Source organism: Culex quinquefasciatus, chromosome 2 (assembly GCF_015732765.1).
Source record: "Culex quinquefasciatus strain JHB chromosome 2, VPISU_Cqui_1.0_pri_paternal, whole genome shotgun sequence".
Taxonomy (NCBI): Eukaryota; Metazoa; Arthropoda; class Insecta; order Diptera; family Culicidae; genus Culex; species Culex quinquefasciatus.
The window spans coordinates 197285581-197427820 of record NC_051862.1 but is presented as its reverse complement, the minus strand read 5'-3'; the positions used below and the strand labels follow the sequence as shown (position 1 = coordinate 197427820).

The window sequence follows — 142240 nt, the reverse complement described above, 5'->3', positions numbered from 1 at the left end:
TCAAACAAGATTGTATGCAAGGTTGCAAGCGCAGTTGAAATTGAATCTAAAAATACCTCGCTATAAATAGCCTGGGCGACTGATAGAATTCATCCAATAAGTGATGAGAAGAATTGAAAGCTTTCCCATTAGAAATGAGAACACACGAAGAATTCGCACAACAATGCAAAACGGTCGTTACCACTCGCCTAGGGTGGCTCCTCAGACCATTCACCTTCCCAAAAACCGTCCAACTCCAAGCGAAACTTACTTGAGGATACCGTGGAGATTTTCCCTTAATACTCTGAAAAAAGTGGAGCATCAACAATTCCCGTCTTCCAAATCCCCTATCCTTGTCCCTGGTGCGCGGTGGAGATGGGAGCGGCCGGCAATGGACGGCTGCCATGGTGATGAGAATCTGGTTCAGGTGGAATTGGTTCTATTCCCAATTATCGATTCCTAGGCAACTTGGGCTTAGACAATCATCACATCACATGGCGAAAATCCAGTCTGCAATCCGCTAAAATCACCGTCTCCTAGCGAAGCGAAGCGAAGCGAAGCGAAAATCACTTATAGAATTTCAAAGAAAACCATAAACTGAAATTTTTCGTCTAATCAAAACAAACCTATAAATCAGAATATTGAGGAATAAAAAGGCTTTTACACTAATCCCACTTTGCCCAATGTGTATATTCTTTAAATTTAAAGGTTATTAATTTCTACATATACCGTAGAATCATACTGACTGTGGTAGAGAAGTGTTAAAAGTACCTCAAGAAGAACTTTTCACAACATTTTGAAAATTGCAAAAAGTTAGTGAACTATAATTAAGAAAATGTTGTTGTCATTATTTTAAACATCTCAAGGTGTCATGATTTTCTCAATGAACATGATTTTGAATGCAAATGCTTTTTCGGATTCCTTGGACAATTTTCCACTAGGAGAAGGTTAAATAAGTTTGTAAACAATAAATAATATGTGTTTTTGAAACACAATAAAAAAAATCTCGAAATTTATAAGCAATTTCAGTTGAACAAATATCACGAAAAATGTGAAAACTTGCGATTCATGCTTCCAATTCAGTATAAAATGCTTTATGAATCGATAATTTTATAAACAAAACAAGGTTTAACAAACTTCAGACAAAATTCCGACTTTTTAACAATTTTACCTAAAAAGCTAATACACTCAGTTAACTAAATAACATTGATTTTAAACATCTTAAATAAAATTGTAACAAGAAAAACTATGACTATCAAAGCCACCCCGGAATTTGAATTAAGAATTTTTAACGTAACTATTTTTATAAACACTATTGAAAAAACTTTTTTTCCAAAATAGTGCATGGACTTTGTGTGGCCTATCCCAGTACATGTTTTAAAAATAATAATCATGAGAAAAACCTTCTTTAAAACCTTTTAAAAAAAATACAAAAATTAAAAAAAACTGATGATTTTTTATACAAAAAACACAAAAATATATTTATCTTTTTTGACAATGAACTTTTTGAAAATCGGCTTTCGTCATGCACACAGGACTGGTTTAACGAGTCTTCACCAAAATGTTGAGCCGATTTGGTCAAAGCAGTATTGAGATATCGTGGCACCCGTTTTTTTAACTGCTAACTTCAAATAGCTTTATTTCGGCAATGATACAACCAAATGTCATAAAATTTGTTTTGTTAGTAGAAAAAAAATATATTCCGATGCCCTGAAAACAGTTTTTAAATAAAATTAAGTGTGTGCTCATACCAACCTTTGACTTTTTTGCCGATTTACTTTTACATTACCCTTGAATAACAAAGGGTAGCGCCTTTTCTCTATGGTAACGCTTAGTGCTGCCACCTATTAGTAGTTCAAATAATCATGTGAAAATAGCACTGAGCTTTTGCGAAAATCACTTTAACTTGTCAAAATTGTTTTCTAGCAACGCTATTAAAGGACTTCACTAAACTTTTTTTTTCAATTGGGTCTTATGGGACCCCAAACCAGACTGAATGAAACAAACCCGGGCATATTTCGTTCAATCAGTGCTGAGATATATCTAGGAGGACTATTTTAGAAGTTCATATTTTGATTGAAATCTGTTAGCTCTGAAATAACTATTCAAAATGGTGTAAACCTTAGATATGAATAAACAGTGTTAAACACCTTCAAGTTATTGTTTACATTGAGTATGTTAGTTATTCAAGTAAAGAAAAATAAACCCTACATTGCATTCCTCTTTTAAAAATATTCGCTACACAATTGGTACAAATTGGAAATTAATTTACATTTTACTATCATTTTTTTACGCTTCAAACCCCCTTCCAACCGAAAGCGATCATAGTTTTGTTTGTTCAGTTAAGTTTATCGGACAACTGTTTCCCATGTAAGTTCATTTCCTTACGATATCTACGGTGTGTTTCATTTCCCTATATGTTAAGTATATAATGTTGAGCTAGCTTCTCGTTTTCACTCTAACGACCGTTTGATTTGGCCAGCTTTGCTAACACTTATCTTTAGCGTATCTTTAACGAACTTGTTTGATAAATTAAGCCGGACAATGCTAGGTACCCTCCATCTACCCTGGACGATTCGCCTGGTTCATCTCCGACCATGAACACACAACTGAAAGCTTACGCTAACTTTACTAACCTCTGCAAATGTCGTAACTTTCTTTCTCTATATTCCCAACTTGCTGTCGCGCGCAGTGCTAGTAGGAGTGTTTTGGTATTGGATACCGCAGGTGTCAGCCGAGTGCCAAAGTAAGCTAGTTTACTTAACCAACTAATTGTCCCGGTGCAAATGTGTGACACTTTTTGTTTTGTCCTACCGTTTTACGTTCTTAGTTTGTAGTGATTTTTTCTTTCTCTATTTTTTTTTCGGGGATGAAATTTTGTTGGCTTTTTCCTTAAGTTTGTTTTTTTTTGTGTTAGTAGTAGAACAGAAGTGCATTGTTTTGTAACGTGTTTTGTAGAGTTAGATATTGATAATTCTTGTTCCCATTCACTCCAGGTTACGAACTATTCCGTGTATTTTAGCATATATGAACACTGAACAGTGAAACAGTATCCGTATCCGTCGGCCGTGTACAAGCCATAGATTCCGTAATAGTTGGAAGAACGTGCCTGCCAATTGTCATCCAGGTGTTAAGTGTGTGCTATTGGCAAACGGTCGAAAATCCGTTGAACACTCTACTCAGGGACACTTTTTTTTAAATCGCATGCTTTTTTCTTGACATCTAATTGCATCTTTTTTTTCCTCAACTTATTTACACCTTTTTTGTTGTGTTTTACCTATAATAAGTATAAGTAGTTGCAGTTTTTATCTCTTTTCAAAATTTCTTAATACGCGATTCGCGTTTTAATATAGAATAGTCCGCGAAATAATGAGATCTGTGTAAATTTGCCAAATTTAAGCATTTCTATTTCGTTAAAAGCGCAGCAATATGGAAGCAAAATAGTTATAGCCGCGTAGAATGAAGCGTAACTATGTACGCGATAGTATGTTCGATTGAGCCGGAAAACAAGTGCAATAATCTGACAATTTGAACTATTCCAAGGCAAATCTGGAGCGTGAACGGAGTGTGTCACTGTATGCAACCACAAAAAAAACATTCACCCACCCTTGTGTGCAATAATGTATATGATTTCCACTGTTTCCCCAGGGTAACTCCCCCCAGTTGATGTCTTTGTTGGTATTTTTATGTATCCCGTAAAGAGAAATTTTTGAAATTTAGTCGCCCAACTTCAAATGCACCCAATTCTAACAGTTTCTCCTTTTCTTCCAACTTTAAAACTTCAACCAACGAAACAACCCTGACACAAACCGAAAACTTCCTCAACTCAACGCCACCCACAAAAGCACGATCAATTTACTGCTACGAGTGCGACAGCTGGACGGACGCCCGATGCAAGGACCCCTTCAACTATACGGCCCTCCCGCGGGACCAGCCCCCCCTGATGACGTGCAACGGATGCTGCGTGAAGATGGTGCGGCACTCGCGAACACGTAAGTATCGACTTGGACGTATCGAAAGTGTTTGTATTTGTCATGCCATTGATGTATTATAATTTTATTATTATTTTTTTTAGTTTAATCTATACATTTATGTTAACCCTTTAATGATTATTTTATTTGATCGATGTAATCCTTTGTTTTCTTTTAACATTTTTAAAATATATTCATGATTCATTTTTGTTAAAACAGATACTTTGTTTGATCAAAAAGTTGATCTTTCACAGAGTTATATTATTGCAAGAAAATCAAAATTACCAAAAACAATTATAGCTAGATAAAATGTAGTTCTAAAACTAGCTTTGAACCACCAACTTCATGATTAGGATTTATAAGCTTGCTTATTTGAGCAGTTAGTCTAGAAACCTGGCCATGAGTTTTATTATTATGTTTGGATTTTGCGCAAACTGTGTGGTTGCCTTCCCTGTGACTTAAAACATTATCTATTTATTTTATTTTTTTATATAAAAATCTGTATCTTGAGAAAGTATCATTCAATCGATTTGGTTTGGTGTCTTTGGCAAACAAAGGTTTCAATCAGGAATCAAGTAAAAAATCGGGAAATTGATCAATTTGATTTTTTTTATTTTCAATATTTTTTGTTTGTTAAGACAACGCAAAAGGCATCTTTGGGACTCCTCATGATTATGCCAAAAAAAATTAAACCATAAATTGTTGTACCTAATTGAAAAGTACACAGAATACAAATTTGAATTTTGCCTGTTTGAATTTTTAATTTATTAGTAATACTACCTAAAAAATGTGAAAAAATGTAAACTTGATGAAAATTTATCTGAAACTGACAACCAGTTACTTGTGTAATATTACACTTTTTTTTGCAAAAAATCTGTCACCATTCCCTGATGAAAATTACCGTCATTTTTTTCTATGTACTATGTAATTTATAAAGGGCATCGTTTTTGCAAAATAAATTTTCGATGAATGTTCATTTTTTTCAATTTTAAAAGCGGAGGAAAAGTATACTTAAATAAAACTAAATAAGGCTTTTACAAATTTTCTACAAAAGTTTGTAAAAAAAAATTTCAAACTAAAAGTTTTCAACTTTTTTCAATCAAAAAGACATTATAGTTTGTAACAGTTACAAACTACTTATGAAAAAATCAAACAATGAATACATTTCAAATAGTCCTAAGGCCAAAAGCGCGGATGAAAGATAAAATATGATTTAAATATATTATTCTAAATTAAAAATGATCGGTTTTGTGTCTTCGGCAAAGTTATAAGAATTCAAGAGGATTATTCAGGAAAAATGGTACATGATTTTTTTTATTAGTTCTTGGGGAAAAAACACAACTTTAAGCCATACAAACGTATGGACAAAAATGTTGCCGTTGAGCTATGTTTTTTTTAAATAGAAATTTTTCTCTAAAATGGGTGTAACATACAGTAAAAAATGTGTAAATTTGGAAGGTTGAATATTACCTCTTTAATGATGTAATTTTACCTCAATTTAGGCTAAAAAAGTGACATTACAACAGAAAAGTGGTAAAATTACACATTTTTTCTGACATAAAAGTTGTACCCCTTCCCAGATGTAATATTTCCATGATTTTTTTCTGTAATATGGTATATTTTGATTCCTAAATTTTAAAAATATTGTTTTCGAAAGGATAAAAAAATCACGAATGTATTTTTTTTTAAGAATATGACATATCATGATTTTTTTTTATTGGAAAAACTGGGGTTTTCAGTAAAAATTAAAATTATAACGATAAAAAAACGATATCGTGAAAACGGTGCACTTCATCAAACAATCTGTTAAGAACTTTTCGATTTGCAATCGAATTCGAATGATTTAACATAAAAAAATGAATTCAAAGTTATGGTTTTGTTGACCTCTACAACATATAAAAAAAACACAAAAAAATGAGATTTAAAAAAAACTTAACAAAAAAATCAGCATTTTTTCGTGTACCATTTATTCCTGAATAGAGCAATTCTCTACGAAAACGGTCTTTTCTTCAATTTTAAATTTTGTATTTTTTAATCCGGCTGAAACATTTTCGGTACCTTCGGTATGCCCAAAGAAGCCATTTTGTATCGTTAGTTTTTCCATATAATTTTCCATACAAATTTTACAGCTGTCCATACAAAAATGATGTATGAAAATTCAAAAATCTGTATCTTTAGAAGGAATTTTTTGATCGGCAAAGTTGTAGGTATGGATACGGACTACACTGGAAAAAATGATACACGGTAAAATTTATTTGGTGATTTTTTATTTAATTTTTTGTCACTAAAACTCGATTTGCAAGAAAACACTATTTTTATTTTTTTTTTTTTTTATATGAGCAGTTCTCTAGGATTTCGGTCATTCGATTTTTTTTTGTATTTTTTAATCCAACTGAAACTTTTTTGGTGCCTTCGGTATGCCCAAAGAAGCCATTTTGCATCATTAGTTTGTCCATATAATTTTCCATACAAATTTGGCAGCTGTCCATACAAAAATGATGTATGAAAATTCAAAAATCTGTATCTTTTGAAGGAATTTTTTGATCGATTTGGTGTCTTCGGCAAAGTTGTAGGTATGGATACGGACTACACTGGAAAAAAAAAACACGGTAAAAAAAATTGGTGATTTTTTTATTTAACTTTTTATCACTAAAACTTGATTTACAAAAAAAAAACACTATTTTTAATTTTTTTTTTATATGTTTTAGAGGACATAAAATGCCAACTTTTCAGAAATTTCCAGGTTGTGCAAAAAATCATTGACCGAGTTATGAATATTTTAATCAATACTGATTTTTTCAAAAAATCGAAATTTTGGTCGTAAAAATTTTTCAACTTCATTTTTCGATGTAAAATCAAATTTGCAATCAAAAAGTACTTTAGTGGAATTTTGATAAAGTGCACCGTTTTCAAGTTATAGCCATATTTAAGAGACTTTTTTGAAAATAGTCGCAGTTTTTCATTTTTTTAAATTAATGCACATGTTTGCCCAGTTTTGAAAAAAATATTTTTGAAAAGCTGAGAAAATTCTCTATATTTTGCTTTTTCGGACTTAGTTGATACGACCCTTAGTTGCTGAGAAATTGCCATGCAAAGGTTTAAAAACAGGAAAATTGATGTTTTCTAAGTCTCACCCAAACAACCCACCATTTTCTAATGTCGATATCTCAGCAACTAATGGTCCGATTTACAATGATAAAATATGAAACATTCGTGAAATTTTACGATCTTTTCGAAAAAAATATTTTCAAAAATTTTAAATCAAGACTAACATATCAAAAGGGCGTAATATTGAATGTTTGGTCTTTTTGAAATGTTAGTCTTGATTTGAAAATTTTGAAAATATTGTTTTCGAAAAGATCGAAAAATTTCACAAATGTTTCATATATTAACATTGAAAATCGGACCATTAGTTGCTGAGATATTGACGATAGAAAATGGTGGGTGTTTTGGGTGAGACTTAGAAAACATCAATTTTCCTGTTTTTAAACCTTTGCATTGCAATATCTCAGCAACTAAAGGTCGTATCAACAAAGTTCGAAAAAAGCAAAATATAGAGAATTTTCTCAGCTTTTCAAAACTGGGCAAACATGTGCATTAATTTAAAAAAAATGAAAAACTGCGACTATTTTCAAAAAAGTCACTTAAATATGGCTATAACTTGAAAACGGTGCACTTTATCAAAATTTTACTAAAGTACTTTTTGATTGCAAATTTGATTTTACATCGAAAAATGAAGTTGAAAAATTTTTCGACCAAAATTTCGATTATTTGAAAAAATCAGTATTGATTAAAATATTCATAACTTGGTCAATAATTTTTTGCACAACCTGGAAATTTCTGAAAAGTTGGCATTTTATGTCCTCTAAAACATATAAAAAAAAATTAAAAATAGTGTTTTTTTGTAAATCAAGTTTTAGTGATAAAAAGTTAAATAAAAAAATCACCAAATTTTTTTTACCGTGTTTTTTTTTCCAGTGTAGTCCATATCCATACCTACAACTTTGCCGAAGACACCAAATCGATCAAAAAATTCCTTCAAAAGATACAGATTTTTGAATTTTCATACATCATTTTTGTATGGACATTTGCCAAATTTGTATGGAAAATTATATGGACAAACTAATGATGCAAAATGGCTTCTTTGGGCATACCGAAGGCACCAAAAAAGTTTCAGTCGGATTAAAAAATAAAAAAATTAAAATCGAAGAAAAAAGACCGATTTCGTAGAGAATTGCTCATATGATTTAGAGGACATCAAATGCCAACTTTTCAGAAATTTTCAGGTAGTGCAAAAAATCATTGACCGAGTTATGAATTTTTTAATCAATACTGATTTTTTCAAAACATCGAAATATTGGTAACAAAAATTTGTCAACTTCATCCATTTCATTCGATGTAAAATTAAATTTGCAATCAAAAAGTACTTTAGTGAATTTTTGATAAAGTGCACCGTTTTTAAGTTAAATACATTTTTAGGTGACTTTTTTGAAAATAGTCGCAGTTTTTCATTTTTTTAAATTAGTGCACATGTTTGCCCACTTTCGAAAAAAATATATTTGATAATTCTTTAAACTTTGCATTTTTGAACTTTGTTGATATGACCCTTAGTTGCTGAGATATTGCCATGCAAATGTTTAAAAACATGAAAATTGATGTTTTCCAAGTCTCACCCAAACATCCCACCATTTTCTAATGTCGATATCTCAGCAAGTAATGGTCCGATTTTCAATGATAAAATATGGAACATTCGTAAAATTTTCTGATATTTTCAAAAAAAATATTTTCAAATTTTTTAAACCAAGGCTAACATTTTAAAAGGGCGTAATATTGAATATTTGGCCCTTTTGAAATGTTTGTCTTGATTTAAAAATTTTGAAAATATTTTTTTAAACAAAGATCGAAAAATTTCACGACTGTTTCATATTTTAACATTGTAAATCAAACCATTAGTTGCTGAGATATCGACGTTAGAAAATGGTGGGTTGTTTGGGTGAGACTTGGAAAACATCAATTTTCATGTTTTTAAACATTTGCATGGCAATATCTCAGCAACTAAGGGTCGTATCAACAAAGTTCAAAAAAGCAAAATATAGAAAATTTTCTCAGCTTTTCGAAAATATTTTTTTCAAAAGTGAACAAACATGTGCACTAATTTTGGAAAAGGAAAAACTGCGACTTTTTTTCAAAGAAGTCACCTAAAAATTAATTTCACTTGAAAACGGTGCACTTTATCCAAATTTCACTATAAAGTACTTTTTGATTGAAAATTTTATTCTACATCGAAAAATTAAGTGGACAAATTTTTGCGACCAATTTTTCGATTTTTTGAAAAAACAGTATTGATTAAAAATTCATGACTCGGTCAATGATTTTTGGCACAACCTGAAAAATTCTAGAAAGTTGAAAATTTCTAAAAAAAATGTCCTCTAAAATATATCAGGAAATAAAAAAAAATATGTTTTTTGTTGCAAATCAAGTTTTAGTGACAAAAGGTTAAATAAAAAATCATCAATTTTTTTACCGTGTATCCAGTGTAGTCCGTATCCATACTACTTTGCCGAAGACACCAAATCGATCGAAAAATTCCTTCAAAAGACACAGATTTTTGAATTTTCATACATCATTTTTGTATGGACAGCTGCCAAATTTGTATAGAAAATTATATGGACAAACTAACGATGCAAAATGGCTTCTTTGGGCGTACCGAGGGCAACAAAAAAGGTTCAGGCGGATTAAAAAATACAAAAACTAAAATCGAATGAGAAAATTCACTCAAAATATACAGATTTTCGATTATTTACGTACCATTTTTGTATGGATAACTGCCAAAATTGTATGGAGCCTTGGGTGAACCAACGACACAAAATGGTATATTTGGTCATAGAGAAGGCCCCCAAAAAGTTTGAGCTAATTAAAAAAATATAAATGAAATCCATTCCCAGATTTGGTGGATAATTGCTCAAATTATAAGAGTACCTCAGGAAGCAGTTTTCATCACATTTCGAAAAGTTTTAGCTTTTAGCTTCTAGACAATAACAAAAGCATAGTTTAGATTAGAATTTTACATTTTTAAACTTAATTTAACACATTTTAATAAAATTTTCATGTTACAATCACAATCTTTTTCCTGTTTTCTTATTTTTGTCGTTGAAACAAAACTTTCAGCTCATTTTCTGGTTACTTGTTACATGAAAGTGTAAACCTGATAACGATAATAATATTCATTTCTGTTTTTTTTTTCTCTTCTCTCCACCTGTATTTTGCGCTTGCTGAAATCAACGTTCTACGTGTTGGATCCAATTTTATGTTTTTCGTTATTGTTTTTGTTTTTTTTTTTCTAAACTTACCCAAAAACATATTTCAATTATTCACCCCAAAACCATATAAAATATTCCAGCTTATGAAGTCGTCAGACGAATGTGCACATCTCAGTTACAGATAAACTTGTTTATGGTAGATCATGTGTGTATGATGGAAAGTTCAGGCAATGGCCATATGTGTTTTTGTGAGGAAGATATGTGTAACGCAAGCCCCCCCAGCTTGCTGGTCGCCAAGCACTTGAATGTGAAAATGTGTATCACGAGCGTACTCGCCGTCATTTTGCTGAATACCGTCCAGCGAGTATTTCGGTAAACCGCCAACCGATTCCGATTGTGAAAGTCGAGCCAAAATCCAAAACGAACGAAAAAAAAGTCGTTCGAACAAACTAGGAATCATGACAAACGACAAAAACCGCTCGATTTTTTCGTTTTTCTACGCAAAAGTTTTTCTCGCTTTGCTCATTGCAGGTGGTTTGCGGTGATTGTGGAATTTCTTACAAATCATCCGATCTACAGCCCTGAAAAACAACCCGTAAATCATTTAGCCACTTAACAAAACCATCCCTCGAAAGACGCGAACTCATGCTCAACCCTACTATTATCCTTATTATTTATCATGTTGCGAAAATAAAATCGATGATGACCATTTGAATGAGTCTAATCGTCGAAAATTTTGTTAACATCACTAATCGCTATATGAGGTAGATGTGTACCTTAGTTTCATCTGATCAATACCCAAAAGTGCACAGTGCTGGCAAAATGTGTTATCTCTTTGAATTCCTTAATCGTCCTCGTCGTCCAAGAAAAACGTAAAACAGAACGACTCCATCTGTCAGAATCCGATACCCAAATTTCATCAAATCGCCCCAACTCCTCTCTTTTAAGATAACGTTTCCCATTTACGTATATTAGTCAAACTCCCTCTCTTCATACAACCTTCATAAAGGAAACCTAAGTAACTGCATGATAACCAAACTAACGTTCAAATTCGTATTTTTCTTTTATTTTCTTTAATCCAACCTACTAACTTAACCCTAATCTCTCTTAAACTCTCGAATCCAGCTATAGAAGTTTTCACTCCTATTACAACCTACAATTAAACCAGTTTTTTCCCTAGTTGAATGATTTCACACGTTCCATTTGTTCATAACATAGACTTAGATTATCTATTATGCTATCTAAAGAACGCAAGAGTTTCTTTTTTTACTGAGCAGATTTATTAAATCCCCATTTTCATCTGTAAAGAATATTCGCTAGTTTCTTGGTATTGTTATTATTCTCAGTAATTAGATTAACACTCATGCACTAACGAGTGTAGTGAAAAAGCTTTAAAACATTGAGCAAAATTGAGCAAACGCTGGAAAAACACACCCACTGTAAATAGCTAGAGTTATCATTTTCTACACCATAAGCTGAGCTAATGGTAACAATAAAGCATCACAGAAATAGTGACGAGCATGAAAATATCATACACTTTTATCAGAAAACAGGTAGATAGTAAGTCATGAAATACAATAATCTCGACTTAATTGGGTTGTTGGTAAAAATTAGGTGCTAACGGTTCATTATGAAATTATTTTAATTGCAAAATAAACACTTTGAAATTTATTTATTCCTAAAACAAAACAAAACTTTAAATTAAAATCAGTAACATTTAACTCTCAAACCGAGAGTAAAATGCTCCTCACAGTTTTGCAAGAAGTCAGAAACTGTTAGCACCTTATTGCGGAAACCCAAAGGACAACAACGCGTAGACAGATTAAACAGATTCCTCCTAAAAATATTCTAAATCAGAGCTATACAAGAGGAAACAATCACACATCGAGCATGGAACGAGTAGCACACCCTCAAACACTACGCTAAAACAGAAAAAAAACAGTTGCGAAACTTTCACTTAAATCATTGCATGCGTTGATTTGTTTACCATGTTGACAGATTATTGGGAAATGTTTCATCGGTCAACTTTGACAAAGATGGCGTTGCGTGAATCTGAGGCGTAACGTCATGATTCGAAATCCGGACACTTAGTAGCATATCATTTTTGTTAATGCTGGCAAAAAATCATGTAATAAGATGGAAATGTAGAAATATCATAAGGATGTAGTACAAACAGTCAGTTTCAAGAAAATGCATGCAAAACATGTCTTTTCTAACAATTTTTCATCAGAATTTTAAAATTAAAATGACTTATTGTGCTTCGAATTCCGGACACTGATAAAAAATGATTCGAAATCCGGACACTTTTGCTTCGAATTCCGGACACTCGATTTTGCTTATGAATCGCACAAATTTGGACTGAAATGTTAGTGAATGGCATTCTTTAGGTCTCAAATATGCTGTTAACATCAAAACAATCGATGGTTTATATGAAAATTAGCTGGAATTTAAGGAAATCGAAACCATAAATTTTTGCTTTGCCTTCCCAGTGCTTCGAACGCCAATGAAATATTTCAAGTGAAATGTTTCGCATTTTTGGTAAACTTATAATTTTATTGTATTTAATTGTTTTGGCATTAACTACAGCGTTCAAACAAACTTTAAATGAAAGTTGATGTTGGAATTCATCAAATAACACAGTTTTGACATTCATAATGCGAACTTATATCCAAATAATTGATAAAACAAGATGACGTGTCCGGGTTTCGAATCATGACGTTATCGTCAAATAAAAAATTTTGGTGGATATTTTTTTATCATTTCATCGGTTAGCACATATGTTAGTCTGACATTTAGCAGTCTGATGTTGAATTTTATTCGAATGGGTACTTTCAATCTTCAAAAAGGATACTTTTTTTAAAAGTTTAACCGGCGTCACCCTTTTAAAAGGGTATGTCAAAATCAGTACATTTTCGATACCATTTTAAAGGGTGACGACGGGTGAACTTGAAAAAAGGATACTTTTTACTTTGAGTGTATTGTGTCATATGTCAGACTGAAATGTTTCGTGTAAATTTTCCGATGAAATATTTCAACTGTTTAAAAAAAATGTGTTTTTACCAATACCCCTCTGCTGTCAAAGTAAACTGATGAAACAATATGATAGAATACACCAAAATGTCAAGATTCGGGATTACATTGTTCCATCTATTAAGTTAAACAAGCTTGAAATTTGTTCAAACGCCATTTTGTACATACAAAGAAACAACCAAAGAGTACACTTCTAACTAAAATCCAACCAGTTTGGAGCGATCCAGAGTGCATCTGCATTTGCATGACCTTTTCAAATTTCACAACCTCACAACTTTCACCCCCAGATAAAAAGAGGAAATTTTGCGACAATAGCCCCCTCATGGTGATATAGATAGAAAAAAAAGTGTATATTTTGTTATTCAGTTTTACTCGTTTGTTTTTTTGCCAGAAGATTTGAGGCAAAATGTTACCAGAATGATAGAAAATGACAAAAGGTAGGCTAGTAATCAACGAATAGTTTAGTTTAGAGACGGTGCACAGTGGGCGAAATGGATCCCAAAATCGGACTTAATTGAACGCTGCTGGTTCCCTGGTATGAATAATAGTTTTTCTTATTAGCATTAGCATTAGCATTAGCATTTTAGGACGCCCTATCCACGGATGGCTCCACAACGCTTATCCCTCTGTTTGGTCTGGTTGTGTTAGACCCTCATCCGGAACAATAATCCAACACGGGAGATACCATGTCTTCATCTTTTGATGAGTGTGTAATACAGCCCAGGGCATAAGGGGGTCCTTGCCGGGTCTAAGCTATCCTTTGGGGAGCGGAAGGAATGTTAGTAAACACCTATCTAAAGTGCGCAAGGATCCCTACGACACCTTAGGGGTATAGATGTTTGTAGGGCGGTTTTGGACTCAATGTTAGTAGAAAGGTAAGACCCTAGGATATACCTCGAGAGGTATTGCGGGTGAGTAATTAGTGTTTAACTGTTTGTGAATTGTGCAGTATTTGCATTATCATTTGAAAATTAAACTCAAACAGCCGGCTGTAGAGTAGAATTGGCGATTTATTGTGTAAATTTTTATTGAAATTTATAATATCCGTGGAAAATATGTTTAGGCTAGTTTTTAAATTATTATAGTGTTTTTCTTTTGAGTTAAATGATATTAAATTTAGTTTTGAAACTCAGGTGAAATTATTATTGTTTTGATATGATTAAAATGAGAATCATATTATTTCGAACTTGTATTCCGACGACGACACTGAAAGTTCTCTCTTAGATAGCCGGCTGTGGAAAGATTGAACCAAAAAACAAAATGGGATTTGGACAGTACATTTAAATTCAACTTTATGTTAAATGATTTGGCGCATTTCCTGCTTATAAATAATTATAAATTGTATCGACAAATTCGGTCTCGCGATGTGTACAAGTCAAAATATCAACTCCCGCACTTTTGTTACATGAAAAAAAAAAACGTGATTACGCAGCAAAAATAATAAAGTTGATTTACCCTGATACGCGGATCACACAGTGCACCAAAATCGAGAAAAAAAATAATCGTGAACCTTCGTCCCTGTGTCTGTCTGCCCGGCAACACTGTAGAATTGTCTTACAAACACAAACACTACTCCCTCTCGCAACACAACTCACGCACACTTCTGGCATTCAAAAACATACACACACATCCAACAAAGAACGGACTCACCGGATTCAAGAAATTTGACGGCTGCCGCTGATATCCTGACTACTTTCTCCTCTTTGTGGCCAGCATTTCGCAAACGCCGGACGCCCGCCAGGCCACCAGCACATTCCATGCAGCTCCGCTTTCTCGTTTCTCCAAAAACCGAAGGAGACTGGAACGAGTCATCTTTGCACCAAAGTGAGCACTTCCGGGCCGGTTGTGCCGCAACGACCCACTCATGAATAATAGTTTTTCTTATGTAAAAAAATCCGGGAAATCGATTGGTGGTGGCTTCATCCACCGCACGAAACGGCAAAGGGTCCATTTTGCCCCAATTCCCCATTTTTTAACATTTTTTTTCTTGAAAATCGGTCTGTATTTAGAGCGGAGGCTTTATACGGCCTTCTAAAATGCACTTAACTTATGTGAAAATGTCCCAGGAATCCAGTAAAAATAACCACTTGCACCGCAAAAATCATCTAGGGTCCATTTAACCCCAATTCCGCTATAAAAGCATTTTTGGCCGTTTTCAAATGTTAGGTCAGATTTTAAAAATCTGAAAATATTTTTTCGTAAAGATCAGACAATTTTACATAAGAATGACGATTTGCACTTGATAGTTTGACACATTTATGTTGATAAAAATAAAATGTATGTGAAAGGCAGTTTATTCTGCGTTTGGGAAAATTGGCCCAAAAGTGATTCTTCAATCTTTTTATTTAGTTTAATTTCTATATCAACATAAATGTGTCAAACTTTCAAGTGCAAATCGTCATTCTTATGTAAAATTGTCTGATCTTTACGATAAAAATATTTTCAGATTTTTAAAATCTGACCTAACATTTGAAAATGGCCAAAAATGCTTTTATAGTGAAATTGGGGTTAAATGGACCCTAGATGATTTTTGCGGTGCAAGTGGTTATTTTTACTGGATTCCTGGGACATTTTCACATAAGTTAAGTGCATTTTGGAAGGCCGCATAAAGCCTCCGCTCTAACTACAGACCGATTTTCAAGAAAAAATGTTAAAAAATGGGGAATTGGGGCAAAATGGACCCTTTGCCATTTCGTGCGGTGGATGAAACCATCACCAATCGATTCCCCGGATTTTTTTACATAAAAAACAGTATTATTCATACCAGGGAACCAGCAGCGTTCAATTAAGTCCGATTTTGGGTTCCATTTCGCCCACTGTGCGGTGGAAGAATGCTTTCCAGAATAACTGCTTGTAATCGTTTAGTTGATCGGGTCATGTTTATATTTCTGATGGACTTTTTTGAATTCTTATCAAAAACTATTTTTATAAAGTTAGGAGCTTTTACCAGCGGCAAAACAACAATAGACAGATGAAAATAATGCTTTTAGAAGCTTTCAAATGAAACAGAGAGTGTTAGAACCAAATTAGATTATTTTTATTAAAGATAACTCTTAAAAACTTGTCTTTATCTAGTCAGCTTGCTAACATTAACAGATTATGTTATTTTGAATTTATAGAGCTTCTCAAGGCAGATTAACCCACTAAAAAATCATGTTTTAGAAATCTCAATAGTTAATGAAATCTTGCAGTGCTTTTCAACTTATGAACTTATGAATGATAAGAATTTTTGAAATTATCATTCACATCAATTCTACAGTTTTCAAATCAAACTTTCTTTAGATAGTTTTTATTTTCAATAATTCAATTCTTTTCTTATTACACTGAAACAAATAACACAAAACGATACAACAAATCTTTAGATTTCATAACAGACCAACGCAAAACAATAATCTGTCCTGGCAACAAAAGCAGATTAGTATTTACAAGACCCGGGTCATGACGACTACATACACAATAAATGACTATGTCATAGCTCAAGAAAATTTACAAGGGATTATGAAACAAAAACTTTAAATCCGGAAAATGTCAATATTCCAACCTTCGTGTCCAAATGATCCCACATTTAAATCGTAATTGCTGTTCAAAATCTAAATTGAGATGAAAAAAAGAACGAAAAACAATCCAAAACACTTTGTTTCGTCAAACTGAGCAGCAAACTTGTTATTCAGCCTATTTTAACGAAAACGGGACAGAGAAAACGATTGTAAAAAGAGTTATTCTGCTGCAAAACCAAAAAGATTTACAAGCAGTTTTTTGGAAATTTTATTATTGTAAAACAAAACAAACATCCGTGAACATATTTTGATACATTGGAAAGGGATATAACATTATTTAAATGGAGAAAAAGCAAGTGAGCAAATATAACAAAACTTTAGTAAAAAGCAGACAAAAATCGGTTATTTTTGCAAATCAGTTCATGTCCCTCAACAGTTTGTTTCTTCGAATCTCTAGAGGTAACAGTTCAGCGTCTACACAACTCATTCTCATCTTGCTCTGTTGTTTGCTAGATTTCGCTCTTTTTCGTAGAAGTTCAAACTTAGCTGCTGTATAAAAGGTTAACCTTTTCCGAACCCAAAACGCATGATTATTTTTCAGATCACAATCTTTTGCCAGCTGGTTCAACCACTTTACGACGTACACAAATACAGGGAGTTTCATAATTATAAAAAAAATAATCAAGGAGTCAATTAGTATGACAGACAATCCCAGGTGTAAAATAATTAGTTCTTGGTTTCTCTTTTTCAATAACTTTTTTTTCTTTTTCCACCTATTTAATTAAATATTCCACGCAATAACAAATCCAACTTTACCAACAATCACAGTAACATATTTTTCCTTCTACTTTTCCCTCTAAAACTTACTTAGTAATAGTATTTTCTTTTCTCGCGCAGAAAACCTCTCTCACCGCCACCACGACTTCCTTGAACGCAACTTGCTTGCCAATCTTCTCTTACATCTAGTACAAATTTGGCCTTCACCTTGCTCCGCTGTAAATAAATTATTTCTCAACTCTTTTCACGAAGTGAGAACCCCCCATAGTCAGTACATTCTTATGATTGATAACTAGTCCAGAGTTGGAAATGTGAAAAACACAAACTCAAAAATAAGCTGAAATATTGCATGACCTAACTCTTGTTTTAAGTTCTAATCTCTTACCAATTGTAATATAACTATAGTGCGTTATGCGGAATGTGAGCTTTCGTTGTTGTAATTATGTGTTGTTTTTCAATTATTATTTTTTAGTTATGATTTGTTTTTTTATGTATAATTTTCAATTTGCACCCCGCCCTGCTTTCGTTTGATCGGTGTATTTTTTTTTGCGTGATAACTTTTGCTACCGGAAAAAGTAATTCAAAGACGTGTACAAATTTTGTCTCGCTGTAAAGTAGCGTACTTTTTGTTTTCGTAAACAGATTGCAAAACTAGAAAAAAAAACACATGACTAGCATGCAACTAAAACAAAATCATTCATTCAGAAATACTCAAATGATTAGGAAGAAGAACTCGGAATATTCCACAAGTTATTGATTACAGTAAAAAGAAGAAAAGTCAAACTGAGGAAAGCATCTATTACGTATTCGACAGAAGTTTTTCAAAAAGTTAGATAAATTTTCGATTCTACCCCAATGCAAACTGAATCAAACGTTCACTTTCGTGAAATATTTTATTTGTTTTTTTTTTCGACACACTTTCATATTTTGCACTTTTTCAAATCTTTATCTCTGTTAAGTAAAGTTTGATTTTTGATTGTATGATTTTTCAGTTATTTCTAGAATCCAACAAAAAAAAACATACTTAACACTATCATTAGTTACATTTCACTCCCTAAATCCACCTTTCAACAAAAATATTGTATGTCTAAAAATGTTCGTTGGAAAAATTCGTCGGAATTCCAAAAACAAGCAATGAGCATCGTCAAAAATTTGCTTCCTTCAACGAGATTTAATTACGCCAAAAAGGGCAGTAGCAACCGTCGTCGTTGTCATCATCGTCAGCGTGGTCATCAGCCTTGGTTCATGCCTCCCTGGTGTATCATAATAAAATTAGTAGCATTCTGTGGTGGGCCAATCCAAACCGTGCGCAAGAATAAATAAACAACCACCACCCTGTGCGCTGATTTTAACAACCCAGCTAATGGAATTTATAACTAGAGTTCGTGGATTTTCGCATTTTCATCCATGAGAACAATTTTTATTTCAAAATAAATTTGAGTTTATTTTAATTGAAAAAAAAAAATCAAACTTGGCAAAACGATGCACTGCACATCCATTTTCCAGGAAATACAAACAAAAGAAGTGCAAAACTTGCGCACACATTCTCGAACAAAAAACAAGGGTAAGGAATTCCCGTTGAAACTGTGCAAGCTTCATGAATAAATGATTGCGAACCTGCGTTTCTTTCTTTCTTTTTTTTTCGGGTTGTGTGTACCACCCTTTTTTCGCATCGCCAAATTTTCCACCAGGGAAAGCTTGCAATGTTTCCCCGACGGAAAACGGCTCCTTCAGCCAAGTCGTTAGGGCTGGAGCAACTATTGCACAGAGTTTTTTTGTGTGTGTGTTTTCTCTACTCGGGTTGTGTGCAAAAAGGAACTTACATATCCACAGAAAGTACAAGGATCTATTTTTTTAAATTTATTTAAAATTGCTGTGCTTAATTTTTTTAAGAACTCAAAAAATCATTTAATTAATAAACTGAAAGTAAACAGTACTTAAATATGTTTTCAATATTTAGTAAAGGTTATTTATAAAGATTATAAACATATCAAACACATTGAAAAAAATAGATTAATTGGAAAGTATTTTTAACACACTTTTTATTGATCTTTTTATTTCATTTATTTGATCCGAATACAATAATGAGAAATTTTTTAGATGGGCTTATACTAAAAATTTAATTAAAATTTGCATTTTTTTATAAAATTGTATGGAAAATTGCACCCAGAAATATGTAATCAATCAAATAGACGTTTATTCTTTCCACTCTCTATCGGTCTGATAGCCGTGTGTGCTGGTTTCAATCCCGTCTGCTGCAACTTTTTTTTTTGTATTTAGAGAAACTGTACATTAGGGTGGTTCGAGATAGTTGATTTTTCAGAACAATTTTTTTTTCGGTCCGTAAACAACTCCCCAAATTTTGGGAGCAATTGGTTGCGGCCACACTTTGCGCAAAAAACCTTATTCTAGTTTGATTTGATCATTTTTAAAACTTTCCATAAAATGACAAGCCAGTCTACTGTACATGCAGCGTGTTGTAATATTAAGTGACTTTCCTCAAAAAGGTGATGTGCATGCTTTTGCATGCGATTTTACCTTTCGGAGCATTTATTTCTGTTGACATTACTTGCATTAACAAGTGTACGAGACAAATAACAAATGACTAAACTTACAAAGAAATTAGAATAAGAAAAGAGAAGGCTTACAATTGCACCGTAAAAAATCGTTTTATTTCAAATATCAAATTTGAGGTAAAATAACAATGAAAAAGAGGTAACTTTTTCTTTATTCTAAATTGAAGTTATATAACATCATAAATTGGGAATCTTAAGGTGATTGTCAATAATGGTTCTGAATTCAGGGTCCAGAAACAGTAAATTGAAATGAAAAATTAATCACGATATGTAAAATGCTTCTTAAAAAAACACAAAGTAAACCATTCTTAAATTGATAGATTCAGAATCAATATTTGAACGTTTCTCTAAAACAAATAATACGCTATTCTAGAGTTCTTTTTTTTAATCGTTCTATGAGCTTTTGTGTTTCATATGTCTATAGGACCTTTTCAAATAAAACTCTAGAATTGTTGCTGAGAGTGTGGAAATTTCAAATGACATTTTGTATGTCAAAATATTTATTTCGAAAAAAATCCGCGAAAAAACTTTTTTTTCTTCGCTGAAATTCAATAAAATGCGAGAATGTTGTGTAGGACCTTTTCAAATAAAACGCTGGGTGAACAGAAATATTTTCAATCGAGTCTTCATTTGCATCGTTCTGCAAACATTGCACAGTGGTCCAGATCGCAACATTAAGTGTAAAATAGATTTTCCGTAAAATGATGAAGTTTTGGAGCTTTGGTGTCTTCAGAAGAGTTGTTGCATATGGAAAGGGGCAACTTTTGGTTTGGTTGGAAATTAGGGTGGTTCACTATTAGGGTGATTTTGAAAATCTAACTTTTCAGGAATATTTTTGGGATTTTTTTTGTCTTCCAGAAAGTTGTTGGGCTTGTCAATCCAAGCAACTTTGTCGAAGACACCAAAATTTTAATCTACGCCTTCTACGACCAAATTTATAGATAGCATCTGAGCAAACCTTCAAAAATCAGTTTTTTGACCGTGGCAATTCAGAGTTAAGTTTTAGAGAAAAGTAATATTCGGGGCACTTTTAGAGCTTTAAAAAAACATTTTTTTTTTTGACGAGTCAATTTGGACTTAAAGGTCAACAGTTACAGCGATTTTAAGGTAAAAAAGATGCACATTTAAAACTTAAATATCTCGAAAAGGCGCAAGCCAAATTTTAAGCACCAGGTTGCATTTGAAAGAGGAGATCTAGCACTACCAACGCTGAATCTGAATCTTTTTCGACACTTTGGGTCAATTCTGAGGGCAGATTCAGCGGGCAAAATTACATAGAAAAACATATATTTGGGCAATTTTCGAAATTCGTTAGGGTGGTCCCATTTAAGGTTTTCCCTTAAAAATTAGACTTTTTCAAATGAAGATATCTCGAGTTTAAAGAAAAACACCCCTGAAATTTGTTCAGCGTTTGTAGTGCTCGATATCCTCATTCAAATGCAACCTGGTGCTTAAAATTTGGCTTGCGCCTTTTCGCGATATTTAAGTTTTAAATTTGCATCTTTTTTACCTTAAAATCGCTGTAACTTTTGACCCTTTATTTCAAATTGACTCGTCAAAAAATAAAAATGTTTGTTTTTTAGAGCTCTAAAAGTGCCCCGAATATTACTTTTCTCTAAAACTTAACTCTGAATTGCCACGGTAAAAAAACTGATTTTTGAAGGTTTGCTCAGATGCTTTCTATAAATTTGGTCGTATAAGGCGTAGATTACGAGATAAAATTTTGGTGTCTTGGACAAAGTTGCTTGGATTGACAAGCCCAACAACTTTCTGGAAGACAAAAAAAAATCCCAAAAATATTCCTGCAAGTTAGATTTTCAAAATCACCCTAAAAGAGAACCACTCTAATTTCCAACCAAACCAAAAGTTGCCCCTTTCCATATGCAACAACTCTTCTGAAGACACCAAAGCTCCAAAACTTCATCATTTTACGGAAAATCCATTTTCCCCTTAATGTTGCGATCTGGACCACTATGCATTGATACTTCTCTTCTTCGAGGGTTATCTCTAGGGATCGTGAAATTTCACGATTTCGCGGACAGCTTGAAATCCGTGAAATTTGGCTTTTTCCGCGAAATCCCGTAAAATTTTATATTTGTGTAAAACTATAACGATTTTTTTTCAAAATGATTTATCAAACTCCAAAAGGACTACAAATAATCTTATGAAATACTGTAGAATTAAGCGAGTGCATACCCTTGTTTAATTGCTAACATAGGGTTAGTAATTTTTGACGATTTTGTGGACGCCGTGAAATTTATCAATGTTCTCAAATCTGTTTTTTTTTAAATAACAACATAATAAATATTTCATACGTACAGACTATTAAAGTAAATTTTGTTTGTTTACAACTGAAAAGCTTGTAATGAACTATTTGAAGAATGGTTCAAATTTGTTAGTTTTTTTTAACTATGTTTAGTAATATTTTCATTTGCCGTAATAAAAAAAATACTGCTGCTTATTTAAAGGTATAGTTTCTTAACGGTACACTCAACCATAGCTTATGCACCCTGATTTCTGTTACAGGCATTTTGGTATCTTCAATACTACGGGAACTATCGATATAATTTTTTATTCATCCCCTAAATTACTGTCTTCGTAGTTATTTACAACAATGTTTGACTATTTTTATAATCAGATTCTTGCAGGATTGGGTCCGTAAGTTTGGCAATTTTGGAGTAAGAAGACAACAATTTCCTTGGTTGCTGTGCACCCTTAAGAAATTACAAGAATCAAGCTTAGTTTTATTCAAATTAAAATGAAGGGTATTTTTTATCTTTGAAATCAACTTTTAAAAGCATTTCAGAGTCCTGTTTAATTTTAACGATATTTGATTATTTTGGTGGATGATTCCAGTGAAAGTTTAAAATATTAATATTTTTTTATTGTTTTGAATAAAAATTTCGTTTTCGTTAAAAATATATTTATTTTTAAATTTTGAATAGAGAGATGAAAACCTTTAAATTTTTATTCAATGTGCTAAATGTCGCAAAAAAAATCAAATTATTTCACTCATTTTGGATGGACAAGATTGTTAAATCTTGCTTTGATATGAAATTCAATAAAATGAAGCAAAGCAGCGAAAACTATTTAGCTTTATTAGTCAAATATTAAAAAAAAAGCGGTTCAATAAATGAGAATACACCTGCCTTACATTTTGTTTCAAAATATATATATTATAATAGAGCCCATCCGTAAACCAGGTGGAATCTTTTAGGAAAATTAGAAGATTTTTTTTGCGTCAGGTTCAAATTTATTGAAATTGTTTTTAGTTTATTTAAATGATGTATAATGAAGCATACAAAGTGTGTAAGTGTGTAAGATTTTCAGAGTTATTTGAAAAAACATCACGTGTCGCGAAATTTGCGTGAAATTTGGTGTTTTGAAATTGAGGTCTCCGTGAAATTTGCAATTTTCGAGCGTGAAAAATCTCTAAGCCTACTTATCTCGATGTTGACAACCAGTACGTCGACTATATTAACAACTGGCGAAACTTGGTTGTACGATTAACTTTTATGAATTTGATTTTGCAAAAAACTGAAAATTCAACCAAAACAAAGCACCATGCGTCTCCATTAAAAAGGTTCATAACAAGCATTTTCTAAGGCGATGCTAGGATATTTTTAAAAAGTTCATCATTGAATAAAAATTGGTTTAATTTTAAAATCCTTTTTTTCCATTGAAAACCCTTCCCAGCACAAAACAACAAAATGATGACGATGACGACGACGAAGCATAAATCTCTTCCAAAGCTCTCTAGCTCCCGAGAGTTACTCAAGAGGTTCGCGAAACATTTCCTCCATCCACTTGACCAGGCCTCAAAAGTGCGACTTTTTACTCAGAAGTGCCACCGTGACTTGGTGGGTGGTCTGACGCTACTTGCAACAAGACTCTTTACACGGCTCGCCCAGCGGCAAACAAAATTGGATTAATTTTCTCTCCGGCAGTTTTGTGCACCCCCTGGGGAGAGGCAAAAGAAACCATATTTTTCGCGCAACCCAAAACCTATTATAACTTCTTGGTTGCGGTTTTTAGGGTAAGTGCACCGGTGTTGGGTCGCCTTTTTTAAAAAAAAAAAAGATTTTTAAAGTTGGGACAAAGTTGATCGTCTCAACTCAGAAAGCTACTTCCAATCGATTGAATATCGAGACAGAAGTAGCAGAATAAGGAAAAAATTGCTGCGAAAGCATCTCAAGCGAAAACGTGTCTACCCTCTCAAGTCGCAATTGTGGGTGAGTGTTAAATCGATTTTCTAGTTTTGCGAGGTTTTTGTTGAGTATTGATTTCAAGTTTGTAAGAGAAAAAAAACGCGCGGACGCGAGTACACGAGCTGAATGCTTGTGAAATGTTTAGAAATCATTTAAATGTAAGGTAATAGAAGGTTTAAAAAAATCGCGTATACACACAACAGTGCTTCGAGCTCCATGTTAAGAACCAAAAAATAGCACATATATTCCTCACAAATTTGAGAAAGCATCTGTGTTAACCACGTTCAACTTCGCGCAGGATGGTCGCTTAATCTGGTCGCGATAAAGAACGAACAAGAAGGGTGGAGGTCTTAATTTTCTTTTTCACATTTTTTTTTTATTTCGGTGCCTGGGCTGATTGACATTAAATTTTGTACCGGATCGAGCGATGAAGGGTTGGTGATTCGTCTTTTTTCTAAATATCTAATGCATGATTCTAACAAGTAAATATGTAAACCTAACTTTTTCATTCAACCGAGTAAAATTACCCCCTTTCAGAACTCTCAACCAAGGTCTCTCAACTGGGCACCACCTCCAAACTCCACCCAGCTTCCCCAAAACACTCGAATTTCCGCTTTTTCACACATATGTGACCACGGCCATGACATTTTTCAGCATATCGACACATATTGCTTCCGATGATTGTTCGACTATGCCCCAAACAAGCAATCTAAGCAAAACAAAAAAAAATGAAAAAAAAAATAAACTCATTTATAAGAAATAATTGTAAAGCTAAATTTAAGCCAGCCCATTTTGAGATCACAGCAGAATAATTAGAAGAAAAAAAGAAGAATCTAAAGAGTACATCCACTCTAACTGTATGTCACACAGCGACAATGTAAGACTGTTAAAAAGTCTTGTACAGAAAGGTTAAAGGACGAGGACAAGATAGAGTGCAGACTTTTAAGCACACGTACACGATAACACGAAAACACAAACACACTAACACAACTTCTTCCAGCTTACTCACGAGTTTAGTTTTTTTTAATTGAATGAAAAACAAAAATATTAAAGGATTAAGGAGATAGAGAAAGGCAAGATTTGTGTGTCAATTAAACACAATTTAATAAGAACAAAGTCAGCATCAGCAGGTTAAGCTTTAATATTCGCTGGAAGGCGTCACACATTTTTATGAATATAATAATTTCGATGGCATGTTTTATATACAGTTAAAAAAAAGATAGCTTAGATTGAACCCAGAAAAGATGTTTAGAAACCAGCTAAGCGAAAAGAATAAAACCTTTCAAAATATCTTAAATTTAAACTATCTAGCAAAACGTTACATTTATAAGGACGAGTGCTGCAAAAGAAAGAAAGAATTTATAGGAGCTACCACGCAGAGAAGGAGTGTTGTTTCAAGTTAGAACTTAGGACGAATAAAAAATCACAAATGTTATCACAAGACTTAAGGAAATCTCATTTTTTTTTTTTAAGAAAAAAAGCAAACAGCAACAACATTTAATGGACTTGTTATATATATGGCCCCAACTCCCCTTCCCCACACCCCCTTTTCCTGCTTGTATCCGAACAAGCACACGAATCTTGACATGCTATAAAGGTACCAAAGAAAAAAAAAACAAATCGATGCGATTTTTTATTACTCGTAAGTCACTGCCCACCGAAAAATCGTCCACAAACATTAGTATGAACATGCAACAAGTGGTTAACTCCCCCACCTCGAAACAGGATAGAAAAATCGGTGTTTGCTGTGTAAGTGCATTTTATTATGTTTTTTTTAAGCGTGTGATTCAATGTGAAGCGTTTTGATTTTTGATTTTTCGTTTTTTTTTTTTTTTTGCTGGAAAATACAAAGTGTTGTAATATCTAGAAAGTTCAACTGCACAGAGAAAGGGGAAACAGCATGAAATAATACTTATCCCAATGTAATGTTTCAACAATAAAAAAATACACTGAAAGAAAAAAATCTTGCGATCGTTATCGAAACAAAAAAACACATTTATTGCAGTTAGAGTTTAATCAAAAGATCAATATTTTACATGGAATAAAAGAGGAATTTCAAAACAAAAATCGACTGAAGAAGTATGAAAAAGTGGCAAAAAAATACAATTCAACGACCAACCTAGTTGAAGCATAGTTTGGTAAGAGTCGCTAATTTTTTTAAATTTATAAAACCATTTTTTTTTATTTAAATTTTTTTTTTATTTGAAAATCTATATCTGATTAAATTGAGCAATTTTAAAATAGGTAAATACAGTTAATTTAACTTAAATTTTGATATAATTTTTTAATTTTTACATTTCTGCATTCGAACTAATTTCTCAATTTTTACCTAATATATTCTGAATGATCGTGTTGAAATCTACCAACACAAAACATCTTGATTTACCCACTTTTTGGTTACATTCACTAAGTTTTCGTCATTATTAAAATTATTTCAAAATACATAGTAAGAAATTGCTTAATTTTTGGTTAAAATGTATGATGGTACAGTCCAGACTCAATTATCCAAAGCATCGATTATCCAAAACATCAATTATCCGCCATTTTGACCACCATCTTGGATTTACAAATTCTAAATCACTTCAGAGTAAAACTTTATAAAATCATAAATTAATCAATTACTAACTTATCACTCATCCATGTTTGGTTTCAGGATAATCACGTAACAGGCCCAAAAATGGTGCCAGAATTCTGAGATATGATTTTTGAAAAATAAAATTATCGGAATTCGGCACATTAATTGAACATAAAGCACCATGCGTCTCCAGCAAAATTAACTGGAAACTCATTTCGATGGAGAAGCATGATACTTTTAATTCGGTTGGAACAACGACACCCGCTATTTTTTTGTTTATTTATTTTTTTCAAAAAATTAAATCTCAGAATCCTGTTAATTGATATTCACATTTTGTTTTATATGTTACGTAAAATTTTCTTATAAATGATATAGAGGCAGGGGAGCAGAATGGTCCACCTAAATAAAATGTACCGAAAATCATGGAAAAACATACAAATTTATGAATCCAGTGTAGTAGGCTTATGCTTTGGAATGTTCCCTTCAATGTACTACTTGGTTGTATACTTGGTTGATGAAAATTTTTTACTTGAAACTATTTTCGAGCCTTTTAAAAAAAAGATTTTTTCAACTAACTTTCCAGGGTGCGGAGCAGGATGGACCACCCTGCGGGGCAGAATGGGCCACCTTAGAAAACAAGCCATTTCTTCTAATACAACGTTGAAGGGTGCTGAGAATTGACTCGAGGGACCTTTCCAATGTAGTTTCCATGAAATTTGTTCATTTTTATAAAATAGTAACTTAACAAAACAAAGATTTTTGAAAATAGTTTTATTATCTTGAAATAAGACACTATTTTTACAAATAAGCATCAAAATAATGAAAAAATCAACTAATGTTGCATTAAACGTGATTTGTGAATTCATATCTTTTGATTGTTTTTATAAGGCAGGATAAGGGTGGCCCATTCTGCCCCCAAATATATTTTTATTTTAGCACTTCCACCACCACTTTAATGATTTGAAGGCTCATGGTAACATTTTAAACATTGCACAAACTTTTTCAAACAATCTAACTTTCGAGAAAGCTTCTTTAAGAATCTCGAAATAAACAACATTTGCGTGGTTTTGTCAATAATTTACATTTTTGATCGTAATTAGAAAAATACAATGAATTCAAACATCGTTTTCGGTATGGTGATGTTTTTTGACGTCTTTTATAAGACCCTTGCCTTATAGGGAGTAATATGCACCCCCTGATTTTCTCGGTATTTGGAAGAATTTTCCGGGGAAAAAATCTTAGAAATTGGAAGCAAAACATTGCAAAACCATGCTGGAAAAAATTGAGCATCGCACTATAAAAACAGCTTAAGTTATTTGCAAAACTATAAAATGTTGTATTTTCATCTAATGATTTTTGGTCAATATAAAAAGCATTTATTGATATTGTAAGTGTTGAGGTATATAGTTTTTGCCATAATCTTCATTATTCTGTAGATAGATAAGTTCAAAAACATCAAAAAATGCATTTTTGATAAAATTTTCTGCAAAAAGCGTGGTCGGGACAAAATGCACCGCTGTGAAGCTCCTTTGTAAAAACAGCGGTGTCATCTAGTGGTGACTAGTGAAAACTCATTTTACCCGGTGCATTTTGCCCCAATGTTCCGGTGCATATTGCCCCGCATGGTTGTTTGAAATGAATCAAAAATGTTTTTAGAAATTTAATATTTTCGAGCAATTTTGTGGATTTTAAGACTTTTTTCACATGGATGACAAATAATAATAGTTGTTTTAGAACATCAAACAAAATTCTTCCACAGTAATGCGGTAATGGTTGAGAAATCATAGTTTTCCCTTAGGGAGTGCATATTACCCCCTCTCCCCCTAGTTAATCTAAATCCATTCTAAAGCTGAAATCCAAGGGTGGCCCATTCTGCCCCCCCCCCCCCCCCCCCTTTGCCCCTAAAAATGTTTTTAGCTGTGAGCTCTTCGGTCCCGAGACCTTCAAATCAGCAATCAATTTTTTTTAGATTTTTTGAAAAGTGTGGTTTTTGCTAAAAACGTGAAAAAAAGCAATTTTTTGAACAAAAAAAGCGGCAGAATTGATCTTTTAACTTATTTTTTAATATGTAGATTAAAACTTCGTATTACATAATGCTCTAATTGACAATATTCAGTTTAATTTTCGTTTTTTTTTTTTATAGTAAGGTTCGATCGCAAGGTTTTGTTTCATTTAAACAGTGAAATTTTTGCATCGGAAATGCTATTCTTTGTGTAATTGAAATCGTACTGAATGTATTTCTTAGGTATAATTTGGATTCTTTTTGTGTTGTCACTATGATTTTGTTGCTTATCAACTATCTTAAAAAAGGATATCGTTGTGCTGCCTTTGTTATGTGACATTGGTACTGTGTAATAATATTTTCATGTATGATTTTATTTTATTTTTTAAGTTTTTCACGTTTATTAAGCTGTTGAATGGTAAATACTGTAATCAATACAATACAATGTCAATTAAACCAAACCACCACGCAGAATGGTACCCCACCGAAGGCATCAATATTTCAGCTGTCGAACACTATTTCTTTAAAAATGTGCTCACCCAGGACGAAACAGGCACCAACTTATACCAAGTTGTCGACGTTGTGCTGCTAATTTTCCGCTTATTTCTACATTATGAATCCTAATTTTAATCCCCATCAAACGACGCCCACCACATTTAAGCTTCCAAATTTCTTCATTTCTTTCCCAAATTCACCATTTGTCTTAAAACAAAATAAAAAATCAACAGCTCAAAGTTAGCCACCCACGCAGAAATTTGAAGCCACCTATTCTTGCCTTCAGCTTTTTTCTAAAGAAACAAAAAAAAACTTAACTTCTCCTGTCTTCTCGTCTAGAGCTTGCAGATTTCATCGAAAAATAAAATAAAAAGCTTCAAACATTCCAACCACTTCTTGCTATTGTTGCCCTCGGCTCCCCTTGAAGCGATCGATAGTAGCTAACCGCAACGATGAAAAACAGAGCGCGCGCGATTCAACGCTTCCCTTTTATTTCCATTTTCACCACCTAAAGTGTTTTCGATACAAAAGATGAAAACCCTTCTCTTACATGACACCACTTATTTGCCGCTATTCTTTCCCTTTTTTCCAATTTGTTTACCTCGAATAAAAGCACCCTCGATCCATTTGCTTCCGAGATAAATTTTCTCTCAAACATGCAGCAGTCTCGAGAAAAAGCTTGGGTAGGAAAAACAGTTTAGAGTTATTAAAAATGGTATCGAAATGGCGGAAGAATTTTCCTTCTCACCCTTAACTCCCCTAACGTAGTTTATATTTACAGAGGATGTACAGCAGGATATCACCACAAACATCGTCAGTCCAGTCCAGCATCGCAAACGGAGAGAGGACATCAGATATCGAGATTCAACGGTGGAAAGTTCAACCTTGAACTCAAAAACTTTTAGACTGAGAACAAGGCTTAAGGCGTATAATCACTATATTGAGTAAAAATTATGTCAATGATTTTAATTTATTGTGTCGGGATTTGCTTTATTCTTGTTAATAATATCACAGCCTTCAAAATGAATTGCTTTACAGTACAGACTCGATTAAAAAAAAGATTTTGGGCGGGATTCGATTATCCGAAGTGTCATATATATAAGGATAATCGAATCCCGCCCAAAATCTTTTTTTTTTTTGATTTTCTTACTTTTAACATAAAATTCGAGTTCTGCGACTCGATTTTAGTCGAAATTTCATGGTTGATTGACTATTAATTTAAAAAAAAAACGCCGCTATTTTAGCCAACATCTTGGATTTAAAATTCTAAATCACTTTTGAGAAATTAAGGGGCCATACTTAAGCAAAGCTCGACAATCAAAAATAAGATATCGAAAAAAAAATATTTTGTGATCCAAAGTTTCGATTCGATCGATCCTAAAGAACTGTATGCAAAACCCCCGATAGTTTGACACCGATTGTTGCTGACTGTTTAGTGTATTTGTCTCGAAATTTGGTAGAACTTTGTAGCTGGGGTCCCTAATTATAATAGAAAATGGAAACAGTAAACGAGCATGATTGAGTGGCAAAACGGCTTCTGACTAAAATTTCCTTTTTGCAATTCCGTCGTGAAACTACTTACTTTTCCTGTCATTCTTGAACGACGAAATAGCCACGAAACACTTTTCAGCACTTGTTTCGAAAAGTAACACTTTTCAACATTTTTTTTGATTCAAACGATTTGACAAAAAAATGAAAATTGGACATAAAATTTCACTCAGTGTGTGTTTTTTGGAATTGCAAAAAATGTTGTATGGAACTCGTTGCAAAACTTGATAAATGTACGACTCGTGCCGAAAAAATCTTCTTTTTGCAACTTGTTGCATAAACTACTATTAGCCAATTGTCGCAATTGCAGAATGTGTCGAAATAGCACGATCTGATCGGAACATTTCATACAAAGAGCGTTGCACCAACTGGCACGATCAAGACGATTTTATTTAAATTGAATTGTTTAAGCCGGCTTACAGTGGGCAAAACCGGGTGAAAAAACGGACCTTTTGATGCCGTCAGTTTCTGCCTGTCAAAAGTATCATTTTTAATGTAAAAAATTACGAGGAATCGATTAGTGGTACTCTCATTAGCGGCAAATGACGGGAAGTGGTCCATTTTACCCCATTTTGCCTTTTTAGGGTGTTTTTCTCGAATATCTTCAACTGCCGTAGTTTGCCGCACTTCAAAAGTATCTTTTTTATGTAAAAAATCACGAGAAACCGTTTGGTGATACTCTCAATATTAATATAACATTAATTAAATGTTATTTTATGCAGAAAATCACGAGGAATCGATTAAGAACACTCTAAATTGCGGCAAATGGCGACAAGGGCCCATTTTACCCCATTTACTTGAGATGTTTTCGTAAATATCTTGAACGTACTGTACATTCTGCAGTAACATTCTTGTAAACTGTATTGGAAATCACGACACGTTTAATATATTGACTAAAACACATGAAATGGGCAAAATAGGCCCTTGTCTCCATTTGTCGCAATTTAGAGTGTTCTCAATCGATTCCTCGTGATTTCTGCATAAAATAACATTCATTTAAAATTTGGAAAACCACGGCAATTCAAGATATTAAAGAAAATACATAGAATGCGGTAAATGGGGCAAAAAGAGCCTTTGCCATCGTTTTCCGTTTATGAGAACACCACCAATCAATTCCTCGTGATTTTCTACATAAAATAATATACGTCAAAACTGTAAGAAGTAATGTAATTTCAAGGTATTTTCTAAAAACACATTAGAAATGGGTTAAATGGGGCGAAATTGGCCCTTGCCGTCATTTGCCACCAATGAGAGTGTCACCAATCGATTTCTCGTGATTTTTTACATAAAATAGTATACTTTCAAAGTGTAAAAACAACGGCAATTAAAGATATTGCAGAAAAACACATAAAATGGGCTAACTGGGCCAAAATGGGCCCTTGCTGTCATTTGACGCCAATGAAAATGTCACAAATCGATTCCTCACGATTTTCTACATAAAATAACATAATTTAAAACTGTAGGAAACTACAGTAATTCAAGATATTAATGAAAAACACATAAGTAAGAGGTAAATGGGGCAAAATGGGCCCTTGCCGTCATTTGCCGCTATTGAGAGTATCACCAAACGGTTTCTCGTGATTTTTTACATAAAATAAGATACTTAAGATACTTAAGATAACTACGGCAGTTGAAGATCATTCGAGAAAAACACCCTAAAAAAGGCAAAATGGAGTAAAATGGACCACTTGCCGTCATTTGTCGCTAATGAGAGTACCACCAATCGATTCCTCGTAATTTTTTACATTAAAAATGTTACTTTTGACAGGCAGAAACTGACGGCATCAAAAGATCCGTTTTTTCACCCGTTTTTGCCCACTGTGCGGCTTTTTAATAAATTTTAAAATGATAAAATTTGACTGCTCCTTTTTTTTTGTTTCTCTCTCAAAAAGTCTAGCCTAACGTATGAAACTTTAAAATGCCAATTTTTTGACCACCTTTTGTTATTTCGGCCGAGGCACCCCCACACATTTTTTTTCGAATCATGCTGTTTTCGTAAGGAATTGCTATACACTCAAACCCACTGTTGTCAAACGATCGGGGTAACTTTTTAGTTTGACACCCCTTTTACACGGAGTTCACACTCACTGCCAAACTTTTGTTTTGATAGTGTTCGTAAGCGCCGTGTAAAAAGTGACAGTTCGTCACTTTTTAGTATGCCTTTGACCAACCAACGGGGTACAAAATAAAAAGTGTCAAACGAAAAAGTGACCATCCACCGGGGGTTGAGTGTATAATTGTATTGCTGTAATTTTTGAGTTGTGTTTTTTTTTTTTACTTTTTTTACTCAAAATATCTCTAAATTCAAAAAAAAAATCAAAGCTTTTAAAATTTAAATATTCGTAAATTATTTGTTTTCTGTTATAAATATTTTCGGATAATCGAATCACCAAAAAAATGTTTTTCGCTGTCTTATTTTTAATTGTCGAGCTTTAGTATGACCTCCAAACTACTCTAAGATTGTTTATAATTTTTAAATCCAAGATGACGGCCAAAATGGCGGTGATGAAGTATTAAAAAAATGAATACCTCAGTTTAATACGCAACTAACCATTCAAATTTGACTAAAATGGATTCACAGAACTCAAATTTGATGCTAAGTAAAAAAAATTAAAAAAAACAAAAAGCATTTGTTTTTTTGTTCGTGATTCGATTATCCGAAGTCCCTTACAAACCTTCGGATAATCGAACTTCAGATAATCGAAACTTCGGATAATCGAGTCTGGACTGTATAGACAAAAAAGTTTTTTGGGAGAATAAAAGTTTTCGCGGAGCCCAAACATGCTTAATATGCAATTTAGTTTTTTTTTTTCAGTTCTATTCTATTTTAAATGTAATTGTAATTTTATTGAAACGATATCCTGTTAGTTTACACTGATATATCAGGGCTTTCCATTAATTCCAGAGCAACATTTGAAAGGGGCGGTACGACATTGCTCTTACGGCCTTTCATTACACGCGTTTAAATGGGACGAAAGGCCGTAAGAGCAATGTCGTACCGCCCCTTTCAAATGTTGCTCCAGAATTAAAATTTTTAAGTCTGTTGAAAAAAAAATACGTCCGTGATTTTTCGGACCAATTTTGACAGGAGGGTGAAATATATTTGCAACGCCCTTATGAGTTTTTTTGAGTGTTTAGACCTTTCTTGAATTGTTTGATATTTTTCAGACATCTTGAATCGTTTTCCATTTTTTTTTTGTTGATTTGTTTTTTGAATTTTGTATTCTTAATTTATGATATAATATTCTTGAACTTTTTTATCAATTTAAAAATACATATTTTTTATTAATTTTCTTTAGTTTTAATTTGATTTCTTCGTTCATCATGAAAAGAAATCTTTATTTGACACTGGAGGAAACCTGGCAAAGTGAAATTCCGATAAACTAGGAGCAAAGATGCGATCGTTACAGTATCCGCGGTAAGCTAGACGTCGGGTGCAAACTTGATTTGCCCAAGCTGTGGAGACTTATAATTTCATTTTTTTTTTTTATCACGTAGACTGCCCCTGAACGCATAAATGACCCATATGCATTTTCAACGTTTTTTTTTTTCTAAGACCTCTTAGGAAGCGTGGGGTAAAAAATAAAGGCTTTCTTTCAACATTAAATTCATCTGCTCATCCAATGATTAACACTTTTATTACAAATCGTTTTCCGAAACATAATTTGTACGCCGCAAGTAACCAAAAATGTAAACAAATGAGGCAAAAAATATATTAAACTTACCCGTGATTGGCAGCCTCATCAACTTCACTCGATTGACATGTTGGCCGGATTGCTACTGTTCAGGTGGGACACTTCTAAGCTCACATCGGACGCGTTCATGTGGTAGGACGTCGCCATCAGTTCCGCTTCGTCCTCATCTTCGTACATTTTCTTCATTCGCTGCTTGTAGCTGAAATGGAACAAAGCGACTTTATCAAATCTGGTCGACAAACAAAACACTCGAACAAACATCTGACTGTCCGGGTTGTTCTCCTGGTTGCGGCACTTTTCCAGCTTCTTCTCCAGCTGGCGCACCTTGTCCTTCTGGGGCAGCTCGATGGTGCGCACCATCGACCGTATCCGCTTGACCGCCTCGATCAGCACCGGCAGCTTGTCCTCGGCCGCCCCGAACAGCGACTCGGTGACGTAGCTGTCCAGGTTCTCCTGCTCCTTGCTGGCCGCGTGCAGAACCGCCGCCAGGGCGATCTGCGAGGGGGCGTATATCAGGATGGCGTTCGTAAGGAAGGTTTTGTCTATGAAATCCTCGATTCCAGGGCGCAGCCGATCCGGGTTGTTCATATGGCAGCGGGTCTGAAATTGATTTTGATGTTGTTTGACTAATGTGAAGGACAACTTATGCGGAATCTACCTTAATATCTATCAGAAATCCCTCGACTGGCCGGAATGGATTGTGTATGGTGAGGTAATAGTTCAGCTCCTGCATCAGTAGCAGTTCGTTCGACAGAATGATATCCATGGCCTTGCTGCGGTCACCCTTGATGTTGGCCACGAATTGATTGATCGACACGTTGAATTCTTCCACCTTGCAGGACAGGTAAACGCACGTGGCTCTGCAAACATAATTTTATTAGTTATTTTTCTCTGTTAAGGAATCCCCTAAAACATATTACAGGATCTCCTTCGGGTGATAGTCCATCGCAGAGTTGTTGAGGTAGAACCGCTTGAAGTAGTGAAAGGCGGTTCCAACGACGTACTTTGGCATCGGAGGCTCGAACCGCTTGCAGAACTCTTTTAGCTGCAGCTCGTACTGCTTCAGCAGAAGTCGCTCCTCGTCGGCGGACAGAAAGAAGGCCGCCTTTTGCTCCTCCTGAATTTGTTCGTTAATTCTAGACACAAAATGTGTTTCTCTTATTACAAATACTCACACTCATTGCGGCACCATGCCGCGCGATAAAGTTGTAATTTTGCAGCAGCCGGCGCTCCTGCAGTTCCTGCTCGGTTTTGAACGACCAGAACTTTTTCTGGGAACTTTGGGGGTACATTTTGGCTAAATATTGTTAGGAACTCAACAATCAAACCGGCCTCAACCAAAAACGCAGCTGCAACAGCAAGCAGCCGTCGATTTGTTTTGACGTTTGTCCTCATTTTTTGAACACAAACATACGTACACTCAAAACATTTTTGGCTAATTTAATTTCGATAAAAATTTGCGTAACCATGCAGTGTAACAACGACTGAACAAAGTTTTGTGTCACACTACATAAATGTCGCGCAACACCAGACAGATAACCGAAACAACATCTCATCGCACAGTGAAGCAGGTAACAAAATTTTGTTCACATTTCTTTTTCTTAAATTTCACTTTTAAAACGTCAGGGTGGATTACCATCAGCTTATTTGGTAAAATTAATTTTTTGAGGTCAACGTTGACAGAATCCTCATCAAAAAATGTCTTTTGAAACTCACATAGAAACATGCAAAAAAAAACTTCAAAAAAAAAAATTTCTTGGCTCCCTAGCAAAGGTTGACATCAGATTGGTTCCAGCGCGTGTGATTGTGCTTGAGCTTGAGATTCTTGGGGAAAAAATCAAAATATTTAAAACCCATAATTTTAAAAAATATGGCTTTCAAAATTGAAAAATTTAAAAATAAAAAAAAACAGGAATTTTAAATTCATAAAAAAATACCTAAGGTCTTCAATAAGGCTTTCTAGGCCCAGTGAAAAAAAATATAATTTAACTCAAAAATGACGAACTACTCGTCACAGTGTATTGATGCAAACAATGATCGAGCTGTAGCTGTCACAGCCCTGCGAAGTATGTTGGCTGACATATCGGGCAGTCAGTCACATAAACCAGCTAGAAGTCGCTTGACAAAAAAATGTGGCTAGAAAGAGATAGGAAACCTGATGCAAACAAACGTCCAGCTGTCATGTAAACATACTTTGAATGTGTTGGTAAATTTCTGACTAGAAAGCCTTATTCTTTCAACTCCAAAATTCCAGAGTTTTTTTTAATAGGTCCTATAAACATATGAAACACAGTAGCTTATAGGATCTCTGAAAAAAAAACTTTGGAATCCTGGAATTTTTAAATTCTTATTTTTTACTAGCATAAGGCTAGTATGCAGATCGGAAGGAAAGGGGTCAAGAAACAGCTTTACGAACAGCAGAACAAAGGAGAGGGAGCGATTTCTTGGGGCTTTTCTTAACCCTCTCTGACTTGCTTACGCTGCCGCTGCTGCCCATTTGATTTTTTTCTTGACCGGTTCCTTCCGAAGTGCGTACACTCAACCCCCGGTGGTTGGTCACTTTTTCGTTTGACACTTTTTTAGTTTGTACCTCGTTGGTTGGTCAAATTCAAACTAAAAAGTGTCGAACTGTCACTTTTTACACGGCGCTCACGCACATTATCTAAACAAACGTTTGGTAGTGTGTGTGAACTCCGTGTAAAAGGGGTGTCAAACTAAAAAGTGACCCCGTTCGTTTGACAACAGTTGGTGTCAAACCATCGGGGTTTGAGTGTATACCGCTATAAGGCTTTCTAGGCCCAGTGAAAAAAAATATAATTTAACTCAAAAATGACGAACTACTCGTCACAGTGTCTTGATGCAAACAATGATCGAGCTGTAGCTGTCACAGCCCTGCGAAGTATGTTGGCTGACATATCGGGCAGTCAGTCACATAAACCAGCTAGAAGTCGCTTGACAAAAAAATGTGGCTAGAAAGAGATAGGAAACCTGATGCAAACAAACGTCCAGCTGTCATGTAAACATACTTTGAATGTGTTGGTAAATTTCTGACTAGAAAGCCTTATAGAGCTTTATGACGTTTCGCGTACGCACACTAGCGCACCATTTGATTTTGCTGGCCGGACAAAATTTAACCTCACTTTTTTTTCGTGTACGTACACGCAATACATGCGCACGTAAATAACTCTATAGAGGGCAATACAGTTTTGCTTGTGGTATAACAAAAGACACAGCTGATTTTGACAGACGAGTTTCTCTACTCCATTTGCCTATGTCTGCGTGTAAATTTTGTTATAAAAAACACACTCTCGTGGTGGATATCTCTATTTTAACTCAATTTTGAGGAAATTTTGTGGAAGTTTATTGTGGTTATTCTGTTCAATGACTACCCGCATAGTCATGAACTATATAACTACTTTATGACAAATAGTTACTCAACTATTTATCAAATGGTCTCTACTATTCATTAAATTGTAACCCAACTATATATGTACGATATATCAAACCATTAATTCCATTCCCAAAATAGTTTTGGTCGATTTTACTATATGAGAAATTAGTTGTTAGGCAGAAAACTATATGAGGTTTTCATACATATGTAAATATTTTTATAAACTTGGATTTTACGTCAAATAGTCATTGCCCAAAAAATTGACTATTCCCTATAAAGTTTCTGAAAAACTACTTTACCGACACTACTTTGCCGACACTTTAAAAAAGACCGCAAAAATGAACCCTACAATTGTTATGATAACTACTTCGGATATAATCAAATTTGATTTTTAAGTTCTATCGATAGTTGGTGAATGTTTACCGCCATTATATGTGATGTTATTTACGTTGCTGCCGAACTGCTGCCGCCTTATTCGATTGATCTATATCTGTTGGTGGCTTTTCAGTGGTTTTGGTGACATGTTGTTTTAGAAGGGAGCAAGCTCGGGGGCAAGTATTTTTCGATAAGTCCAAGTAGTCCAAACAATTGACTCATTTTATAATGAACAGTAATAGTCCACCATGTAGTACACATATTTTTGGTGTATGGTAAGAACAGCATGCCTACTTTTTCTGGAATAGTGAAAGTCAATTTCATGAGCCCTCGTAACATTTTTCTTCTTTTGGGAGTTTTCTGATAATCTGAGGAAAAGTGGGTGTGTTGAAGGTTCTCTATCATCCAGAGGAATCGACTGTGATCAATTTACTTGATAAAAGTTGAAATTTTGTACCAATCGTTTAACATATAGTTGGATTATATAACAAACTGTAATTGTACTCCATACTGTTGAAATATTGTTTGAACTATTTGGACTTATAGAAATTTTTAATTCAAAATAGTATGGTGTATAGTAATTTTACTTCATGTAAGTTGACAAATTATTTGGATTATACAAACTTATCGAAAAAATGTGGCCGCCATCAATTGTGTTCTACTATAGCATTTATAGTAGGTTTTTAGTTCTTACAGGTTCTGACTATAAAAATCTAAAATCTGTGGAATTTTGCTATATTGTTCTCAATAAAGTTGATAAATTGTTTGAACTATTTGGACTTGTACATTTTTTCGTTGAGTCACGTTGTCTAAACAATCCGAACTGTTTAGTGTAAGGTTATTGTACCCCAAATATTTCAAAAATAGTTAGAATCATTAGATTTACTTCAATAAAAACCTCATCATTTGACGATCAGTTTCGTTATGGTTTTGTATAGTGCCGTAACTATATGATAATGGTTAAGTATGTGGTAACTACATCTCTTTTAGTAGTAATATAGTTTGGACTATTCCCCCGATGGTTTTTGATTATGCGGGTAGTCCCTCTCTAACGTGCACAGCACATGTCAACTTGGAGAGCTGTCAAAACGCGAAAAAACGAAAAATCGCGACGAAAAGTTATTGTAGGAGGACGTCTTTCTCCTCGCTGCAGACGAATCCAAATTAATTAATAATTCCTCGTACCGCGTCTGCATTGGGTTGAAGAAATGGTCCGCAAGAAATCGTGGTAATCGTGGTGAGCGCGTCCCCCAAAAGTAGCTGCCAACCTCGGAACTACCCACTCGGCTCAATTCGTCAGCAGCCTTCGTCGATTTGTTTGTTTTATTTTCTCGTAAGGTCACGGATTTGGGAAAAAAGGTTTTTGGATGGCTGCAACGACCTGAGTGTCTTGCGAGTGGAGGGGGAGGGCCTTCTTTATTCCAAGGTGGTGAAACGAAAAAGTGAAATCTCGTCCGCCTAGCGGGTTGAGGTTCGGCCGGATTTTCCGGGAGTTCTGCTGCAATAACCAGCTGGTCTCCGTCTTGGAATGTCCATCATGTACGGAAATCGAGAAGCAGTTCGGGTTAAGGTCAAGGTAGGTTTGATGGGGTTTATTGACTGGGAAATGGGTTGTGATTGATGTTTTCTTTTCAGAAATGTGAGAAGAATGTCCCACCAGAAACCCGCAAGTTCAGCGTCGATCCACAAATCACCAGCCTGGAGGTTCTGTACTCGATTCTGGCGAAGGCTTTTGATCTAAAGACAGACTTTGGAATAAGCTATAAGTCGGCGGACGCCAACGGGCTGGAGAGTTATCTGGTCGTTCTATCGGATTGGGATCTGGACGCGGCCTTTTTGCGAGCTCACAATCAATCGATCGCAACGAAGAGCGAACCCTGTCTGAATCTACGCGTGGACATTAAACCCTTCTCGGAAACTTCGGAATGGGATGGAGCGGGTGGTTCCGGGGGGATTACGCGCGAGTTGGTTTCGCTGCAGCAGTCTATCGGAGCCGGCCAAAAGTACGTCCAGACCAAGCTGCCCGGGCTGATCATGAACCAGATGGAGAAGACGTTTTCGCTGGTGCAGCGAGCGCTCAACCTGACGGAGGACCCGTTGATGACGCAAGCGATTCGGCCGCCACTGGCGGATGTCGAGTTTCGAACGTTTTGCGACTCGGTTGGGCAGATTGTCGAGCCGGAGCAATTGCGGAAGGTGATCTATTTGGGTGGGATCGATCCCAGCTTGCGACGGGTCATCTGGAAGCACATTTTGAACGTGTATCCGGACGGGATGACGGGTCGCGAGCGGATGGACTACATGAAGCGGAAGTCGGGTGAGTTTGCCTGCCTCATTGGTTTTGATTTGTTGACCACTTAAGAACAACCTCAAATTATTCACGCGCCATTGAACACCACTCCAAACATTGCGTTCTTTTTAAAAGCTGTCCTTTCTCTTTCCTCGTGTTCAAGGTGAATACTACAAGTTGCGTGACGTGTGGCGCACGGCCGTCCAGCAGGGCAACATCGTCGGAGAACTGGCCTACGTGACAAGCATGGTGCGGAAGGACGTCCTTCGAACTGATCGGTTGCATCCGTTCTACGCCGGCAGCGACGACAACCAGAACATTGCGTCTCTCTTCAATGTCCTCACGACGTACGCCTTGAACCACCCGCAGGTCAGTTATTGTCAGGGTATGTCCGATATTGCCTCACCTCTGCTAGTTACGATGGCGGACGAGGCGCAAGCTTACATCTGCTTCTGCGCCATCATGACTCGGCTGAGCTGCAACTTTATGCTGGACGGAATCGCCATGACCCTCAAGTTCAACCACCTGTCCGAAGCGCTCCAGTACTACGATCCAGATTTCTACGCGTACTTGAAGATGCACCAGGCGGACGACCTGCTCTTTTGCTACCGCTGGCTGCTGCTCGAGATGAAGCGAGAGTTTGCCTTCGAAGACTCGCTGCGAATGCTGGAAGTCCTGTGGAGTTCACTTCCACCAGCAGCCCCCAAGACGGAACTCGCCCTGTTCGAAAAGGAGTACGAACCTCCTCCGGTGGTCGAACCGCAACCGACGAGTCCCTCTCAGGTCGTTCTACGAACACCTCGCGAAAACGCTTACACCAAGGTTTGCGCGCTGCGACGCCAAAGCTCAGCCCTCTCGCTGGGTTGCTCAATCCCGGTCAGTATTCACGGTGCCCCAGGCAAGCTGGAAACCACCAAGCGACTCAACCTCAGCCTGGACGAAAACATCACCCGCGAAAGTCTCTACACCAACGCCCGGACCTTCTCCAAGACGCACCAAAGTTTGGACGAAGCGAAATCCGCGCTCGTCAAGCAGCGCAAAATCGCGCGCAGTGTTGGTGATGACGACATTCTCGAGGGTCACATCGGCCAGGAAGAGCTGGAAAGCGGTGACGACAACGTTTTCGCCGATGGGACGTGCGCCAAACTGCCCGTCACACCCGGGAAGAACCCCTTTTTGGATAGTTCTTCCGAGTCAACGACACCGGTGGAACCGACGACGATGGTGGCCCCACCGGAACCGACTACGTTTGCGTACGAAGAACCAACCGTACCGGAAGAGCCGGTTCAAACTGTGGCGACTGTGGAGCCGGATCCACCATCGTTGCCGACCAGTGCCGCAAGTAGTACACGAAATTCACCGGTCGTAAGCCGGAGCAAGAGTTTGTTTTCCTCCGGGACCGGGAATTTGCTTGCGCGGCAGCTCAGTCAGCGGAAGAACCTCGCCGGCAGCGGAGGACACTTTAAAGACTTGAAGGAAAAGTTGGTGGCCAGCAAAAAGGGCATCTTTGCCTCGTTGGACAAGCAGGAAATTGAAGGAGCGGCGTCGGGACCGGGAGATGATCGGAAGCCTAAGCTGGTGAAGAATTTTAACGAGTTTTTGAGCTTTGCCGCGATGAACCGAAGTCGAATTAGTGACCGGCTGAACAACAAACGAATCCCGTCGTCGCTGGACTCTACCGGAAGCACCGCTACGATCACCACCGGGTCGTCAATTACCATCGATGACGAGTCGACGGACACGATCGACTACGACGAGTTGAAGCGCAAACCAATGATCAAACTGACCAAGTCGTCATTCGATGATTCGGATTCGTCCAGCATCGGCGTGCCGGACTCGGCGACGGCCGTTTCCCGCTCCAGCGACAACAGCAGCTTCATCGTGGACGATAGTTCCGTCTCCGTGTCCCCGGTGCATCACCCACTGCCCGAAATGGACGTGGAAAAGCCAGAAGACGAGGACGAAGAAAAACCAAACTTTCAGCCGCAACTTCAGGACGGCAGCAGTCCGGACGATTCGCAGGAATACTTCCCCATGACGACGTCGATGACCCGCGAGCTGCGCTTGGAGCTGGAAAACCTCGATCGACACGTGTTCGGCACGGACTTTCACAACCAGCAGCGGTTCTACACGTTGAGTGGCTGCATCGAGCTGGACACGCCACCGGAGAGTAACGACTCGATCAAAAGTCAGGTGCAGGCGCGCCCCATTCGATACCGCAAGCTGAACTACAACGGAGCGATCGACTCGATGGAGATTCAGCGTGCGGATGAAATTCTAGATTTGAGAGAAGCGAGCGGTCCTGCTGGAACCGCCGGAACGGGAGACATCGTACGGTATCGTGACAAGACCAGACCTCTGAGCAGTGAAATGGACGTGGACAGAAACAGCAAACGGATCAGTACTTCCAGTGCCAACGCGGACGTCTTCGTTTGGGAGAATCCTCTGCATCAGTGCGAAAGTCCCGGCGAGCTGTCCCAAGCGAAACAACCCACAACGATGATCGAACGGACGGCCACCACGCCCGATGAACATCCCGAGCTTGAATATGATGGCGAAATAATCGTTGAATCAGCCACCGGAAAGAAATCCGTAACACCAATCCGACTGGTCCGACGAACGGGCGATCAATCCGTCACAAACTCCAACCGCAACTCGATGATCCTCCCGGACTCGGACTCGGACGACTCGATCGGGCTACGATCGCCAGCGATCAACTTCAAGTTCCACCCAAACAACCCCTTCTTCGACGCAAACTCCTCGGAACCAATCCGCGTTCCAGCCACGCTGGCAACCCGCCTCCATCCCGAAACCAGTCTGGACATTCCAATCCCAACCAACATGACCGGCTCCAGCAACTCCTTCGAGGAAGCTTCCGAAGCGTCCAAAGTCGATCTGGCCATCCAGCAACCGTCGGCCAACACCCCACCCAACAATCCGGAGTACTCCGAGTCGATCAAGATCGCGGGCGTGCTCCCGCCACCGCACGAGTTCGGCGGCGGAAACCCCTTCCTCATGTTCCTCTGCCTGACGATTCTCCTGCAGCACCGCGACTACGTCATGAAGATGGGCATGGACTACAACGAGATGGCGATGCACTTTGACAAGATGGTGCGGAAGCACAACGTGGTGCGCGTCCTTAACCAGGCCCGCCAGATGTACGCCGAGTATCGGCGGATGTTCCAGCAGCAGTTGCACCAGCAGCAGCAGAAAGGGCATGCCGGAGGAAGTGCCAGCATGAGCAGCAGCATGTACGGGAACTTGGGAGGAATGGGGACGACGACGGGGGCGCCTGGGGTGACGGTTGGAGGAGCCGCGGCACATCCCCGCCGGAACACGACCAGTGGGCTGACGTTTACGGCTTAAATCGAGTGGTAAGTAAGCAGATTGAAGGGTGAGATTTTCGGTGAGACCCATGTTATGCATGCAGTTTTTTAAAAGTTTTGCAAAACTCTGGCAACCCTGTCGGGAGATGTCGGCACATAAATTGACTTCATGTTACTTTTGAAGGGGAGTTTTTACAAAGTTGGCGTTTGGAGCTATTTGAATTAACTTTTAAATTTCCGTTTTTAATTTATCCATTCAGAAATTTTGAAAAGTTTTCAGATCTTTAAGATCGCACTTTGCGATAAAACTGAAGGCGTTCAAGATAAGTTTTTCAAGTCTCTTTTTTTTATTTTTACATTTTGAATTTTCAAATTTATATATGTTTTGATTTTCCATTTTCAAATTTCATTAGTTGAAGAATTAAAAAATTCATGGATTAAAAAATTTAAAAACCTAAACATTCAAAATTCTCAAATAATAGATTAAAAAATTCTGAAACTCAAAAATACAAGAAAAATTATTCAAAACTTCAAAAATAAAAAATTAAATTAGCATTACATTTAAATTAAATAAAAAGAATTAAAAATAAACTTTAAAATGTTCTAAAATTTGAAAAATTAAACAAAAAATATTTTACTTTATCTTTATTTTGGAGTTTTGAGATTTAAATATAACACATCTAAATTTAAATTTCAAAACTCCAAAATAAAAACAATTTTTTTTTTTGTTTCATTTTGCAATTTTTTGAATTATTAAATATATGTTTTTTTTTTTATTCAAGAATTTTGAAATTTAGATTTTATAATTTTTTACTTTTTAAACTCTTGAACTCTTTAATTTTTGGAACTTTTTAATTTCTATTTATTTTCAATTTATGAACTTCGGATTTTTTTTTCAACTCTAAAATTTTGAAGCTTTTAATTTTTAAATATTCTTTCTCGAACTAGGAATTTTGCAATTTTAGAATTCTGTAAATTTTTGATTTCGAAATTTCTTAGTTTTACATTTTGTTTGTACATTTCAACATTTCTGCATTGTACATTTCTGAAATTCTGATTCTTTTATTTTTTTTTTGCCAGAAAATTCAATGTTTAGTGTTATGGCTTTTCCCTCTATTTCATTCAAATCTGAGCAAAAACAAAATCCATGCTTCTGATTTTCGAAATTTTAAGTTTCGGGGCTCAAAATCCAAATTGTTTGATTTTTTCATCAAAACATATTTCGATAAAACACCGCACGAAAAAACAAAAAAACATCAAAAGCCACTTTCGCTTCATCCATAAAATACGTCACGCTAAAATCAGCCAAAATGCTGGAGAATGCCTTATGGTACGTTCGTTTGAAGAGCCGGTGCGGCACTGAGTGCCACACTTGTCGGTGCCAGTTTTGGTTCAATCGAACGTCATTTGTCAGTGCGCGTGGAACTCGCATGAAACTGAAAAAATATCGAGTGCGGCACTAGAGTTTCAGCACGGACGAACGGACATGACACGGGGCTTCAAAAAGTGAAGCCGGTTTTCTTTTACTTCTTCTTGGCGCAAACCTGCGCAAGCGAGATCGCTTGTGTCAAAATCAACGCGCCACGTGGTTTCAAACGTAAACAAAGCCAGCTGATGTTGCAAATTCATGGGCACTTTTTGAAATGGTCGTATGAAATTTACATTAAAAATACAATTTTTATTAATTTTTCGGAAATTCTAGTAAAAAAGATGAATTACCTAGAGTCTTAAAGACAAACTTAATGCCAATAAACTGTTTCTAGTACCATACAAATGCTGAATTTTTTAATTAATTATTTCATAAGACATTTTGAGAAATCCTGTGTAATCGCTCGATGCTACTTCGACAACTTAAATGTAGATGGTGCTAGTGATAGTTTGCTTCAGAAATTTGAAGAAAATTTGTTCCTGGTGTCATGTCCGTTCGTCCGTGGTTTCAGTTCCAATATGGCGGCGAAACTCGTGCGGAACTAGCGCGAGTTTCTTTAGAGAAACGCTTTGACAGCTCTAAGTGCGGCACTCAGTGGGGAACTAGCCATCAAACGAACGAACCATTAGATGGATTAACGCTGAGCATTCTCGTGTCATTATTGACAATTGAAGTTCGCCCATGACATTTTCATTGAAACATCACAAACATTAAAGCGGCCAGGCCTACTGCTTAAAGTTAACCGCAGAGATGATTCTTTGAAATGGATTAAATATTCAGGTCTAAGTTTAATGTTATCTTTGCAGATTGTTGTAGAACATGGGACTTACCGCGAAACAATAAATTCGTTGGTGCTTGATGTGGTAGACAAGCGTCAAATTTATACTAAAACAGCAAAACTAGAATGTAACTGTGATGGTTCGGGGATGACCTAAAATAATTTTATTTATTTTTACGTTTACTTAAATACTCGTTTTTAACTGTTACAGTAAATTTTCCTTTCTTGATAATTTCCAAAGATTTGTTTAAACAACTATTTATATTTAAACTGCAGCTCTTTCGTGATACTTTACGGACTGATTTTAGTTTACCTCATTAAAAAACGAATTAAGTTTATTTCAAGTTGATTTCCTCTCCTGCATTTTGTGAAATAAATTAAGACATGAAAATAGATTGACCATTCTTACTGTTGCAAAATAATCGAATTAGTCGTAAGCAGTAAATACACCATGCAAAAAGTCAATAAAATTTCAACCCAACAGGATATGGCTATAAAAGCTATATAACAATTGCCTATACATAGATTACAGCATAGTTGGAGACATATATATTTACGTGAAAGGGGTTAGCTTTTGCAGCGTTTGAAATTCACGATTGCTCTGTTTCAAATTGGCACAAAGCTTGTTCCTTTCAACACATTACCTGTTAATCAGTCTAATATCTCCCCCGATTTACAAGGACTTATAGATAGAGAGAGAGAGAAAGAGAGTAAGTGTGGAACCACGGAACGCTATTTAACCTGAATGGAGAGAGTAGGATTTATATTTTTAGGCGATTTTATTTGTCCAAGACCAGTTTTTGTCGCACTTTGCCAGTGCGTTGTAAATTTAGCTAAGGTGTGAAGTAAAAATGAAATCATTGCGCCAATCGACAATGGCAAACATAGGATAGCAGAGCAAAACACAATCGGAGCTTAACTAACTTCTTTCAGTTTAAGGCGTTTCTTAAACGTATACTATGGCACCTTCTTTCGGGCTTGTTCATTCCTAGTCCTTCGCAACTCGTGCGTCGGACAGCACTATTTACTTTCGCCTGTACAAGTTTCTCTGAGTAAACTAAAGATGCAAATTCAAATTAAAAATAACCAGAAAAAATAGCACAAATAGAAGAGAAATACATTTGACATTCTGCGCTTACGGTAAGTGAATGCCGAAAACAAAATATTTAAAAACTACGTAATTTAAGCGAATCAAAGTGATTTTAAAACGAGAAAAAATATTTATTCACAAAACAGATAACAAATCACAACAAGTTTAAAAAAAATGCACCATTGGCTTGGCTTCACTGCTTAGAATTAAAGTTAACGAATATTGAGATTTCATTTCCAAATCTTCCTTCACTCGATGTGCTCCCTTCCTTTAAATTGCACACACTAAGCCCCTAGCTTGAGTTTCAAAGTTTCTAAGCAATATAAATCTATCAACCAACAAATGATCAAAATTAACGTTAACAAACGGCGCGGTTCGAAAGTTGAAATCAACAACAAAGAAGAAGAAAAAAAAACATTCCGAACAATGACGATGGAAAATATTTGACTGAAGTAATTTTTTGAGTAGAAGTGTTCTACTAATTCACCGTACTTAGTTTGGGAAACCATCACGAGAAAAAAATAATGACAAATTAAATAAAATCTAGAACGTACTGGGAATAAATAAAAAGAATAAGAAAAGGGGCAGTTAAATTACAGTGTATTCCACCACTTTTAGGTTAGTTTTTGAGAGAACAAAATATGCATGTGAAACCATTTATCCGATACAAAAAAAAGCAGCAGAAAACATTTACCGAAAATAAAATGAACAAAAAAAAGCAAGTTGTGATGAATTTGATGACAGTCCATGTTTTAAAATTTTAAAGTCTTTAAATTTGCTTTTTAACTCCAATTATGAAATTAAGGTACGTGTTCGCTTTCTTTCTTTTTTAACAAAAGGAGCCCGGAGCCGTGTTTGACAGTTTGCCAAACTCGCAAACTTGTTTGGGGACCATCCACAAACCACGAGGACACTTCTTTGGAAATCTACAAAAAAAACTTTTTTGCATGGAGCGTGGACAATCGCCATACCCCCCCCCCCCCAAACTATCCACGTGATTTATGGATGGTCCCTTGCGGCAAACTCACAAACAAGGCAAAATGTATGCAGGCTGACGTTTGTATAAACTTTTTTTTCAGTTTAGCAGCGATAATTTTGTTTTATGGGTTGAACTCACAAATATGTGTATTTCTCTAAAATTTCCCAATTTTGTCGATAATTTTGTTTTATTTGTATTAAAATTCTTCATGCATTCCAGAATTCAAAATAAGTTTCAGCCCTGGCTACGGGCCTGGTATGAATCAAGTTTTAGATAAGTACCTCAAGAGTTATGCTAAAAACTTTACTTGATCCACCTTTAGGTGGTTGGTGCCTTCCTCGCATATTTTTATCAAAATATTTGAGATCCGGCCTCACAAAATAAAAAATAAAAACATTAAAGTACTTATAACTTTTGATAAGGTTGTCAGATCTTCAATATTTTGAACGCGTTGGAAAGGTCTTTTAAATACCTTTCTAAAAATGTATAGCATACACAATCTTCGGAAGTTTAGCTAAAAACGTTTTTTTAGCATAACTTTTGAAGTACTTTTCTAAACATCATAATATTAACTAGGGTATTGTGGGACCCCAAGACGGATCGAATGAGACCAAAACGGTCAAAATCGGTTCAGCCAGTACGGAGATAATCGTGTGCATATTTTTCGGTGCACGGACCCGCATCCAGACACACCCACATACATTTGTTCAGAATTTGATTCTGAGTCAATAGGCAGGCCAAGGATTGATACCTAAGAGCATGCAATGGCACTGAGCTTGTTGCGTGCTCTTCGGTTGACGTCCACGTAAGGAACATCCTGGAAGGAGCGTAACTAACTACATCCGTAGTTCTGTTAGATCATCCGAATTATCTTGATCAGAACAGTATAGCTCTGGTTCCTTGCGAGTGTCCTATTTTCTTACCTCCACGTTGGCTTGGTTTTCATGATGACCTAGCTGGTGGCCTGTGGAAACGGATCGTAAACCTTTGACCACCGCGGGTCAGAGTCGAGACGGCTAAAAGAAAGGGGCGCGACAATGTGGGAAAGGGAAGTAATTTGTGATTGTAGACGGTATTGGTTTGATTCGCAGTATGTTGAGTCAACTGCTGTGGATGTACCTGAAACATCGAACAACGGGGTTTCTCTTCTCTTCATTCTCAGCTACCACCTATCTCCTATTTTTATTTTGCTCTTCTGATTCCCAATTCTTCACTGATTCTTCTATCTAATATCCAACATTTGATTTTAATTTTACTTACTTTTGATCCTCTTATCTCTCAAAGCTTTTCCACTATTTTCTATCAATTGATACTGCTGTAACAAACTTTGTTTTGTTTTTTTTTTTCCTTAAAAATATACTTTTCCTTAATGTACTAGTAATATCAAGTCTATTTATCATTCGCCTAATCTTTTTTGATTTTATTATGCGAATTTATTTATTTGAATATTTGAATAATTCTTTATCTGTCCTATAAATTATCATTAATCTAAGCTTGTTTTGTATCTCTATTTATTAACTATTGTCTAATTTTACATCTAATACATCTAGCTTCTCATTTTTATTCTTCAAAATACGCTCATCATTCTCTTACTATTGATACTTAATTTTTATAAAATAAATTCTTTTTTACTGTCAATTGTTTTCAATCTTCACCCTTTTTTTGAAACAAGTGAGGTTTGAGCCCTTACTCAATGGTTAAAGGATTAACACAGATATTACTATTGTATTTTTGGTAAACTTTTATAACATGCTTAGGACCAACAATTGTAACAAAACACCGCGACAAAAGAAATAGCAACAGATAACCAGACTCAACAATAGGGAAGATTTCAGGAGAAAACAATACACAGTAAATAACAATAAGTTTTTGAATTCAAACTAAAAATAAAACAGTTTTTGCTTTAATGAAAGTTGATAGGCACACTATAAATGGTTAGGCGCTTATACTTACACCAAACCCTACGCAATGTACCACCCCCGGCCGAGTTAAAATGCGTAACCGGAAAAAAAGGTGTGCATGCCTGACACGAACACTCAAAGCGTGTTCTAGCGTGCTGCTCGTACTGACTCAGAGCAAGGGTGAGATGTAGGTGTAAGGGCAGTGCGTGTTCGTCGGGAACCTAGTGCATAAGATCAGTCAAGGCCCTTTCTTACACTGAAAATTGCGAATTGCGAATTTGATTCTGAGTCAATAGGTATACATGAAGGGTGGTCTACGAGGTGGAATAAAGAAGTCAATTTTTCGAGGGATTTTATAGCCTTTCCTCAAAGAGGTGAGGCAGGCAACACGATTTAGATTTAAGTCCGGAAGATTGTAAAAAGGGAATTTTTGGTTAATTTTCGCACTTTCGACCCATCGTTGCAAGAGTTATCCAAAATATTGAAGATTTGGAAGTTACAGTTTGTGTAAATACAAAGTTCCGATGTATCGATAGTGGAAATATTAGGGCAAGCCACTCTAAGAAACAATATTTTAGAATTATGATGAAATTTTCTATTTTTTTTTTAAGCGGAGCGGATTTTTAATAATTGATCTTTAAAAAAATGTAAAATACAGATTTTGTTTAAATTATAACCTAAAAGTGCCTTAGCATAAACGGTTCACTTCGCCTAAATGCACGTAAAAAATGCCTAAAAATCATCGAAAAAATTCTACGTCATTTGTGGATGACGCCAATGTCTGGAGTTTTTTTTAAGTCCAATAAACCAAGTTTCCAGTTTTTACTTTTTGGGTGTTTTTGAAACCGCCTTGAGTCAGGGGTGTTAAAAACACCCAAAAAGCAAAAACTTAAAATTTGGTTATTAAAAAAAACTTCAGATGTGAGTCTGTCAAAGATTGATTTAACAAGTTTTTCTTTTCGCGGCCGGGACCCGTGGTGTAGGGGTAAGCGTGGTTGCCTCTCACCCAGTCGGCCTGGGTTCGATCGCAGAAGGTCCCGGTGGCATTTTTCGAGACGAGATTTGTCTGACCACGCCTTCTGTCGGACGGGGAAGTAAATGTTGGCCCCGGTCTAACCTAAAGGGTTAGATCGATAGTTCAGTCTAGGTGTAGGAGTTGTCTCCCTGGGTCCTGCCTCGGTGGAGTCGCTAGTAGGCAGTTGGACTCACAATCCAAAGGTCGTCAGTTCGAATCCCGGGGTGGATGGAAGCTATGGTGTAAAAAGAGGTTGCAATTGCCTCAACAATCAAGCCTTCCAACGCCTAGTTTCGAGTAGGAATCTCGCAACCGAGAACGCCAAGGCAATGCTGTAGAGCAAATAATTAAATTTGATTTTTTTTTCTTTTCGTGTCATTTATTTACAGTAAAACCACGTGCTTTATTTTCACAAGTGAAGAAATCTAACCACTTTTAAAGTTTTATTCTTTTTTCTATATGTTCTCAAATTTTCTTACATTTTCCGTTTATTTTTTTTTCTTCTTGGCGATTAATATATTATTTTTACTCGCGTAACTTTGCGTTAGTATGTTTTTTTTTTCATATCGCTCGTCGGGGACCCGCGACAAGCCCTGTGTTTGGGACTGTGTGTGTGTTTGTTTAATAAAATATATTTCTGAGTTAATACTTTAGTACCGATTTTTGCTCGCATCCTAAGCATTTTTTCTCCCTTTTGCTTCAAAATTTATGTTTGAAAGGGGTTACAATTTCTAGTAAATGGACCTTTTTTTTACTGGGAGGGGCTCTTCCACCGATTCCTTGACTTAGATATTAGTTGGTTTTTTTATTATAAAGTTTATTTTTATATTTTTTGTCATCGATTCTTTTTGTATTTAATATCTCTAACGTGAAGAAAACGCGCCGATTTGGGAGTAAAGTATTTTGTACTGAAAAGAACGTTGGTTTTTCTTTTGCATTTTGCAGTCAAAGCTAGATTTGCTGTTTGGTTTTTGGGCTCATATATTTTCCAAAATTTCAATAAAACAATTCAGTGGTAAGGTTAAGTTTGTTGTTCGGTGTTTGAAGGGAATTTAAAATGGCTTCCATTTCTTGTAAGTTCGCAAAATTATGGCTACATATCTACAATCAATCTTGATTTGACGAAGGACTACGTCGGTAGGACCATCGATTATGTACTCTTTTGCTTACTCAATTGGTTTTGTATTTTGTTCAAGAATTGCTACAGTTATGTGGAGAGTACTCGCCTTAATACGGATAAAGTAATAAATATTTTTGGGGAAATTATAAAATTTTAATCGTGTACTAAACAGTAACAACATCTACTCTCATAAAGTAAACTCATAAATTGAAATGAACATTCTAACAACAAATAAACTCTACAAGGACAGATTTACTCTTTCTGTTCAATTACTGTCGGTTATCTGGTATTCAAATACATAACTATTTTACCTCTACTGATAGATGATTCCGGCCCCTCATTCCACAATACACAGCTTGGAATTTTCCCTTTGGCAAAACGACAAATGTTCTCTGCACGCACTTACTTTTAGTGAAGCACGCGTGCAAATTTCGAGCGAGTTCAAACATTCTAAAAGATTTACACCTCCTCCTCTTCCTCCGCCTCAATCCGTCTCCGTTTGGAAAGCGATTAACACGAACAGTTGTCCTTGTTGTTCTGGGCGTCGCTCGTGAGCGAGGTGCGACCGGGTTGGGCCGGTTTATGCTGCACGCCCGACTCGGACGAGTTCAGATCGAGCCGGCCGTCCTGGATGCTTTGGTAGATCTTGCGGGCCGTTTCCAGGAACGCTTCCTCCACGTTTTGGCCGCTGAAAGTGGGTTTGTTTGTTAGTAGAATTATTGTTAAAAAAATGTCCAGGTTAAGACTCACGTCATTGCGCTAGCCTCGGCAAACATGAGCCCGTTTTCGTCGGCAAATTTCTTCGCTTCCTCATAGGTAACTTCGCGGGTGCTCTCCAGGTCCGACTTGTTACCGATCAGGAATATCACAGTGCTTGGGTTCGTCAAGTTGCGGGTGTCGGTGAGCCAGCTCGACAGGTGGTTGTACGTTGACCTGTGGTAAAGATCATCAAGTTATAGTTGTTAACTTAGACAGGAACGTAACCAACCTTCTCGTAATGTCGTACACCATCAGGGCACCGGCGGCTCCCCTGTAGTAGGACCGCGTAACGGCACGGAACCGCTCCTGGCCAGCCGTGTCCCATATTTGCAGCTTGATCTTCTGCTTGTCGACCTCGATGATCCGCGTGCCGAACTCGACGCCAATCGTGTGCGGACAGCTGGCCATAACTGCAAAGTTACACAAAGTTTTGAAAAACTTCACACTCTACGTAGTCCCACGTCAACAAAAATAAATACTTACACTTTTTCTCGGTGAACTGATGCAGCAGGCAACTCTTGCCTACGCCCATGTCACCGATGATGATGTACTTGAATATGTAGGAATAGTTGTACGGACCCGCAGACATGTTGCTAACTGAAAAAATAACAAATTGTTAGTCTCCCAGCGAATACCAACTAAAACTACAATACTCTTTTCCAACGTCCAATCGAACCCGTCCAGGACACGATGTGAAATTTCCTCCAAGTAAATCATGTTTCAAAATCAATCTCAAAAACCGTCCACCCACAAAAGCAGTCGTGCAACGTGGCCAACAATCGTTCGCTTTAGCAACTAAATTTTACCTCAAAAAACAATCCTACCTTACCGTAACAAATTTCCCAGCAGCGATAACCAGAAAGCGATTCCACTAGAAGGCATATTCGGTTCTGCCAAGAACGGGAAATAGTCGTCAATTGCAACGCTGTTCCCTTGCGCAAACGGTAATGGCGCGCAAAATTAGCATATACGGTGCCGATAACGGCGTTTACTGTGCCGGAACTATACCGAACCGCCCCACATTGAGCGGCACTGGTGATAAGAAAGTTCTGCTGCAAATCAGGTGAAACATTGCTTTGGGAAATGGAATTGTAGCGATCAGTGCATTGCTGCTTGGCGATCGTGTAATGCTTTGAAATATCTTTCGACAGTTCGAAATTGAAGATTTTCAAAAAATCAAAATCAAATTATTCGCTCTACAGCATTGCCTTGGCGTTCTCGATTGCGAGATTCCTACTCGAAACTAGGTGTTCGAAGGCTTGATTTTACTCGATTTTAGTTTCAATCCGGCGGATACTCAACAAAGTTTCAGGCTTGATATCGAAAATCCGGCGAAAATATGGGTTTTTTAATCATTTTTTGCTCTCGTTTACCTTCAAAATCAATAATTATGTGATGATTTATACCTAGAAATGGTATTTTAAATTAGAAAATTTTAAAATTCAAAAATGCAAAAATAAAAAAAATTAAAAATGCGTTTAAAATAGCTTTTTTCAAATATTCAAAAAAAATAAACATTCAAAAGTTTAAAAATTCAGAAAATGAAAAATTCAAAAACTCAAAAATTCAAAAATTTCAAAAATTTAAAAATTTAAAAATTCAAAAATTTCGAAATTTAAAAGTTTAAAAATACAAAAAATCCAAAAATTTTAAGATTCAAAAATCCAGAAATTCAAAAAGTTCTTTAAATAATTTTTTTTAAATTTTAAAATGTTTAATTTTTTTATTTTTTTTATTTTTGTTTTATTTTTTTTTAAATTTGATTTTTTTTTAAGTTTTTTTTAGTGTTTTTTTTATGTTTTTTACTTTTTTAAAAGTTTCTTAAATTTTTTAAAAATGTTTTTATTTTTTTTTATTTTTTTTCAAATTTTTTTAATTATTCATTTTTTTAAATATTTTTTTTATCGATTTTAATTTTTTTTTAATTTTGTATTTTTTTTATTTTTTATTTTTTTTGAATTTTTATTTTTTTTAATTCTTTATTTTTTTGAACTTTTTAATTTTTTATTGATTTTTTTTAATTCTTTTGATTTTTTCAATGTTTTTTTTTTTTAAATTTTTTTTTTACATTTATTTTTATTTTATTTTTGTTTTAATTTAAATTTTTTATTGTTTTTTATTTTGTCATTTTTTATATATATAAACAAAATTTTTTTTCCGTGCATGATTCAGTTTTCCGTGCATCATTCCATTTGCCGCAGTAGCAAACCAGCAGAATAACGGGTAGCAAAGTGTAATCCCGGAGAACTGAGAGCAAATTTGCTACCGCGACAGGTACCGCGGTGGGGTTGACGTCGGGTGCAAATTTGATTTGCTTCGATGTTTGCTACCCGCGCTGGAGATGCACTTAAGAATACTGAGTATACTAATGATATTCCAGTAAACTTTTTAGTATGCTAACCGAAAAGCAATAAACTGTTAGTATATTGAGATACTCCCAAAATTCAGAGTCGTGAGAATCGTTCCCTCAAAATTTATTGAGGGCTCAGTGCCAAAATCGAAAGAATAATGCTATCAACTCACACCATCATAACAAATGTGTTCATTCGTTGAATGAAACAATAAATCTCCAACAAGTGTCATACATCGACATCTGACCACTCCTTAGTCAGTCACCAAGCTGTGGTGGCAGAGGCAGTTAAGTCTTAGGGTTAGTAAGTTGAAGGTCTCTGGTTCGATTCCCGTAGTCGACACTTTTGGTTTTTTGTTTGACGGATGAACTTTTTTTGCAAATGAACCTCGAGAGAATGGTTCTTTCGCTCATCTCAAGCTGTGTTCTCTGTGTCCGTGAATGGAACCACTATTCTCTCGACTCGAGGCCATTGTTCTCTCGGACCTTGCTGCCCAGTTTTGGGTGTACTCTCAGTATATTGGTAAGTATACTGGCGATATGTAAAAGACATAATAAGTATACTAACATATATTTTGATTTACTGGGTAACATAATAATTATAGCTCTAACAGTTTCCAACCCCCTGGACGGATGTAAATTTGTTTCAGAAAATGTGTTTCGGGAAAGACTTTGAGGAACAGCACGTAATTTCATGGTGTATCTAATGTTGGTATATGAGTACAAAATTTTTATTATGGATCATTAAATTAACTGTGAAAAAAAAATATTCGAGGTCTTTCTTAACAGAAAGTTTCTCATATAACAGCTCGATCCGCCGAATCTGAAAAAACTCTTTAAATGATAGAAGACGGAAAGTTTTTTTTTTAGACGGAAAGTTTTTTTTTTTAGACGGAAAGATTTTGATTGTTGCTACAGTCCAGACTCGATTATCCGAAGGTCTTGGAAAAATATCACTTCGGACAATCGAACCACGAAAAAAACGTCATATTTTTGATTGTCGAGCATAAGTATGACCAATAAAACTACGCTAAGAAGAGGATTTAGAACTTATAAATCCAAGACGGCGGTGGCGGTAATGAAATATTGAAAAAATGGATTGTTTAATTCAATGGACAATCAACTATTCAATTTTAACTAACATGGGATCGCAGAACTCCAATTTTATGTTTAAACAGGGAAATTAAAAAAAATAAACAAGAACTTTTTTGTTTGTTTTTCAATTTTTGAATTTCCATACAAACTCGAATAATCGAACTCAGGACAATCGAAACTTCGGATAATCTAGTCTGGACCGTAATTGTTGCTCGTATTGAAGTTTACCAGAGAAAAAAAGTCATGAAATAAAACACTATTTGCTGGATCAATTTTTCTGATTTGAATTTTTTGTTTTTATTTAGAACCGAATTTTTGGAGATCACCAGACGAATCTTGAATTTCACCTCGGTGATGGCCTGGTATGAGCTATTGGCAATCCGTAACAGATGCAAATCTTCGGATAATCGAATCGAGCTTAAACTTCCTAATCTACGCTGTTAAAAGTAAGAAAATAGTAAAAAATACGATTTTTTAATTCATGATTTGATTATCCGAAGTCCCATACAAACCCTCGAATAATCAAATTTGGACTGTTCTAGAAATATTCTCAAATAGTTATTGCCAGTAAAAATGTTTCCAGGCAAAAAATGATTGATTTTCAAAATAAAAAAATATTCTAATTAATTTCATCAAATAAAACTATAAAGATTCCCTGTAAAAAAAGAAAACAGTTAGGGTAAATTGACCTGTGTTTGGCAGGTTAAGCACTCGCTCATAACTCCATCAAATTGGGTTATTTTTACCGTTTAAATTACTAATTTTGCAAAACTTTTGATAGAAACTTGCTTGCTCACTTCTTATTAAGCTATTTATCACTCGATTTCAGTTAAAAGCTGGAATCAGATGCTGTTCCCCTACTTGAGATTCTGAATCAGGATGCCTTTATGGGAATTTTTTTCTCAGGAGTACAAAACACTCTAAATATTATAAAAAATTTCAGGAAGAATGGCACATTTAAATCCAATGCGTATTTGTAAAAAATATAAATCTTTGGTTGTATTTAAATAACATGTGAAGTTCACAATATATTTTATAAATATATGGGAATTTCTGTGATAAAATACAACAGCAATTTTTATTTTATTTTATCTTTGCAGGTGTTTCAAAAATATAGCTAACAAAACTTAAAATTCAAAAAAGTTTACTCCTTGAAATTGTTCTGAATAATACCATCATTTTTTTTTTTGCATTCTCTCAAACTTGAGCAATTTTTGAAGAATGGAATTTCATAAATAATTTTATAAATAATAACATTATTTTAAACATGAGCATATTTTGTTATAAATTTCAAAAATTAGCTTTACTAATATTTTTTTTTAATAAATTCAAGCTAAATTTCATTTCCTTTCAAAATGATAATGTATTGAAAATATTTTTATTTTATGTCAATTTTGCTTTGGTTTTGTTAAGTTTAGTTTTTTTCAACTGGGAAGCTTTTTATAAAATATATTTGTGAAGTTTTGCGTTGATTCGTTTTTTCGAACATTATTCAAAATAATTCTTGGGAGTTTTTGCATTGTTTTGGGCAAAATTCCATTACTTTGAAAAATAATCGAGCATCAAATATTAGTTTTTGTAAAAATTATATGAAGTCTATTTTGTCTTTTTCTTTAAATAAAATATCAGTCATGATTTCTGTCTGTGATTGATAAAAACTAAAACTGTTAGTGTTTATAATATTGCAACATACAGGAACATTTATAAAAAAGATTATAATAAAAAGATTTTTCTTGAGCTTTTGCATTCCATTACATATGAACAGATAATGAAAATGCATTTTAAAAATGCTGCAAGTATGTGTAAATTGTTGCGAGTGAAGAAAAAATGAAATGTTGTGAAAAATTTAAAGTTTCTGCAAACATTAATACCAAAATTATGACATTTGTGCAATGATACCCATTAGTTGGGGGGGAATGATGTTCCTGAAATTCAGCCAAGGGGGGAATGGATCAATAAAGGTTGAGAACCACTGTTCTATAAGATCTTCCCTTATCAGTGATATTCTTATAGTCAAAACAAAAGAAAAACGCTAAATTTTATGTTCAACTTGAAGATGTTATTAAATTTCACAAATTTAATTTACCTCGCAGATTTGCTATTAACGTTCATAAAAAACGTGCAAAAAAAAGCTTCAGCTATTAACAGATAATCATCCAACTATCGCTTCACACTCGTGACTCAGTTCTCGAGTAAATGCGCAACAATCACTTTTGTACAGACTACAAAGTACACTGGACTAGAGCTATTCATTGCATACACAGCACATGAAATGGGTTCATTCCACAAGCTTTAAAAACGCAAGCAGTGACGAAAAACTGCGACAAGGAAGCAAACTAGCACTAATCTACACTCAACGAATTGATGTGGTCAATGTACGCCTAAAAAAAACTATTTAGTCTGATAAAATCAATACTCTGAGAAAAGGAGAAACTGATTTGGCTTCTCCGATAAATAAAGAGCGTCGTCTTTGTTATTGTTCGATCATGTTTCAATAAACTTCCCGTCATGATTGACGACTACTCATTTGCGTGAAAGAGGGGAATGCATATTTTAAATGATTTGCAAAAGTCCCCACTCTTTCGCGGTAATTGGGGGAGGCACAATCGAATTACCATTTCACATCATGTCCGCATTCGTCATCTTGCAAGGAGCGACCTTTTACCAGACTCACGTTTTTGCTATGCTTTCCTCCTAATTTTGCTCCAGCAAATGGACAACCTTGGGGCTTCCTTGGAATGACGATGTGATGACGACTGGTCTGAGCCGTGGTGCAGCACCTTGTTCTTCGATCGTTCGGACACGGATTTTCACACAGTGCCCCGTGCAGAGCGAAAAAATATATGTCCAGTCGGAGGTGGGGGGGGGGCACTCAGCACAACAGTTTAGCCTGTTTTCACACCATTTGGACCGTTCCGAAATGGTTTGCCGAATCAACGCAACGAGCCAATGTAAATTTCGCACGCGAAACGCGAAATTTACACCAAAATTCCACCACTTTTGGAGAAAAAGAGCCCTTTTGATTCTACGAAGTGTACGAAAGATTTACCAATATGGATGACTCAAAAACTTTTGACAGGTTTCTAGTAAAGTGAAGTTGTGACGAATCTTAACACCACGTCTGTGTTGGTGCTGTCACATTTAAGATTGTGAAAACAAAAAATGTAAACAGACTACAAATACAAGCATAGTTTTTGTTGGTATTGGTATTATTTACATTCAATGTGACAAAAGAATCGTCTTGAAAAGACGTTTTTAAGAAAACATTTTGTTATATTTTGTGCAAAAAATGTGGAACATTTTAAATTGGGACTTCTAGATAAATTAACAATATACAGTCCAGACTCGATTATCCCATGTTTCGATTATCCGAAAGCTTTTATGGGACTTCGAATAATCGAATAACGAACAAAAAAAATAATATTCGTATTGTTTTTTTTTTCTTCATTTTAACATTAAATTCGAGTTCTACGACCCCATTTGAAAAAACCTTCCATCGGATGAGGAAGTAAAATGTCGGTCCCGGCCTTGGTTGTTAGGCCGTTAAGTCATTCCAGGTGTAGGAGTCGTCTCCATGCCATAAGTACAAACAACACACCAAACCAAGCCTACTCCGGTGGAATCGCTGACGGCGGTTGGACTCGCAATCCAAAGGTCGTCAGTTCAAACACTGGGGTGGAAGGTTCCTTGGAGTAAAAAGAGGTTTGCGTGCTCTCCCCATTCAAGCCTTCGGACTCCTAGGTTCGAGCAGAAACTTGCAATAGAGACCACAAAAGACCCGGGGGTCGTTAATGTGGATGGTTTAATTTTTTTGATTTTTTGACCCCATTTGAAAAAATTTGAACAGTTATAAGCCTATTAAATTTCAAAATGATTTTTTTTCAATATTTCATCACCGCCATTTTGGCCGCCATCTTGGATTGAAAAATTCTAGATAAATAACTTTGGCGTAGTTTAGGAGTCATACTTAAGCTCGACAACGGAGTGAAATTTTTCCGAGGCCTTTTAAACAATTTTTCCGAGGGACTGTTAAACAAAAAACACAAAAAAATGCTGGTTATAAATACAGTCGACTCTCTGGTTGTCAATATCCAAGGGACCGTCGAGGAAGAGAATCATCAGTTTACAGAACGATGCAAAATGAAGACTCGATTGAAAATATTTTTTTCTTGATACCCAGCTATGGAAGAGAATCATGGCAACGTCCATCAAACAAAAACAAACTAATGTCAAACACCCTTCAAAGCTTCGTTTCGCCAAGAAAAATGTCTATGCAAGCCATAAGAAAGTGAAATTATTGACAACCGGAAGAGATTTTTAAAGCAAACAGAATCCAAGGGACCGTCGAGGAAGAGATCTTTCAAGCAAGAGAAAATATCGAGGAATAAAACCAAACGAAGTATGCAGTTTAAAGGGACTGAAAAATTCATCGATAGATGGAGCAATATTGATATCGAAAAGATCGACAGCCAGAGAGTCGACTGTAGTTAGTAAGGGGAAATACATGCTTTACTTTTTTTAAATGGTACAAAAATGTTCCAAAGTTATCTGATTTTCTATAATCTTACATGGCGACATTAAAAAGGATCTTGAACTTTAGAATTTATGAATATTTTATTTTCTGATTTTTTGAATTTTATGAATTCTCGATTTTTTAAATTTTTAACTTATTTTTTTGATTTTTATAATATTTCAATCTTCAGGGTTGTTACGGAAAAGTCGAGAAAAAATCCGCGCCAGATCCGCGCCGACCCCAAAACCCAATCCGCGCCCTATAAAAAAATCGCGACAAACATAGAAGAGAGTAAAAAATGAATGAAATTTTAAACGCAAAAATAATAATACAGAAGGCATTTGGATCAGTACCGTTGATCAGTTGTGGAATCATATTCCACCTGTACCAAATGGAACCTTTTTGCCATTTCTGAAACCATATTAGCATAAGAAATTCAGGAAAAAATTTAAATTCGAAAATATAAAAACTAAAAACTATATTTATATATATTTATATTATTTCACCAAATTATAAAATCAAGGGATTTAGTACTTGATAATTCTCGCCAAAACTTTACTCGGGAAAATCGAAACACGAAATTTCTATTATTTTCTTAACTAAATTTCCCTAAACTAAAATATGACTCCGAAAATGATCCCAACTATGAAAATGGCAAAAAAATAATAATTTAAAAATTTAATAATTAAATCATTTAATAATTTAATAATATAATAATTTAATAATTAAATAATAATTTAATAATTAAATAATAATTTAATAATTTAATAATTTAATAATTTAATAATTTAATAATTTAATAATTTAATAATTTAATAATTTAATAGTTTGATAACTTAAGAACTTTCTTAAAAAATTTAAAATTAACAAAAAATCAATTGTAATATTTTCTTAATTTTTCAATTTAATAATTCGTACTTCTTTACGTTTATTGAGTCTATAAGTTTTGACAATTTCAAATTATGAATTCTATTTTTTTTTTATTGTTTTTTGAATAAGTAAATTCTGAAATTTCAAATTGTTGAATTCCAGATTTCTTATTTTTTAAATTTTAACATTACATTTCGCTTTTAGACGGAGACTTTAGCAGATTTCTAAGTGGATTTCGTAATGATGTGATGATTGGGGTTAGAATCAATTCTACCTGAATCAGAGTGGCAATAGAATTTTAATTTTTTTCAATAAACCAAAAATTTAAAAATTCAAATTTTTATATTGAAAAAACATAGAAAATCTAAAAAGTTTCATAGCTTCAAATTTTTTAAATCATGTGATTTTTCGAATTTTGTTATTTTGATTTTAATAAAATTGGTATTTTTTTGAATTGTTAAGCAGATGTTTTAAAAATAATTTTTTTTTTTTTTTTTTTTGGGAGGGTGATCCAGCCGCACATCGTTGATGTCGAAACCTCTAAACTGGGCCCTCGTCCTGTCACGTCCGTCAGTAGTCTTGTCGTACATTACAACTAGAATCAGATCTGCCAATGAATTAGTACACTTCGACCAAATAAACACTGACGCTGTATGGATCTGACTCTAGAATAAATGCACAGTTGTGTGTTATTCATAAGTCCAAAATGTTTAATTATTCATATAAGTCCAAATATTCATTTGCGGATAACTACCTAACTTGAATTGAATACAAGATTTAAAGCAACCTATCCGAAAGCTACTCTTATCTGAAATCCCCGACATTTTAATTATTAACCAAAAAAACGTTTCTTTTAAAACCTGTCTTGTTATTTTTTTTAACAGTTGATATTTTACAAGTCGTGAATTGAAAAAGAGACGACCATTTGTTCGTCAGAATTCCAGTAGATCCTCGATTCGCAACAATGGTCGATATAATCATAATCCGACAACCGTTAGTTCAACAGATCAACGAATTTAGTCCGATATCATTTCACTATTGATTGATCGAGACTCTATGGAAATTTTGACAAATCAGAATGGTTTTTATGCTACTTGAATGAAAATCACCGATTCTGATAGAATTACTAAATTCACTGTTACTAATTTTGTCTCTAAATAACTAAAGGTAAAGTTTAAAAAGTTGATATTTATAGTTAAAATCCTAAATTCTACAATCACTATTTTTTTAAACCAGCATCCTAACCTGACACCCACATTAAGATAGGGAAAAATCACATATGTAGCGGTTCATTGTACAAATGTGATATTTCCACTATCAGAGAACCTCCTTGTCTCGATGACAGCTTACCGGCCATCGATTAAGCCCTGAGACTACGCCAAAGTGGGTTCTCGCAGCATGAAGTGGTGTCCATGTGTAAAAATGGAAGCTTCAGCAATATACTGAAAACTTCGATTTTAATTCCACATCGAATCAAATCATACTCTTTGCCAAACAAGCATCAAACCTATGACACTCATTATGACAAAGCCCAAGGTGTTAAGCAGATGTTTTAAAAATAATGATTTGTAATGTTATGTTAAATTTATATAACAAATCTCAATACATTAAAAAAATCGCTCCTTGAAGATTATTTCAAAGTTTCGCATTAAGAAAAAAAAATCAATAATTTTTAGAAGAAAATTTTCTTCATTAACAACTTCTTAGAAATTGATGTTTTTGCACTCAACGAAAAAAGATTGAATTTATTTAATTGTTAATAATATTTTCCTTTGAAATTTGAAAGAAATTCTATCGTTCTCAATTAATTTGTTTATCAAAATTGCTATCCGCGCGTAATCCGCCGCTGAGCAAAATTAGCCAGCAAATCCGCGCCAGATCCGCGCGATACGCGCCATCCGCGCCATCCGCGCGATCCGCGCCGTCCGTAACAACCCTGAATCTTTGTATGTATTTTTCCCCCAACAATCTCAAGCAAAACAATTTAAAATAAATAGTCTTTCCTGCTCACGTTAGTTCTAGATTTAATTTTCAAAACAACCTACCGGTCTTGGGTTTCTATGCAGATAGGTCCTTTTTGAAATTTAGTCTAGAGTTGATGTTTACATTAGAAACGAGCAGAATAGACTGTCTGTGTACGCTTCGGCTTTAGCTTTTAGAAATTTTTCTTGCTGCTTTATTTTTATTTTTGAGCTTTTGAATTTTTGAGTTGTTAAACTTTTGAACGTGTGATTATTTTCAAAATAAATTTAAATTTTAGAATTTTAATATTTTATTATTTTAAATTGATAAATTTTGATGTTGTTATTGTTGAATATTTGAATTTCACGTCAAAGAATTTTTAAATTTTGTTTTTTTTTTTAATATTTGTATTATAAAATTTTTGCAAGAAATTTAAAAACTGTAGTTAATTTTTTAAGTTAATTTTTTATTTTTTTTTATTATATTTTTTGAATATTTTTTTTTGTGTGAAATTAAATGAGATATCAAAAAAAAGTGTCCACGTGGTTTATGGATGGTCTTATTTATTTGCAAAATCGGCTAATTTTTTTTTGGCCCCCTACTCGACCTTGCCGTAGTTGAGGGGAAAAAATAATAATATTTGTAATGCTTGCAATTTAAGTCCAACCGAAGTCAAAAAGCAGCTAGCAAAACATGAAAAAACATAAATTTGGGGAACCGAATCAAACTCCATCGTGCCTCTAATGCTGATTTTGACGTTCAATTAAGTTACACTCAAACCCCGATGGTTTGACACCCACTGTTGTCAAACGATCGGGGTCACTTTGTAGTTTGACACCCCTTTAACACGGAGTTCACACTCACTACCAAACGTTTGTTTTGATAGTGTTCGTAAGCGCCGTGTAAAAAGTGACAGTTCGTCACTTTTTAGTTTGACTTTGACCAACCAACGGGGTACAAACTAAAAAAGTGTCAAACGAAAAAGTGACCAACCACCGGGGGTTGAGTGTAATAAAAAAAAGTTTTCAACTGAAATCGAGTGACAAATAGTTCAATAAGTAAGCAAGCAAGTATATATCAACAGTTTTACAAAATAAGTTGCTTAAATAGTGAAAATCAGCAAATCGAATACAGTTAGGAGCGGGTGCTTAACCTACCAAACATAGGGACCATCCATAAACCACGTGGACACCCTTAGGGGGGGGGGGGGTATGGCGGTTGTCCACGATCCATACAAAAAAGTTTTTTTATGGACAATTGTCCACGAAGGGGGGTAAGAGATTCCCAAAAAAGTGTCCACGTGGTTTATGGATGATCCCATACGAGAATTTCCCCTAGGTAAAAGATAATAGTAAGAGTTTGTAGCATAAGTCTAAGACTATCAGAAAAGATAAAACAAAATCTTAGCAAATTCATAAACTAGATATAAACAAAATTAATTTACAAAACAGCAAAGAGTTTGAACAAGAGAAGTTTAATTTTTCGTAAAACAAAAATTGCTCAAAATAACAAACTGTGTTCCCAAATTCATCCGCTTCACCAACACATGCGAACGGTTCCGCACGTTTTTATTCATTTGACGCACCGAATTTCGCCATCAAATCTTTTCAAAACATCGACCGCAACGCAGGTTCAATCTAGTTTTCCGTGAAAATACGCAAAAGATTTTTTAATTTCGACGTGAAAAACGAAATTCCGTGTTTTATTGTTGGAGCAAGTTGTGATACCAAGGAAGAGCCCTCAAAGGTATGTAAAATTGTTCGGGAACAGGATTTTTCTCCAGAATTGCATCATCTTCAATGTAGTAACAGGGAGGAAAATTTCTAGAAAATGCCATCGAGGAAAATATATTGATGACAAGCATTTTCCTTGTCCTGACACTCTAATCTGAATCTGATGATTCAAATTGCATAACTTGTTTACCTGCTTAAAGTAAGTTTCCTAAAATGATGAAATTTAAATTTTCAATCAAATTCCCACAGGACAAAAACAACACAAGTCAAAATTCAAGATGCTGTCCCGGCTAGCGTGCAGTGGTCGCACCTTCGTGTCGACGCCATTGCTCAAGACCGCCCTGCAGCAGGTCCCGAAGCGTCCCCAAACGGTCGGCGTCCGGCAGTACGCGCGCGATGTTAAGGGCGGATCCACCTGGACAACCCGCGCCGAGCGGCAAACTCTTCGCGAGCGCGCCATGGCACCACCCGGACCGAATGCTTACTCACTGGGCAAGGGAGCCCTCGCGGGAGGAGCGGCCCTCGGCATTGGGGCGCTTTGCTTTTACGGACTCGGCTTTGGAAACGGCGCCAGTACGCTGGAGAATTCCCACGCGTGGCCAGAGTTTGTGAGGGAGCGCGTTCGGGACACCTATCTGTACTTTGCCGGATCGTTGGGCATTTCGGCCGCAAGTGCGGTGGCCGTTTTCCGCAGCCCCACGCTGCTGAACCTGGTCTCGAGGAATGGTTGGATGGTGAGTGCGGGTTTGAATGTTGAGAGATTTTCCTTGAAACTAATCTTTGTTGGTTATTCTGCAGTCGATCCTCGGCACGTTCGCAGTGATGATCGGATCCGGAATGCTCGCCCAGTCGTTGCCGTACAGTCCAGGATTTGGCGCCAAACAGGCCGCTTGGATCGCACACTCGGCCATTCTGGGAGCGGTAATTGCTCCGATTTGCTTTATCGGTGGGCCGATCCTGACGAGGGCCGCGTGGTACACGGCCGGAGTCGTCGGAGGTCTTTCGACGGTGGCCGTTTGCGCGCCCAGCGATAAGTTCCTCTACATGGGCGGTCCGCTCGCCATCGGACTGGGCGTGGTGTTTGCTTCGTCGATGGCTTCGATGTTTTTGCCTCCGACCACGGCACTGGGCGCGGGAATCGCGTCCCTTTCGCTGTACGGAGGGCTGCTCCTGTTCAGTGGTTTCCTGCTGTACGACACGCAAAAGATCGTGAAACGAGCCGAGCTGACTCCGATGTACGGAATGCGACCATACGATCCAGTTAATAAGTGAGTTGAGATTTAAGCAAGAAACTTTTGTAATTCAATAACTTTTCTTAATTATTTCAGCGCAATGTCGATTTACATGGATACCATGAACATTTTTATTCGAATTGCTACGATTCTGGCCGGAGGTGGCGGAAGTCGACGAAAGTAAAGTGTGCACAATGCTTACGTTAGAATTACTTCTTTAGAATATTTATATAAATATCTGTTAAACATTTGTTTTCATCACATAACTTAAACTTGATTCCAATTTCAGAGAGAAATAAAATTCAAGTGGTATAAACTGCACACTCAAGAAGCTATGGGTGAATCAAATAGCGAAAAATGTAATTAAAACTTCTTACTATACAATAAATAACTTTAAACCTGAACACAACTGTTTTAAGTTAATAGACTACGTGATCCGACTATAAATTATGAAAGAAAATCAGAAATGGAGCGCCGGATTCGAGTGAAAAAAAAATTCATTGTATGACAATTTCTTCCATAAGGAATTATTGTACAAAATTCGTGAAAACTTGGATTTTGGATAAAAATAGGATCATAAAATTTACCTTCAAAAAAACTATTCTCTTCGAACTGAAAACTTGCTTAAAACACAATTTGTTATATGACATTACAACATGTTATGTTGGGTTATCATTACTAATCGGGCACCACTAATACATTCAAACAATATAAACTCTGTGTTGTTGACATCACCTCTAATCGATAATCTCTGTTTTGCTTCGTGAAAGGCATCATCTCTTTAAACTAAATTTAAAATTCACATTTGACAACGATGAACGACGACCACTCGGATAGTTCCGTCACGTCCATCGGGGACGAGGACGAGGATCCCACGGACAACACGGAGAATCTGTGCGAAAACCCCACCCGGGACATCCTGACGGAGGGCTTCTTCCGGCTGTTCAAGCCCGTCATCGACGACCTGGACAATAACATCAGGCGGGCCCGGTTGAGCCAGCTAGAATTGCGCCAGCAGCTGGACGAGCTGTCGGTGGAGATGAAGAACCTAAACTTTGAGAACGATCCCCAGCTGCACGAAAAGTTCAAGCGAATGGTGCACGTGAAGCAGAAGGTCGTCGTGATTATGAACATTTTGCAGGGGGCGCAGGTAAGATTAGCGTTGAACGAGTGTAAGATTAATAATTAGCAGGGCTTTCTTTCTCTTTAAGGAACGTCTAGTTACGCTGTGTCAACAGCAGGAACAACCTGGACCAACTAGTTAATCCCAAAATAAGAACGTGTTCTTTCAATGTTAGCCATATTATATTGTTTAAGTTAATTTAACCGACGCTTCACAATAGAAACAACAAAACAATAAAGGAGTTCACTTCTTGAAAAAGCTGGAAATACTTTTCGTTCCGCTGGCCGCCTTCGCGAGGGCCTTCGATCTGGCACTTACCTTTTTATCGACACTCTTGATCGGAGTCGTTTCGTAGCTTTCCTCCTTCTTAATTTTCTTGATCTGGTTGGCCTCCAACTCCACCGTCGACTTCCGCTTGTTGACGACCTTCTCCTCCGGAAGCCCAATAACGGTGGCCAGCTTCTTGCTCAACTCCAGACTCAAATAATCCGAAATGATCCCGTGAGCGTAGTGCATCATTTCACCCTTCACGTCCACTTCGTTCTCCTTCTCCTCCTTGACAAAGTTGTGTGACCGGGCAAACTTGCGCTCCACCCCGAGTGCCTTCTCCAACCGGGTGCACTTCCGCTTGAGCCAATCCATGACCTTTTCCTCGTTGAATTTGTACGCCCGAATGTCTCCGGCTTTTTTCTCATCGGCAATCATGCTCAACTGAGCTCCCGCCGCAAGAACGTTGACCAGCTTCGTCGTGTGCGGGAACTCATCGTCCACCAGAAACTGGTCCAACGGAACGGCCTTGCTGGTGCAGCTCTTCTCCAAGTAAGGGATGACCAGAAACAAAGGATCCACACGGGTTGGAAAGAAGATTTTCCCGTTGGAGCAAACCGTGTCGTTGATAAACCATGACCGGTTCGGCTCCGAGAAGCAGCACAGCTCGTATAGGTCCCGGTTCTCGTTGCGCAAAAGATATTTGCATGATTTGCCCGTTGCCGGATTTCGGAACGTGACGATGTTGAGGTCTTCTTCCGTAGATTCCGATTTTGGTGGATCTTTAAAGAGTTAAAGATGATCAGTTGAACTTCAGTCATCTTAATTGATCAAACATACCTTGTAAAACGAAAAAGTGCTTATTTGAAGTCATTTTGTATAATTTTATTCACTCTTTTCAATATTAAACAATTTTGTTGAGAAATACGATAACAAACAGCAGCGGATCGTGTTCCCGCGCGCGAAAAGGCCTTTTTGTACAAGATCATGTTAACACCCCGAGAAAATTGCAATATATTTTTTAATAATACACGAATATATTTTTTAATAATACAGAAACATTCAATAGGGTCCTAAAGAACGGTTAAAAACTCGATTAAAAAAAATTCTGACACTTTTTTTCAATTTATACAAGTTTTCATGCAAAAACTAAAAATAAATTGACGAGACAACATTTTATGAAAGATCAACTATGGTCCCCTTGGAACGAGCTGTCAAGTAGGACCTTTTCTTGGCAGCTGTTCATCCAAAAATGGTACGTAAATATTCGGAAATCTGTAACTTCTGGAGCAACATTTGAAAGGGGCGGTGTTGCGCTACTTGCGCATCCCTAGCACGCAAAACTGCTGCGGCGTTTTTGGCACACCCTGTGCAAAGCGCGCGCGCGAGACCCACACACACTAACACATGATCTCTGTAATGACACACACAACAAACCTGAATAAACCACCAGTCTCAAGTAGTTATCTTAGCAAACGGACGCGTTCTTGCCTTCGCTCCCGAAATTTCTACTTGACCGCGAAAACCGATTTATACAGTCCACTCATCCGGAGGAACATTGGTCCTTACGGAACCGGATACGCGGGAAACCGGTGGAATCGTCGTGGTTCTGTTTTTCGCGAGAAAAGTGCCGATTGAAACATCCGCGATCGGATGTTAGTGACGCGGAAGTGCGCGTTGCTGCCGAGGAAAAAAGAGTAGCCTCCTCCGGGGAACGGCGGAAGTGACCCGGGAAGTGCGATCCCGACGGAATTTGCCAGAAGGCGTTCCGATTTCGTGAAGAAAAAGTGAAAAAGTTACTTTTCCGGAAGATTTGGTCGGCTTGGGTTGGCGTGGTTTGGACTTTGCAAATGGCGGACGGGCAGCAGGAAAAAGTGTGTGAGTGAAATGGACGATGTCCACGCCGTTCGGGAAGTCTAAAGAACGCCAAGAACACCACCACTGTCTCCGTCGCCGTTGCCGACACCAACACTACCAAAGACCCCGTCGACGCCGCAAGTGAAGTCTGTGGCCGAACAAAAGTCGGAAAAGAAGAAGAAAGAAGAAAAGAGGAAGATGGACGCGCAACTGAAGGCGCTAGTGAAACAGAGAGAGGCAGTGCGTGGAAAGCTGCTTCGTGTGCGTGCGGCCTTGAGAGACAGCGAGGAGGAACCGAACCCGAACGTTCGAAACGTTCACTTCCTCCAGCTGCAGAAGCGGGCTTTGGAGAACATTTACGGCGAGTGCAATGAGGTGCAGAACAAAATCTACGCACTGCCGCTCTCTGAAGACCAAGACACAGTGCAAACCGAGAAGTACGTGGAGTTCGAGGGTGTCTTCAACGACGTGTCGCTGAAGTTGAGCACGCTGATCGATGTCGTGCCGAAGGCGGAACCAGCTGCCCCAGCGGCCGGAGCGCCGGTCCAGCAGCCAGCCCAGCCCTACCTCCCACCGCTGCAAGTGCCGTTGCCCAAATTCGATGGGTCCTACGAGAAGTGGTACGCGTTCAAGGCGCTGTTCACCACTCTGATGAACCGCTATCGACAAGAAGAGCCTGCCCTGAAACTCTACCACCTGCGGGATTGCCTCGTAGAGAAAGCAGCTGGCATCATCGACGACGAGATGATCAACAACAACGATTACGACGCCGCCTGGGCGCTGCTCACGTTGCGCTACGAGGACAAGCGGATCGTTGTGGACAAGCTCGTGGACAAACTCTACGGTCTACCGAAGATCAGCCAGGAGGATGCTGCGGAGCTGCGGAAGGTGATCGACACCTGCACGAAGAACGTTGACGCCTTGAGGAACCAGGAACTACCGGTGGCTGGGCTCGGCGAGCAGATGCTGATCAACCTCATCGTGGGCAAGATGGAGAAGAAGCTGCAGGTGGCCTGGGAGGCCAAGCAGAAGAAGAACGTGCTCTCGACCTACGCTGCGTTGATGGCGTTCCTGGAAGAGCAGTGTCGAATCTCCGAGAAGATCGACACCAAAGTGAAACCAGCGAAGGAGAGTGCGAAGCCGAAGACGGCGGGAAGAAGCCACACGCTGGCAGTGAGTGAATCGAAAAACGAACAAAAGTGTCCAGTGTGCAAGGCCGCTCACGAACTGTGGAAGTGCGAAGCCTTTAAGAGCAAAAGTGTCAGTGAAAAGTACGAGATCCTGAAAAAGTGCGGCGCCTGCTTCAATTGCTTGATGAAAGGTCATCGAACCCGAGCGTGTTCGTCCGGCTCTTGTCGCCACTGTGGCAAGAAGCACCACAGCTCGCTCCACGAGGACAGTCCCAGCCAGGTCACGAACAGCGCAGTTCCAACGACGCCAGCGTCCGAAGTGTCCCAGACGGTCAACACACCAGCAGCCGGAACGTCGACAACCCTGTGCGCGAGCGCTGCGAGCTCGGAGAAGCAAACCGTCCTCTCGACTGCCGTGGTTCTGGTTGACGGCAAGTGCAGCACTCCCATCCCGTGCCGTGTGCTACTCGACTCCGCCTCGCAGATGAATTTTGTGACCGAACGCTTCGCGAACCTTCTCTCCCTGAAACTGAAACCCGCTGACTTCACTGTCAGTGGTCTGAACGGCAACAAAACCCGGATTAGCCGTCGACTGCGCGCGACCATCAGGTCTCGCCACGGAAACTTTGCTGCTGAACTGGACTTCCTGGTGACCCCACGAATCACTGGTGAGCTTCCGGTGAAATCCTTCGACGCCTCGGAGTGGCCCATCTCAAGCGAACTTGTTTTGGCCGACCCGGCGTTCAACAAACGAGGACGCGTCGATATGCTGATCGGCGCCGAATACTTTTGGAACCTGCTACTAGACGGCCGATACGAACTCGGCCCTGACCGACCTGTGCTGAGGAATACCAAGCTGGGTTGGATTGCCGGAGGTGTGATTGCGAGCGATGCGACGGTCGTTGCGCGCACACTTTGCCAGACGTCTGAAGAAGAGCCGCTCATCGAGCTGCTGAAGAGCTTCTACAAGGTGGAGGCCTGCGACGAGATCCGCTCATCCCCGACGGCGGACGACGAGATGTGTCTGGAGCACTTCCAGCGCACACACGAACGAACTGAGGAAGGGCGCTACGTGGTACGTCACCCTTTCAACGAACGCAAGCGCGAGCTGGGAGACTCGCGTGAGATGGCGCTGCGGCGTTTTCTGGCTCTGGAGCGGAAACTGGACAAGCAGCCCGAACTGAAGGAGCAGTACTCGCAGTTCATCCGAGAGTACGAGCAACTCGGACACATGCGAGTGATCGAAGAAGCGCCGAACGAGGACCCGGGATCGACGTTCTACCTGCCGCACCACTGCGTGCTGAGGCCCACGAGTACGACCACCAAGCTGCGGGTCGTGTTCGACGGGTCGGCGAAGACGTCCATGGGCGTCTCGATCAACGACGTTCTGAGGATCGGCCCAACAATCCAGAACGACCTGACGGCGATCCTGCTCCGATTCAGAGGCTTCCAGTTCGTCTTCACGCTGGACATCCCGAAGATGTTCCGACAAGTGCGCGTCCATCCGGAAGACACAAGGTACCAGCGAATCTTTTGGAGGTACGACCGGAACGATTTTCTCACCGTTCGAGAGCTGCTCACGGTGACGTACGGATTGGGACCCTCGCCGTTCCAAGCAACCATGGCGCTGAAACAAGCTGCAGCAGATCACGAAGACGAGTTCCCGAGGGCCGCCGAGGTGGTCGACAAGGGAACGTACATGGACGACGTACTGACGGGTGCCGATACGCTTGCTGAGGCGTGCGAACTCCAACGGGAGATGACCGGGCTCCTAGCGAAAGCCTGCTTCGGCGCCCACAAGTGGTGCGCGAACCACTCCGACCTCTTGCGAGAGGTCCCTGAAGAGCTGCGTGGCAATTCGTTCGAGGTCACCGACGACAGCTCGAAGACGATCATGAAAACGCTGGGCGTTACGTGGAACCCGTTTGAGGACTGGTTCTCGGTGTCAGTGCCCGACTTCGACGACCTGGAAGAAGTGACTCGGAGGAAGCTTCTGAGTCAGCTGGCCAAGATCTTCGACCCGCTGGGATTCTTCGGGCCAGTCATCACTTACGCGAAGCTGATCCTGCGAGAAGTTGGCGAGCTGCACATCGAGTGGGATGACCCGGTCCCAACAGACATCGGCGAGAAGTGGCGGAGCTTCCGCATCGAGTTGACCGCGCTGAGAGAAGTGCGACTGCCGAGATGGATCTCCTGGAAAGGCGCGCTCAAGCTAGAACTGCACGGGTACGCGGACGCATCTGATCTGGCCTACGGTGCGTGCATCTACGTGAAGGGCTTCTTCGCGAACGAGGAGACCGAGATGCGATTGATCTGCAGCAAGTCTCGAATCCTGCCCAAGAAACGGAAGCCCAAGGAGAAGGCCATCTCGACCCCCCGAGCTGAACTGCTGGCGGCACTGTTGCTCGCTAGAATGGTCGTGAAGTTCCTGAGCGCCACGGAACTCAAATTCGAATCGGTGCACCTCTGGAGCGACTCGCAAATCGTCCTGGCTTGGCTCAAGAAACTCCCGCAGCTGCTGCAGACGTTCGTGTCGAATCGGGTAAGCGAAATCCAAAAACTGACGCAAAACTTCCACTGGCATTACGTTGCTACGCACGAAAACCCGGCCGACTTGATTTCGCGGGGAGTCACACCGAAGAAGCTGATCAAGTCCAAGAAGTGGTGGCAGGGCCGACCACGCACAACCGTAGCCGCGGCGGCGGACGAAATCGTGATTCCGGATGACGAGCTGCCGGAAATGCGAACTGGAGTAGTGCTGGCCATGACAGTTCCTGTCGAACGTTTCCCGATGTTTGACAAGTTGAGCAGTTTCACGGGGATCGTCAGAAGCATGGCCTACTTGGTGCGCTTGGCGAGGTTCGTCAAGTCGCGCAAAACGGAGGTGGTGAAGGGACGACTCACCGCCAAGGAGATGCGCACAGCAACGCTCGTGATTGTGCGGCTGGTTCAACGCGAAGCATTCCAGCCAGAAATCCTCGCACTGATGGACGGTGCGAACACAAACCATCGACTCAACGGGCTGAAGGCGTTCCTAGATCCCGACGACGGCCTTCTGCGAGTTGGTGGCCGGATCAAGCGGGCGTTCGTGCCGTACGATAGCCGTCACCAGATGCTGCTGCCGGCTAAGCACCCGATCACCGAAGCACTCGTCCGAGAACTGCACGTGGACAACCTGCACATCGGGCAACGAGGTCTGCTTGCAGTTGTACGACAACGATTCTGGCCGCTCAACGTGAAGAGTACGATCCGCCAAGTGATCCGGAAGTGCATCGTGTGCTTCAAAGCGAACCCGTTAAAGACGACACAGCTGATGGGTGACCTCCCGTCGTATCGTGTCCAGCCAGCTCCGGTCTTCTCGAACACCGGTGTGGACTACGCCGGGCCATTCTGGATCAAGGCGTCGTCGGCCACGCGTAAGCCCCAGATCACGAAAGCTTACGTGTGCTTGTTCGTGTGTTTGCAGACCCGGGCCATTCACTTGGAGCTGGTCTCGGACCTGACGACGGACGCCTTCCTAGCGAGCTTGCGACGATTCGCCAGCCGACGCGGGTGCCCGAAAACGATGCACTCCGACAACGTCGGGGCCAAAACGGAGTTGCACGAACTTTGGCAGATGTTCCAGAACGAGTGCGCCACAAAGAAGATCACCAGCTACTGCGTCGAGAAGGGAATCGAGTGGTCTTTTATCCCGCCGCGGAGTCCACACTTCGGTGGCATCTGGGAGGCCGGCGTGAAGCAGGTCAAGCACCACCTGAAGCGGATTGTCGGCGAGCGAAAGTTGTCCTACGAGGAACTCTACACCACGCTGACCCAGATAGAAGCTGTTTTGAACTCGCGGCCCCTGGTGCCGAGCTCGGACGACCCGTCGGACTACACTGCGATCACGCCAGCGCACTTCTTGATCGGACGCGAGATGCAGGCCGTGCCAGAACCAGACTACTCGCACCTGAAGGAGAACCGACTGTCGCGATGGCAGCTGGTGCAGACCATGCTGCAGCACTTCTGGAGGCGGTGGACAGCTGAATACCTGCCGGAGCTGCAAAACCGATCGAAGTGGCTGAAGACGAAGGTCATCAAGGAGGGTTCGCTCGTGCTGCTCGTGGGCCAGAACGCGCCGCCTCTGCAGTGGCCCCTTGGGCGGATTGTGACCGCGCACCCCGGGGAGGACGGCGTGACTCGCGTCGTTACGGTGCGCATGGCGAATGGAGCGGAGTTCAAGCGTGCGGTGACCGAGGTGTGTTTGCTGCCGTTGGACGAGGACGAGGATTGAAATACGATTTCAACGCGGGGGAGGATGTTGCGCTACTTGCGCATCCCTAGCACGCAAAACTGCTGCGGCGTTTTTGGCACACCCTGTGCAAAGCGCGCGCGCGAGACCCACACACACTAACACATGATCTCTGTAATGACAGGCGGTACGACATTGCTTTCGTTCCATTTAAACGCATGTTATGAAAGGCCGTAAGAGAAATGTCGTACCGCCCCTTTCAAATGTTGCTCCAGACTTTTCAAGCAATTTTGGGATGACTTTGTGTCTTGGGCAAAGTTATAGGTATTGATGAGGACCATTCAGAAAAAAATGGTACACGTAAAAAATTGGTGATCAACAATTTTTACAAAAATTAAATCTCTCAAAATAAGTATTATTTAGTTTTTAAACCTTTTTATAAGTTATAAGATAAAGGCTGGTATGCTGATCGGAAGGAACGCAAAACTCCATATAACAAAAACGCCCAAGAAACGTTCAAGGAAAGGGTCACGAAAAGATTTTTCTTAAGCGGTACGCAGCTGAAAAGTAACAGAAACGGAAAGATTGCGTTTGAAGTTTCTTCGCGCGGTGCTTATTTGCAATATGTTTTGATGAAAAAATCAAAGAATTGCCATTTTATTTTTTGAATGCGACTGATAACTACAAACGTTTAAATAATTTTGTATTGGATATAATAATATTTAAAATTCCCGCCGAATCTCAAAACGCAGAATATTGAAATTTAAAGGACAGATTTAGTTTTTTGGTCGAAATGGAGTAAAAAAAAGAAGTTGTCTTTATAGATGTCAGCCATCGTGTCACCAACTGTTTATTGCTAGTACCCACCAGTACTCTATATTACGAGTCCCCTGCGCTGTCCGATTGATCCACACTCGCGGGACCAAAATGCAGTAAATCAGAGTGAAATTAAACTTGACAATAATCATACAAATGTCTATGTTCTTACTGAAAATACAATAATAATCTGAAATTTTGAAATCCAACCTAACAACAAATTCAAAAATATGAAAAATCAAATATTTCAGAAATTTCAAATAACTCTTTTTTTAATTAATAAAGAAAATTTCAACAAAAATATGAAATTTGGAAATTCAAAATTAAAAATATGCAGAATTCAATAATGATTTTAATATTTAAGTTTTTATAAATTCAATAGCTCAAAAAAGTTAAAACTCGGAACGAATGTACAAGTCGAAATTTAAAATGTTTAAAAAATCGGAAACATAGAAATTTGTAATTAAAAATTTAAGAAAACCTCGAAATTATAACAATCCAAATCTCTATTTCTTCCAAATTAAAATAATCTAGAATGAAAATTTAAGAATTTAAGAATTTAAGAATTTAAGAATTTAAGAATTTAAGAATTTAAGAATTTAAGAATTTAAGAATTTAAGAATTTAAGAATTTAAGAATTTAAGAATTTAAGAATTTAAGAATTTAAGAATTTAAGAATTTAAGAATTTAAAATTTAAGAATTTAAGAATTTAAGAATTTAAGAATTTAAGAATTTAAGAATTTAAGAATTTAAGAATTTAAGAATTTAAGAATTTAAGAATTTAAGAATTTAAGAATTTAAGAATTTAAGAATTTAAGAATTTAAGAATTTAAGAATTTAAGAATTTAAGAATTTAAGAATTTAAGAATTTAAGAATTTAAGAATTTAAGAATTTAAGAATTTAAGAATTTAAGAATTTAAGAATTTAAGAATTTAAGAATTTAAGAATTTAAGAATTTAAGAATTTAAGAATTTAAGAATTTAATAATTTAAGAATCTAAGAATTTAAGAATTTAAGAATTTAAGAATTTAAGAATTTAAGAATTTAAGAATTTAAGAATTTAAAATTTAAGAATTTAAGAATTTAAATTTAAGAATTTAAGAATTTAAGAATTTAAGAATTTAAGAATTTAGGAATTTAAGAATTTAAGAATTTAAGAATTTATGAATTTAAGAATTTAAGAATTTAAGAATTTAAGAATTTAAGAATTTAAGAATTTAAGAATTTAAGAATTTAAGAATTTAAGAATTTAAGAATTTAAGAATTTAAGAATTTAAGAATTTAAAATTTAAGAATTTAAGAATTTAAGAATTTAAGAATTTAAGAATTTAAGAATTTAAGAATTTAAAATTTAAGAATTTAAGAATTTAAGAATTTAAGAATTTAAGAATTTAAGAATTTAAGAATTTAAGAATTTAAAATTTAAGAATTTAAGAATTTAAGAATTTAAGAATTTAAGAATTTAAGAATTTAAAATTTAAGAATTTAAGAATTTAAGAATTTAAGAATTTAAGAATTTAAGAATTTAAGAATTTAAGAATTTAAGAATTTAAGAATTTAAGAATTTAAGAATTTAAGAATTTAAGAATTTAAGAATTTAAGAATTTAAGAATTTAAGAATTTAAGAATTTAAGAATTTAAGAATTTAAGAATTTAAGAATTTAAGAATTTAAGAATTTAAGAATGTAAGAATTTAATAATTTAAGAATTTAAGAATTTAAGAATTTAAGAATTTAAGAATTTAAGAATTTAAGAATTTAAGAATTTAAGAATTTAAGAATTTAGGAATTTAAGAATTTAAGAATTTAAGAATTTAAGAATTTAAGAATTTAAGAATTTAAGAATTTAAAATTTAAGAATTTAAGAATTTAAAATTTAAGAATTTAAGAATTTAAAATTTAAAATTTAAGAATTTAAGAATTTAAGAATTTAAGAATTTAAGAATTTAAGAATTTAAGAATTTAAGAATTTAAATTTAAGAATTTAAGAATTTAAGAATTTAAGAATTTAAGAATTTAAGAATTTAAGAATTTAAGAATTTAAGAATTTAAGAATTTAAGAATTTAAGAATTTAAGAATTTAAGAATTTAAGAATTTAAGAATTTAAGAATTTAAGAATTTAAGAATTTAAGAATTTAAGAATTTAAGAATTTAAGAATTTAAGAATTTAAGAATTTAAGAATTTAAGAATTTAAGAATTTAAGAATTTAAGAATTTAAGAATTTAAGAATTTAAGAATTTAAGAATTTAAGAATTTAAGAATTTAAGAATTTAAGAATTTAAGAATTTAAGAATTTAAGAATTTAAGAATTGGGTCCTAAAATGAAGCTTAGATTGCTGATATTATTGTTCACAGCGATTAAGCTTTTTTTTTGAGAACAATGACCTTTTGTACGACCACAAAGAGTTTAAAATGGATTTTTAAATCATTTTTGAAAAATTAACCTCGCGGTCCTTCTTGACAGAAAAGCTCCTACTTGACAGCTCGTTCCAAGGGGACCATAGTTGATCCACTGAAAAAATGTTGCCTCGTCAAAAAAAAAATTGCATTAAAATGAAAAAAAGCGATCAGAAATGGTTTTTATTCGTGTTTTTTACAGTTGTACATAAAAATTGGCATAGGGCTTTAGTACCCAATTTAATAATTTAAGAATTTAAGAATTTTTCATGCTTTTCCCACTGTGCCTGCTTCGCGCCCTTTCTCAACCTCACACGCGAAGAAAAGCCTTTTCGACGCGTCGCCTCACCAAACGTCACTTTTGACACCAACACAAGCGCACGCTCGCACGCGCCTGTCAGTGTTGGTTGGTTTGCCGAAGGTTTCAAATTTTCAGCCGTTCAAAATAGTCGCCCGTGTTTCGTGGAGCTAGCGCGCACAGCCCAAAATCGTGGCCTAAAAGCGAGTCAAAAGCGGTCGGGAGTGTCCGGAATCGGCGGCAAAGTGCGCCGGAAGTGTCGAGTGAGCCGCGGATCGTGAAGGTTGGTTGAGTTTCCGGGTGGAAAGGTGCGATTTTTGAGCGGGACAGAGGTGCTTGCTGTTGCTTGCAGAAGGGAGTGGAGTGTGGATTGCGTGAGCGTTCTGCAGGGGGAAGTGGCCTCGGGGTGGTCGCGACGGGAGGTTATCGGAGTCGTGTGGGGTAGATAAAACCCGGACTGGAGCAGTAACTCTGTGTTTACATTGTGCTTGACGGGGGAGGATTCGCGTAATCCACTTGCGTTGTCGCGATTCTTGGGGAGGACACTTTGGCTGATCCCGGAGGAAGTAAATAGTGGCCGAGAGCAGCAGCAGCAGCAGCACCCTTTTGTGAGCGAACCCCGCGTGATGTGCTATTGTTAAATTATGTTTTTATGTTGTGTGTACCTATGCTGCTTCGCTGGGCCCTCAAAGGGAAAAGAAAAAAAAAACATTAGGGGAAACGACGGCTGCTCTACGACCCTCTTCCGAACTGGGAATTTATATACATAATAGCAGCAGCAGCTATGTAGAACGAATGAGCAGCAGCATGGTCTTCATACGGGCCTAGAACTTGGTGTGAGGAAGAGCGAGAAAAGCAAACGAAACGAAGGAAGATGGCATGGATTCGGAGGGAAGTGGCGAGAGGTGGTAAAAAAGCGCCCCGTACGTAGAAGTGGTGGCCCCTTACACACATCCGTAGGCTTTGAACCTAGGATGAAACTTACGACGCGGCGCGCACGCTTGCCAGCAGCAGGACGAACAAAACAAAACATCTGCCGTGCCGTGGCACAGCAATAATTAAGCACATACATGGGACGTGTGCGCGCTAGGGATGCTCATCCGCGCCGGGGATCGGGAGCTGTGTGGGTTGGGTTTGACGTGGGAGATTTTTTGGTCATGTGTACCTTATTTTTCGGTAATATTTCTACAAAATCAATATATTGGAAAATTCCTCTTTTCATGTGAAATCAATACAAAGAATTTTTAATCGATATTTCGACATATTGCATGAAAGAAAGTTTTTTTTCAACAAACTCGATACAAACTCGATTTTTTAGCATCATCCAACTCGGAAAACCTCATTGATAAATGACGACTCGTGCTAACTGGTGTAATTTTTTTAACTAGTTGTAATTATTGAAAGATAAAGAAATTAAAAATCTTCGCTGATTAAATTTAAGAATCTAGCAAAAAATCACGACAAAATATTGATTAGTTTATAGTTTACAAACAAAAAAAAGACTATTTTGTAGTATGTAATCCACGAAATCGTTCGAATATACAATTTTAGCTACTATCCATACAAAAGTTGTTTGTAAATATATTAAAACCTCTTTAACAAAGTTTCTGCAAACTACTTTTCATTCAAAACTCAAGGAGGTATTAGCCTACGACGAACAAACAAACAAACTTGCACTTTTTCGTGTTTGACAGTTTGCCAAACTCGCAGCCATCTCGCAAACACAGCAAAATGTATGCAGGCTGACATTTTTGCAAACAAACTCAGGCAAACAGGCATACTGACAAACTGTCAAAAAGTACGAGTTTGTTTGTTTGCCGTAGTCTAATACCGCCTTCAGTGATTTTTTTTTGTCCAAACTTCTCTGTGGCACAAAAGATGCATTTGTTTGATCCCCCAATACCTACAAATAAAAAAAATCATTTTTTTTTGTGCGAAAAAAAGTCAATCATCTTTGCCGAAGACACCAAATTAAACGAAAAATACCTTCACAAGATACAGAGTTTTAAATATTTACAAATCACTTTTTTTATGGATGGCTGCCACTAGCTAGCACTAGCTACACTATTTCAGTTGTTTTGCAATAATTAGTTTTCAAAAAATGTAAGATTTGACGAAAACAAAAGATTTAGCGAAAAAAACATTTTGCGATAATAAATAAAATTCAAAAGATTTTTAAATCAACCCGAACATGCTTAAAATGATTCTAAATGCAGAGGAATGCATTTCAAATTGATTTCAGCTGATTGCAGTTCAATTTTGAAGTTTTTTGAAAAAAAATTCGTAAAATTTTCCTATTTTGTTTTCTTGATTTTTAAATATTTAAAATTGTATTATTTGCTTTAATTTCTCGAATTTCCTAATTTGTTATGAATTTTTTGGAACTCTTGCATCTAGTTTTTTTTTTTTAAAGTTTATTGATTTTATTAATTTGTTGAATTTCCATTTTTTAATGTCTAGACCGTTTTATTTTTTTTTTGAGTTTGCTGAAATGCTTTTTAAGTTTCTTGATATTTTTTACTTGATCTTTCTTACTATTTTTCAATATTTTAAGTTTCTTGAGTTTGTTAATTTTACTAAGTTTTTTTTTTAAATCAGGTAACAAAAGAAAACAAATGAAATCCTTTTTCGGTTTTTGTAGGGAACTACTTTATTGCTGTTTCTTAAACTTCTTGATTATGTTATTTGTTTTTTTTTGACTTTTTAAATTTCTTGAAACTGCATTTATTTATTTATTAATTTTTGAATTTGTTAATTATCTTAATTTTTTTAGTTTTTTTTTGCTAAATTTCTCAGCCCGGGAGCATGTTGACAGCTCCCATACAAACTGAGCGTACCCTTTTTTGTGGGTCCAGTGGGCCTAAGATGGCGGCCTTCGATATTTTCTAGACAAACTTTTGAAAAAAGCGAATAATTTAAATAAATATAGTTTTTGCCTTGTTTCGGTTTAAAACGACAAAACAAGCAGTCTGGAATCATATTCGCAAAAAACTTATTTAGAGATACGCCACGTTAAAATATTAGTCTAGAACATTGGAAGTGAGCGTGCCTCGAAAGACGTCACGAAAAAAAAATTTCTTGAATTTTTTGAAACTCTTGCATAAAGTTTTTTTTTTTAAATTTGATAATTTAAAATTATATAATTTTGTTCAACGTCTTGAGTTTTTTTTTCAATTTTTTTTTTTACTTTCTAAATAACTATAAATTTTTCCTATTTTTTTTTAATTTTTCGATATTTTTCAAATATTTAATATTTTATTATTTGCTTAAATACCTCAAATTTCTTAATTTGTTATAAATTTCTTGGAACTCTTGCATCTTATTTCTTTTTTATATTTATAGATTTTTTAAAATTTCTTGAATGTCCATTTTTTTAATGTCTAGACTGTTTTAATTTTTTTAATTCCTTGAATTTGCTAAAATGCTTTGTAAGTTTCTTGATATTCTTTACTTTTTCTTAAATGAATTTCTTGATCTTTCTTACTATTTTTCAATATTGTAAATTTCTCGAGTTTTATAAATAGTTTTAATTTCTTATTTTGCTGAGATTTTTTTTAAATCAAATAAAAAAATACAAAGAAATCCATTTCCGGTTTCCTTAAAGAATTTCTTTATTGATGTTTCTTAAATTTCTTGAATTAGCATTTGTTTTTTTTTTTAGTTTATTGACTTTTTGAAATATTTTTATATTTGGGGCCAATCGGGACAGCTCTGGCTAACCAAATGAAATATTTTTTTTTGTTACACTAATTGTAATCAAATTTCTTGTTTCCCAAAGCAACAATATTAATATTAAGATGCCTCTGTGCTCTCTTATGCTAACTAGCTAGGAAAACCAGCAAGCTTAGAGGGCACAGGGGCATCGATTAATATTAAATTAATATCAAAACACCAAATGAAAACTTTTCCTAAACATGTTCTTATGTCGAAACAACCTTTGAGCATCCCTAGCGGCCCCTCTCAAGGTACATGTGTTACTTTTCTTCGCCCAGATCCAGCTCCACGTAGAGAGAGAAAGAAACCTTGTGTGACGGAATAGCAGCAGCAGCAGGCGCACCACCACTCCACCCGGCCGGTGCTGGTTATGCTCAGAAGATGGTGATGCGCAGACTTGGGAAGTGGTGGCGCACCAGAAGAGCAGAGTGAAGAAAGGCCCAAAAAGGAGAAGAGGGTCCTCCCTGTGCCTTGATGTTCTAAGGTTGAATGACAACAAAAACATCCAAATTTCAGCAGCAGGACCCGCAGCGAGCGACCTCGCGGGACATAAACTATAAAGTGCGTAGTTGAATAAATTAAGAAGCGGAAAGACCTCGCAATAAGAGCAACAAAGTTTGTTTGTGTGTGTGTGTACATTCGTCGTATGTGTGCATGTCCTTTCGTGTTTGTGAGTAGATGTGTGGATAAGGAAGAAAAACAAGAAGTCAAAATTGTTAAAAAGTGCGTCTGAGAAAGGACGAAGAAGATCCTGTCGCCGCCAGCTGGAGAATTTCGAGGCATAAGGACCGTGTGTTTTTTTGCGACTGGAACCAAGTGACAAGATAACGGAGCCTTGAAAAGGTGTCCAGCAGCAGCATTTCGTCGCCGTAATGGATACCTCGGAGGACGACGTATCCGATCACTCGCAGGGAGACAAGTCGAGTAAAACGCGCTGGACGAAACATGAGGTAAGGCTAAGGATCACATGGGTGATATTGAGGGATTCTAAAAAATCTCAAAACTATTTTTTCTATTTTTCACTTGGAAAAAAGTTGTTGGAACTCAAATAAATTCATTAGAAAAAATATCGTTCCTTACAAATACTACCCATAAAACAAAATTCAAAAATATATAATTTTAAGACAAAGATGCTTATTGGATATTTTTGAAAATCCCGACAAGACGGTTCAATAAACAAGCAAAAACCGACAAATTTGTTTGTTGGACCTTTTAAAGAATAAATCCCAGAACTGGCAGATACACATGATACTTGGGCAAATATTAGTGACCAACATTTGCCCTTTATTTCGAAAGGTATTTTGTATTTTTTTTCCATTCTGTAGATTTACTCGATTCTTTAAGCACTCGCAAACTCTGATCCCAACTTTGAATAATTATTTATCAGCTGTTGAAAGGTAGTCCACATCTCAGCTTAGGATAGTAATTTAACACAAGTTCCTAATGCTTAAATAGTGAAAAAAAAAAAAAATAATGAAATGATTTTTGCCTTCCTCACCTTACTGAGGAAAGGCTATAAAATCACTCGAAAAATGAACTTCTAGACCCTCAGCACTGGCTGAACCGATTTGGACCGTTTTGGTCTCATTCCATTCGTCTCGGGGTCCCGTAAGTCCCTATTGAAAATTATGAAGTTTAGTAAAGTACTTCAAAAGTTATGCTTAAAAAACCATTTCAAAGAAAGTCCAGAAGATCGTAAAAAGCGTGTTTTTTTTTGTAAGAAAACCCGTCATGTTATACATTATCAGAAAGGTATTTAAAAGACCTATCAAAAAAATGTAGCACTTAAGTGATTTGATAACCATATCAAAAGTATATTAATGTGAGGAAGGCATCAACCACCTTAAGGTGGATAATGTAACGTTTGTTTGCCCAAGTGTAATACTTGTTTTGTCCATGCTGTTTCTTTTACTCCAGAAATTTATATCTGTCTAATTGCCTTATGCAACAGGAAAAAAATACTGACATGAAGCTAACACTGTAGCTGTTCCCACTGATAATTTTGCCACATTGAATGCATTTGTCGTAGTTTGGATATGTTTGAAGTTTGTTTTTGGCTAATGATCTTCAAAAGACTAATATTGAAAGAAAGATGTTATGAAAATAAAGCAAGGAACAAGTTTATCCAAAGTTTTAACAAAACAATCAAATTAATTGTCATCTAGTCATTTAAGAAAATACCATATTTTGGTGTCTGAACATCAACAGTTTTTATCAAAATTTAGTAACGATACCAAAGAAAAGTATTGTTACGCATTGGGTTGTACAAAATTATGGCATTTGGTTCAATGAACAACCAGTTGTAGCCTATACAGTGTTTTATATATTTTAACAGATGTAGTAATTGTCTAGACTTGAAAAAAGATTTTTCAATGTTATGTTTCAAGCCTTATTTTTTAAAAGTTCTCAAAATTAATGTGTTACAGGAACACCCAGATTAGCTGTTGAAATAACACAGAATAATAATAGAGCTTTGTCGTAGACAAACTTATTTTAATATCAACAATTATAAAATAATATAATAATCAATTATTATAAAATCCAATGACATATATTTATTTCTCTATAAACTCAATCTGGTATTGGCGAGATGTTCTTTGACCCATCCTGGCCAATTTGGAACCGGTTACCGGTGGCCCCTTGTGGACACTCTCGGAATATGAGATAAACCCTATCATCTTACATATCAAACTTCATGAAATTGGAAGATATGTCAATGTAAAGTCATACCATTGTTTGCTGAGCCATCCTGGCCAATCTGGAACCGGTTACCGGTGGCCCCTTGGGGACACTTCCAGATTATGAGAGAAACCTTGTCATCCGACATATCAAACTTCATGAAATTGAAATATATGTCAACCAACGGTCAGTGAAAAACGTTTTATAAGTTTTTTTTACAAGTTTGATATGTCGGATAATAGGGTTTCTCTCATATTCCGGGAGTGTCACCAAAGGGCCACAGGGAACCAGTTCAAGAATGGATCAGCGAACAACGGCATGACCGTAGATTGACATATCTTTCAATTTCATGAAGTTTGATATGTAAGATGATAGGGTTTCTATCATATTTCGGGAGTGTCCCCAAGGGGCCACCGGTAACCGGTTTCAGATTGGCCACAATGTTTCAGCGAACAACGGCACGACCGTAGACTAACATATCTTTCAATTTGATGAAGTTTGATATGTCGGATGATAGGGTTTATCTCATATTACGGAAGTGTCCCCAAGGGGCTACCGGTTATCGGTTCCAGATTGGCCAGGAATCAATTTTAACTATCATGAGAGTATTGGTATCACATATACGTGAAAAACAGTGAAATATGAACTTTTCGGGTGTTCCGGATTTCCGGAACCGGTAGGTCACCTGGCCGTGATATTAATATTTGTGGTCAAACTACAGGTATAAACCTGTCGAATGCAATCCGGAGCATCCTGATTGGTTGAAATTTGCCGGAGATACAGGTCGTCAAAGTTGGGGTCTCAATAAGGCCTTTTTTCGGTTGTAGCCGATTCCCGGTGGCCACAGTGACCAAATCCGGTTTTCCAGGACGGTTTCGGAAAGGGGACGGTCTAAACTTTCATTTGTGACCAAAAGAACCGGAATCGGTCACAAACTGGATTTTTGACGATTTTTTAAAGTTCCAAGGTTTATTTGTTTTGTGAAATGTGTATTCATACTATAAATGTAATGTCAGAAAATTTCAAGGCTCTAGCATGTATATAGCCAAATTTATGGCAAATTTAATTTAAAAAAAAAAACCGAAAAGGACCCCAATACCGTAGGAAGGTTAAAAAATAACAAATCTAGAGCAACATTTAAAACCAGAAATTTGGTTTTGACCGCTGTTTTTTTTTATCAAAACATTAAAGTAAACTAAATTGCCGGAGAATGTTCCACATATGCTAACTAGATAGGAAATCCAGCAAGCTTAGTACAAGAGAGCACATAGGCATCGATATTTGACAAACGATAATTTCTTCTCGTGTTTCGTTATCTATGAGAGGACCACCATAGATAACGAATAACGATTGTCAATTTGCTCTCTACTTTTATTGTCCTAGGTGTGTTGGTGTCGTTTTTCATCGATGATACCAATATGAGAAAGTAATTAAAATTTGATGCCCAGTGATCAAAAATCTTGACTAAAATAAAAGATAAAAAGCGTTTCAAAAAAAATATATGATTTTGAACATAATTTACCAGTTCTTCCATTTCTTTCCCTCAAGTTTATAATTTTCAAATAATTTCATCCAAAAAATCTGAAAATGACCCTTCAATATTTGAATAAAATTATGCCAGGAAAAATGGGTAAATTTAAATCTCCATAGATTAAGATAAAATTATATCAAACAAGAGGTAATATTCAACTATATTAAAAAATGAACTTCTTAATACGACCTCCTAGATCCACCTTCACGTATACATATCGACTCAGAATCAAAAACTGAACAAATGTCTGATTTAAATCGTTTTGATCTGATTTGATCTGTCTTGGGGTCCAATAAGTCCTTTTTGACAATTATGAAGTTTAGTAAAGTACTTCAAAAGTTATGCTAAAAAACATTTTAAGGAAAGTCCGGAAGATCGTTAAAAGGGTGTTTTATTGTAAAAACAAACCCCGTCAGGTTATACATTTTTAGAAAAATATTTAAAAGACCTTTCCAACGAGCCCAAAACATCGAAGATCTGATAATCCGGACAAAAGTTATTAGCACTTAAGTGTTATTCATACACTTTCTGGAGGCATGTTCACCGATATTTCGATAAAAGCAATATCCGAATCGATAATGCGATCCATCGTTTGTTGGATAATTAATTGGCCTTTCAAATGATATTATTAGATTGAAAATCTGCTAACCCTATCATTTGTACTACTTTGTAGGTTGAACATTTTTATTTTACCAAAAAAATCAACCACCATATGGTGGATTAAGTAACATTTTAGTAGAAAACCCGTTATGTTATACATTTTCAGAAAGGTATTTAAAAGACCTTTTCAACGAGCTCAAAACATCAAAGATCTGATAACCCTATCAAAAGTTTTTAGCACCTAAGTGTTATTTATACACTTTTTTGAAGCCGGATCTCAGATATTTTGATTAAAAAGATAAGCGGATGCATCAAGCGACCCATCGTAAGATGTGTAATCCAAAGACCTTTCCGTCGAGCGTAAAAGATTGAATACCGTAATGAAATGATTAGTAATAAAAAAACGTTACTTCAAAAGTATAAATAACATAGGTTAGTGTAGTCCGATTTCAGCTCAGATGGCTGCACGATAGATCCGGACAATATTTTTACCAAATTTTTAAAGATTAAGCCATAATACAGTTGGTAAATAACACTTAAGTGCTCATAACTTTTGATAAGGTTGCATGATCTTGGAATTTCATGGAAAGGTATTTCGCTGTGGATTTCTGTAAATGCCCATTGCTTGTAATAGAGTTATCCAATTTTATTTATTTTTCAATCATTGGAAAGGTACTGCAAATAAAAAAAATATAATAAAATGGCAATTCTTCTAAAACCCACAAAATTCAATCATTTTTAAGCATTACTTAAGAAATACTTTGCATTTTTCAACAGAGACTTAAAGGAGCCCAAAACGGTGATTTTGTTTTCATTCCACTGATTTTCAATGAATTTTTTTTTTTCTTCCCCCCTCCCCCACAGGACGCCGCCCTCAAGTCGCTGGTCGAGCAGTACGGCGAACGGTGGGACGCGATCGCCAAATTCCTGAAGGACCGAACCGACATCCAGTGCCAACAGCGGTGGACCAAGGTGGTCAATCCGGACCTCATCAAGGGTCCGTGGACAAAGGAGGTAAGTTCGGCCAGGACGAAAACACGTTCAATCATGTCAGGTTGAAATAGTACATAAAACAAGGGGTTTCCCTCGATGCTTCCGGTATGCTTAATTCAGCGTTTGATATGTGTACATAAGAGAGAGAGCGAGTGCATTCTAAATTGCGCAACTTGTAGAACTTTGGCGTCACTTGGCAAAAGGGGTCCGCACCCTACTCTATAGACTCTACCCTACCGAGAGATCGCAATTCATTTTGCCATTATTGTTTGATTTCGTTCGCTGTCGCAGTCTGATGCGTTCGTCAATTATTACGCTTTCCCCCTTTATTTCGAGAAGCCCTGCGCGACCGGCAGTCCAGGTGGCTTCGGGTCTCTGCACTCCGGGTGCATTCTGGTGAGTTGCTCTACAGGTCCCTTCACACACGTGCAGCACAAAGGTAGACAACCTCGTGAGTGTTCTTCAGCAAAGGGTGTCATCCTCGTGCTTGCCCAGCCGTATCTTCCATTTCCTGCCCGTTGCGCTGCTTTGACCTGCTCGGACGTAAAATCTGACCGCAAACACGGGGAAAAAAAGTCGTAATTACTGTGCGTAATTTAGAAAACGAAAATCTTCAAGGAAACCTCAAGTTAGAACCCCTTCCTCTTGGAGTTGGCGTTGAGTGCGAGGGTGAGCCTCTTGAACGCGCGTAGTGAAATTGAAGAAGGGTCTCGGTCGGATCGTCAGTACAGTACGCACATAATGACGACCGCCGAAAAATGGCAAGGCCCGGTAATCGACACTAATGGAGACGATGACGGCGCGGAAAAAAAAGAACAGCGAAGAAACCGGGAAGGAGATGATCGTCGGAGGTCGGAGGTGTTCCTTGGTGGAGCCGAAGGAAGATAACAACACACGAAGAAAATGAAAGCTAGGAGAAAAGACAATCAGCGGAAGTAGATCATTATGTCATTGGTTAGGGTTCGCAAACGAAAGAGTGAGGGAATGATCGTGAAGGAAGAAGAGCATTTTTGGTTTGGCGAATTAAGGCAGCTTGGAGAGTATGAAATCATTAAAGTTTGGAATATTGGTACATTTTTGTTTACGGATGCGTAACGTTTTTACTTAAAAATACAAATGCAATTCTAAAGTTTTTTAGCAGGTTCTATAAACATTTTTTTTTGTTTCTAGCTTGTTGGGTGCCACTCTCAGCCTTGAGTCAGATGGATACCCCAAAACACCCAAAAAGCAAAATAAAAATTAGTTTGTTGGACCTTTTAAAGAAAAAAAAACAACATTGATTATTATCAATAATAATAATAACTAATTTTGAAAAAAAATATGGTTTTTGGCAGTTTTATGCCACATAACGATTTTTGCATTTTTCAAAAACCTCATGAGCTCATAGTCCGTGTTCCAGGTAGCAACAACTTTGTCGAAGAGTGCGAAAAGATTCGTCCACTATTTAAAATGTTACGGCTTGGTTACATGAGCGTCGCGACGCCTGCCTCCAGGGATGGAATAATCGCAAAAAAATATCATTTTCGCTTGCGAAACCCGCGAAATCGAGAGGAGGCAAATCACGCAAAAGAAAATCGCTCTCGAACTTCTCCAAAAAATAAATTTGATGGTGATTTTTTGTGAATTTCCTTGTTAGCACCACTTGAAATTATTTGTATCGCTTTGTTTACACTCATTGCCCATCTACAAAAAGTGACAGTTCATTTTTCGACTTGTGACGTTACACATGCAAGTGTAGTAGTGAAAAAGATGTTCCGCCGAATAATCAAGATGATGATTTTTCTAGATTCTTTTTACCGATCTTTCGTGCGCGAGAGAGGAGAGCCATGCTCCCTTCGGATTTTTTCTATTGATGAACGTCCAAAGATTTTCTTTTGATGATGATTTTTCCATCGCTGCCTGCCTCAATCTTTTCTGCAGGAGCAGCAAGTGCTGCCAGAAGAGAGTGAAGAAAAAGTTGATGTTTTTAGCGACGGTGTTATAAATTCTGTAACATTTTAAACACTGGACGAATCTGATAACTACGCTAAAGACGGTTTCGGTCGGAGAAGTTATAAAAGAAGTTGATGTCTGCTTGCTGGTTGTAATCGGAAAGAACGACTCGATCGTTCTGCTTTATTGCTTTACTTCTGTTCACTGTTAACAAGTATTGGTGTGATCTCAAATTAGTAGGGATCTTTTCACACTTTTCGGCAGGTTGATTTTTACCACCCTGAATCAGAATCTGTATAAATCAAAATATTCTATCGGCGAATTGCGTTTTTTCAAAATTTTAAGGTTTTTGATTTTTGGTACGGATTTTAGGCCGATGCAAATATTAAAAAAAGTTTTTGTCCCTCGGCCCTGGCCGAGGTCAAGGGGGCAAAAAAATAAAAAAATATAAAAATTTAAATAACAAGCCATAGTCTTCACATTTAAATGAAAAAAGTGTTTTAAAATGCATTTTGCACTAGTTCAGTTGTTTTGCTATCATTAGTTTTCAAAAAATCTAAGATCTGACAAAAACAAAAATTGTATCGAAAAAAAGGTTTTGCATCGAAAATTTTCAAAAAATCTTAAGATTTTTAATAAACCCAAACATGCTAAAAATGATTTTAAACGCAGAAGAATGTATTTTAATTTGATTTCAGCTGGTTGCACTTGAATTTTCATTGAAATTTTGAAGTTTATTGTAAAAATATTTTTTTTGCCCCCTGATTTTTCGGGCCAATTTTGAAGGGGGGGGGGGGGGTGACAAAAACTTTTAAAAATATTTGTACCAGCCTTGATTGATCTGGCCTTTACAAAACTTGTAAACTACTACAGAGACGGATCGGTTTGGGAAATAAAAGTCTTCTTGTTCGTATGAGGTTCCAAAGGGAAAAAGGGACTCGACACACGGTCCTAGCTTTATTTATAGTTTCATTACTTTTGTTTGTATTCGTGAGCTCCGATTGCTAAAACGTCAACTGACAATAGAGTTATCTACGTGCGCATGTATTGCGTGTACGTACACAAGAAAAAGTGAGGTTAAATTTTGTACCAGCCAGCAAAACAAATGGTGTGCTAGTGTGTGTGAGATCGGGCTTAGATAGCTCTATTAAGCCTAAATGTCGAGGGATATGACAGCCTTAAAAGCGAAACGATCTTTAAAAATATATATTTGAACAGATTTGTAGAGAAATCTGTTTGAATGTTTTCACTGTATGAAGACATCAATTTTAGATGGTTGTGTTAAAGTATTTTAAAAAAAGAAGGTTTCAAGTTGTGTTATAAAACCTTCAAATTTGTAGAAAACTGTAATAAAAGTAAAAATATTAGTAATCTATAATAATTTACAAGTTACACATCATTTTTCTAGACTGATCTTCACTTTTATTTCTTGCTTACTTTTTCAACTGGTCCTATGAACAAAGGAAACCCATGGCACATTAGTGGTTTTGATAAAGTAATCTAGATTTTACACCAACAAACCGTCCACCTCGGATACAAAAAATATTGGAAATTTATTGAAATTGGAGTAGGATAATAGTTGGAAGACCAAAATACTTTGACTACCATTTTTCATCAGTTTCACTTGATTTAAAAATAAAGTTACGCTGTTACATTAATACAGTTTATTTGACCCCTTACAAATTATATCTGAAAAAAATGTATGGGCCCTTAAACATTTTCAATGTAAGCATGGAAAATGGAACGAAAAGTTTATGAATAATTTAATATTGCTTTGTTTTTTATGTTTTTTTTATTTCAATAAATTTTAAACCAATTGATTGAAAGCTTTTTTGAGAATTTGACATTACATATCTAGAGTACTTTTTCAAAAGGTCCTATGCGCCAAAAGTAAACAAACTGAGTTATACAATGCATGACGTTCTGCATATCCGAAACTACACTATCCTCAAACCCGATTTCTTCTAAGTATTTAATTTTTAAAATTATTAGCGAAATGCAAAATAACCTATGAGCATTCTCTTAAATTTTCATACAAAATAATTTACGTCGTTTTACCTCTCAGTGTCCTATGTGCATTCAGTAAAATGATGCACATACGACAATAACAAATCGACCTATGTACAATTTTAAATATATTTCAATCATTATGCACATACGCTAATATAATAACGACGTATGTACGCATTTTATTGAATAATTAGAAAGTAATGATAGATTTTTTTATATCCATATATCTTTTTAAAAATAATGTTTGCCTAGGTTCCGGTTAACGTGTAGACGTCAGCTGTAAGAGAGTATGAAATGTTTCAATGCCTGACACAGCAAAGAGAAGAGCAAAATTTAACCAATGAGCTCTCTCTCCCGAATCTGGCGGATACGACTCCCAGCATGACATACCAAAACAACTCATAAAACAGCATAAAATATGTTTTTGTTTTGGTTGATAGGATCGCGGACAGATCATTGTTGTGGACTGTCTGAGTTTTTAAAGAAAAGTGTCGGAGGGCGAAGGATTGCGGCAACAAAAAAATACGGTAAGTAGGGTGGAAAATTACCGTGATTCCCAAAGATGATTCCAGGACCATGGGATCGGCTCCGAAAGGCGTCCCTGTGCAAGAAGGCGAATATTTGTTTGGCCTTTCGGGTTGGGTTTGCCGGTACCGTGGCCATTATTTGGCTTTCCGGATGGGTTTTCTTGGTTCCGTGGCTATCTGGAAGGTGTCCCTGTCCAAAAGGGAGGATGCTTTTTGGCCGCCCGGATAGATTTTGTCTGTTCCGTGGCCATCCGGATGGCCAAAAAGCATCATCCCTCTTGCACAGAGAAGCCATCCGGATGGCCAAGGAACCGACCAAAAACATCCGGAAGGCCAGAAAACATCCACCTTTTGGCCAGGGACGACTTCGGATGGCCACGGTACCGATTAACACATTTCAGGAGGAAATGTTATGCTGTTAAATTTAATAAACCTTAACCTTAAACTACTTTTTCATCACCCGCAGCACTGCTTTACGGTACCTGGTCCCCCGACAACGACCAACCAAGCGGCGGCGGACGTGGTACGGAGGACGCTTCTAGAAACCTTAAAAAAGAGCGCGCCATCCGCTTCGTGGCGGATCGGCTATCAACAACTTCGCCAACGGCAAACTCTAATTACGCACGCAGATGCAGGTCGTCTGGGCCGCTTGGGACAACGTGTCCGAGAATCCAAAAATGCACGTGCTGCTGAGACTAGTGTTTCTGAGGCCACCGGAGTGGGCGGAAACATAGAGGTTGCGGCGGTTAAGGGGTTACATACATGTAGAAAATCACAAAATGTCATATTACAGATTTTTTTTTGAATCCACTAAAAGATGATTAGGAATATTTTTTTCTGTGTATATTTCGGCAGTGATACAACCAAATGTCTTCAAATATGTTTTGATAATAGATGTAAATGTGTATTTTAATGCCCTGATAACAGTTTTTTAATAAAATTAAGTGTGTGCTCACACCAACTTCTGACTTTTTGCCTTCCTCACCTTACTGAGGAAAGGCTATAAAATCACTCGAAAAATGAACTTCTCAATTAAACCTCCTAGACCCACCTTCATGTATACCTATCGACTCAGAATCAAATTCTGAGCAAATTTCTGTGTGTGTGGTCGGATGTTGATCAAAAAATTGTCACTCGATTATCTCGACATTGGCTGATCCGATTTTGTCCGTTTTGGCGTCATTCGATCCGTCTTGGGGTCCCATAAGTCGCTATTGAAAATTATGCAGTTTAGTTAAGTACTTAAAAAGTTATGCTAAAAAAACGATTTTAACAAAAGTCCGGAAGATTGTAAAAAGGGTGGTTTTTGTAAGAAAACCCGTCATGCTATACATTTTTAGAAAGGTATTTAAAAGACCTTTCCAACGCGTCCAAGACATTGAAGATCTGACAAATCTATCGAAAGTTATAAGCACTTAAGTGTTATTTATACGCTTTTTGGAGGCCGGATCTCAGATATGTTGATGAAAACGTTGTTCGGATCTCTCATGCGACGTATCGTTGGATAGGTATTCAAAAGGGCTTTCAAATGCGTCTAAAACATTGAAGATCTGACAACCCTATCAAAAGTTATAAGCACTAAAGCAGGGGTGCTCAAAGTTTTTGGAGGCCGGGCCAAATTTGAAGCTCAAATGAGCTTGCGGGCCAAATAATTTATAAAAAAAATACGTTATTTTAATTTATAAGACTAGAAAAAAAATCTATCAGCAGAAGTTTTTTTGTAATTTCTGATATTTTTCAACATTTTTTAATTAAAAATAATGAAAGACACAAAAGCTTTTAGCTTAATGTACTTGTGCTCTCCGTGAAATTTTACAGTTTTTTTATATATTTTGAAAACGGTGACATGTAATCTGCCTAATTTAGTATCGGCGTAATTTTATCTTAAAATCAAGTGTGACTAATTAAATATCGTAATTTTATCTTTGAATTACGTGTGACTAATAAGAAATCTTTGAGTGCAAGAAATTTAACAATTCCATGAACCAATTTTTAGAAAATGTTTTAAGCACCCGTAAAGATGAATTGTAAATGTAAACATTTTAGCAAAAAAAAAAAAATTATTCATCGAATTTTTTTATGATCCAGAACATGCTCAAAATGATTTTAAACGCAAAGGATTGCATTTTTAATTGATTTCAGCTAATTGCACTGAAATGTCTATCGATATTTTGAAGTTTTTTATTGAATTAAATTTGCCCATGAGCCAATTTGTAATAATGGGAGGAGGGGAGGGTTCTCGAAAAAAACTATATAAAATACTTGCAACAGCCTTACTCCTCCGATTTCAACATTTAATCTGCCTTAATCCTGAAAGCCTGAATTTTCAAAAAATTTTCGATGAATATTTACTAGTTTCACTCACATTGAAACTTGTGAAACTGTGTCCTAAAATAGGGATCAAAACATTAATAAATCATTAGTATTTTTATCAGCAAAAAAAAGATAAGCATAAAAATGTTTAGAATAAACCTTACTTTTGAAAAAGTAAAAAATCACTTTACAAGTGATCATCGGGCCATTATACATGATTATTCAAAATGGGTCCGCGGGCCACAAAAAATCACCTCGCGGGCCATACTTTGGTCACCCCTGCACTAAAGTGTTATTTACGCACTTTTGGATTTTGGATAGCGCCCTTTAAATGTGAGGAAGGCACCAACCACCTAAGGGTGGATTAAGTATCGTTTTTTTTTTTTTATCGATTTACATGTATGTAACAAAGGCTCTGCAGAAGCGCTCCGATCACGACGTGTTGTTCCTGACTACGCAGGGTATCGTCCAGCTGGAGCAGCGTCACCGTAACGGAATACGCGGTCGCATGGCGGCCGTGCACGATCTGTCAGTACTACGCCGTGGTTTTCAGTTCCAGCATGGACACTACGACAAGTGCGTCGCGGCTTCGTCGTCGTGATGATCTTTTCTCACAGCCAGCCATAAACGAACTGGTTTTACGGAGGAATTGGCTGCTAATCTGAGCGAACTTACCTCGCTGAAGAATCGCTTGTGACTCTTCGCGCTCGACAGGTCCTAATAGCTGCTCATCAGCCAGCTTAAGAACTACGTCACAACCAGATAAAGTCCATCTGTCTGTCTAAGAGCACGAAAACCTGCAGTGGTTGATCTTTTCGGATGTTTCCATCTTGGATATTCCGCACGACTACCTTTCGACCTTTCTACGACTACTCGTTTCTACCTTTCTTATCGTGCAGTCTGCAATGCAATGCTGGATTACGTCCATTGGGCGTACTCGTCCTATGATTTGACCTGCCTGCAGCATCTGGAGCTGTCCGGCAAAGTCCCGCTGATGAACTGCCAACAGCACGTTACGAGTGTTTTTCTTCTGTGCCTCTGTTTTTTTGTGACCCGATGTTTTCCGTTTTTCCAGACTCCTCCCAAACGGTATCAAGTCGGCAACCTAACCGACTCGTTCATGGCCCTGGCAGTTAAGCGGCGTTCGATTCATACGAGCACTTTACCCAGTACTCGGATGAGATCCTGGACTTGCTCGGGGACATGACTTCGAGGCGCGCGATTCGGACCGCCGCATAAGCATCTCGATCAACGCAATTGATTCCAGTTTTGTGCGACTTGCGCTCTTCAAGTCCCAAGCTGACCTCACCCCTCGGCCAAGCAACAGCCGTAGAACCCGTTCGGAGATCCAACCCCTGAGATCGGAATAATTCTTTGGCGAAGAGCAAGGTTCTCAGGGCCGCTCCTGAATCAACATCTTGCATCCTTCGTTAGGCCGTAGGCGTCATCCATAAAGTACGTCACGCTCTAAGGGGGGAGGGGGGTGGAGAGTTGTCGCAAGTGTGATAAGGGAGAGGGGGGGGGGGGGGGAGGGTACGTGAGACTGTGACGTGATAATCGGACATGGTAATAATCCGTGACGTGGTAATCACTTTGGCATAAAAGTTGTGCGCATGCAGTGCTGCTGGGGGGCTATCGGAACACTTGTTTATAAGTGTTAAATAATATGTTTACACTACTTGGGCCAAAAACTTTCAAAAACGAAAGATTAAAAAATGTATTATGTGCGCTCACAGCTCGATAGGCGGATAAGACAATTTACCATGTCAAATTATCCTATGCGCCAAAGTAAACAATATTGATTGTTTACATTGGCGCATTGGTTAATTTGGCATTGTAAATTATCCTACCCGCCACCCATCTGACAGAATGCTCATTGGTAAATAACGGCTTCTCTCTCCTCTCACGCGCTGGAGGCATTGAAATATTTCATGCTCTTCATCAGCTGATGCCTACACGTTGCGAGAGGGTTGGAAATACATTATTATTACAAAATTTAGTTTTTGTTTAAATCGAGATTTAAATTTTATTTGATAAAGTTTTATGTGCAATGCCACATGAATATAGTCCAATGCCAATGTCTTATGTGCAAAAATTGTTCTATGAAACGTGTCCTATGTGCACTCACAGGTTGTATGAACCAAATTGCGTCAGAACTAAGCGTAATCTTGTCTTTTATATAATCCCGAGATGTACACTTGAAAAGCATTACTCTAGACCCATTTGGGCGTTTTCAGAATCGAAAAATACCCAAACGTGTTTGAATGGGATTTAAAAATGTGCACCAAAACTTTATCATCAAATTTCTCAGATTGAGGTTTTTGCACATAGGACCTTTTGAAAAAGTACTCTAGATATCTGTTTTCTAATATTTAAATGAGGAAAATGTCCCAAAAAATACCCAAAATTTCGAATAACTTAAACTAATAGTGGCATTTTTTAAGACCTAGATTGACGTGATTTTTTTTTAATATTTTGTTACGTTTGACCCGCCACTCAAAAACTTTGGGTTCGGATCTGTCTCGCGGATTGGCGGTGGACACATCTGGAATCAAGTTTGACATATGAGCAATTCTCTACGAAATCGGTCTCTTTTTAGAATTTTAATTTTTGTATTTTTTAATCCGACTGAACTTTTTTTGGTGCCTTCGGTATGTATGCCCAAAGAAGCCATTTTGCATCATTAGTTCGTCCATATAATTTTCCATACAAATTTGGCAGCTGTCCATACAAAAACGATGTATGAAAATTCCAAATTCTGTATCTTTTGAAGGAATTTTCTGATCGATTTGGTGTCTTCGGTAAAGTTGCAGGTATAAATATGGACTACACTGAAAAAAAAGATACATGGTAAATTTTTTTTTGGTGATTTCTAATTTAACTTTTTGTCACTCAAACTTGATTTGCATAAAAACACTATTATGTTTTAGAGGACATTCAATGCCAACTTTTCAGAAATTTCCAGGTTGTGCAAAAAATCTTTGACCGAGTTATGCATTTTTTAATCAATACCTTTCAAAAATTTTAAATCGAGACTAACATTTCAAAAGGGCTAAATATTCAATATTACGCCCTTTTAAAATGTTAGTCTTTGTTTAAAAATTTTGAAGATATTTTTTTCGAAAAAAACGGAAAAATTTACGAATGTTTCATATTTTAACATTGTGAATCGGACCATTAGTTGCTGAGATATCAACATTAGAAAACGGTGGGTTATTTGGGTGAGAGGTGAGACTTAGAAAACATCAATTTTCATGTTTTTAAACCTTTGCATGGCAATATCTCAGCAACTGAGGGTTGTATCAACAAAGTTCAAAAAAGCAAAATATAGAGAATTTTCTCAGCTATAAATATTTTTTTTCAAAAGTGGGCAAACATGTGCACTAATTTAAAAAAATGAAAACTGTGACTATTTTGAGAAAAAAAGTTACCTAAAAATGGCCTTAACCTGAAAACGGTGCACTTTATCAAAATTTTACTCAAGTACTTTTTGATTGCAAATTTAATTTTACATCGAAAAATGAAGTTGAAAAAAAATCAGTATTGATTAAAAAATTCATAACTCGGTCAAAGATTTTTTGCACAGCCTGGAAATTTCTGAAAAGTTGGCATTTGACATATATATATAAAAAAAAAAATAGTGTTTTTTTGCAAATCAAGTTTTTGTGACACAAAAAATCATCAATTCAAAATCATTTTTTTTACCGTGCATCATTTTTTTCAGTGTAGTTCGTATCCATACCTACAACTTTGCCGAAGACACCAAATCGATCAAAAAATTTCTTCAAAAGATACAGATTTTTGAATTTTCATACATCATTTGCAGCTGCCAAATTTGTATGGAAAATTATAGAGACAAATAATGATGCAAAATGGCTTCTCTGGGGCATACCAAAGGCACCAAAAAAGTTTCAGTCGGATTAAAAAATACAAAAAAAAAATCGAATTACCGAAATCTGAGAGAACTGCAGCATCTCATATCTCGAAAATGGTTTGGGATTACGGAAATTTGACAACCGTAGATCCGCCTAATTCAGTCAAATCTAGAGTAGTTTTTCAAATGGATTATGCAAGGGTTCACTATGTTAGTTGAGCTTTTTAAAAATGTAAGCTATAAATCAATTTAAATTCTTGAAATCGGTCGATTTAGTAGAGAATTGCTCTTTTTTCTTCTAATTTATAAACAAGTTTAAAGTCCATGCACTCTAGTTAATTTATCTATCTTTTTTTACAGTTTTCAGGCTTACATGGCTGTTGTAGTCGTGTTTTAAATAAATATTGCATACGAAAAACTAAACAAATTTGTCAGAGGCTCTGCAAATGGATATCAAAAGACAATAGGAACATGCATATTTGACCCAGAGGCTATATGTCCAAACAACCCGTAAAAAATTTAGGCATATTGGTTAGGTCGATGAGCCAAGAGCTTTGAATTTTTATGGGACTCCCAGCTAATTTTTGTTTTTTTATTTTTATTTCATTTTTTTCATTGGACTATAAGATCTTTCTCTAAGATTTAAATAGAGTCTAAATGATTTCACAGTGTGAATTGCGTTGAATGAATTGCACCTTTAACCTGTAATTTTACATGTTATATTTTAAATTGTATAAAAACATGTTTTGAAGTCAAAGCTAATGATTTTTTTTTTAATTTTATTTCTCCCCAAAACAGGAGGACGACAAAGTGGTCGAGCTGGTCACCAAGTACGGCCCGAAAAAGTGGACCCTAATCGCCCGACATCTGCGTGGCCGCATCGGTAAGCAGTGCCGCGAACGATGGCACAACCACCTCAACCCGAACATCAAAAAGACGGCGTGGACCGAGGAGGAGGACAACATCATCTACCAGGCGCACCTCCAGTGGGGCAACCAGTGGGCCAAGATCGCCAAGCTGTTGCCCGGTCGGACGGACAACGCCATCAAGAACCACTGGAACTCGACGATGCGACGAAAGTACGAAGGTCCGGAGGCAACGCGCCGTAAACCAAAAACGCAACCGTCTTCTTCCGCGAGTCAGCAGGTACCATCGCAAAACAGCAGTAGTGGCACGGGGGGCACCGGTCAGAACAGTTTGCGGAACATCATCTGCAACAACCGGAAGAAGGCGGCCTCGATCGAGAGTGGGAACGAGGACTCGAACGACGCCGGTCCGGTTGCGGTGTCGACGGAGCAGGGTGACTTTTTGATCTCGCCGATGCCGAACTCGACCAGCGAGAAGCAGTTTGTGATTGCGCCGCTGTACGCCACGGGGAAGACCACCACCGGCGGCGGCAGCGGTGCGTTTGTGAATGCCAAAGTCGTTGTGAACAATAACAACATCATTCGAGGAGGTGGGGTCGCAGGCAGTAATGGCACCGGAAATGGACCATCCCAGCAGCCGTACACGAACGTGGACTTTAACGACCTGCTCAGCAGTAGCGACGGCGATGGCAAGGACCGCAAGTTCAAGATCAACACGCCCAGCATACTGCGGAGGAAGCGAAAGTTCCGGGACGAGAATGAGATGGTAAGGGTTTTGGGGGACTTGTTTGGCTTGGTATATGTTTTTTTTTTTGGTTTCTTGAGTTTTATGAGTTTGTCGTCGTCGGCCCCATTTCAGAACGATCTTCAGCAGCAGCTTTTGTTCGCCCACCAGCAGCAACGTCAGCAGCAGCTGCTGCAGGCCACCACATCGGTGGCAAGTGGAGCGGCCGCCGCCAACCATCATCAGCCGCCAACGTCCATCAACAGCCAGGACCTGCCAGGGCCGGAGAGGCACCTGCTATCGCCTACCGTCACCCCCATCAAACCGCTTCCATTCTCACCCAGTCAGTTTTTGAACTCACCCAGCTTGAATGTTTCGTTCGATCAGCTTCCGGCCAGCACGCCGGTTAAGAAAGCTTGCATTAAAGTACGTTTTTTTGTTTTGTTTTTTTGGTTTATTATAATTGTCATTCGAAGATGATTCACCGTAGAAGAATCCTTGATTAATTCGATTTTTCCCCTCCCAAATTACAGACCAACGATACTAGTCTGCTGAGCACACCGATCCCGTTGAAAGAAAGCGGTACCAGCTCGAAGCTCGCCGAGGATGAAGGCAAGGGTCCAGCGAAAACGCCGGCGAAGGGCGTCAAGATCGAGCCGCGAACGCCAACCCCGTTCAAAAATGCGATGGCCGAGCTGGGCAAGCGACGATCGGAAGTGTAAGTTCTTCAAGTTAATTTCTCCACAAAGATTAAACTTGAGCTATTTCTTCAAATTCTAGCTACATTCCACCCAGTCCGGCGCGACTCGGCGAAGACATTGCGGAAATCATGAACAGCGAGCAGGCCAAGGAAAGTAGCGGTGCCGTCGACCCGAACCGAACCATCACGAACGGGTCGCGACCGGACCCGGCCAAGGTGGCGCAATCCCCGCGCGCCAAACGGTCCGCCTTCACGCAAAACTGGGAAAACAGCGACATGAGCTTCTTCGCGGAGACGCCGGTAAGTGAGCGCGCGCAAGCCGGTATGTCGAACTAAACACCAAAGTGCTACTAACTTGAGCCCTGTCCGCGATTAGAGTTTTACTCATGAAACACACAACATTTTCTCTTTTATTCTAGAGCAAATCGCTGATATCGGACTCTGGCGTAATTTTTTCGCCGCCCAGTATTCTGCGGGAAACGCTCAGTGATTCGGACCTGCTGTTGGACGGCGGCGGTGGCATCCTGGATGCGGCCGGAGGGGGACAGAACGTGCCCGTCAAACCAGCCGAACCGGTGCAGGTGAGAGACGATTGGCTAAGGTGGTTGAGCATGGTGTCGATTTCTGGAAAAGTCAGGGAAAGCCTTGATGATTTTAATGTCACTCAGCAACACTTTCTAACAGTTTTGTTTAGATACTGATTATCAAACCGTTGAAGGTTTTTTTTTGTTGTAATTGATAAGATACGATTTTATATTTTTTTAAATCTTCAAAAAAATCTAACTATACAGCAATTCCCCACGAAAACAGCATGGAAAAAAACAAAAGTCCTCGGATCGAGCTCAAAATTTTTCTGGGGGTTCCCTGGCCGAAATAATTAGACCCGTATTTTTTTGTTTAGCCATTAGGGTGACCTACGCCGTGTTAGGGTGGTCTAAAAAATGGCCATTTTCGTCGATTTTCGCAAAAACCACTTTTTTCAAAAAATCATAACTCCTCACCATTTTAACCGATTTCAATTGTCTTATACGCAAATGAAAGGTGATAAGTTGGGCTTTCAAAGAAAAATAGTAAGAAGTTTCAAAAATTTGGCCTAACATATGAAAAGAGCGTATGAAACTTTAAAATGCCGTTTTGACGGTGTCTGGACCTAAGAGCCTATGTCTGGAAATATTTTTATCAGATTCCCCGGACATTTTTACATAACATTCTAAAAAATGGGAGGAGTTCATTAACAGGATTCCGAAATATGATTTTTTGAAAATAAAATCCGTGTTTTTTGACGCGCCGCGGCCAAAAACCGGAGAATGACGAAATTGGCAAAAAATCAACTTTTTTCACTAAAACTGCGATAACTTAAAAATTTCAGCGATGACCTATACGAATCTATGACATTTCCCCGAAACCCATATTACCGAAGGGACATTTCCCCGAATGCCACTTCCCCGAAAAGACACTTCCCCTAATAGTCATTTCCCCGAATTCCATTTACCCGAATTTCCCATTTCCCCTAATCGTCCACATCCCCGAATGCCACTTTTCCGAATGGGCCACAATCCCGAATGCCACTTACCCGATTAGTCATATCCCTGAATAGTCATTTCCCTGAATGCCATTTCCCCGAACGCGGTCAAGCGGAAATGCCCGGTGCCCCGGAGCGCGCGCGCTCCTAGGCGCCGAGCATTTCCGCTTGACCGCGTTCGGGGAAATAGCATTTTATAAGAAAAAAATTGATGGCAATTTTTATCACATCAAACTTAGACTTGAATTGAAAATCGTTGGTAGTCAATGATGCCTTGTTTGAACGATTAACGGAACATTCATGGTTATGGACAATCTAAATGCAAATTAAGCAGTCGGAATAACACCCCAAACACCCGGTTCAGTTAAATTGTCAATTTTAATTTTTGGATTTAAAAATATAAGTCATTTTCAAAATTTATTCCAGAATTTCGTCGTTTTCAAAAGTTAAGCATTTACAGAAAATGTGCGATCACTGCCATCTGGCGGAGTTTTCAGCTATAAAAAACGTTAGCGGTTTACTTTTTCCTAAGACACAAACCAATCGGTTCGACGTTAATTCAAAAACGTCTTTTGCGAATTTACGTCAATTCTGGAGTTATGAGAACACACCCTTATAGACCTGATAATAATAATGCAATAGAAGTTTTGTTATTTTTCATGATTTAAAAAATATACTGTGCGATTTTCGTAGTACAGAACCCCGTTCACACTGATCATTTTATTCACATTGTTGGTTTGGGATTTGGCGAAAAGTATAATAAAAAAAACTTTAAATAAAATTTGTACCAGCCTTATGTACGTATTTGTTCAATTTTTGGGTTTTTGAACAAAATTCGAAAAAAGACAAATTCTTTGCAAATTTCTCAAAAAACAGCATCTAATTATGCGGTTGAATACAAATGTTAATTGAACTTAAAAAAAAACTAGTACAGTCCAGACTCGATTATCCGAAGGCCTCGGAAAAATTTCACTTCGGATATCGAATCACGAAAAAAAAAATTCGATACCTATTTTTTTATTGTCGAGCTTAAGTATGACCCCTAAACTACGTTAAAGTGATTTAAAACTTTTAAATCCAAGATGGCGGCCAATATGGCGGTGTTGAAATATTGAAAAAATACTTTTTATTATTTAATAGGCAATCGACTGTTCAAATTTGACTAAAATGGGGTTGCAGAACTCAAAATTGATGTTTAAAAGAAGGAAAAGAAAAAAATTGTTCGTGATTATCTGAAGTCCCATACAAACCTTCGGATAATCGAATAATCGAGTCTGGACTGTAATTGGGTCCTAAAATTAAGCCTCAATTTGTGATATTATTGTTCACAGCGATAAAGCTTATTTTTCGAAGTACAATGACCCTTTGAACGACCAAAAAGGATTTAAAATGGATTTATTATTCAATTTTTAAAAATTCACTTCACGGCCCTTCTTGGCAGAAAAGCTCCTACTTGACAGCTCGTTCCAAAGGGACCATAGTTTATCCATCGGAAAAATGTTGTCTTGTCAATAACTTTTTTTTTGCATAAAAATGAAAAAAACGTTATCAAAAATAGTTTCTTACCGTTGTTCATAAAAATTGACAAAGGGCTTTACTACCCAATTTACAACATTTAATCAACAGCATACCCGAAAAAGCTGTTTGTTCGGAAAAATTGAGAAAGAAAATAACTGTTATGATGGAAAAAGGCTTTAGCGAAAATGATGATTAGGGGATATGAAAATTCGGGAAAATTTAAATTTAAATAAACGGCAATTGGCGTAAGAGTCACTTCGGGGAAATGGCATTCGGGGAAATGGCTGATTAGGGGAAATGGCATTCGGGGATATAGCCGATTAGGGGAAATGATATTCGGGGATATGGCATTCAGGGATGTGGCTGATTAGGGGAAATGGTATTCGGGGATGTGGCCAATAATGGGAAATGATTTTCGGGGAAATGGCATTCGGGGAAATGTCATTCGGGGAAATGAGCTAGACCCGACCTATACATGTCTGGGTACCAAAAGTTGCGTCTCTTAATTACGAAAATTGGTACCCAAACATCTACAGGTCATCGCTGAAATTTTAAAGTTATCGCAGTTTTAGTGAAAAAAGTTGATTTTTTGCCAATTTCGTCATTCTCCGGTTTTTGCGCGCGGCGCGTCAGAAAATACGGATTTTATTTTCAAAAAATCATATCTCGGAATCCTCTAAATGAACTCCTCCAATTTTGTAGTATGTTATGTAAAAATGTCCGGGGAATCCGATAAAAATATTTCCAGATATAGGCTCTTTGGTCCAGACACCGTCAAAACGGCATTTTAAAGTTTCATAAGCCCTTTTCATCTGTTAGACTAGATTTTTGAAACTTCTTACTATTTTTCTTTAAAAGCCCAACTTATCACCTTTCATTTGCGTATAAGACAATTGAAATCGGTTAAAATGGCGAGGAGTTATGATTTTTCGAAAAAAGTGGTTTTTGCGAAAATCGACGAAAATGGCAATTTTTCAGACCATCCTAACACGGCGTAGGTCACCCTAATGGCCAAACAAAAAAAAACGGGTCTAATTATTTCGGCCAGGGAACCCCCAGAAAAATTTTGAGCTCGATCCGAGGACTTTAGTTTTTTCCATGCTGTTTTCGTGGGGAATTGCTGTATATAAATCTAACGGTTTGTTTTTATTGGATACTTACTCGTTAACAAACTTTAATAAATCTGGAGCAACACGAGAAAAGGGCGGATAAGCATTTTGATAGCTGGAACTATTTCGCAAATTTCAAGCCAACAAGTAACTTTTTTTTACAAAACTCGATATGTTAAAGAATAACAGGCGTTCAAAGCTACCTTCTAACCCTGCGGGTTTTGTTAAATAGTTGCCTGATGGCTCGGAATTTGCAAAATAGTTCTAGCTGTCAAAATGCTTATGTCCCCGTTTCAAAAGTTTCTCCAGAAATGAAACTCGTTGAACAACATGAAGAAAAAATATCGAAAATTTTATTTTTTAATCCTCGTAGTCAGAAGTAGTAGTTCTCCACAAAAACCCTTGTAAAACCCGAAAATGAATTTCATGTGTACTTGTTGCTTACATTTTTAGGGGGGTTTCCTATCACCATAAAGGCCGTTTTGTATCTTTGGATCGTACATACTATTTTAAGGCTGATATGCAGCTCGGAAGGAGCGCAAAACTCCATATAAAAAACGCCCAAGAAACGGTCATGAAAAGATTTTTCTTAAGCGGTTCGCAGCTGAAAAGGAACAAAATCGAAAAGTTGCGGTTGACATTTCTTTGCGCGGTGCTTGTTTGCAATGTTTTAGTAAAAAATCAAATATTTTGAATTTGCTTATTTGAATGCGACTGAAAATTACAAACGTATCAATATTAATCTTGTATTCGATATAATAATATTGGAAATTCAACAGAATGATAAAAAAAAGTTATTTTTTTTCAATATCATTTTTTTCGGATTTTAATTTTTGAAATTTTTTAAATAAAGAGTCCAATTTAATTTTAAATTTTTTTTTTACTTGAGCATTTCCGATCTGCATACCATACTTTAAATTAAAAAAAACCCGTATTTTCAATGGCAATTTTTGAAAAAATTATGCCACTTCGACATAAAGTCTGGTTTTTAAAAATAATTTTTTTTTTTCAAAATAAAATAAAAATCGATGATTAATGAATTTTTGACTATTTATGAAACGTTTTTTTCAATGTTTTGTTTTCTTTTTCAAAGAAATAAAAATATGTTCTGACATTTTGCCCAAAATAATCCCCTTGTTACTGGTATGAAGATGTTTGAAAATAAATAAACAGGCTAAATTATAGGAAAATACCTATTTTTTGGAAAAAAGGTCGTGGGTTCTTTTCTAACATATAGAAAAATAAATGATTTTTTTAAATCAAGCTTATTGTACTCATTGAATAAAATGTTCATCAAAAACTATGTTACAAATTTGTTTGGTGAGATTTTGATTGTTCCCATTAAAACGGACGTACGGGCGTCAACATTTTGGCCCTTATTTTTCTATGGCTCGAAAAATACGTTTCGTTTCATTAAAACATACCAAAACATATTGATAAAATAAGTAATTTTAAAAATTTCAGGCCATTTTTCTGAATAGTCCCAAATAATACACGTTGGTTTGAAAAAGTCAATTTAAACGTCACGAACAATCACTTTTAAATGGCGTTCACGCACACCAAATAGATATTTCAAATTGTTTTCAGTTGGTTGCAATATTTATCAACATAATATTTTTATTTTAAAATTAAAAGTTTGAAAATCTGACAAAAAGAAAATATGATTAAAAATCAAACATTTTGTTTACTCCCAAATTGGGATTGGTAATTTTTCTCTTTAAATTTTCAATGGATAATTTCCAACTAAAGAATTGCAATCAAGAAATATTTACTGCATTTTATGCAGGACTGTTTAGGAATATTTTGAGCATTGAATATTACTAATTCCATCAAGAATGAGCAATTTAAAAAAAAAATATATTTGTTATTTAATTTTGATAAAACTTTGGATGTACTTTTTCTTTGACCAAAGATGTAATTTTTGGTTCGTCCAAAAACGCTTTCTAAATATTCAAGAACCTGTATCTAGAGAAAGGATTTTTAAATCTACCTTTTTGTTGTGTTCAGCAAAGTTGTAAGTATTGCTTAGAGCTTTTTCAGAAAAAAGGTTTCAAATTTCTGATAAACTGGACCATTTTTTCAATTAAAGCTTTCAAACAAAAAAACAATTTTTTTTCTTGTTTTTAGAAGTTTCAGATGACAAAAAAATGCCATCTTCCGAGCTGTTGTACAAGTTGTACAAAACTCATTTGGGAGTGTTGCCAATTTTCCTTATTTTTTTAGGCGTAGAGAAAAGTCGATATTTTTAGAAGCCATGCCATATTTGGAAGGATCCATAAATTAGCTTCACAGACGTAGAAGATTGTTTGCTAAGATACTGCTTCTGAAAGAAAAGCTAACAGAAAAAAAGGTTTCAAAAAGAGTATCGTAAAACTTTCCAAACTTTCGAATAAAAATAATTTTAAAATAAAAAAAAATAGACAAAATCTATTGCGATTTGTTGTGTTTCCATTTTTTTTGTTAAAAATAATGATATAGGTATATTTTACAAAGTTTTTCAATATCCACAATTTTCAACATTAAATTAGATTGATTAGATCTAAAAATTTTAATATTCAGAGGAGAAGTACAGGAAACCATAAGCATTAAAAACAAGAATATGTTTTTCAAATTCAACGGTGTGTTGACTACAGTTTCAACCACTAAGCTGGAAGCTGTAATTTCAAGGTGGGATGGGCAACCTGAAACCCAAAGAATGCCGATCCCTGGTCCTTATAAAACCAAGTTCGTAAAAAAAAAAGTTTTTCAAAAATAAATTAAGATAATGGTTTTTTGAAAATTAAACTTAGAATTGACACCATGTAAGAAGCACACCTAGTTCTCATGAAAATTCTCCACATTTCATTCGCAGATTCTCGACCCAAAGTGGGAAAAGTACGCCTGCGGGAAGACGCGCGACCAGCTCTTCATGACCCAGCAGGCGCACAACTGTCTCAAGAAAACGTCCCTCCAGCCGCGCTCGCTAAACTTTTACAAGTAGCAACCCAATGGGAGGAGGACGGAAGAGTGTGCGCGTACTTTAGGCTAGGCTAGGTTACTGGACCATGTGCGTTGTTTTGGCCGCACCACCACAGGCACAAGCAATTGTTAAATACGGAGAAATGTGTGTGTGTTTGCGCGTTTTGAGCGGGATTCGTTCGTTTTAAGCTCTAGCTGATAAGAATTCAAACAGTTTATTTTTGCAGCCGCGTATCGAATAAGGGCAGGGTTATTTTTTCTTCGGTCGATACTAACAACAGAGGTGTACTCTAGTACAAAGAGTAAGAAGCAAACAAAGTGAGAGAAACGCTGAAGGCATGCTCAGGCAAGGACTAACATATTTTAGCGTTGGCACTAACACAGTTCAATGAGTTTTTCGTTTATCTTTTTACTAATTATTTGGCACTTTCCTTAGTCGCACGTGAACAAAAAAATAACAAAAAAGAGCACCATCTTCCTTAATTGCTAATATATATGAAACGAAAGAGTAGTGTTAGCCAGTTAGTTAGTGTAAGAGTTTTTTCAAACAGTTCAAATGCGCAGAGTTTAGACTTTCAAACAGGCTAGAAAGAAAACCACAAGATCATTGTTTGTTTGTTTCAGAACAGGTTTAATTTGTACCAATTTGACCATTTTTAAGCCGAATGTACCGCTGAAGAGCACGAAACAAAAACTCGTATATTTATTTTGTACCAGTCTGGCATAGTTTTATTGGACATTCAATTTTGATCAAGTTTTTTTTTTTTGTAATTGTAAAAAATCCTTATGATATATCCACAAGCTATTTATAGAAGAGAAGTTTATAATCAATAAATTATAACTGTTTATGATAAAAAAAAACACATGCGTCACATTTCTTTGGTGTCAGCTCATCTCCTCGGTGTCGCCGGCAGCTGGTTCAAATTATCCCAGTCAATTTCCGAAAAGTCTATCACAATCCTGCTACTCTTGGGCACAAACTGCCAGTACTTAACCCCCGCGGCGTCAAACATCTTCTTCGAGGCAATCGTCGACTTCTTAAGCGCGTGCTTGTCAGACATGTAAATCACCTCCCGGATCCTCGACTGGATGATGATCTTCGCGCACTCGTTGCACGGAAACAACGCCACGTACATTGTGCAATTCTTCACATCCGAACTGTTTTTGTTCAAAATCGCATTCATCTCGGCATGGCAAACGTACAGATACTTCGTATCCAACGGATCATTCGAGTTCTTCCCCCAGGGAAAGTCATCGTCCCCACACCCGATCGGGAACCCATTATAACCAACTCCGACGATCTTCCTCTCGTCATTCACGATGCACGCGCCCACCTGGGTGTTTGGATCCTTGCTTCGTTTCGCGGCCAAAAACGCCGTCGCCATAAAGTACTCGTTCCAGTCCAGATAGTCGGCCCGCTTCTGCTCCAGGGACAGCTTGGTCAGCGAATCGGTCACTTCCTTCTCGGTCATTGCTGGTTTTTTTGGATACGGGTTACACTCGGAACAATGGAATCCGCGTTGAAATGTTTTTGGGAAATTGCGCCAAATCAAGTGACAAAACAGTGTTGCATCGGATGTCTGTATTGTTGCGCGACATTTATTTAATGTATGATACAACATTTTATTCAGTCGCTGTTACAAACTGTTTGACAAGCAAGCAGTAGTCCAGTCAACTCAATTCGAATTCTGAAACGGAGTTCGATTCGTATCGTATGTGAATTCCATTTTAAACGCAACAACCGGTAGGATCATGGAATATGTACACGCTGTAAAATATTTTGTAGAATCAGCCTGTACGTCGTACGAGGTTTGATTCAACAAAAAATTTGTTGAATATAATCAACGCCAATTTTGCGTTGAAACAAACCTTGATTTTCTAAATTCCACAAAAATCTTTTGTTGTTTTGGAAAAGTTGCTTTGACATTGTAAAACATTGTAACATTGTAAAACGGCCATTGTCATTTTTCAAAACATTGAGAAAAACAAGAATGAAATTTGCAATTAGTTTTTCAATTCCTATTTCAAACCAATTAAGCAAACTGCGAAAATGATTTACACAACATGTGTAAAAATGGTATAGTTATGCATCCTTAAACTTAAATTGATGAAAAAATTGAATTATTACGATAAAATTGATGAAAAAGTAACATAAGCCCCGATCGATTGTTTTACTCGTGTGGGATCGTATTCAGCCCTTTGCGTTTTAGCGCCTTTGTAAAAATTGACAGTTTTGCTTTCCACATGGGCCCTGGGTCAAACAGGATGGCGGTTTGTTTTTGTTGTTCTTTTGTTTTTGGCCAAGCAGGCCAAATCCAAACAGATTCAGCTTTGCTGTTTGGTCTTTTGCAAGCAAAGTAATTTTATTTGGTTTTAAAAGCTTTTTTTCACTATTCGCGACCAGTTTTAAGTATTTTTGTGTGTAATAGAAGTCTGATCACGATATTGAAGTGTTCGTAATCGATTTTCCAGTCAGAGTTACACCGGAGACGTCCCACGGTAAGATTTTCTAAAATTTGATTTTTGTCGATGTTATTTGATTAATCTCCACTTCATTTCAGATGTGCCAATGGCAATAATTTTTGCAGCAAGCTGCTCCAAATTGTTTAAATCCTAACTCGTGCAATGTTTCGTCGGATCTGGGCCCAAATTGAACGTCCTGCCTTATTGGAAGGTGTCCATCGCATCGACGGCAGAATCGATCAAAAAGGCGTCGAGCATTTCCGGCTTCCCTTGGTATCGAGACTTAAGGCCCAAGCCACCATCCTCGAAGCCGGAAAATCACTTGGCCGTCTTGGTCGAATTGCTGAATGGTTCCTACGGGCTGGAGGCTTCGATGGTATGAGCGGCTCACCCGGAGAAAAAAGTGTACCTGCAGCGCGAAGTACTTTAGGCAGTATCATCGAAACGAAATGACCTGAAACGACCAAACATTGCGACACGGGATAGCGAACCGAAGAAATTTACCCGGTAATCAAAGACTTTTGCGCTAGTGAATGTGTTTTCCTAATGAAATTTAATAAAAGTATGTTTTACAAATGCTTTCAAGTTTTAAACATTTTTTAATGTGTAGCTATCTAGAAGAATCACAACGTCGCACGTCTTGACGGGGTAGGAATTGACCAGAAATATACGAGAAATCTTATTTTGAGTAAAAGTCGTTTGTTTTACCAATTTAAAACAAAGGGCCAAGCTTTGTTTTGATCTTTGTTTTGAACAACATCGTGTTTGTCCCTGAGACGATCACGGGTGCGAAAACAAAACAACTCAGTTTCCATATCGGACCTTTGAATCAAAGGGTCTATGTGGAAGTTGAAAATAAACAAAACGTAATAAACATTGGCCTTTTGTAAAATGTTATTTTTTCACATAAAAATCAATTTTTAATGGTTTTCTCGATATGTAGTGGTAGTTTAAGACTAAAGGCATCGTTTGCAATAAAAATCCCGTCTGTTTACATTTTTGACTTAGGTCCTTTTACAATGTTTTGCTTGATTTAGCGTTGATTCAACAAAAATCTTGATTTTCAAACCAACAAAACGTTTTGTTGAATTAAATATGCCTTATTTTTCTGCGTGATATTATAAAATTTAAAATCCATAATAGGGTCCTACAGCCATATCTGGAGTTTTTGTTTGAAAAGGACCAATAAGCTGTTGTCTTTTATAATAATATTATGTTTATTGGTCCTTTAAAAAAAAACTCAAGATATGTAAATTTTTATGTACACCGGTAATAAACACGATTGAATACTATTTCTGATCACTTTTTTTTTCATTTTAATGCAAAAATAAATAAATGAACAGATTTTTTTCGATGGATCAACTATGGTACCCTAGGAACAATGTGTCAAGAAGGACCTTTTCTGTCAAGAAGGTCCGCGAGGTATTTTTTTTAAATTGATTTGAAATCCATTTTAAACTCTTTGTGGTCGTATCATTGTACTCAGAAAAAAATGCTTTATCGTTGTGAACAATAATATCAGCACATCTAAATTTAATTTTAGGACCCAATTACCTCACAAGGCCGAATCTTAAAATGCTGAAAATCAAATGGACGGATTTTGTTTTGTTGCTCAGAATAAAGTATTTAGTAAGAGAGGGAGAAGCCACCACAATAATCGTTTGATTTTTTGGCAGAAAAATCTCAACTTAAGATATTTTGCACTTCTAAAAATCAAATATTCGAAAATAAAAATTTGACTATTCACAGATGTAGAAAATAATAAAAAAAAATATTCAAAAAATTTAAATAATAAACAAAAATGAGAGAACGCAATGTAAACAAAAGCAAACATGTTTTGTTTGATTGGCCATTCTCTGCATTGTCCTGAGGTTTGGTTGATTTTGGTTGTTGGAGTAATTGAAAATGTTTACGGTAGTCGAGCTCGTACCTGTGTCAAACGCGTTCTGACCTTAAATTGCTTTGGTCAATTGTCGCACTTACATCAATTTTCAGGCTGTGTCAAGATACCACGACAAGATTGAAACTTCTTTCATATGAAAAGAGAAAATGATGCACGGAGTTTTTCGGCTTTTATTGCATATCTCAGGATTGAAATCGAATCTTGGGGATCTGTGAAGGTTAAAAGTTGAGGCATTGTGAGCTGCATAAAATAGTGTTTTTAGCTTATTTGGCTCAAAATGCACGTGTGACAACACGATCTAAAACATTTTGGATTCATAAACATAAAAAATCTCAAAATAAAAAAAATCTGAGTTATCAGGATTAATAATCTCCGATTTAAAAAAAAAATCATGAAATTAAAAATTTAAAAATGAGACCATCCATAAACCACATGTACACATATTTGAATATCTCAACCCGTCCTCCTCACACGTGGACAATTGTCCATAGAACAAAATCTTTATTGTATGCAGTGTGGACAATCGCTGAACCTCCCTACCTTCCTTAAGTGTCCACGTGGTTTATAGGTGGCCATACATCAAAAAAATATTTTAAAATTTCAAAATATAAAAATGAAAATAAACTATTTTTTTACACTCAAACCCCTATGGTTGACACCAACTGTTGTCAAACGAACGGGGTCATTTTTTAATTTGACACCCCTTTTACACGGAATTCACACACACTATCAAACGTTTGTTTTGATAGTATGCGTGCACGCCGTGTAAAAAGTGACAGTTCGTCACTTTTTAGTTTGACTTTGACCAACCAACGGGGTACAAACTAAAAAAGTGTCAAACGAAAAAGTGACCAACCACCGGGGGTTGAGTCGTTGAGTGTAATTTGAAATGATGGTGCTTGCTCAATAGAGCTTTATGACGTTTCGCGTACACACACTAGCGCACCATTTGATTTTGCTGTCCGGACAAAATTTAACCTCAATCTTTTTCGTGTACGTACACGCAATACATGCGAACGTAGATTACTCTATTTTAGAAACCAATACTTTTACCCAAATTGTATGAACATCAAAAAACGTGTAATCTTTAAATTTTTATTTCCAGAAGTGTAACACCGGCTGAACAATTTCATAGTAAACAGCCCCGCTGAAACGTCAAAGCTGTCAAAACATCAAAAAATTTTGCACAAAATTCTCGCATCGTCGTCCTTTGTGCGTTCGCAAAAACAACATTTTCGTTCCTGAAACAATCCCTCGATCCACTTCCGGCTCACGTAACCGTAACAGAAGATGAGCGCCCAGCAGCAGCAGCGTCCCACGGAGGAGAAAATGGACGTGGACGGCGACGGTCAAACGCCGGCTGCTGCACCGGCTCCTCCGGTTGCCGCGTCCGCTGCGGTGGCTTCCGGTTCCTCGTCTGGAATGGCTGCCGCCGCCGTTCCGACCAAGTCCTCGCAATTGGCAGCGGTGGCACAGCAGCAGCCGTCCGGTGAGTCACGCAACGTGATCGCCGGGAATGCGGTTCCGTCGGTGGCCTGCTCGCTGCACCCGCTGGTCATTATGAACGTGTCCGATCACTGGACGCGGATTCGCGCCCAGAAGGGCTTCAAGTCGCAGGTGTTTGGGGCGCTGATTGGCAAGCAGAAGGGCCGGAACATCGAGGTGATGAACTCGTTCGAGCTCAAGTTCGACATGGTCGACGATGAGGTGCACATCCTGATGGATTACTACAACGTGAAGGAGCAGCAATGTGAGAGATTCTTTGGTGGGGGGATTTTTGGGTTGTTTGGTCTCTAATGTGTCTTTTTCCCCCGCAGACAAACAGGTGTTCAGCGATCTGGACTTTCTTGGTTGGTACACGACGGGGGCGATCCCAACGGAGAAACACATCAACATCCACAAGCAGATCTGCCAAATCAACGAGTGTCCGATCATGCTGCTGCTGGATCCGACCAGCCGGAACATGAACCAGCTGCCCATTTCACTGCACGAGTCCATCATAGACATTGTCCAGGGTGACGCCGTGATGCTGTTCGTACCCCTCACGTACACGCTGGCCACCGAGGAGGCCGAGCGGATCGGAGTTGATCACGTGGCTCGGATGTCCACCAACGACACGGACGAGAACTCGGCCGTGGCGGAACACCTGCTGGCGCAGCACAGTGCCATCAAGATGTTGCACTCGCGCGTCAAAATTGTGCTGGCGTACATCAAGGCAGTGGAAAGTGGCCAGCTGGAGGCGAACCAGGAGATTCTGCGCGGCGCGTACTCGCTCAGCCGTCGGCTGCCGGTCATTCAGAATCCGGCCTTCAAGGAGGAGTTTTACACGGTGAGTGGGATTGAAAGGGATTGGTGGAGTTGGTTTGCCTTACTCGAGATTCTTCTGCTTCCAGCAATCGAACGATGTCGGCCTGATCACTTATCTGGGAGCTTTGACCAAGGTTTCCAACGACATGAACCAGCTGGTGAACAAGTTCAACGTTCTGTACGATCGCCAGGGCATGGGCCGACGAATGCGAGGACTATTCTTCTAGGACTCTTCAAGGTAAATCACAAACACGCTACTCTCATTTGCTATCTTTATTCAAATAATCCCCCGCGCGATCGCGCTCGCGCTCCACCCGGAGACATTTGATACAAAAACAAACCAACAATACACCGCGTAGATTCGAAATCCACCCAACCTGTGGCTTGTTCCATTTGAGCAGAACCGAAAAGAAACACGTCCCTGCTCCTCCTCCTCTTAGTCGGTGCTTTTGCCGGCCTTGGCGCCGCCCGCTTCCTCCTCGCTGGATTCTTCCTCCTCGTCGTCGTCGTCCGAATCTGTGTCGTCCTCCTCCGAGTAATCGTCCGAGTCCGAGTCGGCAAACTTGTAGTCGGACGCTTCGCGGTACGCCGTGTACTCCGCATCGTACACGTAATCGTCGTCTTCGCCGTCGTCATCCTGGCGCTTGCGGCCGTACTTGTGGCTGCGGACTGTGGAAACACATCAAAATTTAGATATAAAAAAAAGAAGTTCATGTTTTAATCATGAGAAGCAACTATTGAACTCACCCGACATGCTCAGATCCTTGGTCTGGTTGGTGTCGTAGTTGCACTTCGGACACGGAATCGGCTTGTTCTTGTCGTACTTGAAGCCCTTACGACGGATATGGTCCTCGCAGTAGCACGTCTTGCACCGCAGGCACGAGTACTGACCAAGCCGGTTGCACGACTGGCACTTGTACGACTCGGACTCCAGCACCTGGCAGGACGCCTGATGCTCAAACTGGTCGTCCTCACACAGAAAGTTATCGCAGAAGCAACACTTGTACATCCGCCCGCCGTGATCCCACACGCCACGCTCACACTCGACGCAGACGGCGTCCATCAGCGGGCAGGTGCACGCGTGCGACTGCAGACACTTCCGGCCGTGGCAGATCCACGCCTCGCAGTGGTCACAAATCGCCCCGACCATCTGCATCCCGGTGGTGAACACTCCGGCGTGCTTGATGACGCAGTCCCCGGTCTTGAGCATGCACTTTTGCTTGCCGCACTGGGCACAAATCGGCAAACGCTGCACGCTCTGGCAAAAGTAGCAAAACGCACGGGACTTTTGCTTCCTGTGAGAATTCGACAAGAAATTCGCATTAAAGAACCAAACTGACCCCAAACGACGGTGCACCGCAACTCACTTGCCACATTTCTCGCAGTCCATCGGGAGATTGCACGGCTGCTCCGGCAGCTGGGACTCCCGGTTCCGGATCTCCTTCTGGCGAAGCTTCTGCTTCTCGGCCTTCTTCCGCTGGCCAGTCTTCTTCTTCGGCATGCTGGCAGCGATAGGATCACGGAACTACGGAAAAAAGCGACCTTTTCTTCAGCAAGCACGCAGGCACGGCACCTCTAGATGGCCATTATTCAACCAACACACAAGTTTGTGCGAATTTGTTGTTGGTGTCTGACACCGCAATGTCAGATTTTGTGACGGGAAGAATCGTGGCCAAAGTGACAGAAGGAGAGAATCGATGAGTGAATGGTGGATTGGAACATGTTCCGTGCCATGCGCAAGAAAAAATGGAATAATTTTGTTTTAAATATTTTACAATTTTGATTTTCATAATATATGTACATACTCATGTTTTAATGCACAGTTTTTTTTTTGGGATTTACCGAAAAAAATATTTCCTGGGAATTTCAGAAAATCAACCAAAAGTATACATTTTTATAACTTTCTGAAAACATTTTTTTTAAATGCTGAGCAATAAAAGCAATAAATTATTCTCTGAGTTTTCGGTCATTCGATTTTTTTTTGTATTTTTTAATCCGGCTGAAACTTTTTTGGTGCCTTCGGTATGCCCAAAGATGCCAATATGCATCATTAGTTTGTCCATATAATTTTCCATACAAATTTGGCAGCTGTCCATACAAAAATGATGTATGAAAATTCAAAAATCTGTATCTTTTGAAGGAATTTTTTGATCGAGTTGGTGTCTTTGGCAAAGTTGTAGGTATGGATATGGACTACACTGAAAAAAAATGATACACGGTGAAAAAAAATTTGGTGATTTTTAATTCAACTTTTTGTCACTAAAACTTGATTTGCAAAAAAACACTATTTTTATTTTTTTTATTTTTTGATATGTTTTAGAGGACATCAAATGCCAACTTTTCTAAAATTTACAGAATGGGCAAAAAATCTTTGACCGAGTTATGACTTTTTGAATCAATACAGATTTTTTCAAAAAATCGAAATATCGGTCGCAAAAATTTTTCAACTTCATTTTTCGATGTAAAATCGAATTTGCAATCAAAAAGTACTTTAATAAATTTTTGATAAAGTGCACCGTTTCCAAGTTATAACCATTTTTAGGTAACTTTTTTGAAAATAGTCGCAGTTTTTCATTTTTTAAAAATAGTGCCCATGTTTGCCTACTATTGAAAAAAATATTTTTGAAAAGCTGAGAAAATTCTCTATATTTTGCTTTTTCGGACTTTGTTGATGCGACCCATAGTTGCTGAGATATTGCTATGCAAAGGCTAAAAAACAGAAAAATTGATGTTTTCTAAGTCTCACCCAAACAACCCACCATTTTCTAATGTCGATATCTCAGCAACTATAGGTCCGATTTACAATGTTAAAACATGAAACATTCGTAAAATTTTCCGATCTATTCGAAAAAAATACTTTCAAAAATTTAAAATCAAGACTAACATTTCAATCGGGCCAAACATTCAATATTACGCCCATTTGAAATGTTAGTCTTGATTTAAATTTTTTGAAAATATTTTTTTCGAAAAGACCGGAAAATTTCACGAATGTTTCATGTTTTAAGATTGTAAATCGGACCTATAGTTGCTGAGATATCGACATTAGAAAATGGTGGGTTGTTTGGGTGAGACTTAGAAAACATCAATTTTCCTGTTTTTTAACCTTTGCATTGCAATATCTCAGCAACTAAAGGTCCGAAAAAGCAAAATATAGAATTTTCTCAGCTTTTCAAAAATATTTTTTTCAATGGTGGGCAAACATGGGCACTATTTTTAAAAAAGGAAAAACTATGACTATTTTTAAAAAAGTTACATAAAAATGGTTATAACTTGGAAACGGTGAACTTTATCAAAAATTTACTAAAGTACTTTTTGATTGCAAATTCGATTTTACATCGAAAAATAAAGTTGAAAAATTTTTGCGACCAATATTTCGATTTTTTGAAAAAATCTGTATTGATTCAAAAAATCATAACGCGGTCAAAGATTTTTTGCCCATTCTGTAAATTTCAGAAAAGTTGGCATTTGATGTCCTCTAAAACATATCAAAAAATAAAAAAAAATAAAAATAGTGTTTTTTTGCAAATCAAGTTTTAGTGACAAAAAGTTGAATTAAAAATCACCAAATTTTTTTTCACCGTGTATCATTTTTTTTTTTCAGTGTAGTCCATATCCATACCTACAACTTTGCCAAAGACACCAACTCGATCAAAAAATTCCTTCAAAAGATACAGATTTTTGAATTTTCACATATCATTTTTGTATGGACAGCTGCCAAATTTGTATGGAAAATTATATGGACAAACTAATGATGCAAAATGGCTTCTTTGGGCATACCAAAGGCACCAAAAAAGTTTCAGCAAGATTAAAAAATACAAAAATTAAAATTAAAGAAAAAAGACCGATTCCGTAGAGAACTGCTCTGCTCTTAAATTTAAAGAATTAATCAGATTTTCAGAATTTTTGATATAAAGATTTTTTTCTGATGATATTAATTTCTGAAGCAACTAGAAATACACACATCTTGCCTTAGGAAAATAAACTATTACAATTTAGATTATGTGGCTTAATGAAACCATAAATAAATCATCAAAACACTATTTGTATTGTTTGAAAAATGCAAAAATATTTTTAAGGCTTGTTCCAAATATGATAAGTATGATTTTTGAAGAAAAACTAAAAAGCTTGTTCAACAGCTGATATCAGATTGAATTGTTTCAGAAAAGTTATTTGGCATGAAAATGATGTTTTACATGCAGTCAAGCTGTAAATCGATCTTCACACTTATGTTTACCATTAAAGTCGCCTGTACTATGATCAGAACACTTTTCAATAATTTTAAAATTTCCCGGGAATTCCCGGGAAATTGGTTGAAAATTTCCAAACTTCAAACTTTAAATAAAATTTGTACAAGCCTTAAATGGCCATGATTTGTAAATTTGGTGTCAAAGAAACTTTTATGTAAAATTGGACGTCCGAGTAAGCCTCAAAACTTCGAAATAAAAGTACTTTAAATTTTAAAAATACAAGAATAATTTTAGAACCTTTGCCAATTTTCGTTCCGTCATCAGGGGTGACATCAGGTCTAGGAGGTGAGATTGGGTCATACAAAAATGCTGAATTTTGTATGATCCAATCTCACCCCAAGACCCAAAAAATTTACTTTTCGAATCTCCAATAACCCAGAAGGGTAATTTTTTCCTCTTAACAAAATTTTTAGTTTAATGTTTCTTGTCTTTTTTCGGGCTCACTCCTGCGTCCTATTTTACATCAAAGCTCCATAGACACAAACTTTCCAAATTTATTTTAGCCTGCAAATTATTGAAAAATACGGTTTTTTTTAGAAAGTTAAATGAATGGGGTCGTACCGCCCCTCTGTCACACGATATCGGAAGATGGACCACGGATTCGTGACGAGGGACTAAAATTATCCTACAGTACAAAATGTTGTGTGAATCGAAGAGGGATCAGGGCTACTTTACCGATTTCTTGTGAGTTGGCAGAGAATGAACCAAAATTTTACTGAAGTCACCTCGGATTGGAAAATTTTGGTTTTCGATTTTTGGTCAAATCGCAATTGACAAATTTGTTCAACAACATGAAATCAATGGAAAATTTAGAAAAACTCAAAATGAAATCTACATTTTTCGCTCAACTAGGTAAATACAAAAAAAGGCCTTGATAAAATTTCACTTCGGATAATGGAAACTCCGGATAATCGAATAACGAAAAATATATGTTTTCCGTTGTCTTCATTTCGATTGTCGAGGTCAAGTATGACCCCTAAATTACTCTAAAGTTATTTAGAATTTTTAAACTAAGATGGCTGCTAAAAAATATGGAAATTGTATAGAGTTATCTAAGCCCGCTCTCACGCCCACTAGTACACCATTTGTTTTGCTGGCTGGTACAAAATTTAACCTCAATCTTTTTCGTGTACGTACACGCAATACATGCGCACGTAGATAACTCTATTCTAGTAGGCAATCAACCAGTCAAATTTGACTAAATTGGAAACGAAAAAAAACATGTTTTTTTCTGTTTTTGATTCGTTTAACCGAAGTCCCATACAAAACGTCGGAAAATCGAAATTTCGGATAGTCGAGACTTCAGATAATCTAGTCTGGACTGTAGGGGCAAGGGGGGGGGGGGGGGCAGAATGGCCCGCCTAAGTAAAATGCGCCAAAAACCATAGAAAGACATGAAAACTTCTGAATTCAGTGTAGTAGGCTTATGCTTTGGGATGTACCCTTCAATTTTGTATAGGGGAGAAAATCATGACGTCAGGAATGAAATCAAATCATGGCCTATCTACAATCACTTAGCTTAGAATAGTTAAGTAAAATAAAACTTAGAAAATGTACACAACTTACGGCCGTCATCCACAATCAACTTAGAAAATTTGCTGGGCTGATATACGTTGCTATGCAGTTGTTTGTTTACCTTTGATATGGAAACGTCAACTTACCGTAGATTTTGAAATTTTCCAAACCAAACGTCAGTTTCTAATTTGATTACTTTTCCATTGTAGAAGATCAGATTCATTTCCATTGATTCAAACTCCTAAGCTAAGTGAAATTTGCTAAGTTAAGTGATTGTAGATAGGCCATCACTCAAAGTTCATTTTGTGAGTGACTTTAACATTTTGGCCTAGTTTGACAGCTACCTCGTTCCCAGGTTTTCTGTGGGAGAGAAAAGGAGGCGAATACTTTATGAAAATCATACCTGTCAAAATTCCTAGCCTCAAAATTGGGTAGTAAAGCCCTATGTCCATTTTTATGTACAACGGTAAAAAACACGATTAAAAACCATTTCTGATCACTTTTTTTCATTTTAATGCAAAAATTTTTTTTGACTAGACAACATTTTATCTATGGATCAACTATGGTCCCCTTGAAACGAGCTGTCAAGTAGGAGCTTTTCTGTCAAAAAGGACCGCGAGGTTAATTTTTCAAAATTGATTTAAAAATCAATTTTAAACTCTTTGTGGTCGTACAAAGTGTCATTGTACTCAGAATAATAAGCTTTATCGCTGTTAACAATAATATCAGCAATCTAAGCTTCATTTTAGGAACCAATTTTGTCGCGAGTTGCTTTTCTCCTCTATACTTGGTTGATGACATTTTTTAGCTTAAAACTGATTTTGAGCCACTTTAAAAAAAAGTTTTTTCGACTACTTTTCCAGGGTACGGGGCAGAATGGGCCACCTTAGAAAACAAGCCATTTCATCTAATACAACGTTGAAGGGAGATAAGAAATGACTTAAGGTACCTTTCTATCATAGTTTCCATGAAGTTAGACCACTTAAGAGGCAGTATTTGTAAATTTTGCTCGGTTTGTTCTAGAGGTCGTATCGAGGTGCTCCGATTTGGATGAAACTTTCAGCGTTTGTTTGTCTATACATGAGATGAACTCATGCCAAATATGAGCCCTCTACGACAAAGTTAAGTGGGGTAAAACGGGCTTTGAAGTTTGAGGTCCAAAAAACCTAAAATATCTTAAAATTGCTCGCATTTGCGTAAAAATTCATCAATTCCAACTCTCTTAGATGCATTCGAAAGGTCTTTTAAAGCACTTCAAAATGTGCCATAGACATCCAGGATTGGTTCGACTTTTTCTCTTAGCTTTTGCAAATTACTGTCAAAAGTGATTTTTTTAAAACCTTAATATCTTTTTGCAACAGCCTCCAACACCCATACTCCCATAGATCAAAAGATAGGTAATTACATGGACTATTAGCCTACGGTGTTAACTTTTTGGCCAATCGCAGTTTTTCTCATAGTTTTTAGATTTTTCTAGAACAAACATTTTACAACGTTAGTTTTTGCCGTGTAGGCCGCCATAGCGGCACTTTTTGGTCTCAATTTTATCACATTCGGAATCCTCGGACAATTTCACGTAAGTTAAAAGTATTGGAGTTGTAAATTTGATTTAAAAAATATTTAAATAAAACATTTTTGAAAAAAGAAATAGATCTTATTTACCCTGTGATCAATACGTCAAATGCTGTATCAAGTAGGCGAAAACCTGTTTTACCCCTAATCCAACAAATTGTTAAAAAATATTTTAATTCATTCTAAATGGCATTTTTCCAATCAAATTTACAATTCCAATACTTCTAACTTACGTGAAATTGTCCGAAGATTCCGAATATGACAAAATTGAGACCAAAAAGTGCCGCTATGGCGGCCTACACGGCAAAAACTAACGTTGTAAAATGTTTGTTCTAGAAAAATCTAAAAACTATAAGAAAAACTGCGATTGGCCAAAAAGTTAACACCGTAGGCTAATAGTCCATGTAATTACCTATCTTTTGACCTATGGGAGTATGGGTGTTGGAGGCTGTTGCAAAAAGATATTAAGGTTTTACAAAAATTCATTTTTGACAGTAATTTGCAAAAGCTAAGAGAAAAAGTCGAACCAATCCTGGATGTCTATGGCACATTTTGAAGTGCTTCAAAAGACCTTTCGAATGCATCTAAGAGAGTTGGAATTGATGAAGTTTTACGCAAATGCGAGCAATTTTAAGATTTTTTAGGTTTTTTGGACCTCAAACTTCAAAGCCCGTTTTACCCCACTTCCCTTTATCGTAGAGGGCTCATATTTGGCATGAGTTCATCTCATGTATAGACAAACAAACCTTGAAAGTTTCATCCAAATCGGAGCACCTCGATACGACCTGTTACACATTGGTGAAAAACTCGCTCTTAAATAAAAATATTCACTTACAAAAACAAACATTTTTGAAAATAGTGTTAATATATTGAAAATGGACACTATTTTTACATTAAATCATCGAAACAACTAAAAAATCAACTAATGTTGCGTTATTTGTGAAGCTACCAGGAGTGAAACAATTAATTTAATCAAAATTTCATAACTGTTGATTGTTTTTATAAGGCAGGATAAGGGTGGTCCATTATGCTCCCAAGTGGATTTTAATTTAACACTTCCCCCACCAAGCCTCTAAATGATTTTAAGGTTCCGTTGTTGTTTGTATACCTTGGTAGTAACATCTAGTAACGTTATAAGCATTGAGCAAACTTTTTCAAACAATCAAACTTTTCAGAAAGCTTATTTTAAAACCTCGAAATAAACAACATTTGCGTAGATTTGTCAATAAATTTATTTGACGTCCTTTATAAGGCCCTTGCCTTACAATTGGTCTAAATCCATTCTATAGCCCAAAACCAAGGGTGACCCATTCTGCCCCCACCGCCCCTATGTATTTTTTTGTTCCGTTTTTATTGTTCTGCCTTAGTTCTCCCAATAACCACGTGGAGGGTGGCAATGACTAGAAGCCACAATGGCAAAAAGAAGTAAAAGGCGGTGTAAATTGAAGGGGTGGTTCCGTTCTACCACCCACCCCACTCGTCCATCTGGGTATTGTTCAGCGCGAGGACCAACAAAAGGACTCGTTGTTTGCCACAACACATCCGCCCACAGGAGGAAAAACACCAGAAGTGGAAGCAATAAAGAAGGATTTTCTTTATATTTGCGCCTCTTCCGTCGTCATCGTCGTCGTTGGGCGGCGGGATCGAGCTCAATGATGGGGTGTTATTATGATCTTGATCTCGGAGAATAAAGCTGCTGATGCTGCTGCTGGAGAGTATTTTTGTATTCTAGTACAAATAGCCTCCGACAGTGGATTCACGGAAGCATAAATTGTGTGGTGTTTTGACTTTTCGAGGGGACCATTTGTTCGTTTTATTGATTTTGTGTGGACCGTTTAGCGAACAATTTGTTATGCATGACAGAGAGCGGCTTATTTTTGGAAGACGGGTAAGCTTGTTCATTGGGGAAAATATGTCAGTATGTAGGTATTTGGATATTGAGCGATAATTTTATTCAAAAAAGAGTTATTTATTTAGTTAGCATTTCTCTCACTCAATTTTCTGGCAAATCCGGATCTGCCTGATACCAACATCCATCTCGACCGGAAATTTGCTTAGCTTCGTAGTACTTGTTAATGTCCTTGCAAGGAATCTGCATCGAAACCGCACTGCGCACCAGCCGCTCGTTGGGGGCAATCCTCGTGTAACTTCCGCCAGCCGAACGTCGGTTCATCGTGAAAATGTCTCTGGGTTTCCCGAACGGCACCAACAGCGGCTTCAAAAGCGGAATCGGCTGGCCACAATCATCCTGGGTGGCGTGATCTCCACATGCGAAACAACTACTCGGTCTAGATTTGCTTCTGACAGTGCCGGCCGCCGATCCCGGAGGTTTGGTTTTGGAAGCTTCATTTTGGTTGAACCGCTTTAATTCAAACTGGAGTTTCGCAAGTTCTTTACGAATGGTCTCCAGGTCGGCAATATCCGCTTTTGTCAAGTTCTGTTTGTCTTGGTCGTAAATCTTCGATCTACTCCATGTGTCTAGTTTGAAGATGTCTTCGTGGAGTAGCGCTACGTTCCGGGCTACATCCGCCTGGATGATGTTGAAGCAATCAAACGGTACGTACTTGTTCAAGTCCTTAGCGTATGCTCTGAGTGCTAGTTCCGCTTGAACTTCAGCCTTGTCCGCTTTGACCGTAGCAAAGTAGTTGATTTGTTCGGTAACCGTCCGCACTGCGTCCATAAACTGATTGCGTTCCTTCTCAATGCAACGGATCGAACACTTTACCTCTCGTAGCTGAATCTCCAGAAGATCCAGTCCTCGATCGAGTTCTTCAAACTTCGTTTCGTGCTGTCCCACAATCAACCCGATACAGTCAAGATCAGCGCTTAACCGAGCCACCTTTTTCTGCTCCTCGCAAAGCCGACCTTCAAGCAGTCCAATCTGATCCAGGGTTTCGTTCAGCATCTCCAGTGTTTCCGCCCGGCCCGACTTTAACCCGCTGACATCGTGCTCCAGGGCTTGCAGCCGTACCAAGTAAGCCCTCAACAGGTTCATAATCGCTTCCAACTGTGAAGCTGATGCCTCGCGATCGCCGGAGGACTCCAACGAGGTGGATGTCGTTTCGTCGATTTCCGCTGATCCGTTTCCGCTGTTGAGATCGATCGAACCGGACCCCAGTTCGTCGGAAGAACCGGAAGGTTCATCTTGGCTTGAGGAGAAGGACTCTTCGGGCACTGCACCGGGTTGGTCCTGGGGCACATTTAGATCGACATCCACGGCAAGATCTTCGAGTTTGGAACCGACGATAAGCGCTCGGATCAGGGTGTAGAGAAGCCTGAGGTTGACGGTTCCGGACTTTGGTTTCTCGAACGAGAAATCCACCAGATCGATAAGTCTCGTAGAGCTCGTTGCGGACATTCTGGCTGAGGGTTGAGGTTTGTCAGAGTGTCGCTTACTTTGATTTTGATGAAACTTTTTTGAATTTTTTTTTATTTCCTGCTTGATTTCCTGGGTATTTTTGGTTTTGTTTAAAAATATTTAATCATAGGTAAATAATAGCAATATTTTTTTGTTTTCTTGAACTAAAACTTTACAGAAATAAAATTTTACATTTTCGATAAATTGACTTTCCTTTCTTTTAAGCAAAGAAGCACAGTAACAAGAATTTTGAATTTTTGTGAGTAACAATTATGAATTAAGAATAAGTCTATTCCCTATAAGGCGTTGGTTCCATATATTTATAGCACTTTTTTAAAATAAAACTCTTTTCAATTAAGAGACTATTACGAACACCTTCCTGAGTGAAGAATATGCTTATTCTAATCATATTTCTAGATTTCCAAAAAAAGTGTTCACGTGGTTTATGGATGGTCCCAATGCTGTTCAAAATTTATATCCCCTCCTTTTCAAAATCGGCCTGAAAACATTTTTTTTTGCAATTCCGTCGTGAAACAACTTATTTTTCTTGTCATTTTCGAAAAACGAAATGGCCTACTTTTCTTCACCAAAAATAACAGATCGAAACAAGGGGAAAACCACTCTCATCAAAGAGCCCTGGGCACCATCGGGCACGTTCTCGGGCACCTTCGGGCACCTTCAGGCACCTTCAGAAACATGCTCGGCACCTTTCATTCTGACTTTGACAGTTAGAAAATCCAATTCAAAATATCAAAGTAATCAGGATTCTGTCCCTAACATTTTTAGTTGTCAGAAGAACTGTTTCTGGTTGCAAGTGCATTTTGTTAAATTAATTTGTGAGCTAAAAAAATGTATTTGCCGTGAAATCTTTTTGTTGCTGATCTTTTTATTTTTATAACGTAAGGAAAGTAATTTTTAAATCATAAATAACGAACCTATTATTCTTTTGTAGATGTTGGAAAAAAAACTCGATATTTTGATTGAAGCACAATTTCAAGATAATAAATACGGCATGCAAGAGCTTAATTTTGAAATTTGATAATATTTTAAAATGTATTTAAATTCTTCAGGAATAAAAGCAATGTTATATGCTTCTGGTGTACTTTTATGTGAAACAGAAAAACAGAATAACGTTTATGGTCTAGAAATTAGTTTTGTCACTGTGAATCGTTTCACTATTTAGCATTTGGGCACATTGAATTCAAAGTTTGAACGACGACATTTAAACATGGATAACGTCGAATGGTTACGCTGTCCGCTATGTAAGCGCATGATCATGGATTCGATTCCCATCTGCTCCAGCCTTCCTTCGGATGGGAAGTAAAACCTCGGTCCCGGCCTTAGTTGTTGTCAGGCCGTTAAGTCATCCCAGGTGTAGGATTCGTCTCGTCGTTGATTTGTGTACATTAAATGGCTATGTATGTGATTGTTGTTGAAATAGACCTCAATATTATTGAAATGCCTAATAAAAAGATTTTTAATATTCCCTAAAATTTTATTGAATTTTTATTGATAATGTCCATTTCGTCGAAACATACAATAAGCAAGGAACAGCTCTTGAACCAGCTAGGGACATCGCCGTGATTTTTGGAAACAGGGGAAGCTGGGTAGGACCAGTTTGGTGTTCGGCGGACCAGGTGTACGGTGTAGGACCAGGTTCAGTGTTCGGTGATGACCACTTTTGACTACAACGCTGGACCGAGACGATTGCCACAGCTTTTCGTGCTGACGGCTGTCGATCACCGAGGATCGAGCCACTGAAACTACATTAGGGGGAGCGGTTCTCTATCCCGAACCTCTCTGGGAGAATCACACGACCCGTTTTAGCAGGACGCGCCCAGCTCGAAGGCCACACACGCATCACCCATTCACTCAGTTTGGATTGGATTATAAAATCAATGGATGCATTCCGTTTGTGTTTGATTTTATAATTATTTTTTTCAATCGTTTTTCCCTAAAAGAGAAAAGTATTTGAACAAATTACATTCTATTGTTTGATTAAACACATCTTACCAACAATCAAAACTCTGCAACAATAGATTTCATACAGCAGAATAAAAAAAACTTGATAATCAAATCTTTGGAAAACCGAAAGCTAAACGCTGACAAGATTGTAAAAACAATATAAACAAATATTGTAACACGGTTGCTATGTACCGTCCTGTTTTCTTTCTTGGTATCAGGCTCACTCAGGCACCATCGGGCACGTTGGGGCACCTTTAGGGCACAGCCTACTCGGGGGCAATGAGCAGAGTGGTTTTCTCCTTGGATCGAAAGTTAATACCTTCCAATATCAATAGTTCTACTTTTCAGCACTGAATTGGGTGCTGAAAATTTGAACTTTTCAACATTAGTATTGAAAAGTAATTTTTTGTTTTATGTTTTTTTTTAAATAAACATGACAAATTTGCCTTTTTTTTAATTTGCAATTTCTGTAAGGGGTTACATACATGTAAATCGACAAAAAAGTTAGAGGTTGGTGTGAGCACACACTTAATTTTATTTAAAGGGCATTAAAGTATACATTTTCATTTATTATCAAAACAAATTTGAAGACATTTGGTTGTATCATTGCCGAGATATAGCTATTTGAAGTTAGCAGTTTCAAAAACGGGTGCCACGATATCTTAACACTGCCATGACCAAATCGGCTCAAAATTTTGGTAAAGACTCGTTAAACCGGTCCTGTGTGCATGACGAAAACCGATTTTCATAAAACTTATTTAAAAAAAAGTTATAAATATTTTTGTGTTTTTCATATAAAAAATCGTCAGTTCTTTTATTATTGTATTTTTTTTAAAGCAAAATTTCAAAATCGTCATGCACATGGAATGTGTCTTGAGAGTATTAACCCCAAATTTTAGCAGATTTGGTCCGTCCCATCTCGAGATATCGTGGCACCCGTAAATCAACTCGGTGTTTCTAGAAAAACGCTCAGAAAGTTTGACAGTCCGCTTTGCGCACGGCAGAATGTTGAGCTGAAAATCGTCTCTAACTCAGTTTAATCATGTAATATCTTCATGAAACTTTCAGGACTGATTGAAAATTATCTATTTATTGGATTCAATATTTTTTTCTGTAATATCAAATTTTGTGATTTTCTACATGTATGTAACTAATTCAAGTTTTTTTTTAATTTCTATTAAATTTGTTCATTTTAATCAAAAAGTAGTTCAAAATGGTCATAAAATGGAAAATCTGACAAAATCTGGCTAATTCGGCACAGAGAAGGTTGAATCTTTATTCTGGCTTTCACTTGAAAAATCTGGCATTCTTAGATTAATCTGGCAACCCTGTTTGTGTGTCCAAATTTATTCTTGTAAAGTAAGCAAATAATATCGATATACGATTTATTAACAATATCCTACTATCAATTCCACAAATCTATACCGTATGTTCTTCATTCTAATTGAATGTGTCAAACTATGGTCTTCATACCCCTCAACAAACCGCACCAGTTTGTAAATCCCTCCCATAATCCTAGCACATTACCCGGGAGGCGCTGCTGTGTGATGATTATCGTAATGACGATAATAATCCGTGAAATATTGTCACATATAAAATCGTCCAACGAGTGGCGAGAGGGTCTCTCTATTATTACTTACTCTTGTTTACCATTACACACAAACAGCATCTGGTGCTAAATTGCTGGTGTGTGACAAATCGAGCCAAACATTTCATTAGGGCACAAAACCAAAAACCGCGATTCGAGAAAATCGCTGGCAAAAAGTGGACAACTTGTTTCAATTCCTATTTAAAAAGAAAGCTTGACTGGTGGTATTTTTACTGATGATACGATAAAACACATCATTATCCTCAACTTTGCTTTAATGCTTCTTAATTTATGTTGGTTTTCGCAAAATCTCATAATTTTAAAAAATCTCGCTATTGGGCCCTTTTAACTTTCCAACTGTTGATCATAATGGGCCCTTTCTTAACGCAATTTCGAAAAGAACTAAAAGGGCACTAAAGCGCTGTCACCTGATTGTTGCTTTTAATGATGTTTATGGACCTTTTTGTTTAGTAAGGAATAATGAGGAATTCAGCGGAAATTTTGATAATTTGTGAAGTTTTGTGATCGAATGGTGTAGATAATGTATGTGAAACATAAAAATTCTTCAAAAGTGTACTGAACTGCAGCCGCGGGCCGTATTGAATATTGTATTTCGACGAAGTTTTTTTCTGCAGAAATCCTTGGTGATACGTGAACCAAACTTTGTTTTGAAGTGAGTTAGTATTAAGAATGTATGAAAAGTTCACTTTATACCATAGAAAGTTCCTTAACCACGAAAGACTAACGAAAAAGAAAAGGGCACAATTGAACTTTTTTTCTGGTTCGGAGTGAACTTTGTTATGTGCCCTTTTTTTTTTTGATTTTTTCAATAGGAAATTGTTTTCTATCAATATGTTTCTTGGATGGCATGTAGGGAATGTACTAATGAATGGAATAGTGAAATAATCCCAAATGTTTACGTTTTGGTTTTGTGCCCTAATGAAATGTTTGGCTCGAAATAATATACAGCAATTTTCTGCATCGTCTGGGTGGCACAAATTTTGCCATTCATGAAAATCGCACATCCTTTCTCTCCCCACGTGCAATTTAGTCGCCACGTTTAGCAGAGACACCGAAAAAGATTACCTTCCTCTCCCTCGGGTTTCGTTTCGCTTCCGTTCCTCGCCGCTTTAGCAGCAGCGATTAAGAAAACAAAAAGACTGCGGGTTTGGCGAAAGGATTATGCTCGAAATAAATAATTTACACAATGATGAACGGGGTAATGATCGGGAAAATGAGTGGGGTGGAAAATGGGGTAAACATTTTTCGATGATTTAGCAATTTTGTTTCCGGTTGATTTTTGAGTTATTAAAACTGAATTTTAGTTCCTAATAAAATTCGTTACGTTGATAACCTTGAGTTTAAAAAACCTTATATCTTTCAATTTGACCAAATACCACCTTTTAAAAACAAGACAATAATCAATTCTGTAAAAAAATATTTTTGTCAAAACAACATCATTGAAGGGCAACATTTACAACTCTGGAAAATTGTTTTGCCTTCTCATACACACCCCATCACGAGGGCGGAAAAAAGGATCTGCGATGTTTACTGTTGTGCTTTCACTCAACCATTTATCATTCATCCGGGATTATTGTTCAGTTCACCGTTTACCACTTCAGCAGCAGCAGCAGCACACGTAAACGTCGCAAACACACCCATGTACAAAAATAAGGGCATTTATGTTAACAAAAGGGGTCCTATACCCGCTCACTTACAATGTGTTTGTGTGATCAATTTTCACCAATTTGTTGACAACTTTATGTGAAAAAGGAAAATCAACACCACATGTTGTTCGCTTTTTGAAAAAGTCCAAGTAGTTTTTAAAAATAATTTGTTCTCATTCGGTTACATTTAATTGTTACCAAGAAAACAATTATTTTTCTAAAATGTGTTAAAGAATGAAGTTTTGTTACCAACCCATTTGAGTGTCTCTTTTTGGATTCGCTTCTAGCGGATTGCAGACTGGATTTCGCCATGTGATGTGATTGTTGTCTAAGCCCAAGTTGCCTTGGAATCGATAATTAGGAATAGAATCAATTCCACCTGAACCAGATTCTCACCACCATGACAGCCGTTCATTGCCGGCCGCTCCCATCTCCACCGCTCACCAGGGACAAGGAAAGGGATTTGGAAGACGGGAAACGCTGAGGTTCTCCTTTTTTTAAGAGGACAAGGGAAAATCTCCACGGTGTCCTCAAGTAAGTTTCGCTTGGAGTTGGACGGTAATTGAGGAGGTATAAGGCCTAGAATACGCTCTAAGCAAGCGTTGCGACCATTGGCATAATGTGTTTAAGCGTTATAATTTTATTCTCAAGGCAAGCAATCGGATGTTGCTGTCGAGAAAATAAAGGGATATTTACAACACAATTCGTTTCATAACTAAACTTCATGAGTACACTCCATACTCGATTATTATTTCCGATTTTCCTATGTTCGTTTATCCGAATGTCTTCAGATAAACTTTGAATAATAGGATTATGAAAAAAAAAGATTTTGCGGTAAATTTGTTGTCCAAATCGGCCAATTTTTTGTTCTGTTAAGTTCTATTCGATTGCAAATTTAATTTAACATTTAAAATTGAGTTGAAACCATTTTGAGTTACATTTCTATTTTTCAAAAAAAAAAATAAATCTTTGCTAGGCAAATTACAGTGAGTCAAATATTTGTCCGTATCCCCCCGTACGGGAAATGTTTGTGATATAAAAGTACATTAAATTCGACTAAAGTGCCATGTTTTATACATCAATCGATGCGGCAGAATGTCCTCTTTAAGACACTGTCATTGGATTTGCAAAACACTTTTTCTTGAAAAATACAAAAATTGTTTACTGAAAAAAGACAAAAAAAGAGGTCAAATAATTGTCCGTACCCCTAGTAAAATTACAAAATCTGATCGATTTAAGTGAATTCATTTATGAAATGTTGTTTCAGTGTCAAATACTAGTACGTTTAGCCAGTTTGTGACAACTTTGAACTTCTGATAAGTTTGTTTAGTTAATTTATATTAAAAATTGGATTAAATTTAGTTTTTTAAAGTAAAACTTATCAAAACATTAGTTTATAAACAACTATTTTTATAAAATTGCTATTTTGTGTTGTAAGAGTCTCTATTGAACAAGTTTCAACAATATTTGTTCAAAATATACATTGATTTCATCTTTTTTATTGACATTTTTCGACCAAAAATACTGTTTCGGAACAATACCGTTAAACAATCCGGATTGTCCCGGAACCGGTTCAACCCCTCGGAGGGAAATTTTGTGGTGATCAGATAGAGGACAAAAAAACCCACCTCTTGCAATTTGAAGCATCCAATTTCGTCCACTACAGCCCGATTACGAGTCCCTAGTCTGAAATTTGAAATTTTCACTTTCCGTGCTGAGAATTTCTGTACCGTTCTGGGTCAGAATGTTTTGCTTGGGGAATTTGAAAATTTCAAATTTCAGACTAGGGACTCGTAATCGGGCTGTAGTGGACGAAATTGGATGCTTCAAATTGCAAGAGGTGGGTTTTTTTGTCCTCTATCTGATCACCACAAAATTTCCCTCCGAGGGGTTGAACCGGTTCCGGGACAATCCGGATTGTTTAACGGTATTGTTCCGAAACAGTATTTTTGGTCGAAAAATGTCAATAAAAAAGATGAAATCAATGTATATTTTGAACAAATATTGTTGAAACTTGTTCAATAGAGACTCTTACAACACAAAATAGCAATTTTATAAAAATAGTTGTTTATAAACTAATGTTTTGATAAGTTTTACTTTAAAAAACTAAATTTAATCCAATTTTTAATATAAATTAACTAAACAAACTTATCAGAAGTTCAAAGTTGTCACAAACTGGCTAAACGTACTAGTATTTGACACTGAAACAACATTTCATAAATGAATTCACTTAAATCGATCAGATTTTGTACTTTTACTAGGGGTACGGACAATTATTTGACATCTTTTTTTTACTTTTTTCAGTAAACAATTTTTGTATTTTTCAAGAAAAAGTTTTTTGCAAATCCAATGACAGTGTCTTAAAGAGGACATTCTGCCGCATCGATTGATGTATAAAACATGGCACTTTAGTCGAATTTTATGTACTTTTATATCACAAACATTTCCCGTACGGGGGGGTACGGACAAATATTTGACTCACTGTATTTGTCCGTGATGGCTTAGTAGTTGCGGGTTTTAATCGCTTAACCCTTTCCCGCCCAGAGCAAAATCGAGATTTTTTCCGGTTTTCTCTGCCATTTCTTACTAACTTGACCGAATTGAATTTGAGGCAGTAAACATTAGAGTGTAACAAAAATGACTTTTTGGCGGGCATTCAGGGGTTTGTTCCGGTGGGCATACTGAGCCTAAATCCCAAATATGAGCTTGATTGGACGTAACAGGAGCTGGCGCTCCGCCCTTCAATTTTAAATGGGATTTAACCCGTAAAAAAAGATTTTTTCAAAAATGACACTTTTTGAGGCATGTTGGCCACCAATGCGTTTACCAAAAACATCACTAGCGTATAGGCCAGATCCTTGCGCATCTTTTGGTATATATAACATTGAAGTTTGGAGCATCCTGGAGCTCGGTACAGACCTTCAAAGTTTGGCATTTTTTCGAAAAATCGGCCCCGGCAAAAAAGATATGCGTCGCACCTCGCGACGCCCGAGACGCCATTTGATTTTGCTGGGACCGATTTTTCTAAAATATGCCAAACTTTGAAGGTCTGTACCGAGCTCCAGGATGCTCCAAACTTCAATGTTATATATACCAAAAGATGCGCAAGGATCTGGCCTATACGCCAGTGATGTTTTTGGTAAACGCATTGGTGGCCAAAATGCCTCAAAAAGTGTCATTTTTGAAAAAATCTTTTTTTACGGGTTAAATCCCATTTAAAATTGAAGGGCGGAGCGCCAGCTCCTGTTACGTCCAATCAAGCTCATATTTGGGATTTAGGCTCAGTATGCCCACCGGAACAAACCCCTGAATGCCCGCCAAAAAGTCATTTTTGTTACATCCTAGTAAACATTCTAGCTAACACCACAGACAAACAGACGTGACTCTCCATACAAATTATTATTGAAATCCATCGTCCTTCATCAAACCGCCAAATCACGGCGACGCCAGCGCTGCCTGTTGAGCTGATGCCGAAGCGCAGCCCAAACATACCAATACAAACCCATTACTGTTATGTGTCATGTCAGAGTATACGTGAGACAATCAAGCCTTAACGATTGTAAACATTAACAGCTGATCGAAATAATTTTGTTGTTGCTGATCGTCAGAACTTGATGAAAAAATAGAAATTAACACCGACAACCAAAAATGATGGTGGGTCGGTTCCGTTCCAATGGCAGAACCTCATGAGCCAATCATGCGGCAGCACCAGCAACGACGCACCACAACCGCAACGACAGAGTTAAAACTACTGGTCCTTCCCGTTGCTTATTCTGTAGAACATTCCTTCTCCAACGAATCCTCTGACCATTACACCTGACACCAAGATATAAGAAGAGGTCACGAAAACTTCAGTAGTGGTCGCCGAAATAGAAAAAAGTCAATTCAAATCTACCGGAATTGGTCCCCACGATGGGCATTTGGAAACATCCGCGGAAAACGTGTCCACGGTGCAGTTAAGTTGCGTCAAACAACAAAGGTAAAAAGTGGTGAAATCTTACATCGAAACAGAACAACTGTGGATGAAGATTGAGTGGCGCTCACGATCGACGCAACATCGCCAAAAGGCCAAAAGGACGACCAGCAGCAGCAATCCACAGAATAAGCAGGTTGCTCCGAAGGACATGTCTCCACCACAGAATCCGGCTTCCTCCGCGGCTTCATCGGCAGGCCTACCGGGATAATTTTCGGGCAAGAGGTATGTCCTCGCTAGTCAGTCGCTCATTTGACCCTGGCTGAGACTGCCCCAATCTTGTCCCGCAAAGGCAGGATTGTGGATCATCGTTAGAATTCCTTAATTCCATCATATTTTTGTGTTTTTCATTTGCTGCCACGTGCTCACGCTCAACTTAACAATACAAAAACACATCACACACACTGAGGAAAGACAGGCGAGCTGTAACGACAGCAGCGCCATCAGCGTCAGGTGAGTGGATGCCGAAGCTAAATTGCATTTGAAATAACCGTTTTGGCTCGGTTATTGAAGGACGATGGTTCCGCACTCGAGTGTCCCGTCTGTTTGTCTGTGCTAACACTGTGCAACAAAAATTAGTGCAACACTTTCAAAACTGTTTGAGAAATTTAAATTTGAAGTGAAAAATTATTGGTGCTCTGGGCGTAAGTGAGTTAAAATGTATTAGAAAAATAAAAATTACGAAATTATTTTTTTCTGAAATTGTCTTTTTTAAGTTTATTTAAAAAACTGCATTTTTTTCCGTGTTCCTAATTTTTCTGAATAGCCCAGCGAGAATTTTGGCTCGAACCTCAAGTTGATTTAGGCTCAAACTCGAGCCAAATCGACTCGTGGCTCTAGCCAAAATACTCGGTTCGAGCCCTCATCAATACCTGCAGGGTGGCCACTTAGGTCGGGAAATCGGGAGAGTCGGAAAAAAGTCTAGAATCCGCCAAAATCCGCTAAAAATCGGGAAAAGAATTTCTAATTTTCTGTCGGCAAAAGTTTGATATTTTTTTCCTATCTTTAACATTATTTTTGGATATTTTGTTTAATTTTCATTCAATTCTAGAGTTTTTTTTCTTTCAAAACGTCGTGCCATAGAAGCCATTTTGCATCATTAGTTTGGCCATATAATTTTTCGTACAAATTTGGCAGCTGTCCATACAAAAACGATGTATGAAAATTTCAAAAATTTTAAACCAAGACTAACATTTTAAAAGGGCGTAATATTGAATATTTAGCTCTTTTGAAATGTTAGTCATGATTTAAAAAAATTGAAAATATTGATTTCGAAAAGATCGGAAAATTTCACGAATGTTTCATAATTTAATATTGTAAATCGGACCATTAGTTGTTGAGATATCGACGTTAGAAAATGGTGGGTCGTTTGGGTGATACTTGGAAAACATCAATTTACATGTTTTTAAACCTTTGCATGGCAATATTTCAGCAACAAAGTTCAAAATCGCAAAACATAGAGAACTTTCTCAGCTTTTCAAAAAAAATTTTTTTTAAGGGTGGGCAAACATGTGCATTAATTTAAAATAATGAAAAACTGCGACTGTTTTTAAAAAAGTTACTTAAAAATGGCTTTAAATTGAAAACGGTGCACTTTATCAAAATTTCACTAAAGTACTTTTTGATAGCAAATTTGATTTTACATCGAAAAATGAAGTTGAAAAATTTGTGCGACCAATATTTCGATTTTTTTTAAATCTGTATTGATTAAAAGATCAAGGTCAAAGATTTTTTGCACATTTCTGAAAAGTTGGCATCAAAAAAAAAAAAAAATAATAATAAGAATAGTGTTTTTTGAAAATCAAGTTTTAGTGACAAAAAGTTAAATAAAAAATCACCACATTTTTTTTACCGTGTATCATTTTTTCAGTGTGTAGTCCGTATCCATACCTATAACTTTTCCCAAGACACCAAATGGATCAAAAAATTCCTTCAAAAGATACAGAATTTGGAATTTTCATTTATCGTTTTTGTATGGACAGCTGCCAAATTAGTATGGAAAATTATATGGACAAACTAATGATGCAAAATGGCTTCTTTGGGCATACCGACGGCACCAAAAGTTTCAGTAGGATTAAAAAATACAAAAAAAAAAAACGAATGACCGAAATCTGAGAGAACTGCTCAGATTTAAAACATACAAATATACTGACAAATAAACAATTCGACATGGATTTTCAGAATTAAATATCAAACACAAAACTTTAAAAAGAAGACTTGATAAACAAAATTGCTGAACTCTTAAATATTTCGGATTTTTTTAAAAGAATAAGCAGTTTTCATGCGTTTCTTGTAAAACTAATTCAAGATACAATTTAAAATGTTGTTATCAACAATCATTTTTGTATGGACAGCTGCCAAAATTCTGTGAAACCTGGCATGGGCGAACTAATCACACAAAATAGCCTTTTTGGTCACAAAGTACTCTATGAAGAAAAATCAAACAACTCGACTTTGACTAGCCACAGGACGCTATGCGTTTTTTATCCCACCAACTCTACAACAATAGCTTCCACCCCGAGGACGACGACGTCAAGCTGCCAAATCCCGACAGTGATCGGAGCTCCCGCTCGTATACCAAATTTAATTGTTATTTAAATTACACTTCAATTAAACGCTTGACTGAGATAAAAATATTTTCCGTTTCGCCTTCGTCCTCCAGCACTGAGCAAGCAATACATTCACACACCCATACAGACTGATCCTTTCGTCCTGCACTCTTTGGTTTTATTTGAATCACCATGCCAATCCAACTCCGACTCCTAGAAGGGAAAAGGGAGAGAGCACAATAAATAGAGCACTGCGGCAGCATCAGTACAATCCGGATGCGGATGGATTAATTTCATCACCAAACCACGGGGGGTCGGCAAATTTGAGCTCACAGGACTTAATCCGGATGGTTGGGCTCGATTGACTACATATTTGGAGATTCTTCAATACGATGGTACGAGTTCGGTTTGTTCTAAAATTACAGGTTTATTACTCCATCACAAATATTGATTACATTCGAGTTTCTATTTACAACAAATGGTGCTCTACGGTCTCATTACAATACGCATTTTAAAAGGTGTCTTAAAAATCTACGGTGAATGTACACATGCAGCAGACTATTAGGTACTAAAATGGTATTCTCCATCCGGCGAACGCACCCCGTCGGCTCATCTGTCCTCGACGTTACATCCTATCAGGTTTTCTATGCTAAATCCTTTGGTATTGCCGTACTTTCGCTTTCGACTGCCAAACTCGTACCCGTCCAGCTTAGTCTCGCCGTAGGATCCGTCGACCACGTTCAAGTCCTCTTCGTTGACGACCCGTTTCAGATTGTCGTACTTTCCGGCGATCGCTTCCGGCAGAAAGTGGATACTGTCCTCGTAGCTACTGTTGTAAAACTGTTTCTGCGATTCCGGCGGATGGTCCTGAGATGCGCTGCTAGCCTTGTCTGAATTATCATCGTCCTCACAGCCGTAGTCATCGATTTCGGTGGAAGGTTTCCCGGACTCACCATCTTTCTCGATCGGAGACTGATGACCATTCACTCCTCCATAACTTCGATCCGGTCCGTATCCTTTTCCAACAGATTTAAAATCATCATCACTTTCAACATCTATTCTATCGTCGTTTGACAAATCCAGCTCGTACGCACTGCCATTATCTCCCCCAGTTCCGACGGCCGACGGACTTCGGTTCACCGACGACGGATAACCACCGTCCACATTCGGAATAGGAACATTGCTGTTGGTATTTTTCGTAAAATATCCACCCATGCTATCTCTACTAATTGAACTATTGTTGTTATTGTTATTGCACTGTAAGTTGTCCTCGTAGGTTCCACTCGGTCCACCACTCCCACCCTCACCACCACCACTCCCATACCCATGGAAGAATTTGTTCATCGCGTTCGAAATCTTCAAACTGTCCACATTCCGCTGCAAAAACTCACTGTTCTCCATCACTGCCACGTTCAGATCTTCCATCTTGCCCCCAAACAGGTTCAGCTTACTGTCCAGGATAAAATCGTTCCTCGACGACGGAATTCCCAACCCGTCCCCGAACCCCCCAATCCCCCCGTGGTGTCCGGGAAACTGCATCGGAATCACCGGCACCGGCTTCCGGATCCAAAACGGTGCGAACGGGTTGAACACCGCCGGGAAGCCCATTCCCGCCGGGATGGTGGTCCGTTTGTAGCGCTTGCGACGCCGCAGGAAGCTCCCGTTGTCGAACATGTCCTCCGCCAGTGGGTCCAGCGTCCAGAAGTTGCCCTTGCCGGGGTTGCCTGGTTCGCGAGGTATTTTGATGAAGCAGTCGTTCAGGCTCAGGTTGTGCCGGATCGAGTTCTGCCAGGCGGGGAATTTCTCCTTGTAGTACGGAAATCTGAAAGGGGCGAGATATGCGTAAGATGAATTAATATTGCAACTGTTTAAAGTTTGGGTAAGACAATATGATTATTTATGATTTGATTTTATTTGATTTATTCATTAAAAAACTAGCTTAAATAATCTCTTGTTAAAATTTATATTAGGGGGATAGGGGGTAATATGCGCCCCTTAAGGGAATTTTATGTAATACGCGTGGTCAGGGCAAAATGCACCGCTGTGATGCTCCTTAGTAAAAGCAGCGGTGTCATCTAGTGGTGACTAGTGAAAACTGCTTTTGCCCCAATGTTGTGGCGCATGATTGTTTATGAATCATAAATATTGTAAGAAATTTGCATTTTCAAACAATTTTGATGTTTTCTAGACTTTTTAAGTATGGATGACGAAGAATAATAGTTGTTTTAGAATATCTAACAAAATTCTTCCACAGAATTGATGTTATGGTTGAGAAATCATAGTTTTCCCTTAGGGGGTGCCTATTCCCCCCTCTCCCCCTTAAAATATTTGTTCAAGGTTTTTGGAATCATCTATCCATAGAATAATGAAGATGATGACAAAAACTATGTAAATTATCACTTGCAATATCAATAAATATGTTTTACCTATAGTATCGAAAAATCCTACCCGAAAGTTCAATGAAAATTTTATTGAAGCACAACATTTTAAAGTTTTGCAAATAACTTAAGCTGTTTTTATACAACGATGCTCAAATTTTTCCAGCATGATTTTGCAATTTAAAGCTTCCAATTTCTTTGATTTTTTTTCCCGGAAAATTCTGTTCCAATACCGAGAAAAGCAGGGGGTGCATATTACCCCCTCCCCCCTATATAAGCTCCAGTGGTCACCAAACTGCTGTCCACCAAAGTCTTCTGTGCGGCCCGCAGGTTGGTTTTGGAATAAGTATGGAATCCAGCCCATTTAGGAGACCTTATTCAGAAAAAAATATTAAAATACTAAATTAAAATATTAAAATTTATCAAAAAAGGAAACTTACACACCTATTCGGTTAATTGAAAAATCGGTAAAGTTCAGATCGGTAAACCATCTGTCAAAATGAACAAAATTTTATCGAATTTCGGTTGTACGATGAACAAAAACTTCACTACCGAATTTCGGTAAGTTTTTACCGAATTCCGTCATTTTCAGTTAACCGAACTGTTCAACAGTTGAAAGTTCGGTTAACTTTACTGAATTCGGTAAAAAAAATCTAAGAGTGTGGTGTGGTTCCCCTTGTAGGGCATACCTATAGGGACTCTCACGCCAAATTTCAGCTCATTTGGTTGAAAACTGGCTCGTCTCAAGCGAGTTCAAGTTTACATGGGATTTACTATGGGAAATTTTGAATTTTCGTTAATTCGCTCCTACAGGCTTAGGGAAAACATGTAGAAACTTCTAGGACGGCCAGAAATAAGCGGAATCGTCTGGAGAACAACTTTCCCTAAGAGACCAGGTCGATTCGGTCAACCCCCATCGAGCTCAACGGCAATACTTCCGGGGTTTTCGGAACCAACGGTTTTCCCCAGAAAAGCATCAAATTTTCCTTAGCATGCTATGAATGTTTGATGAACACCGCGACGCCACATGTCAAACAGCTACCACGTGATTGTAAAATTTGCACCATAACAGTTTTTTTTATTTGGAGGTTCAGAATACAGCTAAATAGTATCAGGATCACCATAAATGATAATTCTATAAACACTTGCATGGCAATATCTCAGCAACTAAGCGTCGTATCATCAAAGTTCAAAAAATCAAAATATAGGGAATTTTCTCAGCTTTTCAAAAATATTTTTTACAAAAGTGGGCAAACATGTGCGCTAATTAAAAAAATGAAAAACTGCGACTATTTTCAAAAAAGTTACCTAAAATGGTTTTAACTTGAAAACGGTGCACTTTATCCAAATTTCACTACATTACTTTTTGATTGCAAATTTGATTTTACATCGAAAAATGAAGTTGAAAATTTTTTGCGACCAATTATTCGATTTTTTGAAAAAAATCAGTATTGATTAATAAATTCATAACTCGGTCAAAGATTTTTTGCACAACCTGGAAATTTATGAAAAGTTGGCATTTGATGTCCTCTAAACATATCAAAAAATGAAAAAATAAAATAAAAATAGAGTTTTTTTTGCAAATCAAGTTTTAGTGACAAAAAGTTAAATGAAAAATCACCATATTTCTTTTACCGTGTATCTTTTTTTTTCTTCAGTGTAGTCCATATCCATACCTACAACTTTGCCGAAGACACCAAATCGATTAAAAAATTCCTTCAAAAGATACAGATTATTGAATTTTCAAACATCATTTTTGTATGGACAGCTGCCAAATTTGTATGAAAAATTATATGGACAAACTAATGATGCAAAATGGCTTCTTTGGGAATACCGAAGCCACCAAAAAAGTTTCAGTCGGATTAAAAAAATACAAAAAAAAAACGAATGACCGAAATCTGAGAGAACTGCTCTGTTATTAAAAAGTTTCCAATAAATATAATGAAAAAAAAAACTTAAAAATTACAATTCGCTCTTTTATGCATTGGAACGCTGAGAAAATTTCTCATATGACGCTTTTGAAAGTAGTGATGACGATTTTTCTTCTGAAGGTTGCCCAGAAAACACGCCGTGGCGTATGATGGACGTTTAGTTTTTCAACAAGTTTGATTTTTTAAAATAGTAATTTTTGGAAAGAATTAAAACATCAATTGAAAATGCTTCCAAGAATCAATTTTGGATGTACTCTCGAATCAAAATTCAATGAGGTGGCAATTTCACCAAATTCGAAATCCAGAGCAAT

The 142240-nt window shown here is 37.3% G+C and overlaps 13 protein-coding genes and 1 long non-coding RNA gene across 26 annotated transcripts in view; 8 read left to right on the top strand and 6 right to left on the bottom strand.

Moving 5' to 3' along the window:
• LOC6036453 (protein quiver) overlaps positions 1 to 12396 on the top strand; it is a 14927-nt gene extending 2531 nt beyond the window's left edge. For 5 of the 6 annotated variants that reach the window (XM_038258463.1, XM_038258462.1, XM_038258460.1 and 2 more), the window contains exons 3-5: positions 2672 to 2725; positions 3825 to 3971; positions 10351 to 12396. In XM_038258463.1, coding sequence (XP_038114391.1) covers positions 2672 to 2725; positions 3825 to 3971; positions 10351 to 10586 — 437 coding nt within the window. In that variant the 3' untranslated portion in view covers positions 10587 to 12396. Of the gene's footprint in view, positions 1 to 2298; positions 2350 to 2671; positions 2726 to 3824; positions 3972 to 10350 lie in introns of all 6 variants that reach the window. The other variant, XM_038258464.1, reaches the window with a different exon arrangement.
• A 22141-nt stretch (positions 12397 to 34537) lies between these two features.
• Positions 34538 to 35995, bottom strand: LOC6036454 (cyclin-H). The gene is made up of 5 exons (XM_001846452.2): positions 35789 to 35995; positions 35534 to 35730; positions 35272 to 35473; positions 34873 to 35213; positions 34538 to 34812 (listed from the first exon to the last, which is right to left on the bottom strand). The coding sequence occupies exons 1-5, from the start codon at positions 35903 to 35905 to the stop codon at positions 34668 to 34670; spliced, it is 1002 nt and encodes a 333-aa protein (XP_001846504.2). The 5' UTR covers positions 35906 to 35995; the 3' UTR covers positions 34538 to 34667.
• A 3467-nt stretch (positions 35996 to 39462) lies between these two features.
• Positions 39463 to 47814, top strand: LOC6036456. The gene is made up of 4 exons (XM_038253146.1): positions 39463 to 39955; positions 40015 to 40696; positions 40833 to 44043; positions 46231 to 47814. Exons 1-3 carry the CDS (start codon positions 39908 to 39910, stop codon positions 44033 to 44035), a joined length of 3933 nt encoding a protein of 1310 aa, XP_038109074.1. The 5' UTR covers positions 39463 to 39907; the 3' UTR covers positions 44036 to 44043; positions 46231 to 47814.
• Positions 47815 to 51709: 3895 nt separating this feature from the next.
• Positions 51710 to 59594, bottom strand: LOC6036457 (ras-related protein Rab-14). Of its 2 annotated transcripts, none has more exons than XM_038255092.1 (5): positions 59177 to 59594; positions 53550 to 53663; positions 53296 to 53476; positions 53058 to 53240; positions 51710 to 52995 (listed from the first exon to the last, which is right to left on the bottom strand). In XM_038255092.1, the coding sequence occupies exons 2-5, from the start codon at positions 53653 to 53655 to the stop codon at positions 52818 to 52820; spliced, it is 648 nt and encodes a 215-aa protein (XP_038111020.1). In that variant the 5' UTR covers positions 53656 to 53663; positions 59177 to 59594; the 3' UTR covers positions 51710 to 52817. The 2 variants fall into 2 exon arrangements, with proteins under 2 accessions (XP_038111020.1, XP_038111019.1); XM_038255091.1 differs by having other exon boundaries at positions 59186 to 59593.
• Positions 59595 to 65433: 5839 nt separating this feature from the next.
• LOC6036458 (growth hormone-inducible transmembrane protein) lies at positions 65434 to 67225 on the top strand. The gene is made up of 4 exons (XM_001846456.2): positions 65434 to 65602; positions 65839 to 66323; positions 66388 to 66857; positions 66918 to 67225. Exons 2-4 carry the CDS (start codon positions 65868 to 65870, stop codon positions 67003 to 67005), a joined length of 1014 nt encoding a protein of 337 aa, XP_001846508.1. The 5' UTR covers positions 65434 to 65602; positions 65839 to 65867; the 3' UTR covers positions 67006 to 67225.
• A 319-nt stretch (positions 67226 to 67544) lies between these two features.
• Positions 67545 to 68202, top strand: LOC6036459 (SNAPIN protein homolog). Of its 2 annotated transcripts, none has more exons than XM_038255310.1 (2): positions 67545 to 67971; positions 68014 to 68202. In XM_038255310.1, exons 1-2 carry the CDS (start codon positions 67636 to 67638, stop codon positions 68029 to 68031), a joined length of 354 nt encoding a protein of 117 aa, XP_038111238.1. In that variant the 5' UTR covers positions 67545 to 67635; the 3' UTR covers positions 68032 to 68202. The 2 variants fall into 2 exon arrangements, with proteins under 2 accessions (XP_038111238.1, XP_001846509.2); XM_001846457.2 differs by having other exon boundaries at positions 67546 to 67971; positions 68033 to 68202.
• Positions 68108 to 69206, bottom strand: LOC6036460 (ribonuclease H2 subunit B). The gene is made up of 2 exons (XM_001846458.2): positions 69052 to 69206; positions 68108 to 68993 (listed from the first exon to the last, which is right to left on the bottom strand). Exons 1-2 carry the CDS (start codon positions 69083 to 69085, stop codon positions 68188 to 68190), a joined length of 840 nt encoding a protein of 279 aa, XP_001846510.2. The 5' UTR covers positions 69086 to 69206; the 3' UTR covers positions 68108 to 68187.
• Positions 69207 to 70266: 1060 nt separating this feature from the next.
• On the top strand, positions 70267 to 75471 carry LOC119766464. Its single transcript, XM_038251022.1, has one exon. It carries the CDS (start codon positions 70267 to 70269, stop codon positions 75469 to 75471), a length of 5205 nt encoding a protein of 1734 aa, XP_038106950.1.
• A 3591-nt stretch (positions 75472 to 79062) lies between these two features.
• LOC6036461 (myb protein) lies at positions 79063 to 109361 on the top strand. 5 transcript variants are annotated; one of them, XM_038252588.1, is made up of 9 exons: positions 79064 to 79226; positions 83174 to 83607; positions 88332 to 88481; positions 99915 to 100748; positions 100842 to 101132; positions 101240 to 101424; positions 101487 to 101706; positions 101826 to 101987; positions 108407 to 109361. In XM_038252588.1, exons 2-9 carry the CDS (start codon positions 83530 to 83532, stop codon positions 108533 to 108535), a joined length of 2049 nt encoding a protein of 682 aa, XP_038108516.1. In that variant the 5' UTR covers positions 79064 to 79226; positions 83174 to 83529; the 3' UTR covers positions 108536 to 109361. The 5 variants fall into 5 exon arrangements, with proteins under 5 accessions (XP_038108517.1, XP_038108516.1, XP_038108513.1 ...); XM_038252585.1 differs by having other exon boundaries at positions 82936 to 83607; XM_038252586.1 differs by having other exon boundaries at positions 79064 to 79251; positions 82936 to 83607.
• On the top strand, positions 92826 to 93477 carry LOC119766791. The gene is made up of 2 exons (XR_005277131.1): positions 92826 to 92929; positions 93396 to 93477. It is a non-coding gene; the product is annotated as an uncharacterized LOC119766791 (long non-coding RNA).
• On the bottom strand, positions 109304 to 110075 carry LOC6036462 (deoxycytidylate deaminase). Its single transcript, XM_001846460.2, has one exon. The coding sequence runs from the start codon at positions 109983 to 109985 to the stop codon at positions 109404 to 109406; it is 582 nt and encodes a 193-aa protein (XP_001846512.2). The 5' UTR covers positions 109986 to 110075; the 3' UTR covers positions 109304 to 109403.
• Positions 110076 to 114030: 3955 nt separating this feature from the next.
• LOC6036463 (COP9 signalosome complex subunit 6) lies at positions 114031 to 115562 on the top strand. The gene is made up of 3 exons (XM_001846461.2): positions 114031 to 114629; positions 114697 to 115208; positions 115273 to 115562. Exons 1-3 carry the CDS (start codon positions 114170 to 114172, stop codon positions 115411 to 115413), a joined length of 1113 nt encoding a protein of 370 aa, XP_001846513.1. The 5' UTR covers positions 114031 to 114169; the 3' UTR covers positions 115414 to 115562.
• LOC6036464 (zinc finger protein 330 homolog) lies at positions 115445 to 116823 on the bottom strand. Its single transcript, XM_001846462.2, has 3 exons — positions 116554 to 116823; positions 115934 to 116481; positions 115445 to 115855 (listed from the first exon to the last, which is right to left on the bottom strand). Exons 1-3 carry the CDS (start codon positions 116685 to 116687, stop codon positions 115623 to 115625), a joined length of 915 nt encoding a protein of 304 aa, XP_001846514.1. The 5' UTR covers positions 116688 to 116823; the 3' UTR covers positions 115445 to 115622.
• Positions 116824 to 138027: 21204 nt separating this feature from the next.
• Positions 138028 to 142240, bottom strand: part of LOC6036465 (forkhead box protein D3) — a 5795-nt gene continuing 1582 nt past the window's right edge. For both annotated transcript variants that reach the window (XM_038256781.1, XM_038256782.1), the window contains one exon: positions 138028 to 139442. In XM_038256781.1, coding sequence (XP_038112709.1) covers positions 138230 to 139442 — 1213 coding nt within the window. In that variant the 3' untranslated portion in view covers positions 138028 to 138229. The remainder of the gene's footprint in view (positions 139443 to 142240) is intronic.

Bases quoted from the DNA above. Each gene is read 5' to 3' on its own strand.
- LOC6036462 (XM_001846460.2), bottom strand. From the start codon at position 109,985: ATGACCGAGAAGGAAGTGACCGATTCGCTGACCAAGCTGTCCCTGGAG.
- LOC6036459 (XM_001846457.2), top strand. From the start codon at position 67,636: ATGAACGACGACCACTCGGATAGTTCCGTCACGTCCATCGGGGACGAG. The intron at 67,972-68,032 runs GTAAGATTAGCG...TTTCTCTTTAAG, and splicing joins ACATTTTGCAGGGGGCGCAG to GAACGTCTAGTTACGCTGTG.
- LOC6036464 (XM_001846462.2), bottom strand. From the start codon at position 116,687: ATGCCGAAGAAGAAGACTGGCCAGCGGAAGAAGGCCGAGAAGCAGAAG. The intron at 116,482-116,553 runs GTGAGTTGCGGT...GAATTCTCACAG, and splicing joins GACTGCGAGAAATGTGGCAA to GAAGCAAAAGTCCCGTGCGT. The intron at 115,856-115,933 runs GTGAGTTCAATA...GTGTTTCCACAG, and splicing joins CAAGGATCTGAGCATGTCGG to TCCGCAGCCACAAGTACGGC.
- LOC119766464 (XM_038251022.1), top strand. From the start codon at position 70,267: ATGGACGCGCAACTGAAGGCGCTAGTGAAACAGAGAGAGGCAGTGCGT.
- LOC6036456 (XM_038253146.1), top strand. From the start codon at position 39,908: ATGTCCATCATGTACGGAAATCGAGAAGCAGTTCGGGTTAAGGTCAAG. The intron at 39,956-40,014 runs GTAGGTTTGATG...TTTTCTTTTCAG, and splicing joins CAGTTCGGGTTAAGGTCAAG to AAATGTGAGAAGAATGTCCC. The intron at 40,697-40,832 runs GTGAGTTTGCCT...CTCGTGTTCAAG, and splicing joins CTACATGAAGCGGAAGTCGG to GTGAATACTACAAGTTGCGT.
- LOC6036463 (XM_001846461.2), top strand. From the start codon at position 114,170: ATGAGCGCCCAGCAGCAGCAGCGTCCCACGGAGGAGAAAATGGACGTG. The intron at 114,630-114,696 runs GTGAGAGATTCT...TTTCCCCCGCAG, and splicing joins CAACGTGAAGGAGCAGCAAT to ACAAACAGGTGTTCAGCGAT. The intron at 115,209-115,272 runs GTGAGTGGGATT...TTCTGCTTCCAG, and splicing joins TCAAGGAGGAGTTTTACACG to CAATCGAACGATGTCGGCCT.
- LOC6036457 (XM_038255092.1), bottom strand. From the start codon at position 53,655: ATGTCTGCGGGTCCGTACAACTATTCCTACATATTCAAGTACATCATC. The intron at 53,477-53,549 runs GTAAGTATTTAT...GTAACTTTGCAG, and splicing joins TCAGTTCACCGAGAAAAAGT to TTATGGCCAGCTGTCCGCAC. The intron at 53,241-53,295 runs GTTGGTTACGTT...TCTTTACCACAG, and splicing joins GTGTACGACATTACGAGAAG to GTCAACGTACAACCACCTGT.
- LOC6036458 (XM_001846456.2), top strand. From the start codon at position 65,868: ATGCTGTCCCGGCTAGCGTGCAGTGGTCGCACCTTCGTGTCGACGCCA. The intron at 66,324-66,387 runs GTGAGTGCGGGT...GTTATTCTGCAG, and splicing joins TCTCGAGGAATGGTTGGATG to TCGATCCTCGGCACGTTCGC. The intron at 66,858-66,917 runs GTGAGTTGAGAT...TAATTATTTCAG, and splicing joins CCATACGATCCAGTTAATAA to CGCAATGTCGATTTACATGG.
- LOC6036461 (XM_038252588.1), top strand. From the start codon at position 83,530: ATGGATACCTCGGAGGACGACGTATCCGATCACTCGCAGGGAGACAAG. The intron at 83,608-88,331 runs GTAAGGCTAAGG...CCTCCCCCACAG, and splicing joins CGCGCTGGACGAAACATGAG to GACGCCGCCCTCAAGTCGCT. The intron at 88,482-99,914 runs GTAAGTTCGGCC...TCCCCAAAACAG, and splicing joins AGGGTCCGTGGACAAAGGAG to GAGGACGACAAAGTGGTCGA.
- LOC6036454 (XM_001846452.2), bottom strand. From the start codon at position 35,905: ATGTACCCCCAAAGTTCCCAGAAAAAGTTCTGGTCGTTCAAAACCGAG. The intron at 35,474-35,533 runs GTAATATGTTTT...TTATGTTTGCAG, and splicing joins TATCACCCGAAGGAGATCCT to AGCCACGTGCGTTTACCTGT. The intron at 35,214-35,271 runs GTAGATTCCGCA...AATCAATTTCAG, and splicing joins GATTTCTGATAGATATTAAG to ACCCGCTGCCATATGAACAA.
- LOC6036460 (XM_001846458.2), bottom strand. From the start codon at position 69,085: ATGACTTCAAATAAGCACTTTTTCGTTTTACAAG. The intron at 68,994-69,051 runs GTATGTTTGATC...AACTCTTTAAAG, and splicing joins GCACTTTTTCGTTTTACAAG to ATCCACCAAAATCGGAATCT.